The sequence below is a fragment of the Aythya fuligula genome, chromosome Z, assembly GCF_009819795.1.
Source record: "Aythya fuligula isolate bAytFul2 chromosome Z, bAytFul2.pri, whole genome shotgun sequence".
Lineage (NCBI taxonomy): Eukaryota > Metazoa > Chordata > Aves > Anseriformes > Anatidae > Aythya > Aythya fuligula.
Genome location: NC_045593.1, coordinates 49,123,851 through 49,266,368, shown reverse-complemented (window position 1 = coordinate 49,266,368; position 142,518 = coordinate 49,123,851). Strand labels below are relative to the sequence as shown.

General features: G+C 37.3%; 1 protein-coding gene across 1 annotated transcript; it reads left to right on the top strand.

Annotated features, from left to right (window-relative positions):
- Positions 1-21,500: 21,500 nt before the first annotated feature.
- AUH (AU RNA binding methylglutaconyl-CoA hydratase) lies at positions 21,501-133,650 on the top strand (the record flags this gene model as incomplete). Its single annotated transcript, XM_032206067.1, has 10 exons — positions 21,501-21,735; positions 30,834-30,901; positions 30,998-31,085; positions 54,920-55,006; positions 74,570-74,662; positions 75,154-75,210; positions 128,685-128,872; positions 130,646-130,696; positions 132,463-132,510; positions 133,173-133,650. Coding segments are annotated over 10 exons (993 nt in total), but the record flags the coding sequence as incomplete, so codon positions are not given.
- Positions 133,651-142,518: the final 8,868 nt, after the last annotated feature.

Below are 142,518 nucleotides of genomic sequence, written 5' to 3'. Positions count from 1 at the left end.
GAGTCTCCCGACGGCCCGAACGACGCAGGGCCGCGGAAGAAGCTCCGATGGCTCTGGGAAGGGCACTGAGAGCTACTGCAGCAACTCCCAGGGCACGACACCAGCACCAAGGCCAACCTCGCTCCTCACTCCAGACCTCACGGAACCGCTCAGCCGGAGTGCGGGCACTAGCCGGCGCGGTGGGACTCTGCGCCCGCATATGAGCAGCGAGGGCCACGCAGTCACAATGCGTCGCTCACGGCTCTCACAGGGCATCGCTCGGAGCCATCACAATGGGCCGTCCTGCCCCGCAGCGCTCGCTCTGGCAGGGCTCTGGCCCCGGCACCTGCGTCTGTGTCTAGCACAATGTCATTACCACTCTGCCCCACAAAGTGGTTGTCTTCTTCTGGGCATCAGTGTTCTCCACCAGTCTCTGCAGCCTTGGCCGTGTCTCCCCAGGGCACCATCAGCTCACCCTGACCACGGCAGACATCTCCAAGTCCATTCAACGATAGTGTCCAGTCAATAAAACCTCACGCCTGCCTTTGAGGCAGCACCACACAGTCCCACAAGCTCTCCCCACCCTCCAGCTCTGCTGGCCAGTTCTCTGAGTTGCCCTGGTTCTTCCCATGCCAAGCCAAAGGCAGCCCTTGACTTGTTCTCAGTGTGTTTCTCCCGTCTTTCACCCCTCTCTGGGGTCATCTGCTCTCCTCAGCACTTGTCCTCCTTGGGGTCCTGGGTGGGAGAGACATCAACAAGCCAGAGGGGTTCAGGAGAGGCCACTGATGCGGTGGGGCTGGAGCACTTGCCCTGTGAGGAGGGTGCGTGGAGCTGGGGCTGGCTCAGCATGGACCAGAGGAGGCTTAGGGGCACCTGACAGCACTGCCTGGTGCCTGGGAGAAGGGATGACAGGGATGGGGACAGGCTCTTCCCAGCAGTGGCTGGCAACAGGAGCAGAGAAAAGCAGCATCAGCTGGGACTGGGGAGGTTCAGGCTGGAGATGAAAAACAGAAAGTCCCGTGAGGCACACAGAGCACCAGACGGGGTTGTCCATTTAGGCAGAGGTGTCCCTGAGCATGGAGGTTTTCAAGACCTGAGCAGGCCCAGCCCAGAGCACAAGGGTCACAAGCCTGCGAAGGGACACACGGGGAAGTCCCGGGAGGGAAAGCGTTGGCAGGGTGAAATGCAGCCAAGCTTCCCAAATGAGCCCATGGCGGCCAAAGCAAGGCACAGAGGGTCTAGAGATGCAGAAGGCTCAGCCCTATGGGACGCTTTCTCCTCAGGACCCAGAGCCCCTGAGAAAGCACGTCGCCTCTCTGCAGAGCTCAAAGCAGGGCACAGGGCCCATAGCCCTCAAAGTGGTGGAAAGAGGTCCCAAGGCCAGGCCCCATGGTGCTCAAGGGAGGGGAAGGAAGCCCTCAAAGACCAGGGCCAGGCCCATGCTCCTTGGATCGGGCCTCTGGAGCCCTGCAAGAGCAGACGGCCAAGTGCTGTGGCACTTGAGACAGGCAAAGGAATCCCTGCAAAACCGTGGTGCCAGGAGTGGTGGGACCCAAGTCAGGGGAAAGAGGTCCAGCAAGAGCAAAGGACCCAACTCAAGAGGTGCTTGACTCAGTGCAAAGAGGCCCCCAAAGTCGATAGGGCCAGGCACCGCATTGCACAAGAATGTGAAGAAGAGGGAAAGGGAAAGTGTGCAGAGCAGCCTCCTGCTCCAATGTGGGGTCTTCCATGGGCTGCTGCATGGCTATCAGCTCCAATATTGTCTTCCAAGGGCTGTAGGAACTACCTTCTTCACCATGGTCCTCTCCATGGGATGCAGGGGAATCCCGAGCTGCAGTGCCTGGAGCACCTCCTCCCCCTCCTTCTTGACTGATCTTGGTGTCTACAGGGTTGTTTCCCTCTGCGGAGCTCAGAGAAGGGCACAGGGCCCATAGCCCTCGAAGTGGGGGAAAGATGTCCCAGGCCCCATGGTGCTCAAGGGAGGGGAAGGAAGCCCTCAAAACCAGGGCCAGGCCCGTGGGTCTCCTTTGTGGGAGAGGCGCTCCAGGCCCTTTGCCATCTCTGTGGCTCTTTGCTGCACTCTCTGCACTATGTCCGTGTCTCCCTCCTGGTGGGGAGCCCACAGCTGGACGCAGTCCTCCAGGGGTGGCCTCAGCAGCAGTGCTGAGGAGAGGGGAAGGATCACCTGCCTTGACCTGCCTCGACTTGCTGTCAATGATTTGCCCACTGCAGCCTGCCCTTCTCTCATCCTTCTTTGTGGTCAGGACACTCTCCTTGGCCATGTTCAACCTGGTGTCCATCAGGGTCCCTGGGAGCCTTTCCTGCAGAGCTGCTTTCCAGGTGAGTGACCCCCAGCATTTACTGGTGCCAGGGGTTGTTGTCCTCCCCAGGTGCAGGACTTCGCCTATTTGAATAGTTTGAATTAGTTTGAACATTACGTGCATTCTTGCATACACAGGATGCCTGCCATCTACATTTTTTTCTTGACTCCTCTGAAGTGAGTTAATCTCAACTGTACTACCTTACCATGCCTTTAATTTGGCATAAATTTTCTGGCAACATTTTATTTACTTGACATGTAGGAAATGGAATCCAGCCTCCAGTTAGGACCTCATTTTGTAATGGAAGAATCTTTTTGCACACTGTAAAAGAGACATTGGCAATTGGAAGAATATAAAAAGGCAAAACAATAGTCAGTTGCTTTCTCAGTTATGTAACTGTGAGCATAGCTCAGGCCATGCTTTTTATTTATTACAGGAGGGTGTTTTTTTGTTTATTTGTTTGATTAATTTTATTTTACAGAATATGATTTTCAGTATTTTCTCCCTTGTTTGTCAGCTTCAGCTTTGTTAAATGCTTTCTCTACCATATCTGAAGATGCAATGTTTTACTCCAAAAACTTGTAGTTTCTTTGCAGGAATAAATATATGAATAAATAAATAAATAAATAAATAAATAAATGTTTGCCACTTGAAGCCTTACAGCAGTAAGCAAAATGTGCTCCTTAGAGAGGTAGGAAATGGCTGGCACACCAAACAATCCAATTAAAAAAAAAAATACTGCACTTGAACCCTTTTTTTTTTTTTTTTTTTTTTTTTTTTTTTTAACCCACTCTCTTTCTAAGTATCCCTGAGTCAGCTGAAGCTCTGGTGCTAAAATATACACAGGGTAGTTTTCTGTGCATGGCAAATGGTGATTCTTCCTGAACTGCAGCAGATTCCCTAATTTGAATTTCAACTTGGACCATTCATGGTTATTAAATCATTCAGGTAAAGAAAAAGGAAGAAAAAAATATAGATCCCAATAATTTTAATTTAAATTCTAGGATGTCTAAAAGTCCAAGAATAGTCTGCAACTCAGTAAACAGATAGCTAAGTCTGAGGTATGAAAAGAGGGACAGGTTACTGGAATATGAAGTGTTTTTATTGGAAATGATACAGTGTATATGTTTGCCTATCTATCTATTTATAACGTGAAACATGACCCAAGCACATTTTTCCTGTGCAACTTGTTAAGTGTTGCACGGGTTTTGAGTACACACGTAATAGTGCAACACATTCAAAAGCTGCTGTTACAAACTGACCCGATTTTCTTTCAGAGCTTGTCAGATACCCTTAGGAAGCAATAATGGTGATTAATAAACACGTTTGTTTAACAGGTTTTGAACCTGAGTTGAAAAGAAAATGTTTTGCATATGGTGCTGAGTAATTTTTATAACACTTACAGTGTATCTCTGTTGCACTGCAAGCTACTTTTTCACAGTTCGATGCAGAAGACAGTGTCTGTTCAAAACTTTTGCTAAATTTATGCCTTAGTACATTTCTGAAGCATTCACTAGAGAAATGGGAGCTCTTCTGCTCTTGTCTGTGAGCATTTTACCACTCAAAGGTTATGGGAAAGAACATTAAAACGGGGTAAAGAGCAACAGAATATGCAATGAAATCAAAAGAATTTCTCTCAGTGTAGCTGATTAAGCACAGCATCAGGCAGAAAGTTAAGTAAACATACAGTCATAGAAAAAAAATCCTACACTGGGGAAAAGACTCCTTTGGTTCTTCTTACAAGAAGAATTGCTAGATGGCAACTTGAATTCTCACAAGAACTTTCCTGCAAACTTCGTACTCAACATTTGGAGCTTATCCCGTCAAGCAGAAAGTATAACCACATGCAGCATGAGAGAAACATTTCAGTTTGTATGACAAATGTCACTTGAAAATGGGCTTTGCTTTTAATTTAGAACATTGTAAACACATCAGGAGAAACTAGTTTTGATCATTTGCCAAATATTGCACAAGTATTTAGACTAATAAATAGGCTTCTATAACAGGAAGCGTACTGTATATTTTATGTGTTCCCACAATTTTTAAGAGAAAGTCTCATCCCTTCTGCTTCACAGATGTTTCTAGAGAAAAAGAAAACTAGATAAAATAGCCTGTGTTATTATCAAAAGGCATTTCAGTTGTCAGTTAAAGATTTAGGGAATATTAAGGGTACATTATAAATAAGAGTACAGTACATTATAAATAAGAGTACATTTTAATTAGAGGGTTCTGCTTACAGATTAGTCTTTCAGACCCTAGGTTAAAGTCATGTCTTACTGAGCAAAATATGATATATAGTTAAGAAAATAATCATAGGGTTTATCATCTCATTATTCTCACTGTGTAAATTACAAAGTATGGCATAAGCTGCTAGCAAACCAACTGGTCTAGTTTCCTAAGCCATTATTAAAGTATGTGGATCCAACCTAAGAATGTACAATGTACCAAATGTTCTGTCTCATGCTGCTGTTACCAAGACTATGATATGCACAGGGCTCTCAGGGCTTTGTTTGGTAAACTTTGCGCTGGACTCTCCCTTTTGTATCCAAAATGTCACAGGAAGGAAGCAAGCCCAAACAACCTCAATGCCTTTAAGGCGTGGCAAAAGCTCTCTTACTTGAGTTCCTTTACCGTCTGGCTTGAAGGGCTGATAAAAGTGTGGGACAAGCAGAAATAGTTCCAAACATGGGTAGATTTTTTCTAGTATTAATTCTCTGAAAGAATTGCACAGGGTTGCCTAATAAGTCAGGGAATGCATATATGGCTTTGAGTGATCTGATCATTCTTATTTTATTTCATTTATTTTATTTTTTGTTAACAGAAGAAATGTTTTGTGGTTAAGAGAAGTAATGAAATTCTGCAGAAATTTGGTGTGACTTTAGGGAAGGTACAGAATGGTGAGAAGGCTGCTCAGCAAGTTCTTGGAATGAGTTGGTAATAATTTTTCTGAAGCAGAGTGTAAAGTATGCAAATAATGAAAGAATATTTTAAAATTTGATTCCAACCAATGAGTTTGAGAAATCTGAGTGCCAAGTAAAGTGGATTGCAGTGAAATGACAAGGTTGATCACTTTTAAAAAGAGATGAAGTAAAATAAAAGCACCTCTGATTTTCTTTCAGCAATCAGAATGAAAAGTCAGAGAAGTAAAAGGTTAAGATGAACTGACAAAGCAATGATATTAAGGACACAAAGTGGAAGACGGGAAATGTAGGACAGGAACAATTTGCTTAATGATGGGTTTCACTGGCATCAGGCATAAGTAAGGTATACGGAAAGTGGAAACTAAGTTCAGTTATGTAAGCACATATGAAGATCTGACAAAGAAAATTAAATATATATCAACAGGAACAAGAAGTGTATACACACTTCGCCAGTATAAGAAGGAGAAGGGAATTGCTTTTCTGCTACAGGACAGAGAGGAGCTAATGATAGGTAAAGTGGAGAAAGTTAAAGGGTTTAATGTCTTTGGATTACCATTCTCTAACAACATTAATATTACCATGTGGTCAGACAGAATAAGAACACTTCACTGAGCTGGATACATTCAAATTGTCAGAGACCAAAGGCTTTCAATTTTCTCACAAATCGTTTTGTGAAATTCAAGTTTAAACAATCATGCAAAGCTATCTCAGAATTATTTGTGAGAACTGGGATGATACTCTGGGAACAACAACAACAACAAAAATATATATTATAACATATATACAGTTTATATGTATATATGCTTGTTTCAAAAATGGGAGGTGGAAATGTGAAAAATTTTGGATCTGCTTTCTTGGAAAATTCTGGAATAAATAAACAAGCTGTTTGTAAATGTTCAAAAGTTAGTGAAGAAGTGACAATAAGCAGGAATTCACCACGAGTGCACTAAGCTCTCTTCATCACATGGGAGCAGGCCTTGGGGTAGAGAAAAAGAAATATATATCTTATATCTTGACTACTGCAAGGGTCTCATGTGACAGATGCACAGTAGGCTAGGGAAATGTGATCAACATGAAATTACTAAAATGGGGATGCAAAAACAGTAGTATGATGATATTTTGTGGTGAGTTGAATGTTTTTTATTGTTAAACAAAAGCCAGACCAAGTGAGATATTTCAGGAGCCTGTGCCCCTGTGCTTTCATCTATTAAATATTTCCATTAAAGCTATAAAAATGTTTTGTAGACAAAAAATTTGTAGACAATTTGTAGATATTTTGAAGCTGAAAGGGACTGTTTTTTAAAGTGAACGACAGATTTAAGTTTCAAAATGATGATAGCAAAATTGGAGAAATGATCTGGAAGCAAACAGATAATATTCAACAGTAAATGCAAGACACTGTATTTAGGCAAGAATGTTCAATTGTACAATTACAAGATGAGCAGTGACTGGCTCATGATAGGCCTACACATGGGAGACTTGTGACTTGCACAAGCCGATCATGGTTAACAAGTTAATGGTTAACAAGTTAATTTAAAAAAAAAAAAAAAAGTATACTGGGACGTATCAACAGGAGCATAGCTTATAGGATACTCACAAAAATTCTGCATTATGAAGGTTTTTTTTTTTTTTTTTTTTTCTTTTCAGTTTTGTACACCATGTCCAAGAACAACAGTAACTAAAAGTCAAGGAATGGCACAAGAAGCTCATCAAATGTGGTACCTACAAGAAGGACTGGAAAAATGAGTTTGATTAACCTAAAATAACATAAGATTAAGGAAGGGAACAGATAAGGATCTTCAGGTACATAAAATGTTGCAGCAAAGAATAATGTAATTATTTATTGTCTATTCAGAAGGGATAAGATGAGAAGAGGCTTAAGCAACAGCAAGAAAATTAGGTCTGGACATTTCAGGAAAACTCACAGGAAGGGTTGAAAATCACTTGAGTAGATCATTTGTGAAGCCTGTGAAGTCTCCATTGCTGGAAATTTTTAAGAGGACCATTGTCAAGGATCTGTCTGGCTGTTATTTTTCTGGGAAAGGGGATAAATAGGTCTACCCCTTGAAGCTCTGATAGCCCTGCTTTTATGCAATTCTGTAATCTGCTATAGAAATCACTGTATGTAAAAATCAATCAATATTTTCAATGTGCTTAGGAACAATGCTGATCGGATTGCTGTTCTATGAGTACCATCAAAGAATCAATGCTTAGCTGTATGTCAATGAATTCATGTGCTTATCTATAGCTGTGCAAACCATGTGTTCTTTCTTTCCCCACTTACAGAGGTCTGAAACATCCTAGGCTCAGCTATATGTGGACTGAACATCACCGACAATATAACAGAGTGGATATGTTACGGATAGAATGCGTACATGGGAGTCATTTTCCCACTCCTTACTAAGAGGTGGTAAAACAGTTGCATTGTGATTTCCAGTCTGTCTTTCATTAGATGATAATGTTTTTATTTTTATTCGTCTCTCCCTCTCCATTTCATCAAATCTTTTATTTATTAAAGCTTATTACTACAGTTACATATTGAAGAATGAAGTTTTATATAATTGGATGATGCTTTCTTTTTATAACATGGAAAAATGCTTATATAGCCTGTGATTTACTATGGGTCTGACTTCAGCCACTGTTGAAAACTTACTGTTCCCTAATAATACATGAAAACGTCAGGTAGTGGTTTAGCTATCTCTGCTCCCTGAGTGCTTTTTGAATTATGGTTCTATTTAAGAAATATGTGTCTATTATTATTGCACTTTTGGAAGGGATTATTTCACTTATAAATTATTTCCATCATCTTTTACAGTTGCTATCACATCTTGACCTGTATCCGATTCCTACCTAATTAAAGACTTTATCACCTCATCAATTCCTTTTTGAAATGTCAAATTATTACTACTATTTTTTTATTGCATAGCACTAAGAATTATATTGTTAAGAAGACCCAATTCCCTCTTGAAAGAACTTTATCTTGTTAGATCAAAATTTGCATATAGATCTAACTAGGAACTTGATTTAGTTCTACCATACAGATAAACAGAGAAAAAAACTTCTTTTGGAAAAAGTAATTCTTAAGAAAATGACTTTTTAATTCCTTTGACTAGATAATCTTTTTTTTTTTTTTTTGAAACTTTTCCTTGCTTTGATTTCAGACAATGATTCACAGACACTACAGTTGGAAAAAGCCACTTAAGCCACAACTGTATCACCAAAGCATAAGAATATATTTTTTCATTATTTTCCAGGGTAACCTAAAAATTCTGAAACTAATGGTTTGCCAGTTCCACCTTGCCTATTCTCATTGCTAAGAATCCTTTGCTTTCCTCCCCCCCCTAATTCAGATTAAATACAACTTTCTCTTTCTGATTGTACCATGTACCACTGTAAAACTACATCTGAATAGACTGAATATCTTTATTTTCCTTGCAACTTCATCACCCATTTTCAGCTACCCGAATTTTAAGGTACATGGCTTTCTCAGATAAAAACAAAACTCAGTAGCATTAGAGCATAATAAAAATGTTACCCAACAATGCTCAGGCATAACTGGGGACTTGAATCAGAGCATGCTACAAAACCATTTAAGGCAAAGAAAAGAAGCATTAGTAAATGTATATCATTTTGCTTGTGTAATTTGTCACTAAGAAGAGAAAACAAATATGTAGGTCAGAGGTTAATTTTACAAGAAGTCCTTTCCTGTATTTTTAGCACTAAACAGAAGGGAAAATTGCAGGTCTTACAATCCCTTTTGATGTTTTCTTCTGGGAGAGGATGAAAAAATATGCACTCTAATGTACTGAAAGTCTTGCAGTCTTGCAGGTTATTGTAGTTGCTGAGGTCATATAGCATTTACTTCTTTCCACTTGACCTCAAGGAAACCATGTTACATATGATTCTTGTACACAAGGTTTTCTTAGAGGGACAGACTAGAGGACTCAGCAAAGTAAAATTCCCTGAGCAATTTTACAATTATGAAGGACAAGCTCAGAATTGAAAAGAATTAATTGATCTTGAAACTTATTTCTTAAAAACTTTCAGGAGGTGGGTTTGGACAATGTAAAACGAGACTCTGATTTTCCTAATTCTCTTTTCTCTATCCCTGATGTTTCTTCCATGGATCACTATGCCACATCAAAGCAAATGATTTTTTTCCTCACTTTTCTTTAATGGCTTACAAGATTTCCATGTGAGACATGACCTGAGCTGACTCTGATAGGTCATAAAAAGTTATTCATGTTACACTGGAGAATTTTGCACAGCCATATGAATAGCTTACTTTAGAACAGTTCATTGCCCCACCGAAGGGAGGTGGGTGGGGATAGGGGGGAGAACAAGGGACAGTGATGTATGAACAATATTACCACACGGTGCCACTTTTATCCAGAACATACACATTTTTTCATACAGGCCATTTCTAAACAGTCAGCCCTCCAAGGCGGAAACACTGCAATTTAGCCTGCTTGCAGGACTTCTCACAGAAAAGTGAAAAGGTAGAACTCTTAATTTCAGTGATGTCACTGACAACTTGTAGTTCTCTGTAACAAGACACGGAGATGACACTAGCTGGCAATTTCTTCAAGACAATACATTTCCTACAAGAGCAATCTTAGAAAGGACAGGGCCATTCTAGTTTAAACTTAGCCAAAGCCTGAGGCAGGCATTCAGCATGGCAAATTTTAGCCTGAATGGTTACATTTATTACAATTGTAAACCATTTTATGATGTGGGCGGGTGGACAAATTTAAACAGCATCTGACTATAATATGAAATAGTTTCTGCTTTTGCCCTTCAGATATGGAAAAAAGAAACAACGGTGGGTCTGGATGAATAGGTCTGTGCCAAAAGCAGCCTCCAAGTAGTTAAATGTGTCTAATCTATTCTGCATCCCACACACAAGAGTGTGCTTTGAAATGCTTGCACATTTAATGAAGTGCTGACTGAAGTAAGTTTATGCCTGCCTCACAATTAGATACTAAGAAGCTAATCTAAGGTAGCATAAACCCTTATTCTGAAGGTGGAATAGGTTAGCTAAAAGCAGTGCCCAGCTGCAGCTGTTGCAAGTACAGGGTATATATTCAAATATGGGACAAACTGAATAAGAAGTGGTTTATAAATGTGTTGTGTACAATAATCCAACCCAGAAGATGGAGGACAAGTGGCTATTCCTTTTCCTTAGATCTCCCAAGTCATATGTCAACAAGGGGTTTCCACTTTCTTAAGTCCAGCTGCACATTCCAGCTATCGATGGGCTCCCAGTTTAGGTAAAATCTGTAGGTAAGACCATATTCTTTTCCCCTTCTGTCCATTAGAAAATGCACAGAAGGAAAAGGTTTACAATGCTTTCCCTCTGTCTTTCGGTAAGTATAACGGTATGAAGCATCTTTCAGGCAAGCACTGTGGCATCTGTTACTCCATGGAAGTGTTACATTCATCAATATTCTCAAGAATAAGGAAATAACTTCATGCCTGAATTCTTCAAAAAGTGAGCTGAGTGACATGATAGAGAACACTTCAGCACCTAACCTTTGGGATACCTTGGACTTCTGCTGCATTCCTACATACACGAGCTATGAGAGAAGATGGAACTTAAGAATGGGATATCTAAAAAGCAGCATCACTGGAAAACAACCTAAGCAACTCAATAGGAAATGCTCAGAAAAGCACTATCTCTTTAAACGTTTACCCTCTTCATTGGGCTCCTTACTGCTATAATTATGAAAGAGAAAGCTTTGCTATGCACTGTGATTTTTACAAATATTTTCATAAGGTAGCAGCACCACTTTACCTCTTTCTTAAAAAAAAAAAAAAATGCTGTGTCTTAAAATCCTTATTTTTAATCTGTTTCTTATCTTTGTTGCTAGCTTTATATTAATACCAGTGTAACATCTGGTTACCTCCCATACTGGAAACAGCAAGGCAGGTCACTTGTTGTCACAGAGCATCTTGTAAGCACATATTTTCTCCAAGATGTACTATGTCTGACAAGTCTGACAGACCACATAATACAGCTAGTAAGATGTTTTTAGCCAGCACATTAAATCAAAGTCTTAGAAAAATGCAGTAAAAATGACTAAAAAGATGAAAAATCTGATCTCAGAGAAATGTTGCTTTGTGAATATGACATTCATTTGAATAAATCTTTAAACAGTACTTAAATTAATTCTTCTAGCAATTAATATGGAGTTTATATGTCGCCTCATAATAAAAAATTAATTTTCCTGTTCTTTCCATTAAGAAAACCTACCTTCAATTCATCTTGTTCACTGTTGTGTCCATTTCATGTCTTTCTGTTTTGGTATATGCAATAGGTTGAAAGTTTAGAAAATGTGGTTTTATGATATGCTTCTATAGGGTTTTTTAAAAACACACAATTCTAACAGCATTTATGTTTCTGCATTTGAAAGAGAAAAAGCTAAAGGATTTTTCTCTTAACACAAATATTAAATTGCCTTACTCTTTGTATATCCTTTTGTACTTTTTCCTTTCAGCCTGTTACCAAAGCTTTGCTATTTCAACAATGGTTTCCTTCTTTTTGAGCCCCATTTACTTTTTATATGTGATCTTGTCATGAAATTCTAACTGAATTTGTGACACCAGTGATTTCTACAGCAACAGACTGATGCTTTAAACATACGATTATGTTGAATGCAACACAAGATTGAGTAGAAGGAAAACAAGACAATGAGTAAGCAAGATTTGATTAAAGAATAAGCATATTCAATAATAAAAAAAAAAAAAAAAAAAGTGGAGAAAGGAATATAAATGCAGAATACACTTCTAATTTTCAACATTACAGTTCTGTGGGATGGTCCGTATGTTATATTTATTTATTTCAGATGCTCACAAAATCTGATCTAACATCTGTGGCACTCAGATGTTACACTCATTTTTTGCACTTTTGCCAAAATTTTAGACATATTAATTAGTCCTGTTCTTATCTATCTAATATAAGACACAGTGGGTTTTCATGACTACTTGCAGTTGTAGATGAGCTGAGTGGAGGTAGCAGGCTCTCGTCATGTCTGAAAAGTCATGCTCAGTACATTTCAGTTAACTTCTGAAAAACTGGAACATAGCAAACTGTTGGGAAGTATGGTTGTATGTTGTTTTAGCATGTGCTTTATGTTAAGAAATGCCATTTTCTTGTATTAGGAATCATAAAAAAAAAAAAAAAACAACACTTTAACCAATTTTCAGTCCAGCACCATCTAATTTATGTAATGAAAAAAAAAATATCCTACTTTCTGTAAATGATACACTCTTTAGCTGAAGTGCCTTGAGTGCAATGAAGAAAGATGCATGTGGGTTTCTGTCAGGACAAGTTCCTACTGCATGTTGGACTGAAAACCTTATTTCAAGGTCAAAACAGATCCTGGTAAGCAGTGATATCTCCTCACAGTTTCCACCTTGTTCTCACCTCATCCTGTACTGAATAGCTCAGCTGAAGCTTATAAGGCCACACAGGACCTTACAGGTGCTGTAATGATATCCAAGCTACAAAGAAAACTACAGAAGCTTTATTCTAAATAAACTGCAGTTTTCCTTCATGCTTCCTTCATGCAGTAGCTACTGGAAAGATTGACAGTTTTAGGACCGCTCTGCACAAGATTTGAGAATCCAAAGGAGGACAGCATGCCATCTTTGAGCTTCACTGGCACACTGCAAGGTGATGGGGCACAAGGATGCCAAAGATGCTTTATGTCTCTGTTGCAGGAAATAGCCATCTTGAGGTGATGACTGGACTGTTAAGTGGATTAAGAATAACACCAAGACTTGTCAAAACACCTTTAACTGTATTAAATATGTGTTCCAGTGTTCATAGTTTACAAGCTTTTCTGAACATCTTGGAAATCTCTTTACATAAGCAGTTTCAAAATACTGTTTCAGAACATGGAAATGTCCTTTTCTTGTTCATATTTTTACTTCTTCCACCTATTGTTGGCCTGCACTTATCACAGGAAAATGGTAAGTTTAAAGAACTTCACTGAAGGAGGAAACTTTGCTTTTCTAACTAACCATATTCATAATTTTTTTCAGGTATGCTGTTGAAAGAGCACAAAACTTTTCAAGTTATGGGCCATTTCTGTAATTAGAAAGCTGCAGGCACTATCAACCTTACATCCTGGCTTAGTCTTAGAAACCTGGTTTAGGCTTTCTAAGTCTTCCATTTTAAGGAGCTGCTTAGATATATATGCTTTTTTTTTTTTTTTTTTTTTTTTTTTTTTTTTTTTTTTTTTTTGCCAGCTGCTGCCAGGGCTGAGAAGACACAGTATATTGTTTTCTACTTAGGAGATAAAACATACTTTACAGTGCATAAGACAATTAGAATACGATTTTAACTTCCAGACATAAAGTGATGTGCACAGAAAGGTACTATCTAGAAAAGAACTGTTGACTACAACTCCAAGGAGAGGTTAATTTTTGTACATAATTTTTCTTTAATTGATGCTTAATTTCACAAATTGCAAAGACTGACTCCTAGATGAGATACTAATTCTGAGGAACTACAAATTTAAAGAAAATTTAAGAAATCAGAAATGTGAAAGTTGTTGGAAACAGGTGTTTGTTGCCATTGGTGATTATCTCTGTATTCAGTCTGTGCCTAGGCAAATAAAATACTAGCCACTTAGTGTATATATGTATTTTCACATGCCAGTTTCTAGGCTCCTTGCTCCTGATCTTACATAGGCAAACGTCTTATATTGGGAAGTATGAGTAGAAAAAGGGATATGATTAAACTATTTTGACAAAACTTAAGAGTTCTTAACTAATGTAGATCTCAGTTCCTCTGTTCTTGTACCCATATGTGATGTAGACACTGTGACTATTTAACCTTTTGCTCTGTCCTGGAAATGCAGGTCACAAGGTCATTCAGATTCTTTGACATTAAAAGAGTTTTTGTGCATGAGGGAATAAGCTTTCACTGAAAATGCTTACTCAGCTTATTAGACTCTCTTAATTGCATCACTTTCATTACAGAGGAAAGAATGTAAGAAAATACAGTTAAGGTTAGCATGTAGAAGATAACCTAGTCTAATGAAACTAAATAGAACACCAAAAAAGCCCCCACTGCTTTCCCCATATGGTGTAAAAATGAATGTGAGACATTTCTTACAAAGAATGAAATATATTCAGTAGATCTCTGCAGTACATACTGTGAATCATAAAAGACTAAAAAGGAAAAGCAATGAGCATAAATACATTTTACATCATAACAGCTTAGAATTTATCTTCAGAGTGATTTGTGCATAATGTATCATATTTTTTCAAGCAGTAACTATGTGATTTTCCTCAAAAATGCTGCAGCTTTTAGCAAAAAGGTAAACAATATCTTAAACTTCACATGTTATCTATAGTCTGTCCACAGTAAGATCAGTTATTGCCTTTAGGCGTAAGCCACCTCAGAAAACAAGAAAAAGAAATTAGCTGAACAGAAGGGAAATGTAATTATGCCGTTCAGAAATGTAATATACAGCTTAACTCCTGGCTTGCTCATGAGCAGTAATAAAGAATTACATCTGACAAACAGTCCATAAAGTGCTGTTGATTTTTCTATAACATTTTATAAGGAGTATAAAAGACCAGGTTTCTCTTAGTTCCTATTATGAACGTGCATTTCATGGCAAGAGCACTGTGCTTAAATAGTGCAGTTTCTCTGTAATTTTTGTTTTCACTAGAAAATAACATTATATCAGGACAGAAGTAATAAAGTATTTTTCACCTCCTGATTGCAGTGATGCCAATAACTATTAATTTATTTCATTGAAATGTCCTTCACTACCTCAATTCAAGATTAAAAAAAAATAATAATAATAAATCAGATGACGTGCATCTTTTTTTCACCAAATGCCTGTTTGGAGGAAAACCCCACTCTCTGAATTCAGATATTGGTTTGAAAAGGTTAGTAATTCTTTGTTGTAAAAAGCTTGCTTAACTGAGCTAATATTTAGCTCTATTTAATTCTTCTAGATAGTGTATAGTAGGGTTGTTTTACTGGCTTGTTAGCAGCAGCCCAGGTGGTTTTACCATATATAAAGGCACACGGACAAAATTGCGAAATCTACTCTTTACTAGAATTCCCTATCAACCATCTTAAATTGAATATCAAATACACCATCAGGGTTTTAGCTTGGTTTGTGTGCTTCTTGTGCAGCTTTTACTGACCCACCCTGTTACACCATAAGAGAGTTGTCCTCTCAGCTGCCAAAGCTGAGAGCCTCTAAGACAGAATTAACAGTAACATTGGCCTTGGAATTCCTCAAAAGGACACAAGGGTGGAAAGTGAGCACTGCTTCATACAAAGGCTCTTCTAGAAGCCTGACCATGGAGAAAATACATGATTTTAATAGTATTCATAAGTAGCTGAACATAGTACATCTAATCGTAAGAAAAGTTTCCAGTGATGTTCTGGTTGCAGTTTGCCTGCACGCATTAGTTATTTAATTGGGTAGGCAAATGTCTGTTCTGCTGAACTACTGGAAAATCACAAGCATATTTTTTAAAAGCTTTGCCAAAAGCAGACATATTAAAAGACTTGTGGTTTTAATTAAATACCTAAAGTATCTCAATTTTGAGGAATCTCCACTGATATGAATACTCTGTTTCCACTATCTCTGCTTATATCTAGCCCCAAAGAAAGAAATATATATATATATATTTTTCCAAGCCATGTGCCCTGCCCAATGAGAAAATGTTCTGCACATTTTCTTCACCAAATGCCTGCTCAGCTCCTGTTGTAAGTACCCAAGGCCCTCCTTAGGCCCTGATCTGTGGCTATTGCATGGCTGTAGCTCTGTGGCAGCTACTGCCAACTTACTCATGTAAGAGTCCTTGTTCAGCACGTCTGTGTTCCTGTGGCTGTTTTAGCATCCTGCCTCGTTTGTGATCTGTGGAGAATGGGCAGACCTTTTGGTTGTTTCCACCCTCCATGTTTGGGAAATAGGGTTTTGAAAAGCCCCATGATTGATCTGAAAAGCCCCCTTCAATTCCCAAGGGAACTGGCTGATATAGTTGCCAAGCCTCTCTCCATCTTATATGAGAAGTCCTGGCAGTCAGGTGAACTCCCTGGTGACTGGAAAAAGAGAAACATCACTCCCTTCTTTACAAAGTGTGGAAAGGAAGACCCGGGGAGCTACAGCCTCACCTCTGTGTCTGGCAAGATGATGGGACAGATCCTCATGGAAGCAATTTCAAGGCACATGCAAGACATAGAGGTGATCTGAGACACTGAACATGGATTCACCAAGGGCAAATTGTGCCTGACCAATCTGGTGGCCTTCTACGATGGAGTGACTGCATCAGCTGTCAAGGGAAGACTGACTGATGTCATCCACCTGGACTTTTGTGAAGCCTTTGACCTGGTCCCACATGACATCCTGGTCTTCAAATTGGAGAGGTATGGATTTGATGGGTGGACCATTCAGTGGATAAGGAATTGGATTGAAGGTCACACCCAGAGAGTGGTGGTCAATGGCTCTATGTCCAGGTGGAGGCCAGTGATGAGTGGTGTACCTCAGGGGTCTGTTCTGGGACTGGTACTGTTTAATGTCTTTGTCAATGACAGGGACAGTGGGATTGAGTGCACTCAGTAAATTTGCAGATGACGCCAATCTGAGTGGTGCAGTTGATACAAGAGAAGGAAGGGACGCCATCCAGGGGGACCTGGACAGGCTGGAGAAGTGGGCCCATGTGAACTTCATGAGGTTCAACAAGTCCAAGTGCAAGGTGCCATGCCTGGGCTGGGGCAGTCCCAGACAAGAGCACAGACTGGGAGAAGAACTCACTGAGAGCAGCCCTGCAGAGAAGGACTTGGGTGTTCTGGTGGATGAAAAGCTCAACGTGAACCAGCAGTGCGCTCTTGCAGCCCAGAAGGCCAACTGCGTCCTGGGCTGTATCAAGCGAGGAGTGACCAGCAGGGAGAGGGAGGTGATTGCCCCCCTCTGCTCTGCTCTTGTGAAGACCCACTTGGAGTGCTGTGTCCAGGTTTGGGGCTCCCAGAACAAGAAGCATGTGGATCTGTTAGAATGGGTCTAGAGGAGGGCCACAGAGATGATCAGAGGGCTGGAGCCTCTGATCTCTGGAACCTCTCCTATGAAGAAAGGCTGAGAGAGCTGGGGATGTTCAGCCTAATGAAGAGAAGGCTCTAGGGTAACCTCATTGTGGCTTTTCGGTACTCAAAGGGGGCTTTAAAAAGAAGGAAAATGGCTCTTTGCTCAGTCAGATAATGATAGGATGAGGGGGAAATGATTTTAAACTAAAAGAGGGGAAATTTAGATTAGGTGTTAGGAGGAAATCTTCTCTGAGGGTGGTGAGACACTGGAACAGATTGTCCAGAGAGGCTGTGGATGCCCCGTCCCTGAAGGTGTTCAAGACCAGGTTGGACAAGGTCCTGAGCACCCTGATCTCGTGGGTGGGATCTCTGCCTATGGCAGGGGAGTTTGAACTAGATAATCTTTGAGGTCCCTTCCATACTCAAGCCATTCTATGACTCATGTCTAAGTGGCTCACATATGCCAGGCACTTGTCCACTAAATCAACCCAATACAGCTGCCTCCAGTTTTAAGATACAAGAGTACAAACACAAATAAATGGAGGAGGCAGGAATGCAGAGACAAAACTTGTGCAGCATTTTGAGGCATGACTCAGACACATAGGCACATTTTTCATCAATAACTGTTGGAACCAGGTAACAAGCACTATGTAAGCAGACTTGCAAGCGTACCCAGGTAGGCTGAGTTTAACAAGAATAATTTCTGCAAAGGAAAAGTAAGCTGTGAAAACATTGCGTGTCTTAGTTTTATAATCCTAAAGCTGCACTAAGCAGAAAGAAAATAGACAATCTAAGGAAACAGCTGCCTGTGAAACATATTGAATAGGCTTGGTGCCAGAAAGAGAATGTGCTGTGTACTGCTTGTGCATTAATAGTATAATGACCAAAAGGTTTTAAAATAAGTTAGAAATGCAATAAAGTGTGCTAACTGCACAACATAATAAACAGTAAAATCCTGCCCTTAATTAAAAGCAAATAGGTGAAAATTAGAGAAAAGATCTCCTTGCAGGTGGCATGATATTGGAATAACCTTTGTAAACCAACTTAAAAAAAAAGAGGTAGCTAATGGATCTTACCCTGAAACATCAACAGTCACTTTACAGAGACAATTAATTTACAGCTTGCAAAAAGACATGATTTACCATGAACAGTAGAAATTTGGTGCTTTTATTTTTTTATTTTTTTTTCTCTGTAAAACATGTTCACTTTTCACTTTAGCTACACACTACCACTGATACGGTCACCTAAGGGAAATGAAACTATTCCTCACACATCATGTTCTATAATGTAAGAGCAACTTAAGCAACTCAGACCTATCTGAGTTTCTTTTTTCTCCATCATTTTTCCTGCCTTACTGTACACATTGTGTGCATCTTCTCATTGTTACTTGTAAAGTCATGTATTAGTATAAATACATGTGCAATTATTTTTCCTGTCTCATTTCAAATGATCTATCATTATTTTTAATAATACTAAATGCCTAACTGAACATCCACAAGTACTTTCACTCTCCTTGATTTTAGCTACCTAATTTAGATCTTAAGTCTGGAAGCCACTTTCTTCCATTATACTTAATTAAGAGAGTGAATCATGGCAGAAGCCCTGCACCGAAGTGCCTGGAATTACATTTGTAAGAAACTTCTCTCCACTAACCATGCAGGATGCTTCCTAATTTCTGGACCTGCATGCTATTTTCAGACAACAGCTGCGTGTGAAGCTGAAAAGGGGGCTGCACATTTCTCTTTTCACTCTCAGTTCTGTGCACGGCGAGAAGCTGCTACCTGATGTGAATGGGCTTTCCGGGGAAATTCCAAATACAAAATTAAGTAAGGGTGAAGGACCTTCGAGTCTTTCCCCCCGCTTAGATTATGATTGACTGATCCTATTACAAGTAATAGCTGAATGCAGAGAATTGCTGGGCTATCCTCCATCTATATTGGCTCCATTTTCATTCATGCTAACATTGCTTCTCTGGGCATGAGGGAGGCTGAGTCAAGATTTATACAACCATGCTCAATCTATTTATTTTACCCATCGCCAAGTATCAATATTTGGATTTCTGTGAGCAGAGGTGATCAGGTTACCAGGCAATGTCATATGTAATTTAGGCAGTTACTTAACAGTTTTGATCTGGTTGCTCCAGTTTTATTTCTTTTTAGTATACATGATTTACATAACAATCTGCATGTCAATATTCTTCCCCTCCGTAACTAAATGTGCTTTCCATGTCCTACTTTGACTTTTAAAGCTGTTTTGGTATAACTAAACCACAGTGAAAAAACAGGGAACAAGAATATGGAAAATTCTGATTCCATCCAAGAGTCCCAATTCATGCTCGAATGGCAGTGCAATGGGAGGAACTGAGCATACAGTATTGCAAAATGCAATGTACTCCTAAACCACCAAAATAAAACACATTTATGTATCATGCAGTTTTAAGCATTAACACAGAGACACGGTTCAAAGAACGGCATGACCTATTCCAGCAGGCATCTTTATGTTGCTAGCACCTTATAATTTGATTTTTTGAAAAAACACTCTAAGTAGAGTTCAAATTTTCTCAACAATTCTGTTTTCAAAAAGCACTAAAGAGGTCATTGGAAATTAAACTTTTATCTGAATGTAAACACATTCTAGCAATGTAGATGATAGAGACTTCAGAAAAAAAATAATAAAAATTAAATATCTTTTCATGTGCTAAGAAAGTAAAATCAAACATTGATGATGTAAAAGAAAACTGAACTTAAAAATTGTTTGGGTTTTAATTGTGATTGTGGGTGTTTGTACAAGGGATACAAGGCTATTAGGTGTGATTCCATATGCTGACCCCTGCTCAGGAAAGTGTTTGCTAGTCCTTGAGTCAAGGAGTCTGGAAACGCCTGCAAATGACGGCTGTGCAGGGACAACACGTCTGCCTTCAGCTACAAGGCAACACGATGGTACTGTACTGAATCAAGTTCTGTTTTTAATGTCTTTTTATCTTATCCTGTGTCTTTTAGAACAGTGCTGCCTCTCAGTTTCCACTGACATAATTGGGTGTTATCTTTCAAAATTAATTCTCATAAAATAAAATGTTCCTTGGCTGTGAACAAAATTTCCAGGACATGCACTCATTATTCCTTTGTGTTGGAAAAGTCTTCAGAGTACTGCAGGCACTACTTAAACAGGCTGCTAATCGCAAGCTATGGTCCTGTTTAAATAGTAAAACATTATAAATGTGAGGTGATAGCCTGTTTCCCCCTCCGTTTGCCCTTCATGGTGCTCTACAAGAGCAGGCAGGACGTTATCTCCAGCCGTCCCTTTCCCCAGAAGGAAGGCAGCGGAGGGGCTGCCGAGCAATGCGGGATAGAGGGGAAGGCAGCAGCAGCCACAGGGGCTCCATCAGGCCTCTGCTCACCACTAACGCTGACTGCTGAAGATGACAGGGGTGAGGGGGGTGTGTGTGTGTGTGGAAAAGGCTCGTTTTCAATACTCAAGCTCCAACTCGTCAAAGTACACGCAGATTAGGGAGACAAACTTCTCAGCCTTGGGGGCCTCGTTAGTGCCTTGGGTTAGCTGCAGGTACCTCAGCCTTTGGCAGGCAGCTCAGCCTTTCACAGAATCACAGAATTTCTAGGTTGGAAGAGACCTCAAGATCATCGAGTCCAACCTCTGACCTAATGCTAGCAGTCCCCACTAAACCATATCCCTAAGCTCTATATCTAAACGTCTTTTAAAGACTTCCAGGGATGGTGACTCCACCACTTCCCTGGGTTTGGCAGGTACCTAAACCTTTGGCAGGTCTTAGCTGAGGATTTGGATGCACGGCTGTACCCACAGTCTCACGCATCTACACCCAGCTCAACAAAACGCTATGGCGTTGCCTCAAGAACTTATGAAGCTCAGCAGCGAGACGGCCAGAAAAGGTGCTCATAGCAGTCCTAAGGGCTGCGCCTGTGCCTGCTGACGGGACACAGCTCCCACCCACACCTTTTATTTTTACACAAGGAGGCTCAGAGGGGCCACATCTCCCCCCTTCACCCCGGCACCCGCCGGGCTCAGCGCTGCCTCCCTCCCCTCGCCCCCTCAGCGCCAACGGCCGCCGCCCGACCGCTGCCTCAGCACCGGCGGCTGTTGGGGAGCGGAGGGGGCGGGGGGGGCGGGGGTGCCGTGCGTGCCGCCGCCGGTCACGTGGGCGGCGGGAGCGGGGCCGGCGGCTGCGGGCGGCGAGGCGGCGGCAGCAGCATGGCGGCGGCGGCGCTGGGCGGCCTGGGCCTCCTCAGGGGACGGCTCCGGCTCCGGCTCCGGCTGGGCGCCTCCTCCTCCTCCTCCTCCTCCTCCTCCTCCTCCTCCTCTTCCTCCTCGTCGCCCCTCGGTCGAGGCGCTGGCGCTCGGGCCGCGGCCGGGAGGAGCTACGGCTCGGAGGCGAAGGAAGAGGAGGAGCTGCGGGTGCGGTACCTGGACGACGAGCACAAAGGTGACGAGGGGGAGGTGGCGGTGGCGAGGTAACGAGGTGGCGAGGCACCGGCACGGCACGGCACGGCCCGGCCCGGTGAGGGCCTCCCGCCGGGGTCACCCCTGCGCCGCCACCGGAGGCGGGGCCGGGCCGGGCCGAGCGGCCTCGGGGGGCGGCTGACGGCCGCGGCTGCGGGCTGGCACCGACACCGGGCAGGAGCTGCGGCCACGTTTCAGTGCCTGCAGAGCGCGGCTCCAGCACCGCGTTCGTCTGGTGCTGCTTGCCTAGGCAGCGTTACTTCGCCTCGCTTCTGTTGGTGTCAGCTGCGCATGGTCTTGTTGTCCTCAGCTGTGCCAGGAGGCTTGCGTTAATCCCCCTGGTTAAGAAGTCAGTGCTGCAGTTTAATCTGCAGCCCCACGCATCGCAGCAATGCTACGAAGCTGGTGAAGGGCCTGCAACGCCAGGCCTGTGTGAGGCCGCTGAGGGAGCTGGGGTTGTTTAGTCTGGAGAAGAAGAGGCTCAGGGAAGACCTCATTGCTCTCTACAGCTACCTGAAAGGAAGGTGTGGGGAGCTGGGGGTTGGCCTCTTCTCACAGGTAACTAGTGACAGGACCAGAGGGAATGGCCTCAAGTTGTGCCAGGGGAGGCTCGGATTACAAATGAGGAGACATTTCTTCTCAGACAGAGCAGTCAGGCACTGGGACGGGTTGCCCAGGGAAGTGGTGGAGTCACTGTCCCTGGGGATGTTCAAAGAAAGGTTGGACGTGGTGACTGGGGATATGGTTTAGTGGGTGACATTGGTGGCAGGGTGGTGGTTGGACCAGTTGTTCATGGTGATCTTTTCCAACTGTAATGATTCTATGGTTCTCAACAACACTTTGTATTTCTTATTAGGTTTGGTGGTTACTAGATTTTACAGGTGTTATCCTTTGGACAGATTTGATCTCCGTGGGTACCTGTCACTTGCAAATGTGGGTGCAGAATGGCTAGGAATGGCAGACCACCAGTGATGGGACCTCAAGGGAACAGCATTGAGCTTCATTGTGGGGGCGTGCCAGGCTGGGCGTTAGGGAAAGGTTCTTCACTGAGAGGGTGACTGGGCACCGAAACAGGCTCCCAGGGAAGGGATCAGGGCCCTGAGCCTGATGGAGTTCAGAAGTGTTAGGACAAAACTCTCAGACACATGGTTTGGTTTTTGGGTGGTCCTGTGCAGATCCAGGAATTGGCCTTAATTAGTCCTTGTGGGTCTTTTCCACCTCAGGGCTTCCTGGGATAAAGAGTAGTTGTAAGCTTTCTTTCACAGGATCAGGCAATTCCAAAATATTGAAAGTTAAGCAGGAGGGGCAGAAGGCCAGATTGGCTGACAAGGGATCTTCTGGAGCTTAGGCAAAAAAAGAGAGTGTATGGCTGCTGGAAGCAGGGTCAGGCAACATGGAAGGAATACAGGGATGCTGTTCACGTTTGTAGGGAGAAAATTCGTGTGGCCAAAGCCCCATTAGAGTTGAAGCTGGCCATGTCTGTGGGAGACAATAAAAAGGGTTTTTTAGATATGTGAACAGAGAAAGGAGGACCAGAGAAAACATAGATCCACTACTTGATGGGAAAGGTCACTTCACTGACAAGGACATAGTCAAAGCGGAGACGTTTAATGCCTTCTTTGCCTGTGTCTTCAACGCTGATGATGGGCTTTGGGTGCTCTGAGCTGGAGGACCATGACAGTGGGAATGACAACCTCCCAACCCACCCTGAACATGTGCGGGATTTGCTGCTCTTCCTGGATCCATACAAGTCCATGGGTCCGGCTGGGATTCATTCCAGGGTGCTTAAAGAGCTGGCTGATGTCATCGCGGGACCTCTCTCAATTATTTTTCAACGATCTTGGGAGTCTGGAGAGGTCCCAGTAGACTGGAAGCTGGCAAATGTTGTGCCAATTTTCAAGAAGGGTAAGAAAGAAGACCCTTGAAACTACAGGCCTGTCAGTCTCATATCAGTAAAATTATGGAGAAGGTTATCCTGGGGGTTATTGAAATGCACTTGGGGGACAATGCGGTCATAGGTTACAGCCAGCATGGGTTCATGAAGGATAGGTCCTGTTTAACAAAATTAATTTCCTGTTATGAAATTGGATATCAGGAAGAGGTTCTTTACCATGAGGGTTGTTTCACACTGGAACAGGCTCCCCAGGGATGTAGTCATGACACCAAGCCTGTTAGAGTTTAAGAAGCATTCAGACTGTACTTGTACGGTCTGAATTTTTGGGTAGACCTGTGTGGCACCAGGAGTTGGACTCTGATCCTTGTAGGTCTCATCCAACTTGGGATATTCTGTGATCCTGAGGGTTTATTTTTAGAGCCATGATGTTCTACTTACTTGTATGGAGAAGGCCCTAGTGTGGAGCACTATCCTTTTGAGGTGTATAGATTTCTTCAGGTGGCTCGTAGGTGGAACAACCATATGTTGAGATTCAAGGTTTGGTTTACATCTTTCAGAACATCAACACAGTTGTTTGAGACCATCTGCAAACTTGGTCAGGCATCTTTGAATTGGGCATAGATGTATACAGATTTGTATGCACATGCAGAGATGTTACTTTAAAACTGAATTTTCGCTCAAAGGTTAGATTTTTTTTTTTTTTAAAGGAAAACTGACGTACTGTTTCATCTGATTGCTCAGAAGAGGCAATAAGGTTGATAACATAATCTGATCCTGCAGTCCACTTCTATCTGAGTGACTGTTCTGTTCCCAACTCTTCTGCAGTTCCTTAAAGACAATACTTGACTAGCCCTGTTTTCTCAGCCAACTGTGGTACTGGAAATTGGTTTTAAACTTTTATTTTAATTTCAAGCTTATTTTAAACCTAGGTGGAGGCAAGGCAGGAGCAAAGAAGACTCAACAGAATGTTTGAGGGTGGATTTGCTTGTTTCGTCTGTGCTTTTCCAACAAGTCAGTAGAAGATACTTGAGTACTACCTAAGGTCACGGCTTTTATTTCTGCCATTAGGCAGCTAGTAATAGAGTTACTGGTGCTGTGTTCCAGCTGTTGAATGGCTAGCAACTATTACTTTTATAATGTTATTAGTGTGTTTTGTACATTGTATCAATCTTAAGTTCATTGCTGTGCGTTTTTAATTCGGATACTGTAGATTGTGCAGAGAATTGGAGGAGGTTTTGAAGAGACACTGCAGAGATAGCTAAAGTTTGGCATGTCAGTAGCTTAGTCTGTTTTTATTTTTCCTGATGAAAAATTCTTCCTGCAGTTTTTTTAGTTTTCAGAAAATACTAATCTGTTAAATGTGGCATTAAAACTGCCCCAAAACCTGGAGTGCAATTTGGAGTAGTAAATCAGCTCTGGATATTTTAAGGAAGGACCAATCACTATTTTTAATTCACAGATCCACTTCAAAGAGAAGGAATTTTCTTTGGTTTTGTCTTTCAGGAGGACATGGAAACAGATACTGTTTGTTGATAAAGGAGAAAAACAAGGGTCTAGAAGTAAGCCAGGAGACATACGCTTCATATGCCTCCCTCAGCAGCACGAAGAGCAGAACATGTTTTTGCAAAAGAAGAAACATGTCTCTGTCTGCTTCTTCCCTGTTCTGCTAGTGCACACCCTCCTCCTCGCCCCATGTGTCAAGTTCATCTGTTTCTATTTGCTTACAGCATGCAGTACCTCTGTTCCATCAGGATGCTTACTCCATACAAGCCGCAGGGGTCTCCTTCACTCTTCTCTCACTTACTGTGTACCCATCTCCAGCAGCTCATGATGCAGACCTTCCCAAGTGGGACCCCAGTGCCATTGCCCCTTTACGTTCTTCCACTTCATGCTTCTTGACCGCACGCAGGGACAGACCCTGTCTACCCCGACTGCCCTTCAAGGCAAGCCCGTGCTCACTGATGCTGCTGTGATGCTCTTGTCCATGCACAGGCTGTCTGAGCTGCTTGGAGGAAGATGCATCGTCCCTAGTGCTGCATGGGCCGCTACAGCAGAGACTTCTGGGGAGACAGGAAAATGACAGGAGCTGCCTCACACAGAGCTGTGTATCCTGTAGCTCTAGACAAATCTCACCCTTCAGGCAGAGAAGCAAAATGCCCTGCTTCATAACACTTCCAAGTGACTCATGTGACACAGTTTTGGGACCTTGTTAAACATCTAGTGCAATGAGACTGTGTTTGGAAGGGCCAGTTACTGAATTTTTTATTCAAGACTTTCCAACTTCCAGATTTGAACTTAACAAGAATACAAAACATGTAGGATTTGAATATGGTTATAAAATGCTTCTGAACAACACGTTGCAGCTCATGTTGCTTGCAGTATCAGAGTTATGTATGTGTGTGGCTAAATGTCAGTGTATTATTTTTTATGTCTTTTACAAGACCTGTCTTTTACACTATTTGAAATTGTATTTGATTATCATTGTTAGGTCTGAAATGTATTATCACTACTGGAATTTCAGAGCTTTTAGGCAAGTTGCAGTAGCAAGCCCATTAGAAATTTGAATTAATTTAGGGCTTTTGCTCTATAGGTTGTAGATGAAATTAACAGAAATATCTTTGCAATCCTGACTGATGTGTTGCAGTGTTACTTACTGGAAAGTGATGCAAGTATTTGTAAGTTTTAGATTTTCCACTAGAATAACTATTGATGTTTATATTTTCTATCTTTTTAGTTTGGGATAAGACAGCTTTTTGACCTCATCTGTTAGAATTTTATTGTACATAAAACGAGCAGAACAAATTGGCCTAATTTGAGGTTGTTTATTCAGAGGCTCGAAACTTAAGAGCTAGCTGATAAATCAGAATAGTTTACGTTCTCTTCTTTTTCTGTCTTTAAAAAAGTTAGAGCAGATGTGGTGTACTAATTTAAGAAGTGCAGGAAAGATTTTGGAAGTTACACTTTGAGTTAAGAAGGTGCTTAGGATTTTGAGAAGTGCTTAGGTGCTTTTAAAAAATGCTGCTCAATTTTGATTTTGCACATAACAGCTGTATGATTTTGCACATAACAGCTTCTTGAAAAATATGATCAATGGAAATGACCAGAATTGTGCATGGTATACTCACTGTGGATTCTTGTTATGATTAAGAAAATATTGTACAATTAACAAACATCTCAGTCAACTCATCTGCTGTGATTTATCTGAGTATTTAAGTGAGAGTTAAGTGAGACAAACTTAAAACTTCTCTTCATTCTTCCCTTCCTCAATGCAGAGGTGTATTTTTTGGTTATGTAAAAGAACATTTGGATACATTTTTTGTGTGTGTGTGATTGTGTATATATAATGCAAATAAATGTGTTTTTCTAAGTACTTTTTATAGAGACCAAGTGAATCTTAGTAAGACAAATTAATGATATGAATGTTGAGAGGACTTATTTGTAACTAATAATTTAAATGTGTTTCTACTAAACACTGAGGATGAGTATTTTTTGAAAAGTACAAAGCACAAGATAGAACAGATAAAAATTGTTATTTAAAGCAATATTTCCTGTGTGCCGATATAAACTGTAGTTAAAACATGATCTAATCACTTCACTTAAATTGGCCCACCCTGTTTTTTTACAATATAGGAAGAAATATGATTTTCTCTTTCAGCAGTTTTAAATAATGATAGCATCATGCATTTTTGCTGCCCCTATCAAAACACAAGAATGCTTGAATATGATCTACTTACTCATATAAAAATCCCAAATTTAGTGCACACTATGAAATGAGGATGTGTGAGGAATTTAAAGGTATTTTGAAGTTATTACTCATTTATATGTATTTTGTCTCACTAAAACATTTTTGGTTTCATTCTCCCTTGACTTCAGTATATTTTTCTCTTAAATGTTAAGAATTATATAACAGCTTTCTCTGGTGGCATATATAACATATAAGAAGAGAACATACTGTATGTTTGCATATGCTCTTCCTCTGATGGTTTGCTAGAGAAGTAATGCAGAGGGAGCATGACTACTTTTTTTTTAGACAGCATTGGAAGTCAACTGAATCCCTTGGAGAGTCTATCTAATAGAGTGAAAATTTCTTTTTAGTATGTGTCTGTAATTTTTAATAGATAACACCATATTTGCTGAAGAGCGTTCTGGGGTAATGTGGGTATGACTCCCAGGAAAAAAATATGAAATTAATATTACATTCAGCATTGTTGAATGTAATCAGCATTTGCAATATATCTACCCTTCTTTGATGCTGTGAAGATATCAGAAAAGATCTATTATTTCTTCTGATATTTGCTGGTGAATATGATGATGACTCTTTACTTTTTTTTGGATAGTTTTTTTCAAAAGTTTTTTTTTAAGATATTGGAAAGCATGCCAATATGTGGAGGCTTTAGGAAGAAAGAATGACGACTAAATGCTTCAGATGAAGATGGAACAGATATTTCAAAAAATATATGCCAATATTCATCTTTTCATATTGCTAAATATTTGTCATAATGGTTACTTCAGAATGGTAATGTGTAAACTTTGCTGTTTTTTTTTTTTTGTTGTTTTCTTTTAAATGGTTTGCTGGGATTCTGCATTGCCGTATGGAACCTGATTATTCCTTTTTGCCCTGATTAGGGAGCTTCCTCCAATCTAAAATTTGTATGGCTGTCTGACCAGGCTTTTAAATCTTGTTGGATGCCCAAAGCAGGAAGACTTGCGTTAAACTGTTTCTGTCAGGAGATTCTTCTGTGATTCTTGAGGTGGGCAGGGGAAGGGAGAAAGTATATTCTTGGGATTGAATTGCTCAGCTGGAAATCAGGAAGTCTATTTTTCTATTTCAGTTATGTGACTTTAGCAGGTACCCAATCTGTCTGTAGTTTGGTCACTGATAAATATATTGGGAACCCCAAGACTTACTGCAATATTAACAAACAAACAAACAAAAATATAAGGGATTTAAGGATGCACAGATACTATAGTAATCGAGAAGTAGGATTTTCTGGTGTTAATCTCATGCTTTTCTGGTTGTAGTTCTTGCTTCACTTTTCTTCTTATTTGAGAAATAGAATAGCTGTGTGGGTGTCATCTGTATTTACCTCACTTTTCTGGAAAGGGAGGCAGAAGTGGTAGTTTTATGACTTGATGTGACACTGCTGAGAAGAATCAACCTGTATGATTTATCTTCAAGGTGCCTTTCTTTGTAGCAAAATTACTAAATGTGTTTTAATATTAGTTAAGAGTACCTTCTGAATACACTAATATTGGTGGCGGAAATTAAAGAGTGTCATTGCCACTGAAAAAAAACCCGTATGCTTCTATAGAAGACCTTACTTCCAAACTAAAAAATAGTTTGGAATGATGATCTCTTCAGTTTGTTCAGACACTGGATATGCAAGGGTGCCAGCCTTAGAGCCTAAAATCAAAGCCAGGTCACATCGCTTTTTGTTGTTTTAAAATGCAGTGCTGCTTTTGCCTAATTTACTTGTGTGAGCGTGTGAAGTATTGGAATTTGGAATATTCCTCCTGAAGAATAAATTGTGACAGTAGAAGAGTGCTATGGTCAGAAGCATTACGTGAATTTTGTCCTGTTTGTTTAATAAAACAACCAGATTCCAGGTTAAGTGCTGAGTGAGGGACCTCGCAGAAGGTCCTAGATGACCTCCAGCCATGTTGATGAACAGGTGGGAGTTCAGGCTTACAGAACAAAGGGATGAAGGTTGTTTGGGTCAGCCAGGCTCCTCTTCTCTGTTTCTTGATAGTGATCAGCTGGACTTTGAGAACAAGCAAGAGCAATGTGTGCTCTCCTATTTGGCCTTAACCATTTTCATTGAACGTTGAGCATGGTAGACTTCAGAAGACTTTGGCTAGACAATGGCTTCAGATTGGTAGCTGCAGGAGAAACAAGACCTCAGTTTAATTGCATGTGTGGAGGGGCACATCCATGCGGAAGGAAGAAAAGGAAGAGGAGTGGGCTCAAGGGCAATTAGATCAGTCCTTTGGAAGGACATGTTTCCGTAAAGGAGAAGTAGTGTACACTGAGAAAACAAGACGGCCTCCAGAAGATGACTAAGAGTGCCAAATTTTATAGGTTATACATACAGAGCTGGGTGTTGTAGTGAATACACTGGCAAATACTGATGTTTTTTTTTTTTTTTTTTTTTTTTTTTTTTGGTAGATTGAAGGCAATATGGTAGGCATTTTTGTCTGAGGTAATGGGATCTCCTTTTCTCTCTTCCATTCCTGGTCCCTGCCTTAGTTCTTTGTCCTCTTCCTTTTCGCTTTGCATCCCCGAGTAAAGAAAAAAAAATCCTGATTGGTAAGGCTTTACCAAGGCTGGATCAATTTCATAGGATGGTGTGCTGCTGTTTAAAATTCAGGGAGTTGTAACACATTCAGGATATAATTCTCTAAAAGATTACTATAGGTACACTAAGGTATACTTACCAAGGTAAACTCTTTGGGAATTTCCCATTTGACTGTCATGCGTATAAAACTGAAAGAGAAGGAATTAGGACAAAAAATGTTGTTCCTTCTGCAGCATTCAAACCAGCACAAGTAATCAGTCACTGAGCCAGCTGAGCTGTAACTGGTCTAAGGGAGCTGTAGATGTGTGACTGGAGCCGTGTGGCCAAGCATTGAGCAGTTTGTGTCCTGAGGTAGAATTTCTATAAGATTTTTATTCTTTCTAAACAAAAGTTCAGTTTTTCTGTTAATAGTGTTCTGTCTGTGTTTGTGACTTCCCTTTACCTGTATCAGAATTGCTTAGCTGTGGTAACACTTCTTGCTTTAAGAAGTTTCTCAACGCATGCTGTCTAACTATGGAAACATACGCTTTACAGTTGAGTGTCTTGCCTGATTGCATGTCAGCACTTCACACGCAAACATGAAATTTTTGCATGCAATAGTGGAATTATATGTTTAGCCCTTGTAAGCACTATTTCCACGTCGAGGTGTTAGGGCCGTATTTTAGTTCTTGAAATACACGTCACTTCTGTTGAACACTGAAATGTTCAGCACTGGGAAACTTTAGTCATTTTTTTTTTCTTTTTAAAACTCTGTATCTAAATGATTACAGTAGCACATTTTTTTTCTATTTTTGTACTCCTCAATTACGCCTTTTTTATAACATCAAAATAATTATATAGAGATATTATTTTCTATATTGTAACAATAATACAATTTTTCTTCCCCTCCAGGAATTGTGGTGCTTGGGTTAAACAGATCTCATGCCAAGAATGCCCTTAACAAAAATCTTTTAAAAATGGTAAGTAAAAATAATAGTTTCTAGTATGAAGGTGAAATATTGGAATTAAATACTTCAAAAGCGTTTGGTTATTCCCCTTCCTCCTTTTCTCTGTAGATGTCAAAAGCTGTGGATGCTTTGAAATCTGATAAGAAAGTACGAACTGTTATATTCCGGAGTGAAGTCCCAGGGATATTCTGTGCTGGTATGCAAACTTAATTTTCCTGAGAAGATGGAAATCTGTATCTAATACTGCACAAACACACACACACACACACAAAAGCCCAGATTCCAAGGAAACGTGTCTTTTATATATATTCATCTCAGTAGCAAACAAAATGTTTTTGTATGATAAATTTCCTCAATTGCTGACAAGGATTGAATATGTCTTTTATTCTTTCTGTGTCATAAAGTGTTTCAAAATAGATAATATTTGTGGTGGTGAAAAAATATTTAATAGAGCTCTTACAAATTGTTGTGTTTACTTTAAAATGAAGACCAAATAATGCTAAGGGCTGTATAGAAAGTTATATTGAAACATATTTTAAAAACAATAAAATCAATTTTAAATTAAGTTGACCTAAATAAACTTTAAATTAAAATTCATTATGAAATTGAATCTTAGTGCAGACCAAATGTATTCCCCCCCCATCCAAAAAAAAAAAAAAAGGCACACAAACAACCCAAATACACGTGTCCTGCCAGAGTCCTGAGAAAGCAAAAGCTCTCAACTACCAAACACTGAGAAGCAAAAATTGTCAACAAGTCAAAATCATTTGAAGCAGACGTGTCTTTTGTGGATATCAAGTGAATAGGCTCCTTATACTGAGATGTCCCATTCAGTGCTTTGCTTGAATTTAATTTTAATCCATTTGAAATTGAAAACAGAAGTCAGTCTTCTTTCTAACATGTGAACAGAACTGTAAGGATAGAGGAGAAGATCAGTTCTAAAATCTTATGTTTTTGGTTATTATGCAGTGGTTTAGCATGCTAACCACACATAACGTAATTAATTCCATTTTAAACACAAAATATTCTCTCCATTTTTAACTTATGTAGCATAATAAAACTCAACAAGAATTACTTCAATTTTTGTTGTTGTTGATGTCTTTAGTAAATCTGTTTATATCCAGCTGCAGTTTGTTTCTTACCAGGCTTGTGAAAAGAATCTTCTTGGAAAAAAAAAAACAGTAGTCCATACAGTGTTTAGAAATACATACCAGTAGTTTAAATAGGGATGCATTGATAAACGTATTTGATTTACAAGTTTCATCTTGGTTTGAAAGAACAAGTTATAAAGATAAGTAACTTACAGTAATCTTCAAGAAAATAAACAGGTTTAAAAGCTGCAGTTTTTAAACTTATGAGAAGTGGTGAATGTGCAGCATCAGATCAGCACATACAAGTGGGTTTTCAAGTTATGTAATTCATAGGAAAACATGGTTGTTAGTTAACACTTGTCAACAAATGATTTTTATAAACTTTTTTTTTAATATTCATGAATTTTATGGTAGCTGTAATATTGAAAATCTGAGAGCAGGCATACTGATCTGGGGGAAGGGATTTGAGGTATGCTATTAAAATTGTATTTCTGAACTCCAAATACTTCTTCAGTATTCCATGTTGGTTGGTTTTGCAAAGCTGTTTTGTTATTAAGATTTAAGGATGTCTTTATTGGCTGTTTACCTGGCTTAGAAAAACCACTTAGAGTACGTATACACAACTGGTTGTAGACAAGATGCAAGAGTGTTTATGAGTGGACATTAGGCAGGGAAATTAACTCTGAAGAGTGGAAAAGGCTAGGGCTGGATACTTGTATCAGGATCTTAAATCAGGGAGTGAAGACAGGGTATGGACCAATTTTATCTGTAATTTTAAAAAGTAAAACATGTCAGATAGAGATGGGCCTGAGAAAAGAAGCTCCTGCAGCTGAACCAGTGAAATTAAGGATGTTCCCACAGTGGTAACTGAAATTCAGGGTAAACCAGAAGACTTGAGGCAGAGTTTGCCAATGAAAATGGACAGGAAAAGCTCTATGCCTGGATGGATTGATTCTGTAAAAGACATTAAGGGAAGTCTGTAAAGTGAGTGAAACTAGAGAAAACATAAGGGGGATATGGAGAAAACAGATAATGGCTTAGGGAAGTAGGATGAAGGGAGGAGCATTGTGGATCTAACAAAGCATTATCTGTAGGGGAGTTGCTTTGGAAATTCAGTAGGGCAGAAGAAAGTGTTTTCAAACTGAAATGTTAAAGGACAGTGTGTTGTTTAAAGATCACTTAATTTCTTTTAAAAAAAGGAAGGATCATCTTGTGAAATGTTGTCACATTTTGTTTTGCGTTATAGTGCAATTCAGTTAGGCTAAGATTTGAATGTTTGTTTAATTTTTTTGATTTCCTCAATTATGTTTTCTTGCTTGCTTGTGTGGGAATGTATGGTTTTAAAAATACATTTTTTATGATGACTTTTTGGATCACCATCTGATGTTTTACTGACCGCATATTGAGAAACTTTGTCCTAGAATGTAATTCTCTTTTATGTGTGGAATGAAATCCAAGGTCCTCAAATCTTGCCATTCCTCAGCTATCAAAAAAAATCTGTAAAAGCCACAAGCCAAGTGTCTTGTTTCCTTCTAAGGGCTAGTCCACAAAAGATGACATCCAACTGTTATTTGCTAAATGACAGTGTGGTTGATTAAAAGATTTAAAGTCTGCTGATGACTGATGTGGATTTGAGTATGATTCCAAATTATGGGATTCTTACATGGTGAGCTGGGAGAGAAAAAAAAAAAAGAGGAATTGTATAAAAGAATGTAGAGACGTGCCAGCAATTGTATCCTTTCATTTCTGCTTAAATGTTCACTTTGAATCTTTTACTACTCATTTCCCTTGTATCTCCTTTCTTATGATCTGTGCTTTCATGGATGCAGGAAATTCCCTGTTAATGCTTTAGCACTGATCAAAAAGAACACCTAGAAATCAGTAAGAGCTTGGACAGTGTTAAGGTTGCGTTATGTCTATGAGGTCTTCTCCTGTTTCTCTCCAAAGTGTTCTGGCTGTAGGTCACTTCTTAGCCTTTGTCTTCCTCTGTCTAAAAGTAAATAAATAAGATACTGCCCTTCCTGGAGTGAACATACATGATGAGTCCTGGCTTATGTAAGCCTATGTTGTATGCCTTCCCAGTTCTGAAGCCAATGCAGCTGAGCCCATGCGGGAATTGTTTTTGTTACGTGGCAGTATTCCATCCTCAAAGAAGGTACAGTCTGTACGTGGAGTAAGGCAGGTGTCCCATGGGTAAAAAGCATGTGATCAACTCATTAGGAGCTATGCTGTGTTTACGCAGTGGGCTGAATTACATTTACATCAGTAATTTGAATAGTTTAATTTTTCATTATTAATGTAATATTAGTGGTACTGCTCGGGTATTTTTGTCAGCAGATTTTCAGGGATCTTCATTTTCAAAAAATTTCTGGGAGATACAGTACTGTAAGGAAGGGAGGAAGGATTATTCGCAAATTGTTGCAAAACCTTACCTTGGAGTGGAAGTGTATTCTGGGAGATAGCCTTGTGTTACAGGTTTTTCTGATCTAAATTATATAAAAGAAGGTACTTTTATATAGTCCAGAAGTAACTGGACAGGAGCTACTTTTTTTTTTTTTTTTGGACACTATTATCTATGGCTCAGAGTTGATCATAATTCTGTACTGTAGAAGTTTTACTGTTGAGTCTTCTAAGGCTTTCAATAAAAGGCAAAACAACTTATATATTATGTAATAAGATATATTTATTTCTGGATAATATAAATAATATAAATTATATATATATATACGCATAAAAATAAAACTTCCTGTTAATGCTGAAGTTGTGTAGAATGTTGTTTGGGCAAGCTGAAGGATGCTGTCAGATTCATAGCCTTTCTTCTTTAATTTCACCCTGTTGTTGCACCTGTCAGGTTCCTTATTTTCATGCTTTGTCAAGATGATAGTTGTATGTGTTTAAAAAATTTACTCCTGGTGTGTTTGTGTCAGGTAGTAACTTACTGTCCCATAGTCCATTGGATCAGTTTACGGCTAGTACTGTTAAATAGAGCCTCATGCTACTCGTGTTCAGCAGTTTTAAGTAATTACCCTTTTGCTTTCCCTTCTCTGTTGCCTGGCCAACCAGATCAATTGCTTAACTGAGACTTTCCCAGTCTGGTCAGAGATTGCTTTGTTTGCATTTCCTAAAAGTTTATATCCAAGTAATTGTCAGTTTCCCAACATCCATCCATTCTCTGCTGATGAGAAAAATTCTCTCCCCTCACAGGGGAGAATGAAGTGCTGTGGTTCCCTACCAGTACAGACCACCTTGGGGTTTCATTTTGAATGGGAGTTGGAAGAGCCCAGGGGTAGGAACCTTTAACTTGTGATTTTCTGGGTGACTTTGTATCACAGAATCACAGAACAGTCTGGGTTGGAGGGAAATTTAAAGATCCCCGAGTTCCAACCCTCTGCCAAGGGCAAGGACACCTTCCACTAGATCACGTTGCTCAAATAATTATTGCTCAAGTATAATTTTGAAGAGTGGACTATTCAGTATTGTTTCTCTGAAGAGAACTGCACTAATTAAAATAGAGGTTGTGGGATTGTTAAGTTACTTGCATTGTATATCTGTGAACACAAAGAAGGCTTGAGGGCAATTTTATAATTGACAGATTTGAAGAAATGTTGTTCCTTAGAGACCTTCTTTCAGAAATCATTGAGACGTATCAGAATATGGATAGTTAACTTTTTTTGTCGTTGTATCCAGCTTTCAAGGCAGCTTGAAAAATTTGGGTATTGGAGCTCTTCAAACCGCTTTGATCTAAAACAGCTTCAGTCGCTGCAGCTTTGCCAATACAACCCCCTCTTGGAAATGCAGAAGTAATCTTTCTGCCAGAAAAAATTCATCGCTTGGGTCTGTGGTGTGAATAAAGCCAACACAAATGCTTTTTCTGTTGGCATAACTTGCGTACATCAAAATTTTGTTTCCAGCACAGCTAAATTGGCTATATGGTGCATGGTTCCCGGCTGCCATTTCCAGCTGGTGTAGTTTTTCTGGCAGAAGTTTATGAAGTAGATGGGCCTGGGAGAGCAGATCCTTGAATACTTCATCTATAAGGTTTTGATGTGGACTGAAGGAAAATGCCGAAGGAGGAAAGAAGTTCTGTAATAGCCTTCAAATTCTTTACCTATGCTTGTTTTTGTAGAACCAGCAAGAGTATTGCAGAGTTACAACTGTGCGTAGAGTCTCCTTTTTTCCTCCCAGTCTCTGTTAAGTAAGCAAGGAGAGAGGGTAGTGTTTTCCTAGAGCATATTTCAGGTTCCAGCTCACACACAGAAACTGAGAAGAGAGTTAATGTATTACTCCACTGTTCCCTCCTGAGGATTCAGATAACACGTGAAAATACTTTAGTACCTTCTCAATATTTTTGTTGCTGTACATACATTTAATTCCCCTCAATAAATTCCTTTAGTGATATCCTGTAGCTAGGCTCTGTTCTCTTTTTATTACTTAAAACTCTTAGTAAGGTTTGGATTCAGACTGATGTAAGCTGCTTGTAGTCCACAAGGCTCAGGGGCAGGTGGTCAGCCATGCGACAGCTTTGTCCTATGAGTGGGTGCATAGTAATCTGTTAAGTTTGGTGTCTAAAGCTTGCATTTGCCCAGTGCTGGTTATTTTTCTTCTTAATGTTGTTTCTGATGTTGTTTTTCTGAAAGAACTGATAGCTGCCATGATTTTCTAGTGCACATGTTGAGCAACTGAGCCAATAAAGAGTACACACAGAATTTGATAGCCTAGTACATAAAAAAAAAAAAAAAAGTCAAAGAAGATAGCATTGTTTTAAACGTCTTCCTTTTGGAAATACCTCAATCAGATTACTCCAAATGCTCCTAATACTGTATGTCCTGAAGATGCACACTGAATTTTAGAAGAAATTGGAACAACTGTAGGTTTTTGAGGACTGAAAAGTTCATCTTTAGGCAGAAGATTGGTCTTAAGTATGGCAGAGCTGCTGTGCATTCCTTTCATTGGAATGTAGCTCAGATGAGATCAATATATTATTTGATCCATGTTATTCTTTATATCTTGCACTTATTTACTCGAACTTTGTGGCTAATTGTAAGTAGAACGAGGTACTAGGCAATTAGCAAATAATGATACTAACAATAATAAATGCTTGTAGTTAATGCAGCAGTTTCTTGCACAGGAAATAACTGTATGCATTACTTTATGCTGTGAAGACAGATAATTACAGAGATACCTTTTAGCTGCAGAACAAATAAAAATGGGAAGGTTTCCAGGAATTTTCTCAGTAAGAGCTCAAGAATATAGCTGTGTTCCTTTTCTTTGTCTCCAAAAAAGGGATCCATTCCTCTTGAGGAGGCAAACACAAGGGATGGATTAGAAAGTTGGGTGGGACTGTCAGCAGCAGTGCAGTTTTTCAAATCAGCTCTAATTATGTGTGAAACTTTCAGCTAAGGATCACTTGTCTGCCTTCTCATTGTTGATTATGATGTCTGACTTGAGAAAATTATGGCAAAGCTTTTTTTTTATATTCAGCTGTCTTCATGTTACTCTGTAGTCAGGAATAAAGAGTCTTTAATCCAGTGAATTGGGTTTATGTGGGATGTTTTTGGTAGTAGGGGGGCTGCAGTGATGGCCTATGTGAAGGGTTGTGGGGGTGCTCCCATGTTGGACACAGCCAGCTCCAGTGGCTCTGAAAAGGACCTGCCACTATCTGAAGCTGAGCCATGAGTGGTGTTGGTTCAATGTCCATGATAACATGTTTAAGAAATGCAGCCCCACAGTAGCTGAGAGAGAGGAGTAAGAAAATGTGAGAGGAACAGCCCTGCAGAGCCTAAGGCCAGTGCAGCAGGAGGGCAGGAGGTGCTGCAGGCACAGGGCAGCAGTTCCCCTGCGGGCTGTGCAGGGAGAGGCCCCTGGTGGAGCAGGCTGTCCCCCTGCAGCCCATGGGTCCCACATGGAGCAGATCTCCACGCTGCAGCCCCCCCATGGGTGGAGGAGCCCCCGGTGGAGCAGGTGGATGTGGCCTGGAGGAGGCTGCGGCCCATGGAGAGCCCCCGCAGGAGCAGGCTCCTGACAGGAGCCCATGGGGTACTCATGCTGGAGCAGTCAGTTCCTGAAGGACTCTGCACTGTGGAAAGGATCAGTGTTGGAGCAGTCATGAAGAGCCATGGCCTGTGGGAAGGATCCATACTGGAGCTGTGCATGAAGGACTGCATCCTGTGGGAGGGACCCCCTGCTGGAGCCAGGGACGGGTGTGAGGAGGAAGGAGTGGCAGAGATGAACTTTTCCTAAGTGATGGCCACTGTGATTCCGTATCCTTCCTATTCCACTGGGGGCAGTCAGGAGTGAAGCTGAGCATAGGAAGAACCCCCAGGGAACTAGGTTTTGTTCCTCAGTATCTTACTTGGTTATTGATCGGCAATAAATTAAATTAATCTTCCCCAAGTTTCGTCCATGATGGTAAAAGGTGAAAGATCTTTCCGTCCTTATCTCAACCCACAAACTTTCCCATCTTTTTTTCTGCTGTTCTCCTGCTGAAGAGGAGTGAGAGAGCAGCTTGGTGGGCTCCTGGCAGCCAGCCAAAGTAGACCCGCCAGTTATTGCCATTTTTCAAAAATAAGACTGAGGCTAAGCCTTTATTCTCGAGGAACTCTGAAATTGAGAGTGGACCAGCTATATAAAGTCTCAGAGGAACATGCTTTACAAAGGTACTAAATAAAAGCAGAAGGGAAGCTTTATCTCCAGTTGAGTGTGTAGTGACTGCTAATGCAGTACTGTACAGAAGTAAAGTGGATTAACTTCAACAGAGGAGACTAAGTCTGTAGCTGTTTGGTTCATTATTCTGTGTCTTGCCAGGGATGTGAAGTTTTTTTGTTTTTTGTTTTTTGTTTTTTTTTTCCTTGGGCTTATCTGGGGCATCTGCTTAGGTGTCTCTTCTTATGTTGTGTTCTGTAAACGCTTGTTATGAGATACTTACAAAATTCTGTGTTTCTCTCTCCTTTCTTTTAATGTTCTCTAGTAAGACCTTTAGCTTTTCCTTCAGTGCTGGGATCAATTTATTAAAACATTTTATTTTATGTCTTAGACTCCATATTGCCACTGGTTGAAGACTACTTGGATTGATAGTACTTTCAGCCACAGTGTACTTTTCTCCATGACTGAAGCTTTTCATAGGCTATAGTGGAGGTAGAAGCAATTTTTTTCATTGCTAATATTGCAACAGCATAACACTTAATTACCATAAACTTTTTTTTTCCCCTTTGGTTGTATTCAGCTGGGATGCCAGTTGAGGATATTTCCATGCAATTTTTCTTCCTTTTTTGGTCTTGAATCTGCTGTAGACCGTAGCTCACTGAGAACAAAGCTGGTAAGTAACGTATTTAAGATCAGGCTATTAGGGAAAGGCAAATTATGAAAGCCAGCCAGTTAGAGATCCATCTCTTTAGCATTATTCTTATTTGATCAATACAACTTTGAGATTTGCCTTTTACAGCTCATGAAGGAGAGTGTTTGACCATTCCTTCTTGTGTGTGATGTACCTGATTCAAAAATGAAAACGTTAATGTAGTTGTTTAACCCTGGTTACACAAACGTTCTTATTTCCCCCTTCCCTATTAGAACTGAAGCCGTCTAAGATATGACATCCATGCTATTACTTAATATATACTTAAAAACCCAAATTTCTGAATGGTCCTCTGCTTATTGTGGTGATTCTTCACATTATAAACTTGCCAAGTAGAACTGAAGGTTTTGTGAACAGTGACTTATTAGGTATGATCAAGATTAGTAACTAGTGCAGGTGTAAGAGCTGAAGGTTGGTTTCTGTAATATGATCACATGAAACTACAAACCAACTTCTGTTATTGGAAGTATTGGATTACTTATGAAATGGATATCTATATTTAGAAATAAATTTAAGCAACGAGGGGCTATATGTGGTGTCCTTTCACAGGTTTGTGTGTTCTTGGAAGTATACAAGCAGAGCTAAATTATGTATTTTTGGCTGTTGAATTGGCAAGCTTGTCATAGTTTCAACTGCTGATTAAAAAAATGCTGTGCTTATTTTTTAATCCTGTATAAGTAGTTTAAAGCATTGTCTTCTGATTTTCTAGAAAAAATATAATGAATGTGGTATTTTCTGGAAATATGTTTATATATTTTCCATTTAAAACTACCTTAAATTATTAACTTCTAGATAAAGTGTGTATTTCTGAGAGGGTGGAATCTGGTTAGTTCTGTGTTTTAACCAGTGGAGCGTAACAGGAAGCAGGAATGACTTCCTCAAAACCATTAAAACTTATTGCAATTATTTTTTTTTTTTATTTGGGAAAAATTGAACAAATTGAATGCCTAAAATTGTTAAATTCAAATCTGAAATACAAGCTATGCTGTTACTATGTTGTGAAGTAGTCACCATGCTTAGGTATATGAGAAATGTATGTTTGGATTCCATGTATCTTACACAGTCTTATATCTAATTTACACCAAGTTGAGTAAAAATTTTGAAAGCGGGTTTTATTTTCTGTATTGGAGCATGCTTTTAGTTAAAGAAAGCACAAGTTAGTAGTGTAACTTTGGAGCTAACATTTTTATAACTAGATGACTGAATGTTACGTCATTAATAAATACAACTATATACGTTGCGAGTAGACAAATTAAATAGCATCCTGAGCAGATGGGGAGTTTCAGCAGTTTTGTGAGATGTTTGAAACTGACACAATGCTCAAGATCTTTAGAATGGCTGGAGAAATAATAAAGAAGAGTATAATATACCTAAGTATAAATTTTTAGTGACTTAGTATATAAAGTTGACACAAGCAGGACCTGTGGAAAAGCATCTTCAAGCGTGTCCCAGAGTTTAAATGAAGGTGCACGTCAAGATGATTGTGAAGCAGTGAAGGGCACTTTGCTTGTTTGCTGTAATGAATTTTCAGATAGTGTTTTCTAGAGTTTTTTTATTTTATTTTTTTAATAGAATAGACTAAACTAAAATGCAAGAAGATACCAGATGGATGCAAAACATTTTTTTTTTTTTTTTTTTTTTTGTATTGGGAAAACTACATTCTGCAGTAAATGCCTTTAGATAGTAAGATTATTCTTTTAAACACTGAAATAAGAATTTGGACATACTTCATACTTAAAAAATAGTTTCTTTGTAAGAGGAACTGAGGAAAAAATATCAGAAATAGTTCTGCCCTGTGTTTGTAACTTGTGTTAGTATGCTTCTCTAAGGTTTGATCCACAGTTGTTTTTGGTAATGTGACTGGGTTACGTAGGTTTGTATGTAGTTGAAATGAGTCTTCAGTGGTTATACTGTGTATATAATGCAATGCATTTAATTTTGGTTTTATAAATACTTTCTGTAGTACTTCTATCAGGTTTATACAAAACCTCTTTTCCTAGGTTATTTGCAAAGATGCATTTTATTTGCTTATTACAGTCGGGCTTTAGTTTTGAACTGCACTCATTGTGGCACTGGACCTAAGGCAGAAATGCTTGTAATTAGATAATTAATTGTGTGTCTGCATAGCCTTGCATCATGGTCTATACCATGTAAGAAATTTCTATATTCCTCTGATATGGAAGTAACAGTTGCTATTTATTGATGTTCAGATGAACTTGACTATGGTAAAAATGACACGGCCTAGCTAGAAACTTGCATCACCATCATCAGACCAGATATGGTATCTGTGTTTGTATCAGGATCTCAGGACTGCAAGATCAGGCACTGCTGAAGTCTTTGATTTCGTAGAGTAGACTAGTGGAGATGATGCTGATGGAGATGGAGATTCATCTGATGGAGATGAAGCGTTTGCTTCTGCGGAAGAGAACAAAGTCTTCTTGTCATGCTCGAGAGTCTTCTCTAAGGAAAATCCTTAATGTAACATCATTTGTCATATATATGCTTTACAGATTCCAGCAGGTGAATTCGAGCTAGGTAATCTTTGATTCCATATCCAAAGCTAAAGCAGCTAGAGCAAAGGTGCCAGCTAAAGTGCTATCTTTAGGATATTGGAAGTCATGAGGTAGTTCAGGTAGGTCCTCTGATATCATTATATCCTTACATCTGCCCTCTCTAGGTTGCTACATTTTGAAGTATTTGGATCGTCTCACCTGTGGTTGACCTTTGTGATAACAAGTGCTTTGAGTACTAGTGGTCTTGTCTTAAAAAATTTGTACTGGGCTTGGCTGTGCTGTAATTATTTTTCATTATAGCGGCCATTATGGTGCTGTTTTACAGTGGTAATCAAAACTGTCTATAACTCGCCAGTATTGCAGCTATTACTGAACAGTGCTTGCTCAGTGTTAGGTTGTCTGTTTCTTCCTCTGCTCCCAACCCAAGCGAGCACATGGGTGTGGTCTTACCTTCTAGCCAGAGTCACTAAACAAAACTGTAGTTTCATGTGACAATTGCAGTGAAATCTTGAGTCATGTACAGTAGTGAATAGCAACATTAGGATGATGATACCATACTCCCCTTTGACTTTTCTAGGGGGATGCTTGAAATCACTAGGTTTGTTCCAGCAGGTGTTGCAGCCCTAGAGGGTTATTATTTTTTCCATTCCATCTTCAGAGTGCAGTGATGAGCTTTTAACTAAGATCTCAGTATTTAGGGAGATGTGCTTTACCTATTTTCATATAAAAGTACCTTTAGCATTGTTCAGGTAGAAACCGTTTGGAAAAAAGGTTCTTTCTTTACCTCCAGCCCTTCATGTCTGGCAATTTGGCCAAACTTTGATGCCTGAAGGGAATTTGTATTCTCCACTGCCTTTCCATTTGTCAGTTGCTCTTTTTAGTGAAGTCTGTAATTTTAGTGCCTTAGTGTTTTAAGTATTAGATAAACAATTTGAGAGAGGTTTCTAAGTTACAAAATGTTATGTCGCTGTCTTTCTTTATAGGCCTGTATCAGCAACATAATTTTCCTTTAAGTCAAACCTTGTGTTGCTGAAAAAATTATTTGTACATGAGGAAATGTATTTCTTTTTTCTTTCTTTCTTTCTTTTTTTTTTTTTCAAGTCTCTTAAAACCTGAGTTAGTATCCTAACCTTAAGATACTTCTCTTCTGGAATTTCGGCTGTTTGTTCCGGTTTGTTCATGTCCATAATACATTTTAGATTCCCAAGACAGTTTTGCATATTTTGAGATTGAATTTTGTTTATTGCACAGAAACACAGAAGAGTGCTAGACAGAATTCTGTCTTATAGTAGTATCAAGTCGTTTGTGGTTTGGGGATGGTAAGAGGGCACTTCTAGCATGGAATGGTTTTTGCGTAAACTCCAGCACGATGCGTAACCCATTTTAATGTGATGATGATAGAGGGTAGCTAATTTGGTTCATGTAATTCCATCTCTTTTCATCAAGTTCAAATCCGGGTTAAAAGAAAGCAATCACAGGTTGCTACGTGTAAATTCTGTGTGTGCAGTATTCTCCCAGATCCTCTCAAAAGCAGTAAGCTTCTTTTCAGGTGTTGGTGAGAGTTTTTGCTACATGGTTTCAGGGCATGCATATGGATGTGCGTGTTTTTTTTTTTTTTTTTTTGTCACAAGGTATACTCTGTCATCTGTGCTCCGTATAAAATGGTTAAAATCAGGTGAAGATTAATAGAAAAATAGAAAGATACAGATTATGATTACCTCAGTTAGGACTAAGTTGATAAGAGGACAGCTTTTGGCTAGGCCTCTGTTACCCAGGACATCACTGGTAAATGCATTTCTGCTTCGGCAAGGAATTAATTTTTTTTTTTAAGTTGTATTACATATCTCTGAACATTTGACTTAACATTGCAGTTTCCAAGGTCCAGATCTCTTCCGTAACTATTAAGTCAACTTAAGTAGTCACCTCCATTTGAAATACCCACATCACATCTGTATGTATTTGACATCTTGACCTATGAAGGAAGACTGTTAAGTTTCTTCACAGTTCTCTGAACTAAGTTGTTGTCGTACACTGTACAACTTAAATAACCATTTACATTGGTACTAAGTGCCCATGGCACCTGGTTTCTTTGCTGGTGAGGGAACTAAGCCTGCTTTGCTGTTTATATCCTTAGCTGAGAAAACCTGATGGCAAAAATAATCTGACTTCATGTGCTTGGTGGTAATGCATACTGGAAATGAAATACATGTGCAAAATATGTGGCAAAAATAGTTATTGCATGGTACAGAATTTCTTTCCACTTGCTTTTGAAAAGAATAAAATGATCATGTAGCAGAGGTATTTAGACATATCTGACTCTGTCATCTTCATTTTAAGACAATTTACAACAGTTAGTTTCATATCTACTTCTTTCTATAAATGGCATAGAATAACACACAATAGAACTATGCATTGTGTACTAATTGCCATAAAAATGAAAAGAAGCTTCTAATAATTCTTTAAAACTTTTACTTGCTCATCTCTTGGCTTTGCCTGTCACTTAATGCTTTCCTGTGAGGACACCTTTGTTGTATGTTTATTGCAATTTAAAAAAAAAATAAAAATTTTGTTCAGCTTCCCTATTAGATATGTAACTATGAAAGCTAGAGGGAAACAAAAAAACTGCATTGACATAAATATGGCATACAGTTGCTTATGTGTTCACAGTTCTAATATGCTCATACCATGATACAGAAACAGATGGATGCTTGGCCATAATGAAAATTCTGAGTATATCATAGGTAGCTTACTAAAGCCATCAGTGGTCATCGCTTTTGTAAGTTTTAAAATGTTCCCTTTGTAGAACTAATACAAGTAATATGAAAGTGAAAAACTTACGAAATACCTCTTGATCATTGTCTTCTTGCAAAATTTTTATTTTTTTTCCTGTTTAAAAGTGCTTTTATGTATATTTGAATAGAGAAATGTATGTGTCCTTCTGTATATACAGATCAGATATTAAAATATATCACAACTCTTGTCTTACACCAAAAGAAATTTAAAAGATAAGTAAAATAAATTGCATAGCTCATCATCTGATCCTGCCTATTTTAGGCAAAAAACAGCCCCCAAACAGCTATTTAATGATGAAAAAGTGCAGATATGTGGTTGTTTACAGTGTCCCTCTTTTATTCTTTTTTCTTTTTTTTCCAGTAGCTTATGTAAATAGTGAAGCATTAGAACTCTGTTGGATAAAAGAAATTTAAGGTCTAAAATAGTTTATTGTTGGAATTCTAATACTTATCTTTGGAGTTCCTGTCACCGGCTGGAACTTGGTGACTTTGTGGACGGACGGACATGGTCTTTAAGTGACAGAGCTCTGGGCTCAAATACCACCAATCCATATAATTTGTTAATCTGCTCCAGATGGCAGGTAAAGTTCCAGTGTTGGATCACTGTCCTCATACTTCCTCTGTAGTATGTTGCTGACAAGTCTATTGGATGGTCTTTTAAAAATAGAAGAGATCAAGTATCTCTGAAGCATTTAAAAATATCAAGTCCTTAGAAAATTCAATTGAGTTTGCAACATTCATGCTGAAAATGGATTCAGTGGATGGGAGATCTTGCTCTTTGCAAGCACTTTCATTTATTTCTCTGTGTTAGTTCGAAGCTTTTGGGGACAGTGGGAATAAGAGGAAGTACTGATTATGAGCAGTTTAACTTGTTGCTTAAGAGAAATAGAGTTGCAGCTGCTGTTTTGCTGTCTAGGTTCTGCGTGAACAAAGCATAATTCAGAGATGTTCCTGTTCATGGCTCAAATGCTTACTAGTCCATACGTCCACACAGTCCTGTGTGGAATGGCAAGACTTTGGCCTTCAGTGCTGGCCCAGTGTTAATATGAGACAGAGATGTTTGTGGAATGCTAGCCATTTTAATGCATTTTTTGGGGGCGTGGAGGGGCAGAGAGGGGTGAGGAAGAGTGTTTAAGGAATAGTCTTTCTGGATAGACTTAAAATGGCCAAAGTTGAGCTCCTTATCTTTTACCTTTAAGACTTTTTTTTCTCAGTTCAAGTTTCCCCACAAACATACATGTTCTTTTCACCTGCTGTAATTTGGAAAGGTTTCTAGTCAAACTCTGTAGCCACATCATCAAGTCTTTCTAAGGTCAGTACTTCTAATCTTTCCTCAAGTTTGTGTGCGGTCTGCTGTATGTAGTGGTTGAGAGGTAACAAATCATGACAACTGTTAAAGCTATTGTTTTCAAGGTATGTTTATTTTCATGTGCTGCATGTGTCATTTACATGCTTGTTTGAATGTTCCGCTGAACGTATAGTGCTGTTTAACTGCACAGAATCCAGTATCATCAAGTGTTGACTTGCTGGAAGCTTCCGGGTGATACCCCAATATGGCTAATAGTGATCTTCTAAAATAAAAAAAACAGGTAGATACTAGTTAGTGTCTTTTAGATCAAAAGATGGGATGGTATATTTTCATATACCATATTTTCAGGGAATATTTTCAATTTTAAAAGAAGAAAAAGGCATTCACTTATCTACGTTTAGGCTGTAAAATAACTTAAATTGTGGTTTTTCTCAGGAAGAGCTCCTCATTTCCTTAATAGGATTTATGCCTGAATACAGACTTCAGGATTTCTTCAGAAGGGGTTCTGGCTGTCTTTTTTTTTTTTTTTTTTTTTACCACAGAACACACTTCCCCTTTTTCTATTTACAGCTCATAAAACTGGGTGTGCTGTTAGTTAAGTATTCTTAAATTATTACTAATCAAAATAGATAAACCCAGCAGTATCAATTCCTTTTACCATCAGAAAAAATATATGTGCAGTGGTCATATGTACAGTATATATGCAAAAGATTTGACTCAGTCATCTGTAATAATGCAATGAGAAATTTGTATTTTTCTAATTACTTGATTTACTAGAAATCAAAGTGGAACAACCACTTGCTCATCATTTCGAATATATTCACATTTCATTGAATTGAAAGGCTTAGTACTAATTACAAAAAATACTCGGTCTGAATATTAATAATTTAAAGTTAAGAAAGATGAGAAGCCTTGTCACTAGCAAATTTTAGGAATGCCTACATATTTCTTAAACAATACAAAGCAGTTTTTCAGCTGTCATTATATGGATAAGTATGAGCAGACTCACTGGAAAGGTCTTGCATGTGATATAGACAACTTGCTGTGCAATGTTAATGCTATTTTGTTGCAGTAATGGTGTTAATATATATATTACAACATACATGTATTGGCTAAGATTTTTCTAGCTCTTAGCTTAAAACCAAGAACTCTTGTGCTGGTCTCTTCAAATGATTTTCACATGGAAAGTGTGGAATGAATAAAAATCACAGTTAGTGATTTCACAGTTAGTTGGGAGCTAAATAGTAGAGTAGAAAACGAAACTTCTATGGTTGTGTAATTTGCACCATACCGTTCTGTATAAGACTCCAGTTCTGTTTTCTCCCCTTTCCCTTTTCCCCTCTTGAATAATAATTGCAAGAGTCACTGCTTTTCCTTTAATTACAGTATTTATCATCACAATGATTTGAAGAGTAAGTTTATACCCTTGCAGTGTTTAAATAGCTGGGTTGATGTTTGAGGAGTTCTTGGGTTCTTTGAAGATTGGGATAAACAGGATTTGTCATGATTTAGTTGTTCCTAACCATTTATTAGGCAGCCTTCATTGCTACCATCACTGTCTCCTTCTCCTGAATATTCTGTACTGGTACTGAGTTGCTCGAGCATGTGCAGAAAAGAGCAGTGAAACATAAAGGGTCTGGACTTTGGCTATGGGACTTGATAGGTCAGGTTGACAGTTGGACTTGGTGATCTTGAAGATTTTTTATGACCTAGGTGATTCTGTGGTTCTCTATCTGTCTGAGAGTAATGGATGCTGCAGCTACCGTGCCTGTCTTCTGCGAGGCCTAACAAAGCCTTTTAGAAAGGAGGCATAGCACAGAATCAAAGTTAATACTGTCTTAAATTAGTCTGGACACAGGCAACTGTCATGTTCTTGTACCTTTCCATAGCCACCGGTCTGTTGTGTTACAGAGGAAACTGCAGAAAATCCTGCTGTGATAGTTATTCAGTGTTTTTGTTCCAGAAGCAGGTACTGCTGGCCTATGGAGCCACCGAGACAGTTGTTGGGTGAAGGAAGTGTCATAAGGAAAATCACTTGGTGTTTGGGAAAATGTGTGCTTTGTTCTGAAGAGATGAGTGTTGTTATTTATTTATTTATTTATTTCCCTGCCTCTCCAGTTGAAGATGAGTGCAGGAAAGGAATATGAAGTGGAAGCATAAGCTGTCTTTTTTTTTTTTTTATGACAAAAATATTAATAGGAGGAATATTGTTCAGTGCTTCTAAATTAGACCTGAAAAGACAAGGTGAAGAAAGAACCAGCTGACTTTAATCCATATCTGGTTTGAGTTTGCATAGGCATAGAAAAGGGATTGTAGAATCTATGTATATAAAGCTAAGGGAGTTTATATTCAACACTCCCGGATTTGAGGAGGAAATCTGTCTGAATTAGTGTCCTGGCCCTTAAGAAAGGGTTGGGCTTCTGGAGCTTTAAAAAAGTGTATGCTGTACATTCTAAAGTATCCCACTTATTCCAATTTATTTAGCAGCTAGTACTTTAAATCTACTTTAAAATCAGTAGATCTGGGTGTAAATTATTGCAAAATATGAGATAATCTGTAGCAGTAGAGCTACAAGGCTGCCGTTTTACAGGAGGATGTGTTCAGGACTGACATCCTGTGAAAGGCACAAATATACAGGAATTGCAAACGTGTTTTGTTTTGTTTTGTTTGTTTGTTCTTCACAGTTTGGTGACTCTCAGGCACTTGTCTGTGACACAGGGGGATATGTGCAAAACAAGGAGATACCAAAGTCATGCTTGTAACAGCATATGACAGCAAATCATACACAGAAGAATCTGAATACCAGTTTTGACTTAAGAGTCATATATCCAGGTTTAGAAAACCTCATGAATATAAACCCTTGCATCAAAAATAAATCATTTCATTCATTTAAATTACCTCCTTGTGTAGGAAACATGCACAGTATCTTTCATACCAAATTGCTTTTCTCTTGACTACAGTGACTGCAGCCAGCATCCTTTTCTTACTGTTTAGAAATGCAGAATATGCCTTGCTTTTTATCGAAGTTACAAGTAAATGTCATTTTGTTTTTACTCTGTTCAGGTGGTGTGTGCAAAAATTTGTTTCTGTACTGGCATAAAAGAGGATTCGTGGTGGTTGTTGACAATAAAACAAACAATTATGAGAAAAAGTGGTTACTATTAAGTTATGATGATTGAATTATAAAGTCTTGTGTTTTCAGACGTTGTGATAACCATGTGTTGCAATCTGTTTTGTTAAAGTGAAAACTTTATTTAATAGAAAATTTTGAAAATGATGTATGTCCTGGTTTTAGCTAGGAGAGAGTTGGTTTTCCTCCTAGTAGCTGGTAGGGTGCTATGTTTTGGATTAGGATGAGAAGAGTGCTGATAACATGCTGATGTTTTAATTGTTGCAGAGCAGTGCTTACACCAAGCTGAGGACATTTCAGCTTCTCACTCTGTCCTGCCAGCGGGCAGGCTGGGGTTGCAGGAGGAGCTGGGAGGGGACAGACCCAGGACAACTGACCCAAACTAGCCAAAGGGGTATTCCGTACCATATGCGGTCATGCTGAGCAATAGATAGGGGTGGCTAGCCGGGGTGTGGGGGGCTGGCTGCTCAGGGATAGTCTGGGCCTTGGTCAGCGGGTGGTGAGCAATTGCATTGTGCATCACTTGTATTGTACATATTATTATTGTTGTTATTATTATTATTGTTTTCTGTCCTAATAAACTGTCTTTAACTCAACTCACAGGCTTCACTTTCCCATTTCTCTCTCCCATCCCAGAGAGGGAGGGGGGAGGGTGAGCGAACAGCTGTGTGGTGTTTAGCTCCAGGGGGTTAAACCACAACAATTGTAACAGCCCTAATATGTTTAAGTAACAAAGTACTAGACACTGAGAGACAAACCAACAAGGTAGGCCCAGTGTCAGTGTCTCATTTTTTTTAAAACTAATGTCTGTTTGTAGAGCTTTAGGGCTTCAGAGCCAGCTTTTAAGTCTATTAGTATACTGTACATTAATTCAGTCTTTAGGCTAGTGGAGGACTGGTTAGTTAGGTCAGAGGTTGGACTAGGTGATCTTGAAGGTCTCTTCCAACCTAGATGATTCTGTGATTCTGTGACTAGGTCCCAGTGTAAATGTACATGTTCTGTTTTTTTGTTCCTTATACATCTCATGTTATGTTCTTTCTTCGTAATGATCATAAGTGTATACAAACTCTCACTGGTTTTTAATTGCTGGATTTGTATAGTGTACTTTCTAACAATTTTTTGCATCAGAAATTTGAACTTGAGTTTTGAATGCTTTATATATAACCATTATAGTTTCTCCATTTCCTTTTATGTGAAAAAATTAGGTACTTTTTTTTTCTGATGTTACTGACCTCTCTACCTTCGTTTTCTGTTTCCAACTAAACTTGTTTGATAAAGTGCTACAGTGCCTTTTTTTTTAAGCCCAGTATGAATTGCAATAAAATGTTGGGATGCGAGTCATACTTACGAAGCTATTAGCTACATAAAAGTAATGATCATCTTTGTTTAGTGTCATGTTAAAAAATGAACATCAAAGAAAAGTTTTAGAGAATATGTGAGTTTGGATGAAACTTTATGGAGAGTGAGCGAGACTAAATATTGTGGGATTCCTTCCTCCCTCATTGAAAAGTTTTGACCGTTTTAGTTTACATCTTTTGAGTCATGTTATGGAAGTATATGTTAAAGCATAGTACGGAATAGTACTGTACAATAAAATTTCTAGACATTTAAGTGTGGCATTTGGAAAATGAGGTTTACACAAAGATTCCAGAAGAGATTTTTTGAACACAACACTTAGCTTTTCAATAGCATATAAATTATGTTCAGAAAGTGTGTGAAAATATCCAAATAAGGCAAAAGGCATAAGGGTCAGAGCAATCAATGTAAAATTTTTTTTTTTTTTTTTTTTTTGGTGTGTTTTTGAAGTTAAATAGCCAATCCTTGTCATATAGAAGTGTAGGTGGGAAAATTCTAGTGAGTAACAGCAATATGCCTATTTTGCTGGACTTGGCTTTCAAATAAATATTTTCTGTGGTATCATTGTGAAATGCAAGTCAAAACACATGTTGCAAAAACTCTCTAGAATGACAGTGTACAATGTCCAAACATTTAATAGCCAAATATAAAAAAAAAAAAAAAAAAAAAAAAAAAGGTTAATTGCATCAATATTTTTACCCTTAAATCAGATAAAAAATAACTAACATTTCCATGCTTTCCTGACGTTGGGGGGGAAAATAAGAGGGTGAAGGATCAAAATAAAGTAGAGAATTTCCTTTGGGATTGAGAAAACCTTGGAGAGTGTAGGTAGTAGTTAAAACAGCATGCATTTCCTCAGAGTAGTGTTAAGGATTGATCTGTGTATACCAGTTGCTTATGTACTTACTGCTTAGCAGATCTTCAAAGGAATGCTGCTTGGACTGCTACTTTTCAAACAGGACTGTTTACGAGAAGTCTTCAGGGAAGTTCTCTCCTATCAGCTTGTCCCATAAATTCGGACGTGATATTTTTATGAATTAAATTGGTTCAAGTAGAACTTCTTTCTTGCTCTAATCCTAATGTAGCTTTAGGAGAACTATTATACTTCTCTTTTGGCATGGACTACCAGCTCCTAGTAATTTGGAAATAGAAGCGTATAGTCCTTAAAAGGGAGCTTGTGAAGCACTGGATGGGAGCAGAGGGTAGGGAAGTGGTGAGCATGACCCAGGAACCACAGTTTTGTCTAGCATTAGCTATATTTCTGCGTGGATATAGTTCAATTGGTGGGACAAAACATCAAAATGCCAGAAAGAGCAATATGGACTAAGCAATGATTCACATTTTAGCATGAACTGGATGGATATGAGGATGTAATTACAGTGTACACTCAAATCTGTAACATTTAGTTTGCCTTAGCTCACTGGTAACTTAAGATACCCCTTTCTTGCATCTTTGGGCAGAAAGGCTTAGAAAACCCTGCATTAGTGTGACATAGAAACCCGCAGTACAACCTTCTGAAGTCTGTTGGGAGTGGATGTGGGGAAGCAGATTGCCCAGCATATCTGCAGATTTCGGCTGTGGTCCATGGGAATGGCGCAGAGAGCCGTTCTTTAAGTTTTTTTTTTTTTTGTAGTTTGAAAATCTTAGCTACTTTGTTGCTGTCAGGACTTTAGCAAATAATATTTGCAGATACTTTAAAGTACTTAACTTGGGATGACAGGAGGGATCTTTGATTTCAGCTGCTGAGAGAGCAGAAGCCTCTGGTTGAACCTGCACTCTTCTTCATGACTGTCTTCAGAAACTTAACCTTACCTACTTCTGACTTGAGAACAGCTTTCGAAGAAACATGTGAATAGTTCTTTGCTGTGTGGATCAAGGAATTCTTCAAAGATTCTTTGATCAGCAGTTTAATCTTAAAACAGGAACAAAAGTATTAGGTCAGTGGCAGTTCCATTTCCTGTGAACTATTGGAGTGAAGCAAATGGTTTCTGCCTAAAAGTCTTCTCAGAAAGATCTTCGGTTACTTTACTGCTTTAGTGCTAAAATAGAAAAGGATTAGGAAAAGAACTTTGTCCATTTCCTTGACAGTTATGAGGGAGAAATACTTAAAAAAGGAAATGTAAGGTTACAGAAGTTGGTTAATGCAGTGAGATCAACTGTTGTGCTGGAAATTCTTCTTACGCTTTTTAACTAATTTTAAATTACCACCTACCTTTTAATGCATTTGTATGAAAGTTCTTGTTGAAAACTCAGAGTTCTGTAAGTACATTTAAATAAGTGTATATATTACAAATGAAGGCCTGAATCTGTGACCTTTTTATTTTTATTTTTATTTTTATTTTTATTTTTATTTTTATTTTTATTTTTATTTTTATTTTTATTTTTATTTTTATTTTTATTTTTCTTTTTCTTTTTATTTTTATTTTTCTTTTTATTTTTATTTTATTTTCCTAGGGTGGGAGGGAGGGTAGGTTGAATCCACTTTCTTTATGAGTTTGAATAACGTAAAACCTAAGAGGTGCCTTAGTCTTACCTTGACAATAGATTTTCCTAACAGTAATACTAGAGACATTTTTAGGTCCACTGCTTCTCTTTTCAAATTTACTTTTCTACAGCATGCCAAGTGAACAGGACTTCAGTGCATGGGAGTTTTGTATCAGATTATACAGGTATACAATTCTCTCGTTACTAGAGCATGCAGCCTATTGTTATTGTTATATAGGCAATTATATGGTTTTAGACAAAGTTGTAGAACCTAATCGCAAACATTAAATGACATGAGAGTAGGAATATTTTTTCTCATTTGTTCACCTACTTTATCAATAGCTTTTAAAGCAGGTATTATCATTGCATTTTGTAAATGCTATTTTCAGTTACAGAACTCTGTATATAAATGTATTTCTCTGTGGCTTTACATGGTTTAAAAGTCTGTCCAGACTTATGAATGCAAATTTTGTTTGCTTTTGAGGTTCCTGGCAAGATTTCTGTAGGTATTAATTATGAATTAATGAGGTAGCAGTTGCAACAGTGTTCCAGCAATTTTGCTGCAGTATTTCTAAGTACATGCGGACTACTCAGCTGGCCTGTCACGCTGTTGTCAGTTGTGGTACATCATAGAAGGTTCCTTGAAAGCTTTTGGAAAAGTGTCTGAAGGTGTAGGTGAACCTTGATGTTTTTTAGTGGGAGACATGCAAATGTGTGCTTCATTGTGTTTATATTAACATGCATAGAAGGAGAACAAATGTAAAATGAGAAGCTTTGCAAAGGGAGATTTAGAGCTTCATTATTGGACATGTTACTCTAAAATGGCATTTCCACATTAGTCAAAAAGTCAGATTGAGATATCAATTTTGATTAAAAAAAAAAAAAAAAAGGGGGGGGAGGGGGGTAGGCTAGAGTTGTTAATTTTGACTACTGCTCTCTAAATGTTTGATGAAGAGGGTGAACTGCATTGAGCAGGAATTAAGCCCGGAAAGGGGAACATATGACTGCTTAGTTTTAAATCAGAGTTACTGTTTTAACTGGATTAGAGTCCAGTACATTTTCCTGAATGGATAGCATTTTGGTTCTGAGGATAGAGAAATACAGATTATTTTTTTTCCTTTCATTGTTTAGTCTTTCATATGCCAAGAAACTAAGTTAATAGATTTGTTTTTACAAAATGGAAAAATATATACACTAAATTCAACTGGGAATGTTGCATTTCTTAGGAAAATGTATATGAAATTTTTGTATTTTTAATGTTATTCTTCCTCTGTAAGAAAGATGGGCTTTGTATTTTACTCTGTATTTGGTTGTTGTTGTTTCTCACTTTCCTTACTCATTCTTGAGAAAAAATGTCAATTTCTCTTACCAGTGAATTCTAATTACCTCTAGTTATAGGGTGCTGTTTAAACAGAATTATCTTCATAATGTTATGAAGAAATAGATTAAAACTTTTTAAGTTTTTTTTTTTTAATGTAAAAAGTGCCATATGCAGCATTCAAAAATACGTTTCAGTAAAATTAGTTGAAAAATTGTACTTGACCCACTGTTTAAGTTTTTATTTAGATAAATATTGTCTGTTACTGTAAAAACATGCACCCTAGTTACTTCATGATCTAACAGCAGAAGAATAACAACAAGACCATGATAAGAAAACCACATAATTATCAGACTTTGTGACACAGCAGAAAAAATAGAAATATGTGTCAGAAGAAATATTAACCCACCTAGATTTTATTGTTCATTAATTTGAGAAGAAATGCCACTGGGAAGAATATCCTTGATGAAAATCTGCTGGGTAATTTGAATTACTTTTTTTTTTGTGATAAAGATTCTCTGTTTTCCTTGAAATCTGTGGAAGATGAATGTGGACAATTTGAACTGTCCTTGTCTCAAAGCAGACTTTTTTTTTTTTTTCTGGCACACAGCTATATTTCACTTCTGAAAACAAATTTACAGTACTGTATACAGTTTGCTAACATATATGTGAAATGTCACTTACAGGTGCTGACCTTAAAGAAAGAGCAAAAATGCACTCAAGTGAAGTTGGTTCTTTTGTCTCAAAAGCAAGAGCAACTATTAATGAAATGGGTATGTAAACTCTCCCTTGAATTATGGTTTTTAACTATAAACTGGATCAAAGGAATGACATAAACATGCTTGGTTAGTTCCTGACAGATACTAATATACACACAAATATTTGTATTGATGAGATATATAGATCATGGGGTGCATTACATCTTTTAAAATGTGACTAAATGATTTGAAGTTTGTTTTTTAGAATGCTAGAAAAAAGCTAAATCTCAACTGAAATATAGGTGACTTGCCCTGCTGTTTTTGTAAAGGATGTATTGTTTTGTGACACCCAAGTACTTTGGAATTGATTTTCATTATTGCATACTTCTGTTTGGTTTCATTAATACAGTCTTTAATACATTTTAGAAACATGTTAAACATCAGCGACAGATAGGATACATGCTTCTAAGGTCTTCTGTAACTTTGTTCAATATCACCAAGCAGCTATATAGATTTTCTTAAAGGAAAATGTTAGAATCTACATTAAAATACTGGAATAATAAATTTATTATAAAATAAGGCTTTACATTTTTGAGAGATATTTCACTCAATCTCTTGAAGCCAGTTCCAGTGTTTGACCACCCCCATGGTACAGAATTTTCTCCTAATCATAGAGTCATAGAATCATTAAGACTGGAAAAGATCTCCTAGATCATCTGGTCCGACCATCACCCTGCCACCAATGTCACCCACTAAACCATATCCCCAGTCACCACGTCCAACCTTTCTTTGAACACCCCCAGGGGCGGTGACTCCACCATTTTCCTGGGCAACCCGTTCCAGTGCCTGACTGCTCCTTCTGAGAAGAAATGTCTCCTCATTTCTAACCTGAACCTCCCCTGGCACAACTTCAGGCCATTCCCTCCAGTCCTATCACAGTTACCTGTGAGAAGAGGCCAACCCCCAGCTCCCCACACCTTCCTTTCAGGTAGCTGTTTAGAGCTATGAGGTCTACCCTGAGCTTTCTCTTCTCCAGACTAAACAACCCCAGGTCCCTCAGCCCCTCCTCATAGGACTGGTGTTCCAGGCCCTTCACCAGCTTCATAGCCTTTCTCTAGGCATGTTCCAGGGCCTCGATGTCCTTCTAGTAGTGAGGGGCCCAGAGATGAACACAGTACTTGAGGTGCAGCCTCACCAGAGCAGAGTACAGGGGGTTGATCACCTCCCTGCTCCTGCTGGCTGCACTATTCCTGGTACAAGCCAGGTTGCTGTTGGCCTGCTTGGCCACCTGGGCACACTGCCAGGGTCATGTTCAGGTGAGCATCGATCAGCACCCCCAGATCTTTCTCCTCTGAACAGCTTTCCAGCCACTCTGTCCCAGGCCTGTGGCTTTACATGGTGTTGTTGTGGCCAAACTGCAGGAGCTGGCACTTAGCTGTGCTGAACCTCATCCCATTGGCCTCTGCCCATCAGTGCAGCATGTCCAGGTCCCTTTGCAGGGGGGACTACCCTCTGGCAGATCGACACTTTCCCCTACTTGATGTTGTCTGCAAACTTACTGAGGGAGTAAGTAACTCAATTCCTTCATCCAAATGATCAATAAAGATAGTAAAGAGGATGGGCCCCAGCACCAACACCTGGGGAATACTACTGGTGACCTGTCACCAGCTGGATTTCACTCCATTTACCATTGCTCCCTGGGCCCAGCTGCCCAGCCAGTTTTTAACCCAGCAGAGAGTGTACCCGTCCAAGCCACAGGCTGCCAGCTTCTCCAGGAGAATGCTATGGGAGATTGTGTCAAAGGATTTGCTGAAGTCTAGGTAAGCTATGGTAACAGGTTTGCCCTCATCCACCAGGCAGGTCATCTGGTCATAGAAGGAGATGAGGTTGGTCAAGCAGAGCTTGCCCTTCATGAATCCATGCTGCCTGGGCCTGATCCCCTGGTGGTCCCACATACATTGTGTGATTGCATTCAAGATGACCTGCTCCACCTCCTTTCCTGGCACTGAGGTCAGTCTGGCACTATTGTCCAGTCTGAACCTGCTTTGGTGCAGCTTTGTGCCATTCCTGCACATCCTGCCATGGATTTCCAGGGATCAGAGGCCAGCATCTCCCTCTGCCCTTGCCCTACTCAGGGAGTTGCAGAGAGCCAAGAGATTGCCTCTTCGCCTCCTCTTCTGCAGACTGGATAACCCCCCACCCCCGTCATGGGTCCTCCATCTCAGAGGACCAGGCAACCGAAAATCATTAATACTAAACACTGAGGGGAAAAAAAGTCATTAAATGCCTCTACCTTTTCCTCTTGCCTACTTGTTGGGTGACTGTCTTCATCAAGCATCGACCCAATGTTTTCCTTGACCTTTTTCTGTTAATATGCACTTGTTCTGGTGTAGTAAAACCTGTTCATAGTTTGGGATTTTAGTTTTAATTAATATGTACCAGTTTTTAATAATACCATTTTTTAATAAGAAAATCACAACAAAGAACAGCACAAAACTGTGAGGAATACATCATTACTCAGAGGGCGAGTCTGTATGTGTTTCCTTAATGGTATTGGGTCAGATCTTGGTTTGGCAGAATGGATGGAAAACAGTGTGTTTTGCAGGTAAATGACAGACTGCTGAAGAATAAGTCTCTAATTAGGTACTTCATGGAGATATTTGTGTCCTTGAATTAATATCTTGTCTTTGAACTGAAGTAGATCCTCAAGGCTCATTGAAAAACCTGGAAATGAATAGATCATTAATTTCCTGTAGCAGATACTGTATTTCACGCTGGGTCTTGTCCTCTTACTGGAATGCAAAGCAAGAGGCAACAAGTTGTTCCATCTAGTTAGTTTAAAGATTTTTAGGACGATTCCTTAGATGTGTTTTTTTTTTTTTTTTTTTTTTTTTGAGCCTTTCTTGAACTGAAGTTACTGAAAATGCTTTCTGGGCCACTATTACTATTTAAATAGGAATAATTGGTATTAATATTTTCCTTTTACCAGGATTTTTTTTATTTTTTTTTTTTTTAAGTGAGAAAACTCCCAAAACCTGAATACTGGTATTTGGCATTTTTCACTGAATAACTGGGAAAGATAAGCAGTGTGGTGATGCTTTTGTTTGCTTTAGAGTTGAAAAGACTTTAAGACAAATGTTTGATCAACTTAAAGGTTCCTGTGACAGTATTTTAAGTACTGCTTATGTGAGAAATTTTTCAGTGTTATCTAAAAGGTTTACAGTGGGTTACTTATGACAACAGTGAATTTCTTGAAGTGTAGGAAATCAGAAGTAGTACTGAGGAATGTTTTCATTCATTGATCTGTGTTGATTTTTTTTTTTCTCAAGAAAGAGACATGAAATTGTGGTCAAGAGGAATTAATATTTCAGAATGTTATTTACTGAAATACCTAGATAAGAAGGTGAAGGGGTGCAAGACACAGACTCCTGATGGCTCTTGAACAGAAGACGTTTATTGCCCTTTTTCACCACTACATATACTTTCCCTGTAGCCCCACGCGCTGTCCACGTGTCTGAATCTATCATAAAATTGGTTAGAGACCCTCAGACGCGCCTGGAGCCAGCGAGCAATTGGCCACCGCCCAAAGCTCATCTTTAAAGATGTATCCAATTTACTTTATCTCAACCTTGCTTAAGTTTTTGCTTCTACCTTGCTTGTTTCCTCATTATTTCTAATCCAGGGACGTGAGAAACACCGCGAAGCCACCTGCAAATTCCTTTCCCACAAGAAGGTTTATTAGGGGCTGGTGTAATAGTGGTTAGATAAGTTGCAGATTGGAAAAGAATTTGAACATAGCCTTTGCTAGATGTTGTAACAACACTTTTTTTGCATAGATTGGGTGAAAGATTCTTGCATTCTCCCTCTCTCCTTCCCTTTCTTATGTTCCTCCTGCCCCCCATTTCTTCATGAAACCACTAAATGAAACAATCGCTGGGAGGTTTTAAAACTGTTACGTGATATTTGGCTATCTTCCAGTTTATTTTTTCACAGGCAAACTGATGGCAATTTGTTGTTCAGGATTAGAGAAGTACTGAAATAGCACTTCTAATGTTCTTCTGTTTTTATGTCACATATTTAAGTAGTTTTTCCATTTCATGTATTCCCACTGTATACTTATTAGACATTGTTTTTGGACATGTTATGCCAATATGTATTTATAGGATTTATCTATTATCTTTCTGAAAGGGCAATTTGAAATATATTTCCTTGCATTAGGAGTTGATAGAGAATATAGAAAGTGGATTTTATAAACTGGAGATCGGATTAGATTAGACTGGTGCATATGGTGTGATGATGTCTGATGCCCTTATGAGTAGAAGTGAGCATTAATTCTGTAGCAAGTCAGAGCTTCTCAGTTCTTCTTTTCTTCTTCTGAAGAAGTGGTCTGTCATTACAGAACCTAATTTTAGTAGAACTAGTGGGATGTTGTATTTGCATTAGATTACTCACAATGAATTAGTATATTGAAAAAAAATGTGATAGTTTTCCTGCCCAGCAACAACCAGAATGTAGTGAAATGTTTAGAGGGAAAACAGTTTCCTAATGATGATTTGCAACTGCAGAATGCTGTATAGCTAGGGAACAGTATTTGCCAATTTCCCACTTTGTTCTTTTTCTATCCACGTTTAATGCTGTAATCTCATTTAAAATGTGTTCTACTTTTTGGTTTCCAGAAATAGGTCATGTTTTGATAATTGTGTTTGTGTTAAGATGTCTGACCTAGTAAGGAAATGCTTCTTTTTAACAGTATTTTCAGAAAGAAGAACATTAAGTTATCTCTGCAGACAAAATACAGGAAAGGTTAATTACATCTTGAACAACTGGATAAACTTAGCTTTTTAGAATTGACATGACTTGGCTTTCTTCAATTCCTGTCAATTTCATTATGTTTAAAATCCTTACGCTAGTGGTTTTGTGAAAGGCTGCAGCATCATTTTGGAACACAGTTACAGAAGAGAATTTTCTGGAAATTAAAAGCATACTGCATTTGTCTTTATGGGATTAATTTATAACTTGCTAAATTTGGGTGAAGCATTAAGACTGCAGTAAATATGGTATAAAAATAAGCACTGAAAAAAAGCTGAAAACATGGTACTGAGCTGTTAGTTACAGTTCTTAGAGCTTTAACTTGAGAGGGAAAAAAAAGCAAAACAGCCTCTATTTTTAGAAGTGGTTGCTTTGCTAAAATTATACCAGAATTGTGTGGGTTGTTTGTTTATTTATTTATTTATTTATTAAATAGTAGGAATTATAAGACTATTTGGCCATTACTGTATTCTGCTTTGAGGCTCTTTATTACTGATGTAATGCTGTCTTTACCCTCAACAACAACAAAAACAATAATAATAAAAAAAAACAGGAGAGAAAAACCTTAATAGATCTCTTCGAGCCATGTACAACAGAACAGGCAGGACTAAATGAAATAAAATCTCACTGACTCCCAGAAACCTTGTTTTTTGTGCTTTTGGGGAAAAATCCTCTTGTTATGGATCAGATCTTCAGCCTATATTTTCTGTTAAATCCATGTTATTCTTCTAAACTGGCTGTGGGGAGGAGGCTGTGATACTGCTATTGTATATATGTTATCAGTTGAGATTTCAGCTACAAAACAGTTTAAGGCTAGCTGTGAAGCTGAATGCAATAATCACCGTTCGCCCAAAAAAACCCCAACCAACCAACCAAAAAAAAACCCCACATGTTTAACAGAAAGAAAAAATGAAACTAAAGAAAGAATTTGGATTGGTGTATCTTTATAATTACTCAATGAAGTTCGGTCTCAACCACTCGTAAGTAAAGAACACAATTATTTATGAAAGCTGTACAAACAACATAGGTGTAAGTAATCCCACAAATGAGAGGAAAAAAAAGGGAGATTAAAAGTACTCAAGAAAATGAAAAGTCCTAGTTAAAAGTGTGGTCAGGCTTGATTTTTTTTTTGTCCAATGGGAGAGAAAACACCTTTCAAATGGACTGATGGGACTTAGATCTAAAAATGTCTTCTTTCTTAGCTTATGTCAATGAAATGTGAAAATCCAGACACGTGGTTTGATTTTTGGGTGGTCTTGTGTGGAGCCAGGAGCTGGAGAGTCCCTTCCAACTCAGGATATTCTGTTCAATGAACTAGCAGTTTTAATTACTGAGGTGACTTGTTTTCTGTTGCACATGTTCTGTTCTAACAAATCTTGTACTGCTTTGTTTATGACATCTAAGGAGTTTGGTTCTGTAAGTTGTGATACGACTTCAACAAGTAATAGTATTTAATAACTTTATTTAAACATAACTCTCACAGCTGTGATGCTGTGATTATTTTTTTGACATAATCCAATTTGTAGGTGATTATCCTGAATACAAGAACTTTGTGGTTGGTTACTCACTGTTGTTTCACGAACGGCATTTCTTCTTAGGTGCTTTTTATTTTATTTAAAGCAGATACAAATGTTTTTTTTTTTTTTTTTTTTTTTTTTTCCCTCCTTACAAATTCTCTGTCAGTATGGCTTCTTCTAGTCATCACTAAACTTTTAATTTACCTAAAAGAATGCTCTCACTCATCCTTCAGGGAATAATCTACTCTCCAAAACAGTCTTTTTTTTTTTTTTTTTTTTTTTTTTTTTAAGATTAAAGGTTATGTATTATTGGAAATTCCTAGGTTGTGCCAAGCTACATACTGTGGATTTTTTTTTTTATACAAGCTGTCAAAACATGATCTCAAAGGTCCCAAGAGTGGAATCAGGATTGTATAAGCTTCACTTGATTTCTAGTCTACTACCAGCTGACTTTTTCATGACAAAATCTGAAAAATAGGAAAGAATGATCATTGATAAGGTGAATACTTGGGACTGCTCAGTCTGGAGAAGAGGAGGCTCGGGGGAATCTCATAAATACTACAAATATCTGAAAGGAGAGTGCAAAGAGCACGGAGCCAGGCTCTTTTTAGTGGTGCCCAGTGACAGGACAAGAAGCATTAGTGACAAACACGGGAGGTTCCCTCTGAACATTAGGAAGCAGTTCTTTACTGTGTGGGTGACCCAACACTGGCCCAGGCATGGGGTACACAGAGAGGTGGTGGAGTTTTCTTCCTTGGAGATCTTCAGAAACCATCTGCATGTGATCCTGGGCAACTTGCTCTAGGTGTCCCTGCTTGAGCAGGGGGGCTGGACCATATGGCTTCCAGAGGTCCTTTCTAACCTTAACCATTCTGTGATTCTGTAATACAGTGTCTTATGTAGGTATTTGAGTTTCTGGGGCTTCTGTGAAACCTTGGTTAATATTAAAAGTTCTGTTTCAGTACTAGAAACTCAAAAGAAACTGACTTCACTGTTGACTTCTCCAGCATAAAGATATTTTGTTCTCTACAGAGCATACGTCAAAACATGTAGGTCAAATATGATAAAAGAATATTCTGTTGAATAGTAAACTGTAAATGGAATTTTATCCTCAAAATGTAGAATACTTACTCTTCACTTTGATAAACATTTCTGCTGTGATAAATATTTTGTATGCAACCTTCTAGTTCCTTCACTTAGTTCTGTTATTCAAAGGATATCTTGATGACCATCACCTGCATTTAAAGGAGAATTTATTTCATCTAGTTCACTTTAAGGATGTGTTTGAGTTTTTAAAAATAGCTGATATTGTGTGAAAAACACAGCTGTTAGAAAAGTTTGGACTGTGTGAATAATGTTTCATAAATTTTCATCAAGGCTTTTCAGAAGGGGGGAGGTATCTACATTTTTCTAGATAAGATGCAGTAAAATACATTTCCCAATTTCATATGCAACTGCATATTTAAATGTTATGCAATAAAAGTGTACATAATCAATTCTCACCTGAAATTCATTCCACAGTGCTTGTTTTGCTGTGAAATTTCACTTCACACAGACAAGCAGATAGACACACAGACACAGCCCTAGTGAACAAATTTATCCTTCTTTCTCTACTAAGATGTATCATAGAATTCCCTCAGTTGGAGGAAACTCACAAGGATCATGAATTGCAACTCGTGAATCGACACAGAACCACCCAAAACTCAGACCATATGTCTGAGAGCATTGTCCAAGTGCATCTTGAACTCTGTCAGGCTCAGTGCTGTGACCACTGCCCTGAGGAGCCCGACCCTCCTCTGGGTGCAGAATCTTTCCCTAACCCCCAGCCTGACCCTCCCCTGTCCCAGCTCTATGCAGTTCCCTCGGGTCCTGTCGCTGTCCCCAGAGAGCAGAGCTCAGCGCCTGCCCCTCTGCTCCCCTTGTGAGGGAGCTGCAGGCCGCCTTGAGGCCTCCCCTCAGCCTGCTCTGCTCGGGGCTGGACAAACCAAGGCACCTCAGCTGCTCCTCACACATCTTGCCCTCTAAACCCTTCACCATCTTCATAATCCTTTGGACACTCTTAATAGTCCTTCTTATACTGTGGTACCCCAAACTACATGCAGTACTTGAGGTGAGGCTGCACCAGCACAGAGCAGAGCCGGACACTCCCTTCCTTCAACCAGCTGGCAGTGCTGTGCCTGATGCACCCCAGGGTAAGGCTGGCCCTTCTGGCTGCCAGGGCACGCTGTTAGGTCATACTCAGCTTGCTGTCAACTAGAACCCCACGATGTTTTTCTGCTGAGCTTGATCTCCAAGCTCTCATCCCCCAGTCTGTACATATTTATATATATGGCATTGCCATGTCCCAGGTGCAGAATCTGGCACTTGTTAAATTTCATACTGTTGGTGATGGCCCAGCTCTCTGATTTGTCAAGATTTCTCTGCAAGGCCTCTCCACCCTCTCAGGAGTGAGCAGCTCTTCTCAATTTGCTTACATTTACAAAGTGACCTAGTATACGTTCAAGTCCTGCGTTGAGATCATTTATAAAAACATTGACGGTAACTGTCCTTAAAATGGAGATGTGGGAAATCCTACTGGTGACTGGTGGCCAGCACCATGTAATCCCATTTATTGTAAGCATTTGAACCCTAGCCATCATCCAATTGCTCACCCATTTTAAGTATTTTTCCTTTAGTGAATACAGTTTTAAAATTATACATCACATTAAGAGACTAAACAAAATATAAATATTTCGTCAAGATAGAGTATTTGCTTATTTTAGAGCTTCAGGAAGAGTGTGGGAATTAGATGCATTCATTTCAAAATGTGTAGGTATGCTATTTGCTGCAGGTTGTACTAGTGATTGAGAGTTTTGGACAGAATTCAGTGTTCATTGCTAAATGAGAGATAGCAGAAGCCCACTTTACAAAAGCTGATTTCCATTGCTTGTTGCAGAGACATGTAAATTAATTTGATTAGGTTTATGAAGAAGCTTAAAACTTCAGGAAAGTTTAAATCATCAATTTAAGAAGCAACTATCATTTGAAATGCATATAAAATTGTCACTTTAGGAAGGTGTAAGTATACTGTGAAAGAATGCTGGGTGGTTCAAAACCTGGTAAGTGAATTGTCTTACCCAGACTTTGGGTTGGTTTGGTAAGGTTTTTGAGAGAGGTAGAACCTGCCAGAATGAATGACAGTCCTATGGTTAAGTGAGAAACTATATGCTTAGACATTTTTACTTTAAAGTTTGCATCTTTGTGATGTTGTTGCAGATATACATGTATTAATATCATATTGCCTATCACCTGTATCACATTCTGTTTTGGACACGCTTATATCTCCTGACTGCTACTTCAGATAACAACTGCTAATGTAACGTTGACCAAATCTGTCTGCTGGAGGTAAATCTGGGCAACAAAGGTAGAATGCTGTAGCATGGAAAATCAAAGGGAAGGACTATGAGCTTATGTCTCAGGGAAGAACAGATATAGGCTATAACATGAAAAAAAATATTAACTGGGAAACTGAATGAAATATAGCAGATGCAAATCATATTTGAAAAAGGACAAATTTGTAGCTTGCAGTGCTGTGTATAGCAACCAACTTCAGGCATCATGGTCTTCCTGTGTTGATGAAACTGTGAAAGGGAGATATTGGCAAAGTATTTCCCTTGCTATGTTACGTGGTTGCCTGTTCATTTAAGTGCAGAACATAGTTAATGCAGTCCAAGACTGCTAGCATTCTGAATGCATTGCTGAACTCTTGGTTATTTTCCAGTAGTAGCTTTGATTTACTGCTTCTCTTGACGTTGAATTAATTTAAGATACCCTTTGACTAAGTATTGTCTGTTTCCTAAATAGATAGTGTTGTCCTTGCAGAGCTGAAATTATGGGCTTTGTCAAATCACATTGGATTGTTTTTAATTAAAAAACACAATGCTAAACTCTGTACCATTATAAAGCCAATGAATGCAACATTAAACTTCTATACAAAGATGTTTATTAGCTATTTATATGACAGCATTGTTTCCACAATAGTTAATACTTTTTTTTTCATAATAACTTCCTAAATTTAAAAAATAAAAATTGAGAAACAGGAAAAACCGGGGAGCTGATTGTCCTCCTTCATAGATCTGAGGATTCAGGAAGGAGGTGACTTTGCAATGTCAATTCATTGCTTTGATCTCTGTCAGTGCTTCTCAGCCTTGACATAAATTAACATAGATCCAGCTGTAGTTTAGTTTTCATTCTGGTAGTAATTCCAAAGGTCTGTGAGAAAAAGAGACTGCCCTGGAAATGGGTCTTTAATTTTCCTCCACTAAAAGTTACTATGGAAGAAGAAGGGTGCTGCTTGTTCAAATGCTTTATTGAGATTAATGTAGTTCGTTTGCACATTGATTATTAAAATAATCCTCCACTGTGAGCTGTTGTCTGTCTGTTCACTCGCTAGCGAACCACATTACGCGTTTTGATGTATTGGGGAACTCTGCTTATTCCTTACCATGTTAGGGTTTGAAGTTTCATTCTATAATAATAATAATAACAGACCTGTTAGTCCAACCTCACAGCCTGTAAAAGTTATGGAAAAGATTATCCTGGGGGACATCAGAAGTTAGTTAAAGAACAAAGCTTTTATCAGACATAGTCAACATAGGTTCATCAAGGGCAAGTCCTGCCTTCATAACCTAATCTACTAAAAGGTCACCCATGTCGTGGACAAAGGGAAGGTGGTGGATGTAACCTTTGGATTTTATTAAAGGCTTTGATAATGTCCCTTACAGAATGCTTCTGGGCAAATTGTCCAACTGTGAGTTGCACAGGTTGGTGCTATGATGCGTGATTAACTGGCTCAATGGTAGAGCTGAAAGGGCTCTAGTGAATGAGGATATGTCTGGCTGGTGGGCAGTCACTAGCACACTAGGAGTGTTCCTGCTACTCTACTTACTACTGTACTGTACAGTACTGTACTGTTCTATCCCTTAATTAGAGGGAATATTTTTTTTTTAGCTTTTTTTTTTTTTTAGCTCTTTTGCTTTGCCTGTCTCAGTCTCAGGCCCTGTTCTTAGAACCAGTTGGTATCAAAAGGGTAGCAACTCTTGACATGATACAGGAAGTACTGTGCTGGTGTGTGCTATCCAGAAAATACTAAGCTCATTGCTTGGGTCCAGCTGTAGTCTTGGACTTCAGAATAACATGTTCAAGTCTTACATAGCACATGAATTTTGTCTAGGTGTGTGCTGGTTGTTGAGGTTGGCCAGAACTGCTTTGATGATACTGTAGAGCTAGTTTTTTATTTGTTTGTTTTAATTATTATTATTACTGTGAATCAGAGAGACTTTTTCCTCTGTAGTGTTCAGTGTATGAGCTGATTGAAAGTATTGTGTGTTACATTAAGGTAATATAGAAATAAAACTAACTTTAGCATTAGAATGAGGCAAGCAGTATATAAAATACTGCTGAAAGTTGATATAGGAGAAAAAAATATAAATGTTCAGCTAAAAAGATCACAGTCTTAGGGATTTTCATTGTATTGTGTCAAATGAATTCTACTGGTACTATTGTGTGTGTTAACTTCATGCTTGTTACTGAACAGGTAGATAATAAACAAATGAAAATCTTGTTCCACTGGAGTGTTTTAGCTATTAGAGATTACTGTTGAGCTGTTGTTTGAATTGTATTTTCTATATGTTTTGTAAGTTGGAAAAAATTACACAGAAGTAGAATGTAAAAATGAACTGGATTTATCCTTGTCATCTTTCTTTTGTTTTTTTTTTTTTTTAAATTCATGTACTTGAATACATGAATGATATGCTATTTGTGTGAGTAATAAGTTTTGAAATGTATGTAGGAAGGATAAGGAAACACTTTTCATTCGTCTTATAACCAGAGCTTTTCTCCATTTGCACAAAAAGTAGATTCTGACATCTAAGGTTTATTTCATTATTGTTTTACTGAGGGCAGAATAAGACTACAAGAAGGAACATGAAGAAACTGAAGAATCTGTCTGTGAAACTGAAATGTGCCACTGAAGATGGATGAAATGTCCAAATTATTTTATATAGTTTAAAAGGTATAAGAGAATTTTGGGAGAGTTGGCAACAACTATAGCTAAAGGATTTTATAAAAGCTTCTATCTCATTACCATTAGTTTTCTAGCTTTTGCTATTATCGTAAAGTATGTAAGGCACACAGTTCCAACTATCTGTCAATAACAAAGTACCAAGTAGAATTTTTTAAAATTAAGAACATAGTATTCCTATATAAAGTTTTCATTGTGAACTCAAAAGTATTTTTCTAGGTCATTTGCAAGGATCAGTGGAGGAAACTGGGAAATTCATGGGGTTGGTAGAGATACTTTAAGAAAACCCTTTAGCTGCTGTTGTAAAGAAGGGAAGATAAACTTTAATAAAGTTTTTGCTCAATAATAAGCTGTAAACAATGTACACTAGCCATTTTTATTAAAAAAAAGAAGTTAATTCCAGGTACTAAATATATATTGTATTTTATGTGGTTCTTTCTTGCTGTAGATTATCTGCATGAACTTTGAAGTATTAAAGCAAAGATAATCACTTTCAAATAAATCTACCAGCAGTAGCAGTCTATTAAGCTTCTTGCTGAAGCACAAGAATTGGAGGGCAGATAAAAGCCTTTCACAGCTGTAGCTAGCAAATGTATGGAAAAGTATTGTGTGTATCCTATCTCACATACAGACCATCCAAACTTAAATGTGTGTGGTTTTGTTTTTGCATTTCTTGTCTTTTTTTTTTTTTTTTTTTTTTTTAAACAGATGTAAATACCTAAATTACTTGGAGTACTTTTTCGTTATTTTTTGCTTTTTGCAATTATGACAGGAAAAGCTTTGTAGCTTTTCTTTACTTGTATTGCTCAAAATTGTCTGACCAATCTTCTTTGCCTTTAGGTTCATATAGGAAGTCTTGACAGCTGTTGCAGTCTCTCTTAGTCATTTGCATTTGTTGCTACATATATTTGATGATTTTCATTGTTACAGTTACCCTGAAAAAGGAATTAAAATGCTGGTTGAAGTAGATGGTCATAGGAAGTGCTTTTTTGATGGTAGTGCTTGCAACTGAAAATACAAGTAAACTTTGTTGTAGTGACTTGATGTCAGATTTTACGAGGTAAGGTACGTGTCTGAAATAGCCGACATTCCTCTCTGAATACAAAGTTTATATTCTAGCTTAATGAGTTATTTCCACCGTGTGATGTGGCATTTATTTTTTCTTGCTTATGTTCCTAATGGCTGGCCCATCCATTATGGAATCTACAAATAGGTCTCCAGCCATGCTTAGACATTTTTGGGGCACATGACTGTTATTTTTGCTAAGGCATTATTACTATTGCATTTAAAAAGAATACACTAAGGAACAAAAAGGGAGATTTCATATCAATGCATTAAAATTTGTGCTTGAGAAGATGTTGTAATAACCGATCATGGAAACTATTTCTGGGTACGTGAAGGGCAAGAAAGTCATCAGAAGTAGTCAGCATGGATTCATAAAAGGGAAGTCATACTTGACCAATCTTACAGTTTATGATAACAGGCTTGGTAGATGAGAGAAGAGCAGTGAATATTTTCTACCTTGATTTTAATAAGGCTTTTGACGGTGTCCCGTGTAAGATCATCGTAGAGAAATTGATTAAGTGTGGACTAGATAAGACAATGAGATGGGTTGAGCACTGGCTGAATGGTTGGGTCCAGGGGACGCTGATCAGCCGTACAAAATCTAGTCACAGGCCATTAACTAGTGGTGTGTACTAGGGATCAGCACTGGGTCAAGTCCTGTTCAAAATCTTTGTTAATGATCTGGTTGATAGGGCAGAATATACCCTCAGCAACTTTGCTGATGATTCAAAACTGGGAGGAGTGGCTGATGTACCGGAGTTGTCATCCAGAGGGAAAACAACACAGGCTGAGGAAAGTATTTTGGATATTGTACTGCTGATTCTCAGGCCATTCTGTGTGAAGTCAGTTTCTCTGCCAAATAAATATGACTTCTCTTCCAAATTCCATCTTAGCTGGGACATCCAGTCTTTGAGGGAAGTAGAGTATTTTCATAAATATCTTCCCATCAATACTGGCCAACAAGAATTCATAGGCCACTGTCTCTCTATTGATAATTAAAGACACGTCAGGCTTATGAATCTGGTTCAGGTAGGTGACAGAGGTAATGACTGTGTTCTGGTTTATGGCTGAGTAACTGTTCTTTCTGAAAACTAATTGCCAGGAGTCAGTGAAGTAGGAATAGAAATGGCCAATAGTGACTTTTTTCAACATTGTGCAAATAGAGAACAGCAATAGCTAGGGTAGTAATGTGGTTGTGTCTTCTTAATTTTGGTATATACAAATGCTTTCAAGGCAGACTTTAATGCGGAGCTTTGAATGTTCCTGAATACTACATTCAGACTGCTGTAGTTAGTTGAATTGAAATTGCTTTTCCTAATCTTTAGCAGAATATTTCAGAACTAGAAGTTAATTATATCTGGGGGACCTTATATAATTTGTGCATTGTTAGGGGTTGAATGGAATTCCATAGAGTTTTCTTTTCTGATTCATGGAAATTATGAACTGCAACTGTTGCTGCAGGAACAGTGGTGACCTTTTACTCTCAGAGAAGAATTCCAAGTGCAGTTCTGTGGTGTCTTGATATCCTAGCTATAGCAAGTAATCTCACAGGTGATGTTCTTCATGTTGATTGAAGCTGTTGTCAAGCTACAAATACATGGTTCTTATACAAAGCTCATTGACACGTAAGAGGGTACATCTCAAAAAATTGTATCTAGCTTGAGAATATTTTTTCCTTTTGTACAGAAATGTAGTACAGTTGCTAACAGAATACTACAGGTATAAGTTTACTTAGCAAGCAGGAAGTCACTCTTATGAGGTCAATGTCTTTGGATTTGATACCTTCTAAACCAGTGACTCTTTTTCTGAATATCCTGTATTCTAAGTAAATCAATCTGGACAAATTGTGGATTGACTAGGAATACACTAAGGTTTTAAGTTATGAGAACTCATGAAGTGTGGAATTCTGGATAACCGTATTATTCATCCTCTGCCAATTTCAGGAACCCTCAGTGAAGGACTGATAATAGCAACAGATATTCCTCTGAGGCCTTGGCCACTGTGTGGAGAACATATTTCTTACCTGTTATGTAGAATATGCATTATTTAATGTTTTGTAAAGGCAAGACTACTTTCTTATATAAGCTGTTGCCTTTTTTGTTTTTATTTATTTGTATTTACATTATACATACATATCCTTCCTCCTTCCCTTCTCCCCTCCCTCCCTCCCTCAACTGGGGAAAGCCATATCTGTCAATCAAAAAGTGAGGTAGTGCAGGAATGAAAGGAGATTGTTTGATAATCACTAAGAAAATGTCAAGTGTAATTCAGTTTCTTCTCAGATGGTACCTTACATAACTATAGTTTTATACACATTTCTTTAAGGAATTATTTAGAGGACTACATAGTCACATAAGACCCGGATCACTAGAATCCAGGTAACTTGAACTTTCTGTGTGGGGAATGTCAGTGTCCGCAATATATGAATCAGTTGTGTTGGCTTTGTGATGCACATCTGAGAAACTATTTCTTGGTTGAATCCTCTGGATCTGATTTTCATATTCATATGCTGGTCTTTCATTCATCATATAATCATCTCTAAGCAGAAAGGAAATCCTGTGTTAGTCACCAGCAGTGGAAATCTGGAGGAACTTCACTTGAAAATGAAATAAAAATTACCTTCTTAAATATAGCTGTGATTCTTTGAGATTGCTTCCCACACATTACATTTGTCCTTACGTGCTTAAATACAAAGTCACCCTCATGTGACAATCTTATTGCTGGTATAATTGTGTGAGAGTTGAGCTTACTCCATCCTTGTCTTTCAGTAATGGAAAGTAGTGAGAAAGGAGGAGACATCCTAAGGCTATTGGTCAGATGCTGCTGGTCAGGCTAACCTAAGCTCCATTAAGCTACATGTTTATGAGGAATGTATTCCTAAAGTTCCTCAACTACAGATCCACAGTTGTTGTAGAGTAGAAAACATGTCCATTTCTTTATATTGCTGATACCGTCTTTTCTAACTTTTGTTGGAGCTTTTTCTGGGTTTCTTAGACATAACTAGCTCTATCATATTGTTTAGTTTTTCTTTCTGAAGTTTTTTCTTTGTATGCTATTAGTTTCTTTTTTCTTCCGTGTTCCTGTTCGTTATTCCACCTGTATCATGTCTCAAATGGTCAGTAAACATCCTTTTACACTTGTATTGCTTTATGTCTTTTATAAAAGTACTGCTCCTGCGTGGGCTTCTCTCCACGGGCTGCAGCTCCGGCCCAGGGCCTGCTCCTGCGGGGGCTCTCCATGGGCCGCAGCCTCCTCCAGACCACATCCACCTGCTCCACCGGGGGCTCCTCCACCCATGGGGGGGCTGCAGCGTGGAGATCTGCTCCGTGTGGGACCCATGGGCTGCAGGGGGACAGCCTGCTCCACCAGGGGCCTCTCCCTGCACAGCCCGCAGGGGAACTGCTGCTGCCCTGTGCCTGCAGCACCTCCTGCCCTCCTGCTGCACTCACCTGGGGGCTGCAGGGCTACTTCTCTCACACTTTCACAATCCTCTCTCCCAGCTGCTGTTGCACAGCAGTTTTCCCCTTTCTTAAATCTGTTTAAGGAAGGGGAAAACTGTTTATGCCTTCACAGAGGCACAAAAAACATCACTTACTGGCTTGGCTCTGGCCAGTGTGGGTCCCTTTGGAGCTTCTCTGAAACTAACTCTTACCTAACACAGAGCAGCTTCTGGTCTCTGCTCACAGAGGCCACCCTTGCACCCCCTTGCTACCAAACCCTTGCCACAGAAGTCCAATATTCCAAGCAGCTTTACTCTCAATATTAATTTCTAGTGATTTAGACATACAGTTTATAATCCAGAGCAATTGCTAATTTATTTTTATATGACGTTTTCTAATGGTTAACAAAACAATGTTAAAGAGATTAATTTCTTCAATACTTTTGAAATGTCCCCAGCACAATGGGATTGTAAAGAATTTGTGTTTTGTTATTCATTCATTGTCAACTGCCACATGTCAGGTGATCCTTTAATGTTAGTATCCTTGGTAAGTAATGATTTTAACATGATATGGGGCTTATTTTTCACCCTGTGAATTATGAATTTTAGTATTTCTTGTTTGGACTGCTGGCTATAATTCTTGAAAGCAAGCTGATATTTAATATTCTCTTCTCTAAGTTAGTTTTTTTGTGTGTGCAATAGTGTACTTAAATTGTACCGTAGAAAAATGGGAAGTTATTTATCATAGAGAAAGTAGGCTGCCTTGGAGTACTGCAAAAATTGTGTCAATAATGTTAGCCTCTCAGAAGTGGAACATAAATGTAGGCAGTAACCACTGGAAACTACAGTTAATAATGAGCATGCCTTTGTGTTTATACGAATGAGTTTTCATTTAACTGTAGTAAAGGTGGATTCCTTTAAGTGACATGTTGCCTGTATCAGCTCTGAACTTGGACTGCCAAGACAGTTCAGCAGATTGTTCATGGTGATAGGGTTATGCCGGGTTTGGTCAGCAGCCTGGCTCTCCTAGAAAAGATAGTTGCCTTCTTTTCTTGCCTTCACATCTAACTAAGGAAAAACAGAGAAAGAACAGGTCTTACTACTGTTCTTCTGCCTCTTATGCCTTCTGTAGTAGATAGCATATAGATAGCTTTAGCTCTTTTAAGCGACTGCAAATGGATAGTGTTTCAGACAATAATCAGTCTCGTTTGACTTTGGAATTGCTTCAGATAATCATTTTGAATCATGATCTAAACCAGCCACTAAGAGACTTCAGTTTAAAACATCTCTTTTAATTTTGAATAGCATTGCTAGTATTTTGTTTTGTTTTGTTTTGTTTTTTAGAAGACAATTGGATTTTCATTAGGTGTTAATTTACATAAAAAGATGTTGATTTACAACCAAAAATAGTATTTCACTTAATTTAATACTTTGTTTTGTTAACCGTTGTGAGACTGTTAGTGTATTTGTAGCTGTTAGTGTACAAATTTATTTATGATGATGCACATGAAGATTTAATTCATCGAAAAAAATGTTATCTGAAGTGTATCTGTCAGAAATGAAAACGGTAAGTTTAGTGGAACAAATTTTAAATTTAGAACTATTGTGCTAAAGAAAAGAAGTATTATACATAATTAATACATTAATAATTTCTGGTGACATTATCATTTCAGATTTTAAAGGGAGACAACATTCTGTCACACTTTATTTTCATTTATATTTAGGCAGCAATTGTGTCTTTTTCAATTTTCAGCTCAGATTAAATTAACTCGTCATTGAATTCAAGTAGCTGAAAAAATAAAATGAAACTATTTTCTTAATATCGGCAGAAAAAAGTGTTGCTGTAAAGAGTTTGTTCAACATTTCAACAAGCTGTATACCCTAGTGTTCAGCTAATGGATTGCTTTTGATTATATTTGAAATTTTAGTAGGAAAACTATATTCAAATATTGAGTATAGTTTAAAATTATTTATTGCTTGTGGAAAATGTACTATCAAATATAGTCAAAGATGCTATATATCAGTTTATTTTTCAAGTAAAAATACACTTCATCAAACTTCTTAGATTTTGTGGTGTAGAGGGCAGAAAAGAACTTAAAGTCATTCAAGGTGAAAAGCAATACCCCAAGTTGAATGTTTAATGCTAGATTTCCCTGTGTCAGAACACTGACGATAAATTAAATACAAATCATGCCATGGTCCCACAGGCCTCGGTAGCCCTGTTACCTGCTGTGTATATCGGCTGTATGTGCATCTGTTTATCAGATTGAAAACTTTGCCACACTCCATTAAATTGTTAGCTGCTGATTTATAGGAGAAAGGGGCAATAGTGGTGGCCACACCACATCTGGTAATATTAAGACTTAAAAGCACTAAAGCACTTCCAGCTATGCCATCATCACAGTTAACTGTGATAGGATGTCTGTATTTCAAATGGGACTGTTCTTGTGTATCTCTTCAAAGATTCCTGTTTGTTTACTTCTGTATTGTATGTTTTTGTTCAGAATTTTGCCACAAGGGAGCAAAAAGAATGGCAAACCAATCAAGTCACAGAATAATCAGAAGAGAGTCAAGTTCTTTGCCAAAGTGTTGCAGAACAATCAATTTTTAGACCTGCATTGTTTTATGAACCATTTTTAATTCCACAGTGTGACTGTACTTTGAACAAAACGTAATGAAGTGCTGTTTTGGTTTTGGAGATGTTCTTTATGAGATAGGCTTAAGTGCTATTTTTTCTTTTTTCCCAGCTAATCTTCCTGTACCGACCATTGCTGCAATAGATGGAACTGCATTGGGTGGTGGCCTTGAACTTGCTTTAGCCTGTGACATAAGAGTGGCAGGTAAGTATGAATCCAGTTTATTAAACGTAGGATTATTAGTGTTGCAGAAGGCTTGACTAATCTTTGCCTTGGCAACAGTCTTTTAAATCTGATTTTGTTTCTAACAATGTTTATAACCAATAAAGGGATTTAGCAGAAACCTGGCTGAAGTACTTGCTGATTTTTAATATCATAACACTTACTCCTGATAACTGGAGTATTTTTGCTACAGGTTTTACTTTATTCTTATTTCTCATATTACCTTACTTCTTATGTGTAATTAATAAACTACAGAACTTGCCTTGGTGGGAGTAATTAGATCTTTTAATAAAGGCAGAACAATTAATTCTATTTAAAGATATTTTTCACAAGTGAGTGTTTACAGAGTGATTTGTTATTCTTTTTGAAGGAAATGTAACAAATGAATACCCTCGCAGGGCATTATTGCTTATTTTGCAAGTTGTTTTCCTATAGATTACAGTAAGAAATCATTTACACTTTTATTTTTTCAGCCTCTTCTGCTAAGATGGGCCTAGTTGAAACAAAGTTGGCAATCATTCCAGGTGCAGGTATGAAAGTTTTGCTTTTGTTTCCACAGAAAATTAAACAACGCATACTCTTGATACTTGATTTTAGATTGTTTGCAAACTTCAGCTTATTTTTATATTTCCATTATGGATCGTTGGCCTGTGTTTAAAGGTTATTGCTCATGTTACTTACTGAAAATTAATTAAAAGTGTTTTGCTCATTTTCAGGGAGTGGCACTTGTGTTTTTTTTCAATCAAAATTACATTAACTAAAACAGTATTAAGTGATTCTGTAAATGAGATTTTATGTCTAGATATGAAGGCTGAGTAATTTTGTTGAGGATCAGGCTAGGAAAAAAAGGTAGTGTTAACTATCAATGTACAGAAATGGTAATTTAATTAATGATGCACTTTTATGTACTATCCAGTACAAATTCTGTTTTCATGCTACTTGTACATTGGTTGAAAAGAATTTAAAACCTGAATGTATAGTGGGAATAGATCTTTTGTCATGCCAAAAATTCTTTTCTATTATTTATGTGGAAGGCCAGCTCACTGTTTCTTTTCTTTTTTTTTTTTTTCCTGAATTCATAATGAAGTAAGTTTACAGAATAAATAATATTTGCCAAGGCCTTTGGTGTTATGACACCTTTTTGTTTCTTTTATTTATTTATTTATTTTATGGATAAATTATTCCCATTAAGATATCTGCCTTTTTGGGAAAGGGGCAATACTTTGAACATAAACGTCTCCTCCTGACCCTACTCAGCTTTGGCCATTGTTTCTGGAAGTTCTGGAACTACATATACATTTTCTTTACACCTGTTTTCTTTCTAATACGTGGAAGCTATTTTGGAAGTACCATATCTAATTTTAATGAACAGTGTTGCAGCTTGTGTAGAGAGGAGAGTAAAAGCTGCCATAATGTTAACACTGATATGAACTTTGTCTAGGAAACGCTCCCATCCTATCACTAATACAGACAATTATTGTCCAATTTGAAAAGCTTTTTTATTATGGTAATTGTCGAGTTGTGATTTCATTCAATATTTTCTCACTATCTATGTTTTTCTCTGTGGTCAGAGCTACATTTTGCATAAGGATAACTGAGTTGATGACCAGACCCTTTTTAGCAGTGGGTAAAGATGAATTTTGTAGATGATTTTAAGGATATATTTCCTTCTGGCATTGTTGTCATGAGATAGTATACCTTTTTTAGTATGTTATGGTGAAGTAAAAGACAGAAAATGCCATTTTTGGGGGGGAAATTTTTTTCCACTTTGTCCATCCATTCCACCTTCTACCAAGGAATCTTGCAGGCTGGTATTGCACACGTGCTCCCCAGCTCAAGAAGTTCAGGTCATGCTCTCCAGATAGTTTCGGTATTCAACTTACAGAGGTTGTCTCAGATTTCTTATCTTCTGTTACTTATAGATGTTTTAAATTTGTAATGCTTTCACCTTAAAATGCTAAGCAACTGACTTCATAATGAGTTTCTTTGGGGGTTTCATTCAGAATATGTTATTACTACCCAGGGATGAAGGTTTGAGAAATCTTTTGTTTTTCTCATCCTAAAATCATACTTTGGAGTTGTGTCTTCACCTCCTTGAAAATATGACATATTTCAGCAAGTTACAGCGCCTTTTAAACTTGTGAAGTTTTGGAGTATGTTCAGTGATTAATTTTTCCCTGCTCCTATCAGCCTGTCAGACTATTTTTCTGAGTGTATTTGAGCTTATCACAACTTTTTCCTGTTCAGCCTGCACTTGCACCGCCCTTACCAAGCACTGAGAATGTTTCAGTTCTTTTCACCTCCTGTCATTGAAGTAGCAACTGGTCATGCTTTGTGTCGTCAGAAAATGAAAGAATTGTATGTACGTCACTTAGGTAGAGAAGTCAGAAATGTCCACTTGAACCTTAGGCTTCATGGGTAAAGCAGATATTTGCTTATCGTGTTTACTTCCAGCTGCTCTAAGCTGAAGGAGGACTGGGAATTGCAGCTGAAAAGATGAACGTAGCCATTAAGAGACCTCAACAGGTTTCTGCTACCATCTAGTTCATCTGAAACTCACTGACAAAATATGTTGCTTCTTCTGAGTGGGTCCATACAGTGTGGCAAGCTACTACTGTTTTTATACTACTGCACTGTCACATGTATGAGATAGATGTGAAGATTTTAAATTAGGTGATAATGAACTAGTTCGTTTAAGGTCATATGAAAAACTTCTTTTTAATGTTCTTTTTTTAGAAGTTACATACAGAAAGATACATTAGAAGCATTTTGTTAGAATGTAATAGTCAAGTTTTAAAGTATCTGAGCAGATCAGCTACAGTGTTTTGGACCTTGTTGTGTGCTGCGTTGAATTCCATCCTGTTTTAAAATATGCACAAGAAAGGACATAGTCAGGTGCTGTCTAGTGAGCAACCAGTTTTAACATAAATTGCCCAAGTGTAAGAAGTTTTGCTTCTGAGTATGCACAATGTACCACAGCATTGTAAAGGCTAAGGTTGAGCAGCAATTCAATCCTGGTTAATATACAGAAATGAATTGTTCCTTCTAAGTCTGCTGAGGATTTCAACCAAGTAGGCATTTCTAGAGCATGCCTTGTCTGTGGTAGCAGCTTGAGTCTCCTCAGAAATACCATTCATGGTGGACGGCAGAGCAAAAGCTACTGGGAATAATAGCGGAGCCTCCTTTTATACAAAAGCTTTGTTCACAGACAAGCTCAAAATGTGAAGGAGAAAGATTGAATCTCCTGCCTTTGGAAATTTAAACCCTGTTCTCTCTCCACTGTGAAAAAAGCCTTAGCTGCCAAGTTGTGAGTTAGGGAAGGTAGAAAATCTTTCAGTTTTTCCTGTTAAGTACATCCCATTGTCTACTAAGTAAGTCAAGATTCGGTGAACTGAAGGAAATGTGTAGCAGAGAGAAAACAGCTTGGTAGCTCAGTGCTGAGTAAGTTACCTGAGAATGAACATTAATATTTTTGTTTTCTTTACAAAGTCTCCCAGTTGCTGTTTATTACACAAGTAGTCTTACGTTACCACACCATGCATGTATGTCTGACTATCTGTATTTGTCTTTTCAACCCCTTGCCTTTCTCAGTTTTCTCCCCTATGTACGTTGGGTCTCTTGGAGAGTTGCAGTCTAGTTTGACTAAAGATCAGTGATTGCAAAAAGAGATAGTCCCTAGAATTGTATCAAAAGGAAGATGAAGTAACCTATTCTTGGACATAAAAGAATTGGCACAGGAGGGAAGTACTGTTGATGTCCTAGCTGTGGCAAATGTTTCAGTTAAAATACTTGTCTCACTTTACAGCACTGAGTTCAGCTTTCATGGGAAACCAGATTTTATTAACTCTGTTGTTTAAGGAGATGCTTGTTACCAGCCAGAGTGACTTTTCTCAGTTGTTTGCTAAAGGAGCTGATTTTTTTGATTTCTTAGTCAAAAAGCCATTTGAACTCCTAATTTTCTGTGTAGCACAGTAGTTCTGTACAGGACTCAACATAGCATAGGAAAGATTTTTTACACAAAAAAGACATGTTCTTTCTCTCTCTGTTGTTACTTGTAACACTTACGTAAAAAGGAAGCCAACCTCTCTCCGTAACTGAGTGTAGTTTCTAGTGTCTATCTACTTGCAAAAGAAGAATTTCACAGTGACAAGTTTCTTATCTGAAAATTGCCTTTTGGAGTACTCACAGGGACCTTCTTTTTCCACTTTCTGGCTTTTTAAAGTTATCTCCATCCATGGTTCATTTCTGTTTTTTATATTTAGTCTTTCACTACGGGTATCATATTGGGCCAGCAGCAGATGCATGATGCCTTGCTGACAGATCTGCTTTTATTTGTTAGTATCTTATTTGGATACCACTCAGTAATAGATCTGTTAGGAGAAGATAAAAATGCTTGTAAACAACATACTTAAACATTCTTATTATGTTAATGGAATGAGACATGATGTTTGATGTTTGATGAGAGGAAAGTACTCTGTGCCAATAGGAAGTGAGAAAGTCAGGTGAAAAATAACTTGGATTTATTTTATGCATTTTTTTTTTCATGTAAAATTTATATGTAAAGCTGAGATATTGGTGTACATCAATGATTATGCTTCCATAAAAAAGACATGGTAACAGAACTTCATTGGAATTAATATGCTCATGTCAGCAGATAATATGACCCAGCTAGATTAAAAATGTAGCTACTGGCCTGCATACTTACAGCTTTCACTCCTCTTTTTTATTTTGTTTTGAAGACATTTTAATTAGCAAGACTTCATTCAAATCATCAAAGCAAATCTTGCCTTTGTTCTCCCCTCCAAACCAAAAAGAACCCCACTACTTCATTACAGAGCTCTCCTTCACATTCAAGATGAACAATGCAGACTCTTTAAAGATGAAACAAAAATCCAACACGTAATCCCATGGAGTATGTTTTCATTGACAATATTCAGTTTAAAAGCATATTTTGCCAGGAAGGCTAAGAAAAAAATCTTTGTTTCTTTGTTAATGTAGATTGTCTGTGTCTTTGTTTTGCATTTTACAGTGACTTTGAACCTGCTTTTCCAGAGATGAATCCAAAGCTGTGTTGCATAGCATGTTGGACTATTTTTTGTCTTTAAAATACATAGGAAGGGATAAGTTTAATGGCAGCATTTATGTGATTTATGTGTTCTTCTTCTTTTTCCACTTTGGTAACAGTATTGTTTTGACTGTTTTTGTAGACTTTAAAATATGTTTGAGGAAGTTATGGTACTTGATGAGAGAGGAAAAACACTAAAAATTAATTTTCATTGCACAGGAAGAAAAAGAGAGTGAGAATGAAAACTGAATGTAGGTAATCATTGTGTATTTTCCTTATCTCTTGAATTATTCATCATTCACTTTTAAAAACAATGTGAAGGTTTCTGTTACAGGATTTATTTTAGAGTTGAAAAAAAAATACCCTATTTTGGATGAGAAAGGTGTTGAGGGAGTTTCCAGATGTGAAAAACTCATACAGAATGTGATACTGCTAACAGCAGAAGTTGTACAATTCAACCAAGTGTAAAGGTTAAATAATATGTCAGACATTTCAAGTTGCAATCTGATGCACCTTAAAATATATTGTAAGCATGTTCTTTAGATTTATATACTTCAGTTAGTTCTACACTAATAGGAATAATTGTGCTTAACAAATACTGAAAAATTAAAGTATTGTGGTAGGACTTAAAGGTTTTTGAACATTAATTGTAATTTTTCTGGATGTAGGTGCTACGTGATGCTGCATCATTACAGAGATACCTAGAAAGGTATCTGCTTGTTTAGTATAACTTTATACCTCTTTCCCAAGGATCCTCTGCCTTTCTATCCCATCTTTATTCTGGCCTTCACTGGATGTATTCTCGTCATCATATTTACTTTTTCCTTAAACTCTCTCTAGTTCTTATACAGTTTTTTCTTATTACGTGAAGACACTCTTTGAGTCTTCTTACCTTTTTAAAGCAACTCTTAATCCTATGACAACTAAGTGACTGACTGGAAAAGTAAAGCAGCTTTGAGTTTGTTTCTCTTTATTTTCAGTTAATCTGTAAACTGTTATGATTTCTCTTACTTTTCCTGTTTCCTTATTCCAATCTTATGTCAAAGTTTTAATACTGTAAATTCCCCAAATTAAATACTGATAGAAGACATTTTAAAGGAAGCTTCTTAATCAACGTCTTCACCATTTCATCAATATATTTTTTAAAATTTTATTTACTGAGGAACAACCAAGAAAATAAACTTTTTTCTCCCCCCCCCTTACGACTAAAAATACTTCTAAATTTATTTTATTTTATTTTATTTTATTTTATTTTATTTTATTTTATTTTATTTTATTTTATTTTATTTTATTTTATTTTATTTTATTTTATTTTATTTTATTTTTTATTGAGGTCTAATAGTGCCTGCTGTGTATTTACAATCCTATTGTGATTTGATATAACAAAAAAACTAAATTAGTTACTCTAAGAACATTTATCTATATTTTCTTCAATCATCTGAAGTCTAGAAAGCTTTATTTGCATTTTAATATTTTGTAATGTTTATTTTATGCAGCATGTTGAATAGATGGCCTCAAGTAAAAAATTCCTAATAGCGTAGAAAACAGATGTTTGTACATCCACTCTTTTCTCAAAGTAATTAAATGCAATGTATAGAATGTTGGTAGAGAGAAGTAAATCAATTCTGCTTCTGTAAGTTAGGGAGAATTGTGGTTCTTATGTTTTCTTCTTCTTAAATAAAAATAAGCTGATTTTCATCAAATGACTCATTTTCTCCCTAGCTTTATGATCCCTTTTAATGGTGATGATGTTGAGATGAAATTTTAAAATGTCATGCAATACCAGCGCTGCAAAAGCTTCATACATAAAACTAATGTTTTTCAAATTTTATTTACAGTATCTCTATATAAACAGAATACTTTGTAAGAAGTGGTAATGTACTGCAGAGCAGGAGATGATAGGAGAATGCCACATAATCAAAGCTGTTCCCCATATTCACATGAAACATACAGTACTTTTGCAGTGATACACAGAATAATCTGTGCTTTTCCCTTTGTGTGCTAGCCATAGAACATTTTCCAAAATCATAGTAAAAACACAACTGATTATTTGTACAGAAAAAAAGAGTTAACTGAGGCTATCATCAGTGAACCCAGTGACTGAAACTATATAGAATGTGTTTGAAATACCAAGTTCAGTGTGAGAAACTGACTGCTTCTGACGTGCCAGTTGTTTCTGCTTGCACGCATTGCAGAATTTTTCTTCCTGACCTAAATTTGGAAATACGTTGTTTACAACAATTAACTGTCATGTATTTCAGAAGTTTCAATATCATAAGGAGCAACACTGCATGCCCCACTGTATGTTGTTAAAAGTTTGTCCTTTGATGCTGCAGAAATAAAATAAAACAAGAATAAAAGAAGGCCCCAGAAACCAAGCTGAACATTACAGGAAGGGTAAGAGGAGAGATAGGAAATTTTCTTGACGTTGGAAAGCAAAGCATGGGAGGCCTGGCATTACTGTAATTTACACATGGAGAAATCAGATATTAGCAACAAACAATCATGTAGTCTTGTTGTAACCTTTTTCATGTCTTATGAGTATAAAATCATTATTTTTCATATTGAGATTGAATTTTGGAGTACGGTTTTTATTGAAATCTAGGATTAAAACTTCATTCTTACAACCTGAGTGATATCAATTGTTATTCTCATAGATACATTAGTAGATTTGCTTTCATCAGTTTGAAAATTGCATTGTGAGATTGATCGATTGCTCATTTTTGAATGACAACCAGAAACACGAATAAGTGTAACGAAAGGTCTGGTTTCTTTAATCCTCCTTAAATCATGTAGATTTAAGTCCCATTCAGATTCTGTTTCAGTTAGCTTGAGTTGTACTATCACACTCATATCTTTTTCAGACCATTTGTGTGACATTGGAAACTAAGGAGCGAAGCTTTGAAAAGAAAGCAAACCTGAACTTTGCATTTGCAATTTGACTTTGTGACCATGTATAGAATAGTGTGACATTGACTGGAAACCACAGTTTAGGTAGAGTGAAACAATACCAAGTTTTATAGCAAGACACAAACTAGGATATGTTCACATGGGGTACTCTAGTGAAAGGAGATGGGGACGATAAAGTAAATGGAGAAAAGAATGATTGAAAATGCTGCAAGGTAAAGAACCTCTTATTTTTCCAAAGCCAGTTAAAATTTAAAATGATTTATATACACTGTCTGGCAGCTAATCAGGTAGATGAGTTTTGTATTCAATCATGGGAATCCAGCAGAGTTCAAGAATGCCTTTGATGAAATGCATGAAGTTTGGAATTAATATAAAAAATTGTAGGAAGCCAAAAGTACCTCATATAATACCACCTTTTTTACTTTTTTAAAAAAATACCCTTTCCAGCCCCCAAACATGTCCTGAAACCAGCATTTGATACCTATCTTGAGCTTTTTTATGTGTGCTCAAAATCATTATAAAATGTCCGAGTACATACCTTAGTGTAAATTTTTTTCTGTTTTCTTTCAACTTTTAATTTTCTGTGAATCTATGATTCTATGACTTTCAAGCTGATCTGAAAACTAAAGGAAGACTAACTGGTTCCTGATGTTTCTAGGGCAAGATGGGGCATGTGGAAAATAAAAATTGGCTGTATATTGAAAATAAAACTGCATGAAAGTTTATTTTAAAAATTGATTTTCTGGAGTGTCATGCTTTGGAAATAAAGATTAGACAAATTAAACTCGGTATCTGCTGACTTGACTTCCATTTTACAGTGGACTGGGAATTAAAACAAACATCCTGAGCTTCAAAGTTCTATGGTCAACTTCCTCCACATATATACTTTTTAAGGTTCTCTACCATCTTGTCTGATTATCTTTACTATGTTCCTCTGCTGAGGAGATTAGCTGCTACTTCAGCTGATATTCAGAGATAAAATATTTCTCAATAGTGTCCTTCCTGTTGCTTTACTTACATTCTGTCAAACTTTTTCTCTACAACACAAGCTGTGAGGAGAAAGAACTCCACTTGAATGGAGGACTCAAATTAGGAAGGACAGAGAAAGTAAGCAAGTGAAAGTAAGTGTCTAGTACAGAAAACACCTTAAAGAATCAGTGATGAATGAAAGTGCATGCTCCAGTCAATCTGCATTGGGAAGTTAAGTTTTAATTTCTTGAGATAGCGAGGGAAAAAATGAAATTTATCTGTGAGTGACAAAATCTAGCAGAAATGTTTCATTACTAATTGTCAATATGTGTGCATGGAAAAAATACCGGGGCAGTGGAACACAGCAAAATAAAGGGAGAAGTGAAGAAGATTATTCATAACCATAATGCAATTTTGGAAGTCTTAGTTGCAGTGCATCACTTGTGTCTCTGCATTGTTGATGGCCCAGGAAACATGAAGTCCTTATCTTCTTGGTTTGTCCCTAAGTAATATGTGTAGAAAAAAATGGTGATGTAAATATTCGTTGTAGTGTTAAGAATCTTGGTAATCTGCATAATGATAGACACAGTTTAATAGGAAATGAAGGTGAGATGACTGACACTAAAATGTGTAGCTAATTATGTTATGTATCACTTGGTAGTTTTCAGCACTCCTTTAGGAGTGATGACCAAAGGTGTTTTTCAGTTGCAGAAGCTGAGGTAAAAAGTATGTGCAGCAGATCTGCATGATTCTCACAGGTGGGAAGAGCAACATTAATACACAGGAATCAAACAACTCATAACCCACTCTTCAATATAGTTTTAAATGACTCAGCTTCTGTGACAACCTCTTCTCCCTCCTTTCTCTTAAGTCTACTTTTTCACAGAACCTACCGGTGATACTGCCAGAGTTTGTACATATTGTATGTTATGGAATCTTCCAAAAGATTTTACAGAGAGATTGTGTAAACAATACAGCTTTCAAGCAGAGATGGAAGGTATAAAAAGAAAAAAAAAAAAAGGAGAAAAGATATGCATGCTGATCAGGAAGTTTTTGACAGAGGAACAAGACACGTTTGAACCCAAGAAACCCAAGGACATAAAAACTCTTAATAAATAAGGGGAAAGGTGTTAAATGCCAAAACTTCTTATTGGTTCTCTTAAAAAATGCTTTTTTAGAAAGGAAATAATCATTAAGGGTTTTAGAAGCATATTCACTTATCTGTTTTTTTTGGTCTGTTTTTTCCTTTTCTGTTTCCTTTCCTCTCTCCCCCACCCCCCCCCACCAGATTCTCCCATAGTTTATTTGAAATTCATGTGTATGTCCTTAACTTAGTTACAAGTGTCTATGTCATTATTTGGTCAAAATTTCCACTGACATCAGTGTTTGCCTCAGTAAGGACTGCAAAAACTATGATCATCCTTTAGGAGTTGATCAATTAGTAATGAATCCAGAGGTAGTGAATCTGGAGGAAAAATACAAAAGCTGAAATAGTATGGAGGTAAAATGGGCAGTATGTCACCGTCTTTTAAATTGTAGACCTTTTGTATGAGTCTTTATGCAAGTGACCCTCACTGCACATAGCACACAGATAAGAGTTGCAGTTTAGTCATTGGCATGTGTCAGCAAGGAATTGTGTAACAGGAGTTGCTGGGTGAAATTAATACATCGTGTTACTTATGTCATGTTAAAGTGTGGTTTATGAAAGAATGTTGTGGGATTTTTAACAGTGCAAGAATAATCTTCTTGCAGTATTCCAGTTTATCTTCCGTACTTCACTTGTTTAGTCAATGAAAAGCAATTTGCAGAAGGCAACAGGCTTTGGAAAGACAAAAAAAAAAAAGATGATGAAATATCTTCTACTGCGTATTGTTATTAAGATTCCTCTCCTCAATATGTCTCCATCCCAATATAGATGTAACTGGGGGCGAAGGAGTGGGGCTGTGGAATACCAGCTGGAGTATATAAATGGGGTCTAGTATAGACGCAACAATGCTTGGTAAGTTCCTAAAAATTATGTCGACAGCTGTTGAGCTCGTCCGTAGTCAGTGTTTTTTGAAGACAAGCCAAGGAATTTTTAATCAAGGAAGATTACTGGGCAGATTACTGTGTGCTGAATATTTAAAAATAGACTTACTTTTATTAGTAAAAAAATTCTTTGTTTAAGCCAGAAGTGTTACATTTTTCACTGAAAATGCAAAAGCTGTTTTGATTTAAAACAGTATTAAATTATTATGAATGAGATGGAAAGAGATAATGAGATGGAAAGAAGATAATATTTATTCTCTCTAATGGGAATGTTCTATAGGAATGTCAGAGTGAGTAATGCAAGTGCATTTTAACTTTAAATTTTAATGGATCTCAGACTGTAGCATTTTGGAGGAAAAGAGGGCTTTCAGTGACCTGTTAGATTGGAAAATGTTTGATTTAAAGAAAATTGTCGATGGAATGTTTTTGACTCTGAAGTTATTTTGGTAATCTGCTCTCATAGGACCAATTGCTATTCTTTTCCCACCCTAATGAAACTAGGTCACTTGTTTTTGGCACTCATCCAAGCTGTGAGATTTATTTGGTGTTCAAGCTCACTGTCTAGAAATAGTGATGCAATGTCAGCAAGGCCACTTTTCATTTCATGAACATAATTTCCAGTGCCCTGGAATTAATTTATTCATTGACCTGTTAATAACTGCAATCCGTCACTGGCTTATAGAGGCAGAGGAAGTGTCTGGAAATAGTCATGGTCACCCTACCAGGTGATTAGTTACAGGATTTCTGTTTAGTGTAACATTTTTTTGTTTTTGATCATGTTGAAGAGTCTGGCTGCTAATGAAAACAAACCAGCTACTTAATCAAAAGGAAAATACTTGCAATTAGCAAATACTGGAGTGAGATAACTGATTTGAAGTGGTTGTTCTATACCATATTTTACTGTAACATATCTGAGACACATCCCAGTTACATCTGAAAAAGTATAGGAATTCAGCATATGTAGATGATGTACAATGTCTTGAAAAGGTACTTTGAATCAAGCACATTATTGCATTACTGTTATACTTAATAAATAAAATGAATTAACTCCTTCTCCTTCTCCTTCTCCTTCTCCTTCTCCTTCTCCTTCTCCTTCTCCTTCTCCTTCTCCTTCTCCTTCTCCTTCTCCTTCTCCTTCTCCTTCTCCTTCTCCTTCTCCTTCTCCTTCTCCTTCTCCTTCTCCTTCTCCTTCTCCTTCTCCTTCTCCTTCTCCTTCTCCCTCTTCTTATTCTTTTTATTCTTCTTCCTCTTCTTCCTCCTCTTCTTCTTCATCCTCTTCCTCTTTCTCTTCCTTTTTCTTCTTTCTTCTTTCTTCTTTTTCTTTCTTTTCTTCCTTCTTCCTCCTTCTTCTCCTCTCTCCTCTCTCATCTCTCCTTTCTTCTTCTTCTTTCTTCTTCCTTCTTTTTCCCTTTTTCTAATGGCGGTAAATTACTGTGGATAGCAAAAATAGCTGTTAGCCCTTTTCTGGGTAACAAAAATAGCTGTTAGCCCTTTTCTACTTTGTGTGTGCCAGAGACCTGGAGAGTTGAGCTTGCTTCTGCCATTGATGGAGAAGGATTCAGGAGTCTGAAGTCAGTTCTCACTGTGCAGCATCACAATTGGCTGTTCCTACCAATGCTGCCACTGTTTCAGCATTTCTGTTTCTAAGGTAGAGAAGCATCAACCGTAGCTCTAAAGGGATCTCTCCCTTGTTCTGTGTGTTCTCCTTGTTCAGAGCCTTTTACCTTCCTTTAGATCTGAATGCTTCTTACTAGCTCTGATTAAAATATCAGGCACCAACACTGCATGTAGTAAACCCTACTCTTGGGTATGTATGGGAAAGGCTATTGTACAGATTTGTACAAAACCGATTGTTGGGCATAGATTAAAGCTTAATAATGAGAAAGGGCTTTTTGTGTGTCTGTGTGTCTAATTTAATACAGCTCAGGAGCTTCTGAGCTAAAGTGCTTCATGTAATACTACAGTCTATTAATTTTCTTATGTTGGAACTACTTTCAGTAGTGCTCAGTGCTGATTTACTGTTGCTCGCATTGCAATCATGGAAGGAATTGCCACTTCTTTTGCCTCAGGTTTCATGATTTGTAGAATTTTTCTAGAAGCTGTTGTTTCAGAGGACAACAGGTGGCCTCAAATTTCATAGGCAGGCAATGATGGCTGAAGAAGTGTTGCTTTGTAATGGTTTAGAAAGTCAGTATAAGTGAATGTGTGCATTTATTTCTAATCCATTTTTAGGGAGGAGTCTTGCTTAACTATTTCTGGTATTTAAGGGTGGGAAGACACTGGAAATCTTGTTTAGTGAGAAGGTATTAGTTGAAACTTAGTATTTTAAAATATTCTAGCTTTCTGAGATGTATCTGAAAGGTGCCTGAACACCTTTTTGGGATGAAGTTGTGATGTCCGTAGAAATAACAGTTTATCCTGTTTTAGTGCTAGAATATGTGAAATTCAGACCATTTTTTTTTTTTTTTTGCTTCAAAATATGAAGGAAAATGCAGTTTTTGAACCAAAAATGATAAATAGGACAGAAAATAGCAGCTTTTTCACTGAGTCATGTTAAAACCAGTGTTTTCTAATAAGAGACTTGTATAAAGGGCAGTAGCTACTACATACTCCTCTGCTTAGTGATCTTTATCATAGAAAACTGCTAGCAATGTTATTCCTCTGTATGGAACAAGAAAATGCCAGACTGTGAATCTGTCTGCTTTGTATAATATCCAATCCTTCAGCATATGGAATACTAGCAAATTTTGATGACTTGACCGATTACATCTTTTGATGTCTTCTTTGTTTTCAAGTTCTTTCAAATGACACAGTAAATTAATCTTTTCTCTGTTCACTATATCTACTGACTGTCCTTCAAAGTCTTTATAATAAAAAAGAGAATAAAAGCAAAGTAAATTCCTGGTGAGTCACTTTCTAAAATATGTTAGAAGAGAAAACAAAAAAAAAAGTTATGAACAATATAAAACAACATTTTGATCTAGTAAATTGCATGGAAGCAGAACATACTTACTTGTCTTTTCATGCCAGGCAAACCAGTGTGACTGATTTGGATATATCTTCCTGTGTTCCAGACACACAGACGTTTTTCCTTCAAAACATGCTGTTGAAGCCTTTTTGGTTCCTTTCATTTATAAACTACTTACAAGGAAATCCCATTAATACTTTGTAGTGTTGCTATATTATTCTGTTCTTAGCACATAGTATGATCCTGATTCAAAGAGTTTTTGGTCCCATTTTTATGTTTCAACATGAAATCTAGGAACGTGTTACTGTTTGATGGCTTTCTAAACTCATAGTTGTTTGGGGGCATTGACACTGACATATGTTTGGGAAATCTCTCAGCCTGAATCCCTAGTTCACCTGTACTGTAGAAAGCATAAAGTAGAACAATGTAATCTTGTAAACGTTCATGTGACTGTCATTCTTGAAAATGTCTATATTCTACGAGTTCATTGTTTTCTGTCATTACTGCCTGCGGTTTTTCACTTTGCTCAGCTTAACATCTGCTTTATTGATTGTTTCAAATGAAATTCTGTAACATATTTGCCAAAGGTTTGTACTTAAAAGGAACATAAGCTAAGTGTAGTTTTCTTCTTCTGTAATTATGTCATTTTTTATCCCCGTTTTTACTGAGGAGAGTACTTTGGAAAATAATATTGGCTCTGTTTCCTTGTAAGGGGGTCAGCAGGTGATACTTCTTCCAGCAGAGCTGGAATAAAAGTAGGTCTGGTAGAAAGTAGGTGAGAGATAGCCAGTTAAAAACCTTGAGCGTTCACAGTTATGAACATTTCATGTGTGTAATTTTCACTGTATACTGTAGAACTTTGTTGTTATAAGCCTTGCCTCCAAAATCTTCAAGCTGTTTTCAGGTGCCTCAGTCTCAAGTACACCTAAAATTGCAGTGAGTTTGATTACTACTAAGTATTCAGGAAACATGAAGGAAAAATGAAAACCTCTGACAAGCTGCTTCATCTAGCATATATGAATGCTGCTTCATAGCATATATGAATGAATGAGATGGATCGTAGCTGAGTCAGATGAAAAATTTCCGTGGTAAATTCATCTCACAGTGTAGAGACTTCGCTACCATTTTTTTTGCAGTAGAATCCTCAATGTACTAATAAACATGGGAGAAGTTACCATCCTTTTAAGAAAGATTGGTGAAAAATAGCTACTGTAATTTTGAAAGCTGATCTTCTCTGTATCTACCACCCTGTTTCTGGAAGAATCTTAGCATACTATCACACCTGCATTCAGACAGGCAAATGTAAACTCCAGCCTGTTTCTGTGTACTGTGAACTGGTAGGACAATTCTGAAGTCTCTTGGGCATCTGGACACAAGATATTTGTATTAATTGTCAAAATGAGGGTCATAAAAATAGCTGAAGGACACAGGTATTTCTGAGGTGGTGTATCTTGAAGCAGTAGTCAACCTTTCTGTTCAGTTCCTAGAAGGGTGTTCCTGCTAGCATGTGGGATTCAGTTCCCTAAACATAGGTGTCCCATGTGTCTGGATGGGGCTCCTGTTACTTCTGTGTTTTCTGTGTCAGAACAGGAGTTGTAGATACAATCTGATGTCTAAAATGCTTTCGATACGTAGGTTTAGTAAGTTCAATCCAATGCATAATGCCAGTGTTATGAGGCTTCAAGAACAGGAGGTTCTGAGGGCAAATTTTAGATGTGCAGAACATAAAAAGCATAGTACTTGTTGATATTTTTGCATTCATTCAGATAGAGATGTCTGTTAGTTTTTGTTGCTAGTTTGGACCTGGACTTGTATTTTAACTTTGAAAGTACAGACAACTTACAAATGTGCATTTAATTTGTACTAGTATGAAAGTCATGCAAATGTAAGAATTCTGGACAAATATAGCAAATGATTATGTGGTCATTTTGTAGGCAGTACCAAAACTTCACAGACTGTCCTAATAATAAGAACAGAACATGCAGCTGAAATATACAAAGGTACAACATAGCTCTGCTTCTACGTAACCATAAGTATTACAAAGAAAATCAGACAGAAGGAAGTGTGCTTCAGAAATAAAATTCAATAAATAGTAAATACAAGTTCTATATGCTTAGCCAGTAATTTCCTTTGAATTTTGATATATGAAAGCTCACATAAAAGATTGCAAGTACTCTTTTATAAATCATAATTCATAATTCTTGCTCATATTTTTCTTCCTATCCTGTGAGTATAAGCTTTGCTTTCCAGTTATGTGTATTTTACATACACACACCCATACACACACACAAATCAAAGTAAAGGACTGGATATAGACTTGATTGCTGTCAGTATGGAAGAGAAATTTGATAATTTGAAGACCAAATGCTTTTTACTATTATAATTCTATCTGAAATGTACCTGGTAACTGTTGATCTTTTACTGAAATTTCTGAAGTTTCATGCCAGATTTATGCACTAATTGCTGTGAGTTTGACAATGCGTAAGGTAATTCATGGCTTGTAGGTTAAATTTCTTTACACTGAGAATCAACAGACAATTTTAACCCACATATATTGTGCTGTGACTTCCTTTGAGACTGGACCCATACTACTGAAGGATTTCTCACTGCTCCTCCAAAATTTGCTATTAGAAGCAGAAATTGAATGCTTGAATTTTGGTATTTCAGTTGTTTATAAGGAGGTTTTGCCTAGCCAGATTTATAACTGCTGCAGGTGATCAGAAGGCTTCATGCTAAGAACTCTTAAGTGCAAAATATATTTCTGGATATCATATCTTCAACGGAATAGTAGGTCACCCAGAGCATACTACTGTGCCGAAAAAAAACAACACCCAAAGTTCAACTTCTTCAATCTTGAAGTGAGAAATAAGTAGAAAGTAACAGGAAGAGTACAAAAATAAAGGTTCATAAAGCATAAAAAAACAACTATTGTTGTCCTTGCTCTTTATTCATAAAGGAAAACAACAAAAAATATCCACCGCTGTGAATTAAAAAGGACTTGGAAGTATCTGAAGTCCAAATAGTGTCCACCCCATAGGCTGATAAGTGAATCTTATCAGCCTTCTGTTCTGAAGGCTCTTCTTCTGTGAGCCTTCTGTTCTGAACTAAAAGAACTGCTTCATTTTAAATTAAGTTAAGACCCACGATAATTCCTTGAATGCTGTATAAAAGATGTGTCCTAAAATAGAATTTTGGCTTAACATGTTGTGACTATGTTCAGGTGACAGATTTTAGAAGGTTTGTTTTCGTTTATCCAGTCATCCAGGAGACATCCAATGCATCAGAAAATATTTGGTCTTCACTTTTTCAGAGTTCTTTGATCTAGACATAGTCCTGGGTAACCTGTTCTAGGTGACCTTTTTTGAGCAGGGAGTTTGGACAACATGACTTCCAGTGATCTTTTCCAACCCTGAATCATTCAGGGATTCTGTGATCTTGGTTAGTTGGATGAAGTATCAAAGACAGCAAAAACCATACTGATTTTATTTTATTTTTTTTGATTTCCAGAATCATGGTAAAGTGAGCTTGCATATTGTAAGCACAAGTAATAGCACAACATAAAGAACATGTGATACGTGCATGTGAGTCTAAATCAGCTTTTTGTTGTAGATATTGCTGTTGTTTATTTTCTCTCTATCCTGCCCCCTGCATATAAAAAGGATGGAAAAATCATTGACTTTCCTGAAAATACAATTTGTAGAACAAAATATTGTTGCAGTCTCATGCTTTTTTTTTTTTTTTTTTTTTTTTTTTTATGATTTCTTATCTTTTTTGTTCTCTTGTTTCCTGCTGTTTAGGACTTCAGATTATCACTTCTGACAAAATCTCTACTTCACAAGTTTCATTACATGTATGAGTGGTAGTTTAGTCTTTCAGCAAAAGGTGTTTTATGATTTTTTCCTTCTTTGATATTGCTGTGTGAGTTATGGATAGTAAACTCATTTTAATGTTCTCTCATTGATGGTAACAGGCTCAGACAAAAAAAAATTATTAGTTGTATTCCTGCTTAACCAAGCCTAAGATATGCAAGTTAAAGGGTTGTTAAATATAATGTTAAAGGTATGCAAGTTAAAGGGTATGCAGTTAAAGGGTTGATGCAGGGAGTATGCCTTAGGCTGTCACACCAGCAAGCCAGGCTGACTAAAATGGAAAGGAAAGTGGCATTATCTTTACAAATATGTGTAGAGTAATAGTGAAATGATAGCAATGTTGTGGTTAAGGCTAATATGAATTTGTCAGTTCAGTTGCAGATTTTTTCCATGCTCTAAAGGTGAAATGCTTTCTGAAATTATCTTAAAAGAGGCTATTTCTTATTGAAAACAGGATTATTGTGAATAGTCACATTTCAGGAGCAAGACACTCACAGGGTACAGTGATTCTTGGCCCAGAGAGTGTCAGGATAGGAGAGGTAAAAGGAACTGAAAGATACCATAGTATCATAGGCAGTTCTGGTCTGTGTGTGGTTGTGGATCTATATTTAAAAATGTAATTGTTCTAGGAATTGACTTCAAACTACATAACTGAGTTGAACAGAGAAGCATTCTGAGATTGGTAATGTATTACTAGAGTCATAGTTTATATATGTGGTTGAGTAAGTGCTCACCTGAATTGACCATTGGTATACACTAGTGAGTCTGACATCAGTGACTGGGTTGCATTAGGGTGTTTGTTCCAGGTTGTCCTGGGTTTCATTGTTTGTTGTTGTTCTTGTTGTTGTTGTTTTCCCAAGGTTTTGCTAGGTTGTGTTGGGGTGCTCTAGGTTTTGCTCCTAAACAAAGGACAAACATGGAGTTGGAATCTTGCTTCTACATTCTTAGCATCTGACTAAAGTTTCCACAGATGCAAAGAGTAGAGGGAATGATCTTGGCTAGAAAATTTCCTTTTGAAAATAATATTGAGATTTTTTTTTTTTTCAGGGATTCAGGAAAAACAATGTGTGGGCTTTTTTTTGTTGTTGTTGTTTTAAATTTGTTCTTTTATTTATTTTTTTTCTTGTAGAAAGGTTTTCATTATTCTCTGACAAAGGCCATTGACAGAGGTAAGGTTCTGCACTGGCTGAGCAAATGTAACTGAAGTCCATCCAGAAATGCCCAAATAAGCAGACATGAAAAAAAAAGCAACCAAATGTCACATTTTCAGTGCTAAAAGAAATTGTGTTCTTCTATTTATATGTACATAGTCTAATTCCATCAGGGACTGTGTTAATTTTAGGGATTTACATAAACACATCAATAAGCACCGAGCTTTGGGAAGTGTCTCTACAAATTTATAGATCCATTATTTCTTTGGTTGGTTATGTGGATTTTTCTCACAAAGGCAGATGAATGTTTATTATCATAATAAGAATTTCTGTTATTCTCATAGCATCCTTGTCAGTACAGGCTCATGAAAAAGTAAATGTAGATAATATATTACAGGGGCTCTGTAGTCCACATCTCAGTAGATTGTGAAGGGTGGCACTAAGTATAATTTTTTTAATAGAATAGGTAATATGATTATTAAGTACAGAACAAGTATAGAGTTAAATTGGCTGACTCTACATGACCAAAAAATCGCTTTTGACTCTAATTGAAAGTGAGGTGTGGCAGTTCTCTGTTTTATTTATGGCCTTTACTGTCCCTTCTACAAAAAAGAATATTGGGATGCCCACTGGCATTGAAGTCATCTCAGGGGGAAAGTTTAGATATTTTCCTGGTGTTTAGAGATCTAAGTATAGGTGAGCATGGTATGTTTTTACAATGTAAGCCATGAGAAGTCAGTCAACTTCAGCAAAGTATAGAGATGATTTTTGAATTAAGTATGGATTATGGCAGATAAGTTGTATTGTTAAAGAATTTGAAAATCTGTTATCTGTAAAAGATTCTATTGATTTATGTTTAATCTGCAGATATGTGTAGGATGGGTAGTATATTTTTGCTTGTTTTGCAAAGATAAAGTAACCCCAGACTAATCTGCACTACTGCAGAAGTGGGATATTGGGACTTAACCTATCTGCAGTGCAGCTCATCAATTTTTGAGTGTCTGATTAAGACAAATTATATCAATCACTGGGGTGGCAATGTAGAAATATGGAAGTAGTGTAATAGTAGTAATCATTTCCATAACGAAAAAGTCAGCTTTAAGAATGTGTGTAGGAGGAAAATGTTTTCCAAGAACTAACTACATTTGAATATCATTTCATCTAAATAGAACACACCTCCATATGACTGATATTTTCATTTTTAGTAGTAATCGACATTCTTTGTGAGAAGTTGCTTGTGACTCTGTCTTCTTTAAATGCTGGCCTGCTAAGTTTTATTTCTGTACAGAAATAATTAAAAATAATGTACATTATTCTGTTCTTCTGTCTGTCCTATGATGAGTCAAATACTTCCAGTGTTTCTTTGTCAGTTATTGCCTTTGATTGCCTTTGCCATTCTGGCAATTATCTTTGTATAATTTTTCTCTGTGATTATTTAAGCTGTTCTTATTTTGGAAAGGGCTGGTTTCCATTATTTTTTTTTCCTCCTAAGCAGGTTTCTGGCTTATTTCATATAATATCTAAGTCAAAAAAAACCCAAAAACTTAGAAGTTACTACTTTTTAGGCAGAAATCATAATGAAGCAAGGTACTAATTTCTACAAAATACTTTTATGAAGATGTTTAGAAAGTTTTTATTTTTTTCTTGAAATGACCAATTTGTTTTAATAATGACTGAATTATTTGAATGAGATCTGAACCTCTGTGCTTAAGTTGATCTTTACACTGGAGGGTCGAGGAAAATTCAGATTGATTCAGTGATGTAGCAGTCTCTTCTGTGTATCTTTTATGAGGAAATCGGATGTTGAATGTGAGACTAGGTGGAATCTGATTCAAATCAGCTGGTAAAATTGTTGTAGAGTAGTTGCAAATGCTGTTTCATAATACTCTGTCATCGTTCCTGTAGTTTAACATCGTAGAAGTAGAGAGTAAGCAGTGAAATAATAAATCACTTTAAAAAGCCTATGCCTTGGAGAAAATGCTGCAGCTTGTTAGAAGCCCTCTGCTTATTTAATTACTCTAGCTCATGTTTACAGTATTAAAAAGCAGGTAACTGTATTTTTAGTCTTCTAGTCTTCTGAAGAACAGAGATACTAGGCTTGTATATAATTTGTCAATAGAATTTTGCAGATAAGATAATCAAGGATGAATATCCGTAGTATTAAGGCCATATTCTACATCTGTGCATGGTATCATTGAAAATTTGATTGTTTGAACTTTCTCAATGATGGTAGGCAAGCCACCAGATCCAATTTCTGTTTGACAACAAAGAAGTCAAATAAAGATTTTTTTCATTTCCTGACAGTTACACATTCCAAAAGATTAGCAAATTTTCTATATTTTGATTAGTGCTGACTGATACTCTTTATAAAAGATGTTTACCCGCTAAAATTTTCACACAAGAAAATGCAGAAGTGTTATTGATGTTAAATGCAAGTATGTTATTGATGACTGTTAAACATCCTTCTTTCTTCTTTGTCTTTAGTACTACCAATTATATCAAAAGAATTTGCTCTGATCATGTAAAGGATCTTAGTGGTGTTATTCCCCACTGGCATGGCATTCAGGTTATTAGTTTTCATTTGAGCTATATTAAATGTTAATTCTGATGATCTCTAAGACAGTGATGTTAGTTTTTCATATTTAATTTCAGGAACAAGAAGTTTGATTCAAGGTTTGAGGATATGAGGAAGAAAGAGCTGAATAGGCTCAACAGTTAGTCCTGCAGTTAGTTCATAACAGTTAGCACATTGAAATGATAAATTACTAATGCTAGATGAGCATCAATGAAGAAGAGACTGAATTTTTAGTCATCTCAGAAACGAGACTGTTTTCTCACATTTCAGAAGATCTAACAGGTGAAACTTTGTTTATTGAAATGCAAAGGCAGAAAAAATACTGTAAAACTTGAAAAACAAAACTTTGCCAGTGTTGTAGTCATCAGTAAAACAGCTGATGTTAGTGTGTAATCTCGATAGCTTTTTGCTCAAGCCTGATTTCTTTTTATCTTAATGTTCAAAAGAGGCCAAGGGTCTTTAAGGTATCTATAGCAGAAAGAAAAGTGAAGTAGCTGGTAAGGGAAACTTTGCTTATGACAGTGACATTGTCTCCAGCATAGTATGTGTTAGAGCAGTATCAAGATGTGATTAATTACTGTAGTACGACATGTCTTTCTAGATATTTTACTTTTGCATATATAGGCATATTAAGCTGGAAGTCAAGGGCTGTGAGGAAGAACAGCAAAAAAACAAACAAACAAACAAAAAAAAACCACTGTTATCTTGGATTGTGCTGGGTTGTTTGCAGGTCTCAGACATTACAAAATCTGAAATTGCTAACTGTTATGATATTATAAATAACTGAGAATTAATATAAATCAGAGAAAGAAAAGATGCATATTTAAAAAAAAAAAAAAAAGATGCAATCAGTTTGTATTCAGTTATTTATACACAGTGTTACTCACAACTACAGCATAAACTTTGTCTGCAGAAAAGGCCAAAGTGCTATCTGAAGCCACATGGATGCAAATCTGAAGTGGTGAATGTGAAAAGAACCTTTCCTCATTTGACTTTGGTGTCTCTGTGCAGGATCCAGCCTCTCCAAGAGTCTTCATCCATTATGGCTCTTCTGAGACAGAGCTGGTTGCATAAAGCACTGAGCTCTTTATAGGTCCAGTAGTGAAATGAGACGTTGGTTTTGAACATCTGACACTTCCGTAGATGACTAGTCACTTTATGGAAGCAACTGTAGGTAGAAAGGTGGGCATAGCCACATTAGTTTTGTTTTGTGCCATGAAATGTAGAATTTAAGCAGAAACAGGGAAGTCAAATACTGTGACTGGAAAACAGCCAAATCAGTGAATGGACTGTGATATGACAATGTATCCTACCAATATTATTTATATAATTTATCAAAATAACACATAATTTAGTAAATTACCTCAGTACTTATTTGTAAAAGTAAGATGGTCATTTTAGGACTTCTGTTTAAATCTCTGTAACTAAATACCTTTTGTGTTAGAGCACTTCTTCTTTGGATCCTGTCATGCCTCAGTGTGTCAAGCCTTCTGGATAGTTAAGGATTTGTATCATACTTTAATCCTTCTTTTATGGAGGAGTTCATGTGGAGTAGTTTCTCAGACATTTAGAAAATGTCTATTATATGAATCACATTGTCTCAGTGGGATAAAAAGTGGCTGAACTGTGTTCCACATCAGTCTCTTGTTTTATAGTCTTATGAATCAGTGTTCGGGCATTATATTATTCATACCATGAAGCTAGTGCAGTAGAATTATGCTGTTATGTTACATGCTGGAAAAAGTGATGTATTTATACCTGGACTATTGGTTTGCAATGATGTAATGGAACGCAACTGTTAATTTGCCATTTACTTTGAAGTTCATTAACTCACTTCAATTTTGAATGTGATTTTCAAATAAATAATTAAAAATTATGTGCATGTCGTACTTTATCTCTTTGATACCTAAAGAAATGTTAAAAGGGAAGTTACCACTTGTTTCTCCATTAAAAAAGGTAGGATTTCTTAATATAACTGCAAATCTAGCACGCTAAAAATAGAATCTAAGTAATGGGAGGATTTGCTAGACTCTCTAATAACAAAAAGGTCATTCTGAAAAATACTTGGTATCATTCATTTATAGTGTTGTAGCACACAAATACCTTGGTTTTGGATGAGAACCCTGTTGTCTAAGGCATAGTGCCAAAGGGGAGCAAAGTGATTGTCTGTGTAAAGCGTAAATTTAAGAAAAGATGCAATGTATTGGTTTCAAAATATAAGGAAACCATGAGACCACATTCTTCAGTGTGATAGATAATGATTTTGGTAGTGATGCAATATCTTCAGCTTCTGTTAGATGTCAGAGTAAAGGAAAATTTTGAGGCTGAATTTGAAGAGAATAATTGGTCTTCTCTAGAAGAAGGCAAAAAGGTGCTTATTTCAGAGCTTGAGAAGTGAATTGTGGATATTGGCATTTCTGCTGTCATTCAAAGACCGGGTTCAGCCACTCAGTACTGAATCAGACTTAATGGATATAATGAAACTAACAACTGAAAAGCATTACACTGATATTTTACTCAATAGAAGTTGATTGAAGTCAACAAAAGATGCAGAGAGGAATGGCAAGATGAGAAGGATGAGGTAGACATACTTTCTTTGTGATTTGGAGAATGAAATCAGCTGAAATTTCATCCTTATACTCTGATGAGCAAAGGTTTGAAGGCTGACCATGTACACCATAATCTAAACCCCTTGTACCTTTCAGCAGGACTAGACTGCCACAGGCATTCCCAGCATATTCTAGATAGAAAAAAAATAACTTTTCTTCAATACTCCTGAATTTTGCTTATGATATTTACAATGAATGTAATTTGATTTGAAGAACAGCTGATTGATGGTGCAATTGAATGTGGAAATGCAATAGAATAAAAGAAAGTTTTGAGCTATCAGAGTTGTACAAATCATTTCATGGCTTCCTTGATTCTCACTCTTTTTCCCTGTGTGCTTCCCCTGAGTCACAGATACAGATGTTACTAGAGCTGTTGTTCCTGACCCAGTTTTAGGTTCACAATTTTATAGCGTGGTCTTGCTTTTCCCATACTGAAGCAATAAGAAAATTTTATACCCCATTAAAAAAAAAAAAAAAAAAAAGTTATTACTGAAGTGAAGAAGGCTAAACTTTTGTGAGTTTGTTAACTATTTAATTTCCCGGTACTCACCCAGTCTAAAAAACAAACAACAAAACAACAACAAACAGCAATTGATTGGACAGCCTCAAAAAACTTTAAGCATTGGATGAAGTCTGTAAGTTAAATTTAAACTTTCAAGTACAAAAGTGAATAGATGTTACAGTTTTCCAGATATGGTTCTCTAGTTTACAAGTGGGACTTAACTGAGCAAGTGAGACTTTAGGACCAAGGAGCTTGTATGGTCTGCCCCAAATGTCTGTCTAGCCCAGTGTCCTTTCTCCTGTGGAAGACAGAAATAGGTTCCTAGGACAGGGTGGATATATATATAAATGATATCTCACTTCATTGCTTTCCTAGTCTCAGTTTTCTGATTAGGGATTTTCTGAGCTGGATATAGTTTATGTATTTTTAATAACTCTCCATGGATTTTCTTTCTATTAATTTTTCTGGTCTTTCTTCCCCGTAAGCCCCTGCTTTGTTCAGTACTTGTACAACGGAGTTGATTTTGCACAGCAGGATCTGTAGGTTCTAATGCAGCAGCGACCTGATAGCTGAGTGATGTTCATGTGATCTAAGTACCTTTTCTTTTTTGAACTAACCATTACATCATTGCTAGCGTTCACAACTGTGGATTGTCTGAGCAGTAAGGGACCAGTCAGTGCAAGACCAGTAAGTGCTGACAAAACTCATGTATTCTGTTGATACTCTGCTCCCTCAGTCCTTGCTCCTTACCTCACTCACACTAGCTAATTTGAGTCTCTGTGTTACCTGACAAAGAACAGTTGCTTCTTTGAATGCAAGTTCTGATGACCTAGCCGTGATGCACTTTTTCCTGATGTGGTTGGTTAAACAATTTAAATAGTTACATGGAAGGGTGTCAGCATATTACAAGCAGCTGTGCTGAGAAAAGAGATTATTGCTTATTATCCTACCCTCAGCTGCATATATTGCCCTCTTGCCAGAAGTCATCACTCATGTAGATCTGCTTGCAGAACAGCTTGTGCAAACTTTTCTTTATTACAGTTGAAACGAAGGCACTAACAAAGACTCTACAATTCAAGCCATTCAGGCTGATTTTGATGAAAGCAGTCTCAGGAAATCTAATTCTGATTCTAGGGGTCAATTTTAGAAGCAGTATCACTGGTATTTAAAGAGAAGCTATAACCTCCTCTACTGGCACAGTTGGACCTGATTAACTAGAGCTAATATCATATGAGATGAACTTCCCATTTGTGTTTTTTAATGATAGAGAAACTTAGGTTGGAAGGGTGCTTTGAAGGTCACATGCTCCTATCCTGTTAAAATAGGACCAGTTTTGAAGCTAGTAAGGTTGCTCGTGCTTTTTTCCTGTCAAATGTTATGTGTCTCCAAGCTTGGTTATTCCTCAGCTTTTATGATCAACCTGTTCCAGGGTTTGACCACCCCCATTGTGAAGATTTTGATTCTTTCTATTTTTAGAATTTAATTTACTGCTTTGGACTGCGGTATTGACGTTCCACCCCCTCAAATAACACCACAAATAAAGACTTGCAATGGGACTGGGACTTTGAAATGCTGTCTGTGCTTTGAGTAGTCACAGAATCATAGGGTGGTTTGGGTTGGAAAGGACCTTAAAGATCAACTTCCAGCTGCCTGCCATGGGCGGGGACACTTCCCACTAGATCAGGTTGTGTGAAGCCCCATCCAGCCTGGCCTTGAACACTTCCAGGGATGGGACATCAACAGCTTCTCTGGGCAACCTGTGCTGGTGCCTCACCACCTTCTGTGTAAAGAATTTCTCTCTTATATCTGATTTAAACCTCCCCTCTTTAAAGCCATTACCAATTGTCCTGTCAGTACACTTCCTGATTAAGAGTCCCTCCCCAGCTTTTTTGTAGGCCTCCTTTTGGAAGGAGGACCTGGAAGGCCACCATAAGGTTTGCCCGGAGCCTTCTCTTCTCCAGACTGAACAACCCTAACTCCCTCAGCCTGTGTTCATAGGAGAGCTGCTCCAGCCCTTTCATCATCTTCATGGCCCTCCTCTGGACTCATTCTAATACATCCATGTCCTTCTTGTGCTGGGGTCCCCAGAGCTGAACTCAGCACTTCAGGGAGTGTTTCACAAGAGTGGAGGAGAGAGGTAGAATCACCTCCCTGGGCTTGCTGGTCATGCTTCCTTTGATGAGGTGCAGGATATGATTGGCTTTCTGGGCTCTAACTGCACACACTGCTGGATCGTGTTGAGCTTTTCCTGAGACTGTCATGTTTCCACCTATCTGTTAGTCCACTCATCCAATCCATACCTCTAATTTGGCTGCAAAGTCTGCTGGTAGGCTGCCTCAAAAGCTTGCTACATTTGAGGTAAATATTCTTCCTTCCCCACATATACTGAATCAAACATTGCAACATAAGAGGGCAGTCAGGTTGGTCAGGCATTGCCTCTCACGTTTTTAGAGATAACTTCCAGGAAAATGGGTGATGTAATCTTTCCATAGACATAGGTTAGGCTGGCTGTCCTGAAGTTCACTGGGTCTTCCTCCTTGAAGATGGATATAATATTTGCAGTTTGGTTGTCTTGCAGTCGGGTACTTTGATGGCTGTGTCCGTGCAAAGAAGAGACCAAAGTGACCCTATGTCACTGTGACATTAGCCTCAGCATCCTCCAGTGCATCCCCTCTTCTCCCTTCAGACTTGTTTATGCGCAGTTTGCTCAGATGTTTTTTGATTAAACCACCCTTTACTATGAATAGTACTTCAGTCCTCCAGGCTCTACCATGAGGCTCAGGAACCCTGGTAAGCTTGAGAAGAAACCTTGTCAAAAAAAGCAAGGCAAAGAAAGCATTGCATAGTTTCAGCTTTTCAATGTCCTTTCTCATACCTACTCCATTTCTTTTGTTTCTTGGTCTTATGCCTCATTCACTACAGACATACTCTTACCTTGGTCAGTTTTTGCTGCTAGTATACTTATGTAAGGTCTTTTTGTTCCCTGCCAACTCCAGCTCATATCCCATTTGTGCTCATGGATGATGTTTACATACTCCTCTTGAGTACCCGTCCCCCGTTCCACCTTACATACACTGTGTGACATTCTCTTTTCTCATTTTCCTTCGAGGTGTTGCATTTACTGCACTCCTACTTGCAGAACGAGTTTATTTTTGAGCTTTCTGCATGCACATTTTTTTCTCAAACGACTGCTGCCAAAATTTAGTCTGCTTTCAGCTGGAGAAATACCTGGTTTTAAGCAAATAATTCAGTAATCTGAAGTTTGTGTGTGTGTGAGTAGCTGAGTATGTTGTGTGTGCCATAATTTCAGTTCATGCTATCTCACGTGGAAATGTGAAACTAGAAATGTGTTTTACCTATTATGTTGTAAAAGTCTACAGCTAGAATGCAGTTCAAAACCTTATATTAATAATCATTAGTTTATATAGAAGAGTGTGAAGTAAAATGAGATTAATCTTTTCTTTATTTGAGTGATTATTTCTGTCTAGCTTGTTCATAAAAAGCACAAAGCCAATTGTTGATGTTAGTCTAATTATTCAAATACTGTGTGGCATACAAGTGTTTCAAGTGTGTATTTAAGCAGGTTTCCTTTTCTTTCTTTTTTTTTGGATTTGAGACATCATATTAAAAATAGGCAGCACTGAATACCTGGCCTAGAGGCACCACTTTATACCTGTCTTAAAGCTTACAACTTTTTTTTAATCAGTCATTCTGTGATATGTAAATTTATTTTTAACAGCAGTTCAGAGAATTATGAAAGTTGCCATTAATGTCCTTGTTATAGTGGCTTTACTAGCAAATATATATCTAATTTTATTTCATTGAAATAAATTTTAAAAATGTTGCATTGTTCATTAAGAATTATTTTATGGCAATAAAATCCAGAAAGCTTAATTACAGCAGTCTGTAGATGTAATAGATATGTGTTTAACACAGTTCAGGCCTCACTAACCAGTTTAATGGGCTGATCAAAATTCTCCCATAGTGTTACTGTGTTTGCAGCACTTATCATGTACAATAATTTTGTATTTTTCATCTTGAATGGTGTATTAAAATAGAGTGCTGCTTTTTTTTTTTTTTTTTTTTTTTTTCTCCCCAGTGTCTTAAATTAGGCAGCTGTAGTGGTTTTTTAAATGAGGAGTTTAACTGCATCCAAAGCCATTTAATCATATACTTCCTAAAAAGAGTTCTTTCCCTAACATTGTCTTATGAGATGATCACTTGTCTAAGGAGACAAATTGCTCTCTTGGTGTAAGACGATTTAGAAGGCACAGATACTAGCTTTCAAACAATTTTATATAATAGTTTACAAACACATAGGATGTTCAGTGACAGTTTCAGGCTTTAGGTGATGAAGTAAAATGAGTTTTAGACTCTGATGATTTCATGTTGAACAAAGTGAAATTTTAGCTTTGATCTTCAGGGATGGAACTTAAGACGTGCATGATGATTCAGTTGTGGTTCAGAGCATGACGGTTTTAGTAACTCATTGTTGGATGGTGCTACATGTTGAGATGTCTGTAGTAATAAGTGAAACAACTTATATCTTGTAGCTCCAGTTCAGGTAATTCATGTTTTAATTACAATCCTTACTCTTATAATCAGCCTAAATCAACAAATACAGTTTATTTTTTTTATTATTGTTTCTTATTAAAAGCAACTGCATTATGTTTTGAGGCATTTAAAATATATATTATTTCTGTAATCTAGTTTGCATATGTGTGTTAGACTAATTACTTGAAGCTATTTTTGATGATATTTTTTAGGAGGTAAAGCAACAAAACATAGTGACGGTGTAATTATTATAGCAAATTACATTTGACATGTAACAAGAAAAAAAGAACAACCCCAGTATGCTGTTGTCATTCTGTGGCTTCTGGTTGAAGCTAAAATGCAATTATTCGTGTTCCAGTCAAAAGCCTCTTTTACTAGATATTTTTGAACAATTGCAACTACTTCTTTTTGGCAAGTTAACTTTAGAGATGGAATAACAAAGAGACTAGTAGACAGACTTCTGCTGTTCAGTTACTCTGTCAGTAACTTCTGAATTAGGGGGTAAATGAATAATAAAGCACTGACATCTGCCTTTGTGAAATTCCTGTTGGTGTTCAGAATTCACAGTCCTGACATGCCTTAAAACCTATCCATTTTTGATCCAGTTTAAATTTAGTCTGTGAATTATAAGAAGAACTTTAGAAGTTGTGTTCAGAGGACAAACAGTACTTCAGCAAGCATTGTTATGACCACAAGAAAAACACTGGACAATTGAAGGATGCGAATAGTGTACAACTTTCTAAAATATTCTCTCAGTTGTTGATTCTCTGTGGATACTACCTTTATTTATGTAGCAGATGTATATACATGTAGGCAGTATGGGTCTTAGATGTTTGTGCAGTATCCTGATGAATTTGGTACTAGCGGTATTTAAAAGAAGTCATCGCAGTTAGTTTAAATAATGGAAATTATTGGAAGTTCTTAAATGGATTTGACACATTTTAATTAAAAATCCCTAATTATGTATAATTATAGCTTTATCAAAAGGGCATAAAAACCAGTTAGTAAAAACCTTGATTTCCTTAGTAGCACTAGTCTAAAGATTATTTCTTCACTGAAAGAATTTCAAAGTTTTGTGATTATGTGGAGAGCCATGGTGTTTCAGGATTAAAATTGGGATTTGAAGAATTATGTGTGGAATGGGAAAATTGCGGTAATTTTATCAGAGAATTGGAAGCCAGTACTGAATCTGATGCATCAAGCTTTTGGACTTCTCAGCACAATTCTGAGTTAGGGAACCTCAAAACTCCTGACCCACACACCAGCCCAAAACAGGCTCTTAGTTTTTCAGCAGGGAGCTTGAGAGTCCTGACTTAAATTATCTACGATATGTTTTTAAAATTTGTAGCAGAGCCTGTAAGGTTTCTTAGCTCTGGAGCAGGGCATCTAGATGGATTGTGCGCCTCAGCTATGACAAGCCTAAATATCATATTCCAAGATTTTTGCAAAGCTTTGGATTTTGGAGGTCTTTTGGAGGCCTAAAAAGTTCCTTGTCCCTGTCATCAAGATGCAACTTGAAAGGAGACGGGGAAGGCTCTTTGGAAAACTTACAAAACCTATGCAGACTTCATTCTGATAATATGGTAGACAGTGAAAAAACCTGCTCTGCATGGTTTATCTTAACTTTGGAAAACAAAGTATTTAAAGTTATTTTCTTTCAAAATGTTTGTCTTGTTGCCTGTTATCTTAGGGCTTTATTATGTGATTTGCTGTCTGTAGGGATGTGCTGGAAAGCAGCAGATACTTACGCCAGTTCTAACATATTCTGTCCATTTGATTTCATATACACAATGACAAGTGTTAACAAACCTGATTTCTTGTGAAGGATTGGCAACCTTTGGCAAACTTTGGTTTTAGCCTGTTGTGTGAATTAGGTTATTAAAGTCATACGTACTCTTAAAAACCAACGTTGGAAACATTCTGTAAGGTCACTCATCTTTTCCCAACATGAATATAGCTTGCAGTCAGAAGAACAGGAAAAATAACTGTGGCATTTTTTTTGAGATAACTTACATACTTTTTCCCTTTTGCATGTATATCACACTAAATCCTCCTGTTTGGACAGTGTACTACACAGTTCTTCAGACTGTGTAAAAGGCTAACTCGTATTATTGGTCATCTGGAGTGCTCAGTGAATTGTCAGCGTGGGCCTTTGTGTTAGTCAGGTATATTAAACTAGACTTAGAAAATGCAAGATAAACTTGATTTCCAAAATGAGAGAATTGCAAATACATTGTTCCAGAGACTATATGTGTTTCAAAATGCATGTATTTCAACACATAAGAATTTTCAAAATGTTCTCTAATGAAGTGTCAACAGAAGCGAAAAGTTTGAAAAGAAGGTGTTTGACATATAGGAGGATATTGGAGGGTTTAGAAGCATGCAGATGGATGACATTTTATCATCCAACTGTATTACTACAGATTGTATTGAGTAGGAAAAAGCTTTTTTTTATATAAATTGGTCTGAAAGATTTTTATTATCTACTGCTAACATGTGTCACTGCCCATAGTTATGTCGAGCCTGCCCTTTTAAGTTTCCATTTCCATTCATTTTAATAATAAAATAACTGGAAAGTCCCCAGTGCTGACAAATTCAATGACACATACAGAATTTAAGCATGAAAGGTCATCTTAACCAATAGATACATGTTTTTTAACATAAGTATATGGCAAGATTGTACTAGTGGCTTGGTATTTTTAAATATGACGTTAGTATGTGTTATTTTTGTCTTGAATCACACTACAAAGTTTTGGAGCATAGCATTACATCTCAGCTTCAGAAATGAAAGTGAAACGCTCAGATGGATACAAATACATGTATGTTAAAAAGAGAACATTTCTACATTAAAGGATGTTAAGGAAACTCTCTAAAGGAGTACTCTGCTCAGGAAAAAAGTTTGCCTATTACAGTCTGGATTTGTTGACATTTTCAGTATTCCAGTTGGAATGCTCTTATAATCCATTTGAGGACTTGGTTATTGTTTGTGATCGACAAAGTTCTCATTTTGAACCAGCCTGTCAGTAGTGTTTGAAGAAGACCAGTGGTACTGTCAAGCAGCAGGCATGATGAAAAGTTGTTCTTTACTCTTGCAATGTAAAGTTTCAATTCAGCAACTTGCTAAAGTAAGAATTGTTTTGAATATACAGTATCAACCAGTTTCATTGAGATGTGGACCTATACATCTCATGTTATACACTCATGTACTTTGTGGATTCAAGGGTTAATGGCCTTTCTACAAACCCAGTGCTACGTTTCCTTGTGTAACATTCACTAATGTACTTCAAACATAAGCCATTGTTTTTGTATGAATAACAACAAAAATGATAATTTCCTCTTGGCACAAAGAACTTCAGAAACCAAGAAAGAGCTCTATGCAAACATAGTTGTTAGTGCTATGTTAAGGCTACTTAAGTATGCGTCCATGCATACTGTGTCTATGTATTACATATTTGTGGCAGCAGTGGTTGCCTAACTTGGGAAATACAACCCCATAAAGCTAAAAAATGAGATATATCTTCTAATGTTTAGATTGCACTGTTGTTTCAAAATATGTTCCTGTAAGTGCAGTGATCTTCTGTTTCACTGTTAATTAATTCTGTAAATAAGAACTATTCACTGTAACTTTCTGTGTCTGAAAGGGCTTCGCTGACATAATGAAAATACTATATTTAATTGAAGTGTTTCGCAGAATAGGTTGTGACACTCAGGTTCTGGTGGTAGCAACTTATGAAGAGAAAATGCTGTGGTTCCATTCTCCCCCTATAAAGAAGAAGGCAGGCTATTGCAAGAAATGGTACTATGGTTAACAGAATGAGAGAGGACCACTATGTAAGGAAGGAAATACAAGAGCAGGTTGAGTGTACTTGGCCTGTCTGGATGCCTCAAATAGTCAGAGGAAGACATGAGATTACTTGGGAAATTCTTGCTTTCATTCTACTACAAATTTATGTCATTCATGGAGTTCTGTCTCACTTTCTATTCTCCAGAATTTTCCATTTTGCGGTTTCTTATCCTAAAGGGGAAGAGGCCTCTGCTAACTTTTTTGAACATATTTTATTCAAATATATATTGAGAAAAATATTAGGGATTGTAAGTGCTGTTTAAGCACTTAGTAAATATGGAATAATCTATCATAAATCTGTGATCAATACAAATAAAACTCAGCAGTTTAATTAAAAGGTCCCAGAACAAAGAAGCCATCTGATAGAGAAAGTGTTTTAAGAATTTGGGCAGCAAACCTGAAAGAAGTCTTCAGGCAACAGATGTTCAAAATGATATCTTGCCACATCACAACATGCAGCAAATAAGAAGCTAAAAAAAAAAAAAAAAAAACCAACAAAAAACAAAAAACACAACGCAAACCCACAGAATACAAATTTAAAAAAAAAAAAAAGGAAACCCAAATGTAACACTGATGAGAATTGCTAAGTTTCAGTGGAGCACTCTGCGTTAGTAAGCTCTCAGTTTGTTTCATCTAGATTTCATTGTTGTGGTTACATTGAAATAAGGTCTGTTTTATGCTGTCTGCCTTGAGATGCAGAGTACAAGAGATGAGCATATTGTTTTACTGGTTATTGTTTAAAAAAGTAACCTATTTACTACCTAATTAGGAATAAAAACATTTGAGACCTGTTCTGAAGTAAGGGGGAAAACTGTATGATCATTTCCTACATTGTATTTAATATAAACATTTTGTTTCTTTTGTGCATTTTTGGTTTTAATTTTAAAACATTTCAAATAGACTTTAGTTAAGCAAAAAAAGTCTCCAGCAGAACCTGTAGTTTTTAGGGTAAACTTGCACTGCAGTTCATACAATGCAGTAATCAAGTGATGTAAGTGTAAAGAGCTTCTATTATAAATGTCGTCATTTGACATTGTTAACATCAGATTAGTGTTTTGTTTTGTGTCTCTATGGCCTTGCAAACTAGCATGTATAAATTGATTTCAGAAACAAAATAGAGTCCAGGCAAGAGAATGGGCTGTTCAAAGTACCTCTGACAAACAGGTGTAGTGAAATTCAGCTGGAACAAGCCTCCCCTCAGTGCAAATCACAGAGTCATAGAATGGGTTGGGTTGGACGGGAGCTTAAATATCATCCAGTTCCAACCCGAGTGATGTGTTTTTCCACAGTGTAAGTTTTGTAGCGTTGCTTTAAGCTCTGGAATGGCTTTCATTCTAGTACAGATAAGGTTAACAATTACATTGTGTGGATAATGTTATATATTACAGGATGTAATATTACAGGATCTGACCTTATGCAAAAGCATATGGAACATGTTTTTTCCTGTGTTTTTGTGGCATCTGCATAATTTTTCAGAGATTTGATAACCCAGGTTGCTCAACTTCTAAAAAAGTGACTATTGACTACACGGGGCTAAACTGTGCATCAATAGTTTTATCTCCCACCAGCTCTGTTGGATTCTTTGGACATGACCAGACTAACTCCACTGTGCAAGTACACTGATTCTGGTGTGCTAACTTTGCTGCACCTGTGCACACATAAATGTATGATAAATCTCACCAGCATTGCCCTAGGTTTCATCATTCAAAATCTCCCGGTACTATAAGTAGCCTGGACTTCATTTAATATGCTTAAAAGTAGCTTAAGGGGTTCAGTGTGGTTTAATAGGAAAAGAATTCCTGCAGCAGGTCTTCTACAGTGAAGATATTTCATACCAGCTACAGAATTGCTTGGTAACTGCTTTTTATTCTTAATCAAAGATGTGTGCTTAGACTTTTGTCCGTTTCTACTCCTCCAGTTCATCTGAAGGTTATAACTGTATGGCATGTTTGTAACATCTATTAAATAATATTAAAGGAAAAAAACACAAAACAACAACAACAACAATAACAAAACTTTACTGAATTAGTCATCCGTTCTTCAACACTGATCTGAACACTTTTAAATACATGAAGTGGTATTACTAAGTAGTGTTTATTATTCAGGCTGTTTTATATTTAGGCCTGGAAAGATGAAAATAACATTAGAAAACTTGTGGTGCTAAGTATTTGTATTAAGTAAACACTGGGGTTGAGTGCTGTGTGTATATACATACTTAAACGTCTCTGTATGTACATACATATGTTTATATATATGATTATCTCTATTCAGTGCACAATGCTAGTGCATAGTGCTTGTGCAAGCTCTTGCTTTGCTGGGTTTCCTAACAAGGTGCACATTTTATAAGCATTCCTTAGGCAGGAATCTCTAGATAGATTTATGCAACTGACCAATTCCAGCCATTTGGGCTGAAATTTCCAATGCTGAGTAACCATCTCAAGACTTTTTTTAGTGAGAATTTAAATGGAAATATGGGCTAGTTAAAACAAACTGTTTTTGTCTGGGGAGGTTGGAGGGCATTACAGAGGACCCTGTGTTTAAGGAGGTATCTTTTGGCACACGAAGTTTGACTAAGTGTTATCTGTGGGGAAATGACTCCTTTCACATGCTGTTAATAGTTTTGTTGTTTGTTTGTTTGTTTGTTGTTTTTTTGTTTTTCTTTTTTCTGGAACTCCCTAACTATAATCTAGCTATATATTTTTATTTTTTTTTTCTAGTAAGACATGAACAGCATTTTCCTTGTATTCAGAGGTTGAAGTTGGGCACTGGGGCAGAAATCTAAGGCCTGTTCCTGCTGCAGGGCCCACCGCAGCACAGCGTATGGGTGGCTGCAGAGCACCCCAGCACCTTGCCGAGATTCAGGGTTGATTCAGAGCATGAGGAAGGACGACACAGCTCAGGATCTGTTTAGTGGGACAATGGGGAATTCACCTCATGAGGAAGCGGAACTGGAGAAGGAATGGGGATTTGGGAGAAGTTGCATTAGCTTTTCGAGTTGAAAATGTTGATTGGTGATCCTGGAACTGAAAGGACAACATGTTAAGGGACCTACTGCTAATGGAAAGAAACACAACAACAATAACAACAACAAAACATAACACGTTGAGGAGCCATAACACTGGGGAAAGGAATGGGGCTGACCCCACAAGAGCAAGTGGGAAAAAGGACAGGGCACAGGTTGACTGTGAAAATGGGCAGATGGTATATAAAGACTGATGTTTGGATGGTGACATATCAGAAGTGGCAGCACCCACTGAAACACAGCCCCTTCCAGAGCTGGGAACAGACCTAGTGTTTTTTAAAGGTTTATCTATTTTGGAAGAGGGATGCAAATTTAAAATTTACTTATTTGTAGTATTACTTAAGCTAGGTTAATTCCTATGTGGACGTACATAGTTCTAAGTTAAAATGAACTTAACTTGATTTGATTTAATTAATTTTGAAATTGAACTTTCTTACCTTAATATAAATTAGTCTAACGTTTGAGTGCTCCCATACAAATATCCTCCAAGTTGCATTACTCTTGTGTCATGAGAATACCCAACTACACATGTGCTGTGTGCTCTTCATGGTATTCAGTGCTGCTGTAGGAATATGTTACGGTTACCTTGTAGCAGCTGAGACAGTGCAGACCAGTACTTTGCAGAACACTGTATTATTATACAGGCATACATAATATGTATTTAAAAAATTGAAGCACTCAAAAATTGCTAGTGTTATATGCAGCCTTGCACAAAACTGCTTGATACAGCTTGCATAGTTCTAAGCCTGCTGCTTGTCTCCATGCATTATTCCGTAAATTCTTTCATTTCATGGTTGTGTTTGCCGGTGCTGTTCACACTTAGGTTTTTTAAAAGACTGAAGATTGCCCAAATACATGTTGTGGATTGCAAATGACATGTTCCTCAGACATTACTGACAATGTCAAGCTAAATTTAACTCTTTATGCCAATGCTGAGGTGTTAGAGGGACTCAAAGCCTTTTATCTTTTATTTTTTTTAATTATTATTATGAGCAAAACATGTTTTTCCACTAGTTACATTATTACATACAGCTGAACTGTTTTGGCTGAATTAAAAATATAAAAATAAAATCAACAGCCTAGTGAAAAGAACTGTGTGCTGGGCACTACTTGAAAAGGAAGATCAATAATAACATTTGAGAAATTACAGTCAATTAAAAATAACACTTTATATTGGGAAATTTTATGTGATACTAAAAAAGATGCTACCAGCATTGACTATAAATAGAAATATAAATGGATCGTATTGCCAAGAGGCTATAAAGATTAATATTAGACAGTTTTGAACTTTTTTAGCATTTAAGAAAAGATAGACCTATGTTAAACAGTTCACCCTACTGTATCTACAAAGGCAACTAAGTGGATGTGAAATGACAACTCACTGCATAGGAAAGGAAAAGATTGTTAGAAGATGCACTAAAAAAAAAAGGAAAAAAATATAACAGCGTAATGCAGGGAATGCACAATATTCCCTATTTGTTTTGGAATCCTGATCAACATAAAAAGATTACTTTGTACTTGAGGCATCTAAATTTGATGAGCAGTCTGTTTTATCTGTTTGAACAGAGTGGTGTGAGTGGTCAGGATAACCTAATCTGGATGTCAGGAAGCATGAAAACAAGGAAGACTGTTAAAATGTAATCCCAACAATAACAGTAGGTACTATGGTAATGTGAATAAGATACTATCATTTCCTGAAATTAAGAGATGGGTGAAATACAGTCAGAACTCCCCTTGGTATTCTCTTCACACAGAAGCTTAGAAATATTTTATTAAATATTAATAACAACATGAAAGACCTTTGGTCTTATTTTCATTTTAATTAGCCAGGATGTATATGCCATTCACTTTGAAGCCAAATGCTACTCCTTTGTATTAACCTGCAGGGGGTACTAGAAAATTGAACCAAGTAGCATTTAGATATTTCTCCTCCTCCAATGGGATAATTAACATGTACTCCTTTACAAACTCTCTTAGTCTTACCTGATCCCCGTATAGAGGTTTCATATTGACTTCTAGAATTTGAATGGTATGGTGTAAAATTGCTGCCTCAGCCCATTTCTTATAAACTGTCAGAACTCAGGAAAATTATTAACCTTCAACTTAAAACTGCTGAACCTACAATGGAAGCTTAATCTCATAACGAAATCAGATTGGAGGAGACAAAATGGACACTAATTTCAGGAGGGAAACAGAGTTATATACAGTATACTGAGCCTATTTTGTTTTGGGGTGAAAGGTAAAGGCAAATGAAAAGCCTAATAACTTAATGATAGCTGGTATGGCTAAAAAGAATGGGAAGTTTTCTGACTAATAAATCTGAGTCTGGAATTAGAAAGAAATGAAAAATTAAAGAAATCAATTATATAAAGTCTGTGGGTTTCCAGATGCTTGGCTGACTGCTTCCCCAACCTGCCTGCCTTTTGCGTAGGTTACCCACTCCCTATGAAAAACCTAAGAATCACCTCAAATGGGACCTTGGAGCTTCTGACCTAGTGGCCAGAGATACAGGGGCCTCTGCTAGGAGAACTTGATAAACTGCCAAGCTCCAAGGCCACCGTTTTCCCTCTGCTGCTGGTCTTGGACTTCCTCTTTGTCTGGAGCTTGGTGTACAGTGGCCAACTGGGCAGCCTAGTGCTTCTCAAGTCTTAGCCCTAGCATATTTTGCTTGGTGAATCTACCACAAAGCTATAAGCTTTTGAGTCCTGCAGTGTATGGGGTTGGACATTCATCATGGCTAAGCTTCTGAGGCTGAAAAGTCTAGTGGATGTAATCGAGCTATGCATGTTAAATGACAGGAAACAGAGCTGCTTTCAGAGGAAACCCACCTATGTTCCACTGAATGAAAACAAGGGTGTTTATACCAAACACTTCACTTACTGATGAATTCACATTTTCCAATGATTATAAGAAAAACTGTAACCAGTTTGACTGTCGCTATAATGTCCCATGACTGAAATTGTCTGCTCTGTATGTAAGCGTTATGAAACATGATAAATTACATCACCACTTTTTTTTTTCTTTTATGGATATCCTCCTCCATATGATAGATGGTTCTTTAATAAGCTGCTATTTAATATTTTGGTATATTTTGTTTCCCATTGTGTAGAATAAACACAATTCCCCATTTACTGTACATCCTTCAAGCTTATTTTGGGAACATGACTGTTCATTTTACCTTTTTGTGTGCAGGTAAGTTAAGATGATAATGCTTAATCTTGCAGGAATGTTACAAAACAAAACAAAGCATCACTAGTAACTATGAAAGGACACCCATGTTGTGGAGATGTTAAGTTTATTTGTCCAAAACTCCTGTGAAGTGAAAGACTAAATAGTCGTGTTCCATCAACAAGGTAAAAATCCAACTAACAACAGCTTCCTTCACCTCCTGATCATGGTTTATCTTTAGATAAAATGTTAAATAGTTAACAAAAATGTTATTCTCTATATTTTGATAAATAATATTTTTAAGTTTATAAACAAAATCTGATTGTTGGATGAAACAAGACACTGAGATATTTTTCCTGTGTAGTTTGTAAATCATAACGTGAAATTAGGTTTGTAAATACTGGGAACTTTGTATCTGCTGTAACACAACGTGCTAGGTTCCATCCTTCTGCTGTTAGAAGAGCCAATTTAGCCTGTTACATTGTGATTGCCAGACTTAGACTAGTAATGACTACAGAAGTTACAAAACACTTTCTGATATATCTCAGTTTCCTTGTTCTCAGGTATTCGTGTAATGTGTTAGAGCTAAATGAAAATTTAAAACCTATTTCTTTTTGCTAGAACAGTTGGTTTGAATTTGAAAATGTTACTCTTTGATCAAAAGAAATATTGGTCTTTGTGCATGGGGAGCTCTGAGTAAAATAATTAGCTATTACTAAGGGAGAGGAAACAAGTAGAAGGAATGCTTTTGTTAGCATATTCAATCTTTTACTTTCTTGGATGTCAATAAATAAATAAAAACAGCAAAAAAAAACACATTCTGTTATTTTAATATCACAAGTGGACACTTTCTGTGTTTAGCAGCATTATTATTCAAGAGTTTTGCGGCACAGAAGATGAAAAATACCAGATTTATGTTTTGTTTCTACTAAATAATTTACTTTAGTGTACTTTTATCCATCACATTATTTAAGTCAAATGTATTAAAATCATTTTTTTTCCTATTCTTAGATAGATCTTTTTTGTACAGAGGAAGGGTTAAGAGGAAGAGCAAAGCATGTGTTGTATTGCAAATGGGTTGAGCACTTCCAGAGAGCAAATTTTCTTCATCTTGAACCTAATGAAGTATTTAAAGTTGTATTCTTAAGTGTCTAGAGTAGCTGAATGGGAGTTGGGGGTTGAAGTTGAAAAGAGAAAGACTACTGTTCATAACAATCAAATCTCCGCTGCAAAGCTAGCATCAGCACTAGGCGTCATTAAATCAAATGGTTAGCCATCAAGCAGTATGGAAATCAAAAGGGACATAAGCCTTGAGCTAAATCCATTAGTTCTGCAGACCTTTGGTGATTTTGATAAGAGGGAGGACTGATTACCATTGAAGTAAGCTTGGTCCAGACATGAGTTATAAAAAGCAAGTTATGAAATAGAGTTTTATGGGTGTCATTCTTTAAATAGATTGGTAATATCCACAATTACAAAGCATTAAACTAAATGTCTTGTGGAGGGGGGAATCACTCCTCAGTAAACTGCAATTTAAGTAACAAGTTGGAATACACTTCAATAATAATTGAGGAGGAAACAACACAACTGCTCACACAGTTCTATGTAATGAAAATTCATGCACCTATGGGTGCCATTATAAAGGGTGGGGTGAAAAAAATAATAAGTGAACATTTTAAAAAGATATAAAAGTATAAATAAAACAATTGATTATGCTATAAAGTGATCTCTTCTAGAGGTTTAGTAACTGAATTTAGAATACTCATAAAAAACAGTCATGCATCATTTACACTGTAATATATGAAAGACAATCTTCAGTATTTAAGTATATTGTGTGGTTCTCATCATTGAACTTCAGTGATGGTTTTCTCAGCAAACACTACTAATCCAACTGCTGAACCCTCACAAAGTATGGGGTAAAGGATGAATGAAATATAACTACAGTTCTCTGAAATTAAAACACAACTTACTAATTGACTCTGAAAATATGGCCCCATTTTCAGGTGTCACGTGGTTGAAAACCTTCAAGTGAGTAGAGGCTCTATATCATGCCAAGATAATAACACAAAATAAAGACAAAATCAATTCTATTTATGATCAACATTACATTTGAAGCAAAGGAAAAATGTATCACTCATATAGATATGAATAGTGCAAGTCAGTTTTTAGTTGAATAGTTTACTTATTTTGAGATCCATCATCAGTGAGTAATAATACAGAGTTCAATTATTTTCATTTCATATTCAGTTATGACTATATTATGTTAGAAGGCAAAATAGCTTCCAAATTAATAGTTAATTCACTGTATGTCTGGTGTTTTTCAGCAATTTTCAGAAGATTCAATGAATGAAATGGTAATTGTGTAGTCTGCCTTAAAAGAACAGCTGCACAAGTTAGTTCACCACAAAGAAAGTTGGATAAAATGATTTATGAAGTGCTGTTTCCTTAATTATTTCACAGCCTCTCTGGCACTGGAGACTTATCTAAGCCAACTATTACAAATCTCTGAATTTCAGAAATACTAGATTCCTGTCCCTCCTTCTCTACCTCTGTTTTTCATCAGGTATGTTCAGGTTATGACCAAGAGGAGCAAGAGTGACTTTTTCTCCCTCGATTCTCAGACACAGAGGAAAAAAAGAAGTTGTAGGAAAAAAATGTCTCAAAGATACTAATCCTTTGCAGCTTTATATTAATGTTTTTTATAGTTTAATGTAATTTGAGATCTAAGGAACCAGTGTTAATTGGTGACTGAGTTAATCTAAGTTTTCTCATGACTTACGCTGTGGAAGTTTTTTGAAAATAGGAACAGAGGATGCGATGTATTTGGCATAGATATGAATGTTTTTTAGCAAAAAAACACCCCATAGAATTCAGTCTTTCAAAGGCTTAGTTTGATGTCATTTTTTAACATTTTGCATCTGAGTGTCAAGAAATGGGAATGACTATACTGAAATTTAAATTATCCGAACTAAAAGAGGATCAAAGAAGATAGTTTAATTTTGACCTTTTAGCTTAATATACTAATACAATTAATACCTGCCAGAAGGATAGCCAATAGTTAGCTCTTCATATATGGAGTGTAATTCTCCTTTTAGCTTTGGACTATGCAATCCTCATAATAAACTTCTGGGGGTTGTTTTTTTTTTCCAGGTGTTTCTAGAAAAGAGCCAACCTAGGGAAACAAGCTAGGGGAAGCCCTCATTTGCCTCTTGTCTCAGAAATGTAGTGATGATCTTTCCACAAAAAGAAGAAATTCAGGAGCTTTGCAAAGGGTCACTGCAAACTCCACTTCCAATTATAATCCTATGTTCCAGCTCCTTGCAACTTAGTTGCAATATACTCAGTTGCTCAGGGTTTTTACCCTAAAAGAGTTCTTTCCCCCCATACCGTCTTCCATTACGTGTGCCTTGAGCATCAGCCTCTCTGTATTTTAGACTAGCAAAACGTTTATTAAAAAATTTAGACTAGCAAAATGTTTATTCTCTGGGGAGAAAGTGGTTGTTTCTTTTCCCATCCAGCATACCTGTGTGAAAACACCATTGCTTTCATAATGAGGAGGAAGAGGAGGAAATGATAAAAAACAATACTGTGAGGAATAATGGCAGTGTTTAGTCTAATACGCAGGGTGAGGTTGTCTGTGGGATTTGAACCTACCAGCTTGAGATCACAGGTGAGCATCTAGACCTCTGTCGTGTTTGAACCAGTAAGGAGTTGATCTGTATACCAAAGGGGCTATAAATTACTGGCACAAAACAATTAAAAATGCTGCTGCTCAAGGATATTCCAAAGGTACAGCGAAAGTAGCATATAAGATTGGCATCAAAGTCATGCGTTTGTTTTCATTGATTTCCTTTATTTTTTGTCAGTGCAAACAACAGGGAATTTTGTTTTCCATGAAGTCTCGCTGTTATGAAATAGTATGTAGCTTGAGTACAAGCAGCAGACTAGTGAAGAAAGGTAAATTTTTTCTTAGTAAGACATTTTTAGGTGTAGGCAGGGCTATTAAAATAATTGAAGGTTCAGCTGAGTGGCTGAACTAAATTATCAATCAAAAATCAAGTCATATAAGCAAAGTGTTTTGTTTCAGGTTAAATGCAATATTTTGTTTCACCAGAAATGATATTTTAGGCTCTTAAAAAAAGCAAACAAACAAAGTGAACAAGGAGACAGATGCATGAACAAGAAACTCAGACAAGAGAGACTGAGAGAACAATACAGATTTGTCTCAAATCATATTTAGGTTTTATAAGATCAAGAGTGTAAGGGCCATGCTAACAAGTAGCAAGCTTATCCAGCTTTTGGTATTTGATCAGATGTCTCTGCAGAACACTTACTTTGCTGTGTGGCCTTAAGTTACATGGGAAGATGTAGCCCTGCTTGGTTAGAGTTAACAATGGAGATCTGAAAAAGGCTTTCAATTTCTGAGCTCCATTTCAGTGGTCCACTTAAAAGAATAAATGCTTCAGTGAAGGCTGGCTGGGAAAGGAGGCTCTCAGGGTTTCACCAGTTCTAAGGGTGAAATACATCTCAGGATTAGAAAGAAAGGGCAGATAGAGATGATTTTTAAAAATACTGCTTTTTCTGAGCAAGAAAGAGACTGAGCAAATAAGATGATGTGGATTTATGCTTGTTCATCAAATTCTAAACCTTGCAGGCAAATTGAATCTACAAGGGCTTTCATTCAGCATATTCTCTTTTTCAAAGAATCCATGATTCTCTCTGGATTTCAAGGGCAAATTGTCCATTATTAAAGGAATTCTATTTTTGAGTTAGTTCCTTGTTGTTGTGCCTTGTTTTCTCTAAAGGGCTTACACAGAAAGAGAACTTCTGAAATCTCTTTTTAAGTGTCCAGGCTCCAATAAAATGTTACAAAATTGCTAGGGATTTGGGAGAGCTCTATCATCGAGGGTGGATTGTTGCTAAAGAAGGGTCAAAGGATCTCCATGTAAAAGTGCCTTTGAGATATCCATAACTAGGAGCAGCAACCAGGCTGCAGCTGCACCTAGAAGCAGAAAGCATTCAGCACCAAGGTCTGCTCGCAGCAGAAAGATCCCACCTGATGTAAACAGCTAGTGAGATGTAGGCGAGTGGTATTACCCACCTTGTTTATCTTCAGTGTTTGAAGTAAACTATTCTTAATGACTTACGCTAATTAAAGATACATTTTTTTAACAAGTGGAGTGTTCTCAGCTGCTGTCCTAGGTCACTGTGCTGATACAAATTTATTTCTTCATTACATCCTGCATATGTAGCCCCAAATGTCTCTTTTCCTGTAATTTGCAAGTGGGATGTAAGGAAAGTAAAACTCATATCTAATTTCTTTGATCCTCAAAACTGTAAAGGTCCATGAATTCCATCTCATCTGTGTGTGATTAGGTGGCAGAAAAATCTAATTAGCACTAGCTTCTCCATATATAGGGGAAGAATTACTGTTGCATACAGCCCTCTTGCATTGCATCCTGTGTGCGGTGAATTCTTTTCTGTATTACTTGTGTCACAGCAGCAGGTGAGAAGAATATGAAAGAGCCTTTCTTAATGTAATCCTTCTCATTAGTGTTTTAACAGTCAGATGGCTACAGTCTGGGAATAATCACTTATTTCAGCTCACTCTTTGTTAAATTCCTGTCAGTTATTGGCTTTTTTTTCCTTTTTTTTTTTTTTAATTACAACTTGACTAGAAGGTGTTGGAAGAGTTACATATATCTATTGAGGAAAAACATCAGAATAATCCCAAACAATGAAATGTTAAAATATCCAGTTTACAGTGTTTACACTTACTGGGGTGGATCCACTGGTTGCATTGTAACTGTCATTTAATGTTATTGTATATCTTTACAGAAAATTATTTCCAAATTAAAGTGAAATTTTTTCATGAATTTGGATTGCAGGATTTTTAAAAACTCATTCATAAAATGTTAACAATGTGAATTAAACAAAATAGTATTTATGAGTAAGGAGAAGGACTTTTAAATGTAATACCAGTTGTCTATCCTTTTAATGTATTGTTCCTCAAAACAGTATGCTAATCCTGTCTACACTCTCTCAGTTCATCCTGAACAGCAACAGATGGGGCCGAGTGTCAGTCAAAAATAGTAAGGAGATGTGATTTCCTGATAGAGACATGAACAAACAAGCAATTTGAATTTTCTCCCTGTTGATTTCATTTATGTTGCATTTTTAACCTTCAGCCTTTGAAAACCTGGTCTTCTATATCGTCTTGAGGATATCTGCTGTTCTCAGTATATAAGTAGAGTCTGAATTGTATTTGTATAGGTAATAACTCATTTCTCTGAAGAGCCAGTAAAGGGTGTTCTTGGCTTCGGAAAAGCATCATCTATCCCAGCCTGTGTCAGAGGATTCTAACCTCATATGTTCAGATCTCTCAAATGGCATTTTTTTCAGGTGTCAGCTCACTGACTAGTGTTTTTCGTGTTTTGATGGCCAGTTTGACACAAGTTACAGTATTTTGGAGACACTGAGCATGAAAACATGAAGCTGAAATCTGAAATCACTAAGAATGTTTAGTGAAAAAAAATTATCTTTTATTGTCTCAAGCTAGGCACATAAATATCCAAGTGCTCAGAAGTAGCAAAGGGAGAATATCCTATAGCATATTCTGAATGCATTCTTATATTTTATGATGGATTTATTTTAATTTTTAATTCCTAATGGAAGTTGTAATTATTCTTAGAGATAGAATCATAGAATGGTTTGAATTGGAAGGGACCTTACAGATCATCTAGTTTAAACCCCAGCGGACACCTCCCACTAGACCAGGTTCCACAAACCCCCACTCAACCTGGCCTTGAACACTTCATGAGTTTTACATGGTTCTCCTCTCTTAAGCTTGCCAACATCCCTCTGGATGGACAAGAGTATAGAGTGTATCAGCTGCACTGTTCATCTTGGTGTCCTCTGCAAACTTGCTGAGAGTGTGCTCAATCCCACTGTCTCTGTCACCAACAAAGATATTGAACAGTTCTGATCCCAGTACAGACCCCTGATAGACATCACTGGTCTCTACCTGGACCCTGAGCCATTGAAACCAACTCTCTGGATGCAACCATCCAGACAATTCCATATCCGCTGAGTAGTCTATCCATCAAATTCATGCCTCACCAGTTTAGAGATAAGGATGTTGTATGGGACTGTATCAGGGACTGTGTATAAATCTGAGTAGATGACATCAGTTTCTCTTCCCTTGTTCACCACTGCTGTCAGTCTGTCACTTGGGATTAGACAGCTGAACTAGGAGTTGCTGTGTCTTGGCTTTGGAATTTTCCCTGGACTCCCGTTCTAAGTTGGCACTGATTATTTTTTCCTTAGGACTGCTCAAGCCAGCAATTTTGAGAGATGAATAATAATCTCAGAGATAAATTGTGAATAAAATAAGAATTAGGAATAAATAAGCCATTATTTCGGAATTGTTGAAAGCAGATATAATATTAGTCAGGATGGGAGAAGATGTAGGGTTAGGAATAGGAGTTGGGTGTAGGGAGTTAGTAGTGCAGTGTATTACTTTGCTATGTGGAAGGATAAGATGGTAGATTTCTATGTGGAGAGCACTGAAGTAAGGAAAACATTCAAGTAACTCACCCGTAAGCAGTGGAGATTTCAGTTGTAATAGTCTGGTTTTGCTTTACTTACTGTTTTTTTTTTTTTTTTTTTTTTTTTTTTTTTGTGGCTACTAAATGCTAAAGCAAGGAAGTGTCCTAAATTGGGACTGTGATCTCATTCTAAGTGCAAATAAGAATAGAATACCACTGTGGTAACCCATTTTTCTGTAATTTGCTTGTCTTAAGTACTTATGATAGATTTTCTTATGTCATTTTTTTTTATGTCATGATTTTTATGAGTCAAATTTTAGCTGCTACAATCAATCCAAAACCATAAGAGCATGGACTACAAAATTATTTATTTCAAATGCAACTTTAAAAAAAGTTTTTGCCTAATATTACTCATAAAGTCCACATGATTTGTTAAGTATGATCCTATGGAACAGCACTGCTCTAAACCTCCTACCTGTTGTTACAGCTGAGTAATGACTTCATAAACATGTGGGTGTAATTTTGAAACTGGAAAATGCCTTCTCCTGGGCCATTAATTTCTATCTGCAGCAAGATGAGTTATGTTATAATGTGTACATACTTTTTAATTTTGCATAACTTCACTTTCTGTCATTTTATCCCAAAGGACAGTAAGAACAAGTTTCTATCTGGAGTAAAAGAAGGGTGCGTGGCCTTACTGAATGTGTGCTCATTTCTATTGCATTTGTTTACGTTAAAGTAGTATTTAATAACTAGACTAATGGCCTTATGCACTTCTCTTTTCTTCCTTAAATAATTCATGTGAAAGCGATAAAGTGGATTGTCAATGTGTGCATTGCTAGAGCCATGAGTCCAGGGAGTCCGTGTGGAATAATACAGACCTGTGCTTGCCAAGCGGTGTTTGGTCTGACAGTGGAGTGCTAAAGGTCTGGATGCGTAGCAGAATGTCCAACAGTTGTGAGGGAAGTGTGCAGTAAATAACTAGATACAGAATATCTTCTGAAGTGGAGTTCATTTTCTAAAAATAACGTTCGAGACTCATTCTTTGATCCATTCATTTCACATATGCAACTGTCTGCTGGGATACCAATTTTTAATCTTTCTCCATCTACAAGAGGATTACTTACTTTGAAAATAAATCATGTTTTCTAAATTACCCAACGATTTCATCTTACCATACAAAAGCTGTGATCATTAAACTGCTAGTGAATTCTGAGAGTATATTTATACTTTCTCTCATGAATTGTAAGTGTTACATCTTCAAGCCAAGTACTATGTTCTACTGACTCAAGCTGCCACCTTCAAGTCACCCACGCATGCAGTTTTGATGTATTCTAGGCATTTTTCAGATAGGTTTTTAAATAAACCAAACTACAGATGTAAATGAATAAAATAGACTGTGAAAATTAAGAACTGATTTGCAAGTTTGGTCGGCAGCTTTGGAGCTGATGTTTGCAGCTGCCATGCTGCTGTAGGTAGCGGGTCATCGTTCACCTCCAGTCTCATGTGCAGTTGTGACTTAGATCACTGCTGAGCTTTCTTTGGCTTGACTGGCAAAATAAACTCCCACTGGCCCTTGTGGCAGCCTCCTGCTAAATGTGTTCTGGATACAGCTTCTGTCCTCAGGCATCACAGACCCCAACACAACTCCCATGTCAATCTCAGGCAACTGTCTTGGGCACGCTTCATTCAGGTCTCTACTCTTTTTCCAAACAACTACTTACATGGCCAGACAGGAGAGAGGCCTTTTGACTTTTTGTCAATTCGGTGCTTTTTTGTTGTCACAGAGATAACATTTTGTTTCTTTTTATCTCCATGTGGTTTTCACTCTGTCCTACATCTTTGTTCATGTCCTTCCTGGTCTAAGCTGTTTTCAGTTGTTAGTTACTCAGTTTGTGCCAGTTGCAGGCTCTTCATGTTTTCTTTTATGGAAGGATTTGGGATGTCTGATCCCATAAGGATTTATTCCTGGATTTAAGTGAGCTGAAACTCTTGTGTCTTTGCAGGATCAAGGCCTGATCTGGTAAATAATCTGTTGGAAAATTGGTGTTAAAGATTGTTTTGATAGCTTTCAGAATGTTTGTATTTTGAAAGTTTCTTTATTTAGCAAAGGATGTCAGGTACTTTAAGACATTTGTAACACATACTTTTTACATACAAGATACATGACTGAAAAGTATTACATTAAAATAGTCTTTTTAGCCGTGTTTATGAGCTCTATACTTATTGTCAAGGATTGGGTGTTATTAACAGCAGGCTTCTACATTCCCATATTCCATTCTTTCATATCTTTCAATGGAAAGGAAAAAGTCTATTCCTCACAGCTTTCTGTGAAAGAACCACAACAATGCCTACAAGACATTTTTGGCTGAATTGGGTAATTAGAAGTTTTGTGGCTGATGGACTCTGATTTCACCATTTATTGTTAATAAAACACTAGAAATGTACAGTAGTTAAGAAGAGAAAGCTAGATACTGGTCCAGTTAAATCAATCCAATGCAAACCAAATGAAGTTTGTGGTGAAAAGAATAGGATAGAAAGAATCATTTTACTTAACTTAATAAACAAGAATATTACTAAATTAAAGTTTGGATTTTTATTTTTTTTTTGTCAGAACAGGATTTTGTCCAATACATTTTGACAGAGCCTTGAGCTATGAGAAACTACTGATTGTAGATCTTCTCTGCCAGAATGATGAATCTATTTCCAGTAAGCTAGTTGCTTCATCTTGTTGGATATACGCTTGGGAATTTATCACGTAATTCCCTTAATCCAAACCAGTTGAGTACATATTTTGTAATTGATGAATTACTGTCAGTAAATAAATAGTCATACAAAATCAACTGGTTGTTAAGAAAAAATAAGGCATGCAAAAAATACATTTAACAATATTCATACCTTGTAGTCTTGTAGTCTTGTACTCAATGTGTCTGTTCACACAGACTGGAGTGTCATCTAAAACTGGTGTTTACAGTTATTACAACATTGAATATATACTACCTTAGATAAGAATGCATTTACACTGCAACTGTATGTCAAATAAGTTTTTTTAACACACTGTGTAATGCCAGATCACTGGTCCTTGAAATAAGATGTTCTTAAGTTTGTGAAAAAGAAACAACTATTCTTCCATCAAATACTGCTCTACATTTAGATGAAATGCCTTGGTTAAGTAATGTCTTTGAAGACTGGGTGTTACTTCCTTTAGCTATGATTGTAGTTGGCAGGCATTATATGTTCTTTGTGTGTTACCAAAACACAACATTCATCTGCAGTATACTCTGTATTTTCTTCATAAATGAATGTAACTTATGTGTATTTTGGTGTGTTGTTTGTAATTGATTAATTGTCTTACTGCTTTTGTGTATGCATATATCTTATTGCTACTACTGAATATATATGATTGATGCATTGAACTGTTGGCTTGTATTCTGTGAATATTAATCAAAGTACGTGCTCCTCTGCTTAATGTCTTTGCTGTGTGGGAAGCAGCCAAACAACATAGACTATAGTCTGTTGTTCTTTTTTTTTTTTTCCTTTTTTCTTTTTGCTCTTTAATCATTATTGTGTAAGACACTGGCAAGAACACTTTTTTTTTTTTTTTTTTCATCTATAAACAGTGTTTCATGTTTAAACATATCCATTGCTTGGTCAAAGTTATGAAATATTATTGCACAATTAAATTTTGTTTTCAACATTTCCTGGTAGAAGCAGTAATAGAAGAGATGAAGCAGTAAAGAAAGGAGAGATATTTAAGCAGAAAAAAATATGAGGCATAGCGAACAGAAAAGGAACAGAAGATATGGAATAAGTAGATTCAGTTTCTTATGGTTTCAAGTCTTATGATTTGGACACATAGTTTTCTTTAATCAAAAGCCAAACTTGATACATTTCTGGATTTTATTACTATGGTGCAAGGGATAATTTATGAAAAAACTGTTCTTAAAGAGTCAGAGTAGACATCTGCAGTGTTCTGATGTACACGTAAATGTGTATGAGGATAGACATTGATTAGGGTATGACAGCTTCGTTGGGTGAGAAATGAAAAGACATGTTCAGTATGAAAAAAATGCCAGTAAATGTTTCTGTGTGGAAGCGGTGGTACAGCTTGGTATCATAAGCAGCAAGTTTCTTGAAAATACATCTCATGTTTTTATGGCATGTAGATGGGATTTAAATGTTTATAGCTAGAGTTTAAGTCATTCTCAGTGAATCTCACCAGTTAGGCAGCCAAGACTAATAGGGTTTGTAGTATTTTAAAAAGGGGGTTGTTTGGGTGTTTTTTCTTTTCTTTTCCTTGTTCTTTTCCCTTTCCCTTTTCTTTTTCCCTTTTTCCTTTTCCTTTTTCCTTTTCCTTTTTCCTGTCATAAAAATATTCTGTGATGGGAGCTTTCTTTAAATTCTGATTCCTCAGTTCTTCTGGTGGGTGCTGTTTGTAAAATTTTCCTGCTAGCACTATCACCTGCTTAGCTGAACTAGCAGAACTTCCAAACATGAGTTTATTTTTCTGTTGCCTGTCCTCCTTGTCCGCGATGATGGTCTTAAGTACAGTCATACCAGAATGGTAGGTCTGTAGAAAGTTCACAGTGTTTGTATTTGCTAATGTTTAAAACTATTTTGAGTGTAAGCATTTTTATTTTTATTCATTCAATTTCAGCCTGGAAAAAGTAGCTCGTTTTTTTGTTTTATATCATGATTTTGTAATATTCTAGAAGACATAAGGCAGAAATCCCCCAAACCTCCTTTATTTTCTTACAATGTGTTCAAAGGGAGGTCTGTTTTTATGGAAAGGAATACAGTAGTATTGAAGTTTGTGATTCATTAAGAAATAATAATATCTGAAAGCTGAATCGTGGAATCACAATAAGGTTTTGTTTATGTCCAGTAAGATCATGGTTCAGAAACATATTTAAAGTATTTTCAGGAAGCATCACTAAGAGAATTGAATGGTTTCAAAACAGTACTGGCTTAGTCTACAATTACCTAGTGGAAATTAATGTTTTATATCAGTTGAACATGCATTTGTCCAGTGTTGTACCAGCTCTTCTTGAACATCTGTAAATATTTCTCTTGCATGTATACATACATTTGTAATTTAATATATTAACATGCTGTTGCAGAAATAGCTCTATTTCAAAAGAAATTTTTACTTTCAGACTGCCTGTCTCAATGGAATATTTGTTTCAGATTCATGTCAAAACAGTACCTTGTATAGTTTCAAAATACCTTTTCCTGGATGAAGGCCATTTCTATTCTTTTTAGTTCATACAAATATCTGCTTCTGTGATTTCAATCTATGTCTTCAGTTTTGATAATGGTTATACTCACGTTATCATTGTTTATCAGTTTTAGAAAGCTAATTCTTCATATAACCAAATAATCTATCTTCACATGTCTGGTTAATGTAGTAACTACTTTTTGACCTCAAAATCTACCAAAATTTTTTTATCACAGTAAGAGAAGCTAAGTAATGTTAGGTGCCTTTTTCCACTGGCCCGCATCCATCATTGCTCTTTTCTAATTTTTGTGATCAGGCTTTGGATTTCAACAGTAAGACAAAAGTAAGGAGAGACAAGGCCATGATTTCATAGAATCATAGAATCATAGAATATCCTGAGTTGGAAGGGACCCTTAAGGATCATCAAGTCCAGCTCTTGACACCGCACAGGTCTACCCAAAAGTTCAGACCATGTGACTAAGTGCACAGTCCAATCTCTTCTTAAATTCAGACAGGCTCGGTGCAGTGACCACTTCCCTGGGGAGCCTGTTCCAGTGTGCAACCACCCTCTCTGTGAAGAACCCCCTCCTGACGTCCAGCCTAAATTTCCCCTGCCTCAGCTTAACCCCGTTCCCGCGGGTCCTGTCACTGGTGTTAATGGAGAAAAGGTCTCCTGCCTCTTGACACCCCCTTACGAGGAAGTTGTAGACTGTGATGAGGTCTCCCCTCAGCCTCCTCTTTTCCAGGCTGAACAGGCCCAGTGACCTCAGCCGTTCTTCGTACGTCTTCCCCTCCAGGCCTTTCACCATCTTCGTAGCCCTCCTCTGGACACTCTCCAACAGTTTCATGTCCTTTTTATACTGTGGTGCTCAGAACTGCACACAGTACTCGACGTGAGGCCGCACCAGCACAGAGTAGAGCGGGACAATCACCTCCCTTGACCTACTAGCGATGCCGTGCTTGATGCACCCCAGGACACGGTTGGCCCTCCTGGCTGCCAGGGCACACTGCTGGCTCATATTCAACTTGCTGTCTACCACGACCCCCAGATCCCTCTCTTCTAGGCTGCTCTCCAGCATCTCATCGCCCAGTCTGTACGTGCAGCCAGGGTTTCCCCGTCCCAGGTGCAGGACCCGGCACTTGCTCTTATTGAACTTCATGCGGTTGGTGATCGCCCAGCTCTCCAACCTATCCAGATCCTTCTGCAAGGCCTTTCCACCCTCATTCGAGTCCACAACTCCTCCAAGTTTGGTGTCATCAGCAAACTTGCTCAAAATACCTTCTATTCCTACATCCAGATCGTTTATAAAAATATTGAAAAGTACCGGCCGTAAAATGGAGCCTTGAGGGACCCCACTGGTGACCGCCCGCCAGCCTGACGCAGCCCCATTTACCATAACCCTTTGGGCCCTGCCCGTTAGCCAATTGCTCACCCATCGTATGATGTTTTTATTTAGCTGTACGGTGGACATTTTGTCCAGTAGGACAAATTTTTTAAAGACCTTGTCTTTAGTTCATGTTAGATAGGAATTTTTACTGTCTCTAATACATGGAAAGTTTAGCATTGGCTACAGCCTTGTTCTGTCTCTTGGAGTATATATTTTTCCTGAGTGTAGTTCTTCAAAAATGTTTTCAAGATGGTAATATAATGTAAATATACAGATTGTTAAAAAGAAGCAAAATGCTTGGGCGTGGTCACTTACTGACTTTTTTCAGTATTTGGCTGCTTTTGAGTAAGGTAACCTGCTTGCAGTCAAACAGAATTTCTATTACTGTTAGCTCTTTTCAGCTATTTTCATGTCTTTCTAAGAAACAGAACAATTGATTTCCTTTTAGATTTAGTTTCAAAACTGAAAAAGGCACTTTGGACTGTCTAATGTAATTTCTATATTTTCATATAAATGTTTATGGAATTGAAAATATTTGAACTGAATAAGGCATCTACACTTGTGGGATAAAGGGATGTGAAACTAATACTTGCATTTTCTCTTTTTCCAAATTTTAGGGGGGACACAGAGATTACCCCGCACTATTGGAGTATCTTTGGCTAAAGAACTAATCTTCTCTGCACGCATTGTAGATGGTGAGGAAGCAAAATCAATAGGATTGATTAGCCATGTGGTAGAACAGAACGAAGCAGGGGATGCCGCATACAGAAGAGCACTAGCTCTGGCAAGAGAATTTTTACCTCAGGTATAACTAATTATTTTGCTATTTAACTTAATAGTTGTTACCAAATATTAAGCCTGAAAGAGACTCAGCTGTGTTCTGGTTATAATTGCCACGAAGTTATGTGTTTACAAGCCATGGTAGGTATGTGGAGAGCAATGGAAATTTTTCTCATGGATCAAGTGGTGTTATTTGGTAAATATTTCCCAGTAAAGCAAATAAGCTTTGTCAATCCATGTATCATAGTGCTGTGGTCTGTGTTTCCGTTGTATATTTTGGTTTTCACATGTTAAACACTAAAAAATGGTGTAAGGGTTGTTTTTTTTGTTGTTGTTTGTTTTTTTTTATTATTTTTTTTAGTAAATTTTTTGTCTCAGTAGGTTATTCTGTTGCTGTTGAACACTTCGGAAGAGATACAAAAAAGTCCTTATGAAAGTGAATGTATTTCAGCATAGCTCTTGTTTTTGAAAAAATAAAACTAAATCTAATATCAGTATTAAAGCAAAACCCATTTACTACTGGAAAGTGATCTGCTTGATTTCTGTCCTTTGTGTATAAGTTTGATGAATGAATCATGCTCTTGTGTCATTTATTCTACATGACATTTTATCTCCGTCGTTTACTAAAAGACTTGAAATGGGATTTACTGAATTTTTGTGCTTTAGAACCTAAAAAAATTAGTGAGAAATTTAATTATGACCCTTACAGGAGTCTTTGTGTTAGCTGATTGCTACCTGTTCTGTTACGGGCATAGAGTGCAGGCTGTTTGTTCAGAGAAGAAATGTGAGTTTGGAGATCATCAAACTTGTTTTTTAACTAAAGTACCCCAGGTAGCAGATTCATAGGTAGTAGTATTAAACAAAATGAGTAAACCACTGTATCAGATCACAAGTTTAACAGCAAAATCTTTGCATTCAAAATAGAAAATGGATTAAATATGATGTGTAAAATGATTGTTTTGAAAACCCTCATAGAAAGACAAACTTGAAAAATATGCTAAAGTTTTTAGCATACAGTGGTTCTGGAAGGCTGATTTATAGTTACAGCTTTGCACTGGAACCAGTTCAAAAGCATATGGTGAGCTCTGAGGTCCTGTCAACTCATGCAAGGGCAGTGCCATGTCACCACTGAGAGACTGCATTTGACTTTTCCCAAAGCAGTAGGCCACTTCTTCAAAGCAATCTCTTACCATTCAGAAGCTGATGCCAATGATAGGCATAAGACTGAGATGATTCCCAAACATGCCTCCTTGTGAAGGACCAAGGTGGAACTCCTGTTTGCTACTGAACTCAGCTGCTCATGGAAGAGTGTCATTACCTGACTACTGCAAGCTTTGCAGAAGCACATTTTAGGTTTGAAGCTGTATGAGTCCATTTGAATTGGTTTAATCTTTTTATGTTTCTTCATTGTGTGATAATAAGGGCATAATTAGATTGATCTATAAAGTCCTATAATGATGCCCTGTTATGGTGGTCATTCTGAGCCTTGTTTTGAAAGGAATTGAGCAATCTTGACAAAAGTGGATATGCTCAGCACCTTAGAAACAGAAATGCAGAACACTGCTTTCAGTTCTCTTTACTGAAAATTATATGATTCTTTCATTTTTTCTCAATGTTGAAAATATCATTTAGTTAGAATATAGCTACTGTAAATATATAACCTGACCTGTTTTGTATCTATTTAATACAAGTCCAAAGTCTAAAGGGTCCCAGTATAAGAACATTGATGTGCTGACTCTTTATTGCATAATCTTTTAGAATTTAGTGATATGTAAATAAGCTTTGTCTTTCATTTCAGGGACCAGTAGCAATGAGAGTTGCAAAGCTGGCCATCAATCAGGGAATGGAGGTAAGGATCTGTACTTCTCATAAAAATAAGTCAGGCTGGCAACAGGTTTACCATGGTGATTTTTTTTTCTTTTTAGAACTGTGTTTAGTTTCTCAGTGTTTGATACTCTTTAAAAGTCTATTTGGTCAAAACCTTTTTGAAGATTAAATGCATTTTTTTAATGTCTGTGTTTTTTGAGTTCATACTGTTGAGACTAGGAATGATGTTGATTTCCATAACAAGGTGTAGGAATCCTACATCTGCCTAGGTGTAATGCACTCAGCTATTTACTGATAGGAGAAAATAAACATACACTGCTATGAACAACTTATATTGCAAGTGCTGGAAAGAAAAACATCACCAAAGTCATACTCTGTGAAGTCTATCAAGGCTTTCGGTATTTAGTAATTAATAAAGGCCAAAAGGCATGCTATTTTTTTTAAATAGTTTAATAAAGGCTAGTGTTAAAATTATATCTGGAGTCCAATTTCATATTTGGTTCTGATTACTATTTCCTGATTTCATGGCTTCCCGTGGTAATCTACCCTGTTGCTTATCTTCTCTTAACAATCTACTTGTGGTGCATAGCCACAACCTTTTCCCTAGCCTTTTGGAGAGCTGGTAATTCTGTTGCAGCTGACACTAGAAAGGCAGAGAGATACTGGTGAGAAAATGATTTCAGTCACTTCAGGAGAACAGTCATTTCAGCTGTTGTTGTAGTTTAGCCCAGCAGGCAGCTAAGCACCACACTCACTCACTCCCTTCCAGTGGGATGGGGGAGAGAATCGGAAAAATGGTAAAACTCATGGGTTGGGATAAAGACAGTTTAATAGGACAGAAAAGGAAAATACTACTACTATTGCTACTACTATATACACAGAACAAGTGATGCACAATGCAATTGCTCTGACCAGTAATTTTATTGTATCATAAGCCAGTGTTGCACAGTACAGCAAAATGATAACCTCAAACCAGCCCCCAGAGGTGACAAACAGCACAACAGGGAGCACAGACCGCAAGTAAGGTGTTACACAGCACAACTCTGAGAACAAGCACAGCAGCCCCAAGAGAAAAATAATCAACATTGTGGATGCCTCTGGCCAGCTGGGGTCTGTCCCCTCCCAGCTCCTGGTGTACCCCCAGCCTCCTAGCTGGCAGGGCAGTGTGAGGAGCTGAAAACTTCTTGGCTCAGTGTAATCACTGCTCTGCAGCAAGCAAAACATCAGTGTGTTACCAGCATCATTCTCATTGTAAATCAAAATCACAGCATCATAGCAGCTGCTATAAGGAAAAGCAACTCTATCCCAGCTAAAGCCAGGACAGCTTTTCAGACCAACTCACAAAACTAGATGACAGTGCAGAATTGCCACTGGCCTAATTTACTTTTTAAAATCCATTTAAAATTGAATCCATGTTTACTTTTTAGTATATTATTTTCTTACAGAATTTTTTGAATATATTTATTTCAGAACAAATTTTAAATAATCATGCAGTAAATCTTTTCCCTTGCAGTAGTTGAAATGATTACAAATGTACAGTGAAGAACATACATTGTTTTGACAGTGTATTACATACTAATTGTATCACCAAATACAGAAACTGTTACAGAAACACTAATCTCTCTCACCACATGGCAGCCAGGTATTTCTTTGTTAATGTACCATAGAAGAACATTAAAGTCAACTGTTTTAGTATTTGGCACATAGAAAAACAGCTAGCTGTCAGGAAATAATGTATGTGAAATGTGCAAAAATAGGCTTTTTAAAATGTTGAATTCTTTTTCTCAGGTCGACTTAGTAACAGGCTTAGCAATTGAAGAAGCTTGTTACGCTCAGGTATGTAACCATGATTAAATAAAAAAAATGTAGAAGAGAGGCTTTGCTGGAGCATGTTGTGAGGCACATGCAGAAATACAAGTAGAAATTGCTTTATGGTTCCTTCTACAAATATTTTGTCATTGGATCTAGGCCTTCCTTCTACGTACTCTGTTTCTATAAGGAATTTAAGGAATGAGGTGTAGGACACTACATGAAGCACTGCCAGCCCTATACCTCATCAGTCATACACTGCTATGCATGCACCTAGTCCAAGAACTGCTTTGCTATTGTTTTCTTTTGGTTTAGCATAAAATAACATATAGGACACTTCACAAGCACATACAACTTAACAGTATATGTGCTAACCAGGTAACAAACAGAAAATCAAAAACAGAATAATAACAACAAACACATCAAAACCCCAAAACAAACCCTAGAGAGATTCATTCTCACTCTCATCTGTTCAGAGAAAAGATACTCCTTCTTCTCCTAAGCTTTTTCTCTGCCTCCTTTTGTGCCTATGAAATGACTGGTACTTTCACATATCTGACTATGTGTTGCACTTTTTATTTTTCTGTTATGTTTTATTTTATATTAAAGAAAGGGGATATGTACAAAAATATTTTTGTTGGTATTGTTTTTTGTATCAATAATGAAATGTTACATATTACCCTTTGCAGACTATTCCAACCAAGGATAGAATTGAAGGTCTTCTTGCATTTAAAGAGAAAAGACCTCCTCGCTACAAGGGAGAATAAAAGAAGCTGATGCCTTTAAACTACAATGGGGTATATGTACAGATATGAGGACCATCAAGGTGCACTTTGCATCTGAGCCTAGAATATCACAACCACCAAAGTAAAAGCAAATCATACTGATGTTACTACATTTTCAGTGTGTCCGTACTTGTACTGGGCCCAGATAGAAATGTGTGTCCATTCATGCTCATTACAGTTTCTGAAGGCCGATCTGTGTACTGGCAAGGTCACAATTTCATGCAGCATTTTTAAAATTTCATATGTATGAAATTTACCATTCCACAATTAAAAAGCTCTATAAATTCTTTATATAGTCAAAATCTATATGTGATGTTAAGTATAAATTTGCTGTATCATTTTATCAAAATAAAAGTGACTTCTGAACACCAAAAAAAAAAAAGAAATTGCACCAAATATGCATTTAAATGATTCTGTATACCAGTAAAAATGCATTTGAGAATTCTACCTGCGTATGTACATTATAAATAAAGTTAAGGGAGATGAAAAGGATTGTTGTTTGGTAAATATTAAGCTTTATTTGTCTGACTTACACTATTCCAAGTAAAATGAAAGTAACTTTGAGAGTAGTACATAATGGTGTCCTTTTGATGAAGTCATTCTTATTATTTCATTCATTTAATTGTATTAAATGAAGACATCTTAGAGGCCAGCCTTTAATAATGCATTCTTGTGTGTTACACTTGGCTTTGTCTTGCATTCTTCCAAAATGCCATCTGATCAGTACTGTCCGCTGTTATGGAATTTTATTTCACTTGCCCTGGTTATTTTAAATTTGTGATGATTGTATTAAAATATTTTGTGCAGAGATGTGTCTGATATGCTGTTAAAGAAACTAGAATTCTCTTCATCCCTAGAATGTCCTTTTTGCAGGGTCTAAGTAATGTATATTTATATGCAATAGGGATGATAACGAAATGTTCTTTATTCTGTGGTGGCCTCAGGGTTCTTTTCATATTTTGAAAGAGAAATCCGGTAGGTTATAAGGTGAGAATGCTGTTGTGATTCATATTGTATATTTAATGTAGTTGTGGCATATACAACAAATGCTTGAAAACAACCTCTTAGAAATTATTTTTGTTAACTTGACTGGAAAATAAACATGCCTTAGCAGTCAGAGGCTATCTTTTACATTAAAACAAATTTCTTCGTATTTGGTTACCACTGGCTTATGAAACTTGTGCATGCTCTGCTGTTTCTGCAACATTAACTATGGTCAGTGTCCATATGTATGATGATAAAGCAGCTATTGAACATGAAATGACAGGAACTCATTTAAATTCATATTTAGACATATCATTACATGTAAATTGATTATAACTGGTAGAGCACACACTTTGTTGACTGGTAAACTTGCTGAGTCGATCATTTCATGCATGATAATTTGCAAATAAAGTACCGGTGCTTGTTTTGATAGTCATATAAAGCCTAGAGGGTCATTTTCTCCTGTTTTTGAAATGCTAACATGTCATTTTCATTTTTACTGAGTAGGAAATAATTATGTTAATGGGATAAAAAATATTAAGTCTATGCTGACTGGTTTGTGTTTCATAACTTTGATATACAGTCTGCTTATTAAGCTGCCTCTGTTTTTCTAACAAGCCCTGATTCAGTAGCTTCTGTCAATGCCTATTTTAAAAAAGTCTAATAACTTGAAATACTGTGGCACAAGACTGTGTAGTTTTGTGCCTTTAACTAGTAGTTTTGATCTCAGAAAATAATTTTGCTGTCACAGTGGTCTCTCCATTCCTTTTCTCAGGAGGAGATATTGTCAGATTGTAGCAATTTGAGTCCCTTCTTTGAAGTCAAGAGTTTGAATGTTATTTCAAAGTGAGTATCAATAGCACAATTTTTAAAGGTACTATCTAGTGATATTGGAATAGTTCTAAAGGAACAATATTTTAGCAATAGATGTGTTAAACACTTACTGTCTCTTTTATTAAGTAACCAGCATTAAGATGACTTCATTGCTCATAATTAATAGCAATATTAGAATTCTGCTTCCAGGAGAGAGTGATTTGTAACAGAAATGTTCTTATATAGCCTGACTTTTTCTTATGAAAGTTTTGATCTAGCAAATCCTCCTTCAAGTGCTTAGGATCAGCTCTTTCAATTCCTGGTAAAGCCATGATTTTCTGCACAGTACCTCATGGGTAGATGAGCCCCAGGGCCCTGCTGGTTTCCTGAAAGGTTATTTCATGGTCTATAGGCATAAGCAGCTTTTTCTCCTGCTTCTGCTGAGCTCCAGTGGGTAGTGAGATCTTCTGCACTTTAATACTGAGATGAATATTGAAAAGTGATAGTTCAGATAGGTCAGTTACCTTGAGCCTCCTGGCAGTGTCAGTGCAAGTGCAACTTAATAAATAACCCAGAAATCCTTCCAGAAATTAATATGCCAATTTATATGACCCATGTCATTTTAGCCTTCAGGCTTTAATCTAGGAAAGCACTTATTGTTCATTGGGTTTTTATTTTGTTTGTTTGTTTTTGTTTTCCCCTGTGTTAATATTGAAGTAACTCTGCATTCTCTCCAGTTTAATAAATTTCTGGTTAAAGTTTTCAGAATTGTCTGAATTACTTCAGTTACTTCAGTGTCTTTGAGTATCTCACCTGCTGAAAAGAAATTCCATGTTTTATTTATTCTGAGATTGTGTAATAATGCACTTAAGAGCACTTGGAGGATGTCGTTCTGTGGAACATTTCTATGAGATTGCGGAGCCATTTGTGCCAAATAGTTGTTGAAAATCTGTTAGTCTATTCAGAATTACTCATAGTCTTACTTCAGGGTTCATATCTGTGCTTTTTTAGAACTGCTTTTAACCAGCTGCATTCAAAATAGTAAACACCAGGATGTATCATTTGCAGCTGTTTCATATTTTTTTTTGGTCATTGTTTTATGATGCATTTAATCATAATCAGATTTGTTGAATGTAAAAAAAATTAACCAGTCTCTTCAACAAAAGAGAAGGCAGAATATCCTGCTAGCTTGAATCTGGCTTTGGGAAATTTAGGGTGTAATGTAAGGTGTAGTATTAGTGCCGCTTCACAGTAACAAAACCAATAGAAGCACAGTGAAAAAAGTAATTGAAACATCTTAATTTATCTCCAACTTATTTTTTGTATCATTGCTTTTGTAGGTAAGCAAATCCCTGAAAACATGTCTACTGAGGTTAGAGAGATGATTCACAATACAAATATAAATAAATTGAATATGACTGGTATTTTTTTTGGTGTAAATTGGACAAGATGTGCTTCCATCTCTCAATTGTGGGATTTTACACATATTACATCTAGTGGCACTACTGAAAATTCATGGGGCTTCATTGGCTAATGAAGATTGTACGGTTAATGTACTTACTGTGTGATAATGACAATGTGGTTATTTTAAGATGTTCTTTTTCTGCACAATTCTAGAAAGACAACTATCTCCAAAAATGAGAGAGAAAAAAAAAAAAAAAAAAAAAAGAATAATTGCAAACAGATAAGCCAACAGAAGACATACCTACAGCTAATGGTAATTAAATTTCTTTAATTCCTTTTATGTGCTTTGAGGGCTTATAAATACTAGTTTTTCTGTCTATGCCCTTTTTTCTGTTGGCTTTCATTTTGTCTCAGTCTGGAACTCAAGTAACAGGGGTCAGGGTTATAATAACTTGTATGTTGTTTTTGTACAACATTTTTTTTTCACCTTAAGAACACTGATGTTTTGTAACTGAAGTTAAAATAGTTTTAGAAGTTATAACAAAAGGGTTTTTTTGAGAGAATTAGTTACATATAATCATTTTATCACCAAAGATTTGCTGAGATACCTTTTTATTATAGATTCTAATCATGTTCAGTTTCAGCCTTGGAATGAAATTTAGTATAAGTTCACTTAGTTCGGCAGAATGCACTGTGTTTATACAATGTATTTATTATGCGTTATAATATGTATGTGTATATATTGGCATGTCGTATGCATGCATATATATGTGTATGTGTGCACATAGGTTTACATACAAATACAATTTTTCAGACTGTCAGATAAGACCAAGCCTCTCCAGGATGTGGTAGTACTGTTGTACTCCAGGAAGTCTGGAATTTATTTGTGCAAGAGCACAACCAGCAAAACCTTGAACCCCGTAAAATATGTGCTGTGACTGTTCCAAGTGGCAATACTTGCAGCGTGGAAGTTCTGTAATACAGAAATTCTTTTGTAGGAACAGCAGTCAAGTAGCTAGGACATCCATGCCTGTTACCGTATATTTCATCATGCACATCTGGTAGTTCAAGGCTAGAATAAATGTAGCAGAAGTCACAGTGATTTCTAACTTTAAACAAAGGTGTGGCATACCAGATAGCACATTCCTCCCAACCCTATAGAACCATTTGCTTCTGTAGTTTGGACAGGCCTACAGCAATCATGAGCAGCTCATTAATCAACAACTGTCATAGATTATAAGATCAGTCTCCACTCCCCCCTCCTCCTTTTTCTAAGTCTAGACTTAGATTTCATCTTCAAATTTTATCTAGTAGATAATTCTTCCAAGGACAGTCATTCACATGGGAAGAAATATGAAATATGTTAAAAGAATTTATTATAGAGGGTGTGAACATTCTGTGTCAAAGCTAAGTCCTATTGCAATACTCCAGTTCAAAATAATACATTAACCCTGAAAGGCATACTCTGTATATGTATGTTTGTAGACTCTTCAAAGTTCTCGTTAGTGACTACTACTCTTTGATTATAATTTCTAAAGTGTATGCTAATAAAGCTTTTATAACATTAAAGAGGTGAGAATGTGTTGCAGTTTTCATGTTGCATAATATAATCATTTTCAAAAGAACATGAAGATTTTGATTTTTTTTTTTTTTTTTTTTTTTTTTTGTAGGGAACATACAGCAAATAGTTGCTTCTTTATTCTAGCAATTGCTAATTGATTTAACATTTTCATTTAAGCATAAGGGACTTTCTGATATCATCTTTGGCTCAATTCTTTCTAGCATGTTCAAAAATCTGATGCCAGTTGTACAGATTCTTTAAAAAGCGTCTCTTTCATGTAGCTTAGAAAGACGAAGTTTAAAATTTAAATTATAAGGACAGAGTTTTGAAGGTTGTGTTTTCATTACATATAAATGTTAATAATGCATATATGTGCTTGTGTTTGACTCTGTGTTTTGTTTAGTTTAGTTTAGTTTTGTTTTATGTAATAAGTCCATACTGCCAGAACTGTTCTCTCCAAAGCTCATATGTAGCTGAACTATTTACATAAATGTATGTAAGCATTGACAGATAGTGACCACTCAGGACTGATCCAAAAAAAAAAAAAAAAAGAAAAAAGATTAACGTTGAATATTGTTTTGGATGTGTTATTTTGGCCAGCCTCCTCTTCAAAGTAGTGGTGAAAGGAGGAGAGAGCCAAGAACCATGCTTCTAAAACGTAGTGGGTCTTGTAAGGATGGACAGAAGCAATTGTTTGTATAGTGTGTTCAGGCTGCAGTGTTTAAGTTGTAAGGATGGACAGAAGCAATAGTTTGTATAGTGTGTTCAGGCTGCAGTGTTTAAGTTCAGCACAGTCATTTCTGATATGTTTGTGAGCAACTCCACAGATCTTTCTGTTCTGGCTTGTTTCAGCCAGTTCTATACCCTAATCACTTATAGAGATCGTAACGTCCATTTATGATTCCTAGGCTGTCTATACATAGTATTTGAAAAAAGGTTGGGTCCACAAAAGACAGCATAATGAGAAGGGTTCTATCTATTCAATCAGTTCATAAATGAAGACATGGACGTGCTTTGGGGCTCTTTTTATCCACCTTCTGCTGAAGGGAATTCCTTTCATCAGTTTGGATTCACAAAGCGAATTCATTTTGGGTTCTTACATATTTTTTCATACCTGGGTTGAAATCAGTCCTTTGTTGAAAAAATGAAGAGGGTATGCTCCACTTATTTGGTCGATCTAATTTCTGAATAGTTGGAGTACTCGTGAAACTCAGCTCAAATCCATTTTTGCTCCTTCCTTTCACTGAATTGGTCTGAACACTCCTTCAAGACTGACCTGATCACTGGAGGTTCTCAGTCAATCCTGATTAAACATTTTTATTTTAATTACTTAGTCTGCCATTTGTCTTGTTGAGACATAGTAATAATGACCATTAGCCTATTAGATTGGAAAGGGAAGACCTGTCTTGTAGCGAGTATTACACTTTTATTAATAGATTGTGGAGCAAGGATAGAATCCTGCTGGCTTTGCACTCATCCCCAACATCGCCTTTGTACTCTGTGGATTCCTGTCTGTCAAGTGTGAAGATGCCTTCTGACTCAGATTCCTTAGCTGTGGAAGTCTTAATTCATAAATCCTGGAAGGTCTTACATACGGCATGGCTGCCATTGTCTAATACATCAGAAGTATGGCTTCAAAGGGGAAAGGAAAATCTCAACAGTTAAGCAGGAATTTTGAGAACATAAATTTTTGGCTTGGGCACCTAAGCTCCCGCATAGTCTTATTCTTACATGTGCACCTTTGTGATTGTGTTTCTAGACTGCTTTGTGCTTTAGGACTGTTAGTTAAGCTTGAAAATAGTTCCTTAGCAGACGTATATCAGGAATCACTTCAACCACTGCTGACATACAGTCGGTCCCATGATGGAACTGTGTTGCTCTCAACAGGTGGTAATGCTTATGGAAGCTAGCTACCTCTTTCTTTACCCACTCCCCTAAGTAGTCTGGCTGTCATCAGTTAGGTGAAAGGAAACCCTAGCAAGTCAGGGAGGAGGTGGTACAGGAGCAGCCATGTCATAGCTACACTACCAGAAAGGTTGCTTGTGCTAAAGCAGTTGTACGAAGCTGGTTATTCCAGCTTTGCAACCTGATTCTGCCAACAGTGAAGCACAAAGTAACTGTGTTTAGGGCAAAATTTTGATCACTTGGTGTGTGTATATATACATAATATATAAAATGCATGTCCATATGTCCACTCTGCTTCCAGCACATAGTTTTATGGTTGTTCATGGAAGCTTCTGAAGCATTGTTCCCATTGTTAAAATAGCTCATTAAAACCACGTCTCCACAGGTATGTATGTTTTGAGTTACAAAAACATTTTGTACTATACATGCTTTTATAGTTCATATAATTACAGCATATTTATCTGAAGTATTTCGCAAGTATACATTTGTGTAATACTGGTAGGAGATTAAGTAATAGCTGCTTACTAGCACTATTGCACAAGAACATCAAATGTTATTGTGATGTACTGAGATTTGAGGTACCAGGCATGCTTTTGGCTGCTTTGTTCCTGTGACCTTTGTGCTCTTTCGGATAATACTGCAGTCCTGTAACGACGGAGCATGTTTTCCTTTACACAAATGCCAGTAACCACTTGAACAGGGCACTTGATTCCAGTTTTGATGGGCGGTGCCTATAATGGACAACGGTAGTGTATGCAAGCCAAGTTGGCAATCTTTGTGCGTTGCAGTGCCAAAAACTTCAAAGCTTCTTCCTTTTAGAACTCTAAAGCAATACAAGTTTGTGTTTCTTCATATCGTCAAACTTAATTATTGGCAATAAGCAACTGCTGGCAAGAGTAGCACATCACATGGCTCAGTTTCTGCTTTAGAAAAGGTCAGCATATGGCATAAACACTTTGCTGTATTATACAGCCTTGTACTCTGATCACATAACACATGCTTCAGAAAGCATTATGCAATGTTATACTCACTGATTAATGGCTGCTTGCACAAGAAGTTTTTCATTACCCTGAATGCTAGCATCCTGGGAATGATTAACTTTGTGACATAACTCTCATCACATAAATATGGAAGATTCAAATATAGCCTCAAAATAACGTGTTTCAGAAATAACTGAACACTTTCCTGCTTAGCACTGTGTACAGTACATGATTAACAACTGCTTTAAACCTTCAGAGTTGAACAGAAAAGCCTATTTGGGAGAACTGCACACAAGATTTATTTTTAGGGTTTAAAGTTTTACCCAAGATGAATTTTTGCACACAGCAGCATCTCATTCGCAATGTTTTTCCTCTGCTTGTGTAAGTTTGAGTTTCCTGAGAAATATCCGTGCCAACAATTTAAAGCGTTCAGCCAGTGAGTTAAACAGAGCAAGTTAAATCTAGCCCTTATTTAGATCAGCGACTGCATGTGTGTAAATGACTCAGTCCAGTGTGTTCAGTATTATAGTGCATACAGTCGTGTGCTTAAATCAGCTTGGTTGTAGCAGAGTAAATTTACAATAGTTGCTGTGATATTTCTCCTGCCAAAATAACAAAACAAAATGCTGTCCTGAATGAATCAGCTCTCAAACCTACAGTCTGAACATTACTACACGTTCCCATTTAACATTTTCATTTTCTGTTGATCGGTCATTCCATGTTCAAATGTTGCAGATTCTTATCTGCAAAAACGTCATCATGTTGAAAAACATGATGACAGAGCATTGTGGATGCTATGATCTTAAGGATGTGGAAGAGAGGAAAAACCTGTAAAAATAAATGTTCCTCACCATATTCCTCCACTTACAAAGGTGTACCCTTGTTTTTGAAATAATTTTGAAATAATTGCTACTGATTATCTACGATTCAGTGGCTTTGTTAAGGAGAAAGTTGTTTGCCTGTTTGGAAATTCAAGATCAGTTTTCACAAGGAAATAACTACATTAAACTTCCGCTTACTAATTTGCATTTAAATGTCAGACTAAAAAAATACATCTGCTTTTTATGATTCTCTCTCCTGTAAGTAATCCTTCTCACAAATAGTCACACTAAATAAAACTACTTAAAGTCCTTATAATAGGCAAGATGGTTTAGGATGTCACTATATTACTTCATGCGTTCCACTTCTTCCAAAATAATCTTCACTGAGAACAAACAGAGAAGGTAAACATTGACCTTCTCTATGTTCTCTTTAATTTTTGCTTTTTCCTGCATTCCAACTCCTACAAGCAGTAGCAAAGGCTAAAGGAAACAGCCTCTGACTAAGCATTAGCTACCACCGTGCCCTCATTATAGCTGAGGGCTCTTATTCTCGCTTAGCCTACGTGCAGAGCCAGCTAGTCTTTCAGCTGTGATGACGAAATGCCATGCATTTCTTCCTGGAATAGTACGCAGATAAGAGGCCACTTGTTATGCTGAGGTTTCAGATGAACTGCGCTAAGGGTTTCAAAACAGTCTGTCACAATTATATCAGGTTTCTTTAGCAACCAATTCATTTCAGACACTTTTAAGATAAAAAGGGAAGAGATGTTAGTTTATTTTCC